Here is a 111,730-nt window from a genome sequence, read left to right as displayed (position 1 = left end):
ACTGTCCCCATGGGAACCAGCAAAACTGACCATGAGGCCAGCAAGAAGCTGTCTCGGGCCTCAGCAGTACGCACACCAGAGCACAGAGGAAGCACTGCCCATCTCTTGAGGGACTGTCCCCCTTGAGTGAATTCAAGGCAGGCTGCATAAGCACAGAGAGCAGTTTCTCAGGTTTAATTTCCTGCATTTGACCTTCAGCCCGTGCTGGGAAGCAGCCATCGGGACGGTGGGAAGCTGTTCTACGGGTCTGTTTCAGTGATTCTCCAAGATCTGTGGCAGTGGACCCTCAGAACCTTCTTCCCTGTTCTATGGCCAGTGCTCTGCTCTGCATTTGCACAGGGCACTGCTTCCCAAGGAACCACCAGCAACAGTCAGAGCCCTGTGTTTGTCCCCGAGAATGCTACCTTTTGGGACCGCATTGATGGAATAGCAGCCTTGCCTAAATCAGCTTGCCAACGAAGTGAGAAGTCATGAGAGTTCATTTGAATGTTGCGTGTTTACATTGCCGGGAAGAAATCTAAACTTAATGTACTTTCATTCGACTTAGTTGCCACTTTGGAAATTGTTTTTCTGAAAATATTACCAAATCTGTCATTTGATTATAAGTGTTCATTTTGCAGCTTGGAGAATAAGCTAATTGCATGTGGCTTCCCTGTAAATCTAGCGGATGAGGCCCCTGGGAGAGAGCCATTTTGGCAGTGGTTTCCAGGTGGCTCTGGGGGTTAACCAGAGTAGCGTGCAGGCTATCAGAACAGGCTCCTCCGGGAGGGCGCGCTTCCGGGACCTTCGAAATGCAGCTGCGCCCGCCTGTCCGCCCTGGGCGTTCCTGCTCTGTGCGCAAGCCCACACGGCCCCAACCTGCGGAGCTCGGGGGCCACTCCCAGGGACACACTTCGCCCCCAGGCAGTGGACCCATGCCGGGACATTTCCTTGTGTGAGCGTGGGCTGGAGCGGAGTGCTGATCAAGGTTTCTTTCCTTGTTTTCTTGCTTTTCTTCCTTTTTTTCTGAGGCTCTCGCAGCACATCAAACAGACGTGTTTATGTGACATACGGCCAACCCCACTTTGTGCAACACAGGCCGCACACCTATAACCACTGTCTTCTTGGGCAGGTGGTGACCTCACCGAGTGCACGGTGAGTCCACTCCCACGTGGGGTCCCTTCACATTCGGGGGCCTGGACATGAGAAAACCAGCAGCAGGTCTCCTCTCCGTGGAAGTGGCACCAGGAATCCTGCTGCGGGGGAGAGAGGGGGCAACCTCAGGGCATGTCCCCGGGACATCTGCCTTCTTTCCCCAACCTGGGACAGGATGGGGAGGAGCCCCCACCCCAGGCTGCCAGACTCAGTCAGGAAGCCCGCAGGGTGGGCACAGATAATGGGGAGCCGAGGTTTGGTAGTGGGAGACAGGGGCAGGTCCCAACAGCCGGTGTCCACACTCAATTCGAACCCACTCCAGGCCTGTGCGTTTCCGACAGTCCCAGTAGGGAGCCGCTCCCTGCCCCGGGGGGGCTGGCGTTTCACAGCCTCCGTGGCCCTGGGTTCCGTGGTGCTGCCCCTGCTGCTGCCTGGGCGCGGACAGGCAGGGTGGGGCAGGCGTCCTCCACCACACTCAGGCATGGTCGACGTCCCCAGGCTTCTGCTCCTTCCCTGGTGGCTCTTTCTTTTGGTTTTTTGTTTGTGTGTGTGTTTGTTTTAGAAAGAATCCTGATCCTTAAAATATGTTAAGGGAAGACAGCCACTATAAGTGAATGTGAGTCACAAACTACTATAAATGAACTTGTCTGAGTGTGAATGGCATCTCAAACTGTGAGCATAGCCAAAGAATAAAAATAAAGGCTTTGCGGAACAATCTCTATTTTTCTCTGAAATGCATAAAGCAATACTTGACAACTAGGCTTAAGGCGGTGTTTAAATTGTCAATAAAAGCATCAAAAAAGCTTTTGAGTCTGTCTCTGAAGATGTCTTTTTCGGAAACGCTGGTGGTATGGGAGGGAAGTCCAAAAGCCCCCTGAGGCCCAGAGAGGGGGCCCTGGTGGGGTGAGCACAACTTTCATCTCGACTCTGAGCTCCAGAAGAACACTGGTGGTTTTTCTTTTTAAAATAATGTAGTTTCTGTCCTGGCTAATGTGGCTCAGTGGATTGAGCATCAACCTGCAGACCAAAAGGTCTCCAGTTCGATTCCCAGTCAGGGCACATGCCTGGGCTGCGAGCCAGGTCCCCAGTAGAGAGCGTGCAAAAGGCAACCACACAGTGATGTTTCCGGCTCTCCCTCCCTTCCCCCCTCTCTAAAAATAAATAAATAAAAATTTAAAAATAAATTAAATAATGTAGTTTCTTAAGTGTTCTCAACATTTGAAAGTGCTCTCGTGAGCAAACCGTGCTTTAAAAATCGAAGTTATTTCCCTGCCTCCTCAGCCGACTTTTCTCGCAAGTGTTTCAACAGAAGGTGGAGTTGGAAGGACCCTAAGGACGTCGCTGGAGTGCCGCTTCAGACGAGGTCAGTGACTCCGAGTTGCTCTCCGAGTGGGAGAGCTGCCTTCCCTTCGGTGGCTGCGCTCTGCTCCTCCCACAGCACCTGTGCAGACGTGACCTGGGACGCACACGCTGGGAGGGCAGACAGCAGGCCCTGGGGCCCCTCGGTGCCACCTCCGCAGGAAATGCTCTCAGGAAATGCAGAGTTTGCAGGACCCGCGGGTCTGCCATTGACAGAGCAGAGAGGCGGCAGGAGTGGGTGCGTAACCTCAGGGACAGTATGCCTCCAGCTCCTGGGGGTGTCCCGAGGACTGAATGAAGTGACTCACAGGCAGCACTGAAGTGCCTCCTACGTAGGAAGTGCTCAGTAAGAGTCACCATTGTTAACACGTGAACAAGTCAGTGAAGACCACCCAACAAACTCACAAAAAAACATAAAACTAAAGCAAATTCACTGCAAACGCCAGGGAGGTGTGTATGAGTGTGCGTTCGGACAGTTGGTGGTCTCTCGGTGGAGGCAGGGGACTGGCCAAGTGGTGGGATCAGGTGGGCTTGATTACCGGCCGCGCGGTCCGGCAGTTTTCCTCTTCCCGCCAGGTGCCATCTGAGTTTGAAAGGCTTAAAGGGACAAGACCCAGCTGTTGCGCAGATGAGCTCCAAGGTGTGAACTGAAGGGCGGATGTTGGGAATGGGAATGAACGGAGACAAATGTGGGGTGTCTATTCACAAAGCTGCAGCAACGTGGGGAAAACCAACCTCATGTGGGTGGGGACATGTCCCACCCCCATGGGTCCCCCTGCATGGCCGCGTCCGATACCAGGGAGGGAATCGAAGTCGGTGTTTAAAAGAAAGCCCCATTTTAAAACAACCTCCGGCCCATCTTCAGGTGTCCATTGTGGATAAACTGCCCAACCGCAGATATGTAAGATCTTCTGCAGTTTAAGTTATTATAAAAAAAACACAATGAAAACTAGCCCGCCACGTGAGCAGGTATTTACAATACAAGTGAAAAGTTTGACAAAACTGAATGTGTAGTGAAATTGCAATTATTTTAAAAATTAATTCTAAGAAAAAATTATTGAAGAACATGCACAAAAGTGCAGTTTGCCATGGTGATAAAATTATATATTAATTCTTGTCTCTACTTTCCATGTTTTTTGGCAGTGTGGAAAATCACTTTATAACAAAAAAATTTTTTCTTAAATTTCCTATGACAATTAAAGATGCTCATATCGCCTGTAGCCAAGGAGTAAAGATTTTCTAATCAATAATTTTGATCTTGAACTTTTACTAAAGTGATAACGAAACAAAGTAAAGCCTGCCTGTTGCTTCTTTCTAAGGAATTTTGCCAAATGAATTTGGAAGGGGGGTAGGGTGAGCTGGACAGATTCTGGGCTGATACGGTTCTGCTTCCACCCCGGCAGAACCCCCGGTCTTCCTGAGTTTCCCCCGCGCACCCATTCAGCAGGGTGGGCGACCCGCCTCCCTGCTCCCCCAGGACCCAGGACCCAGGCGCTTCCTGGCCCTGGAAAGACACCTAAGGAAGTAGATTAACACACCAGTGTGAGTAGCCACTCTGTCTTACCAGTAGGAAAGCTGAGGTTCATATTTCCCTGATTTCTCCTTCAAAAGCCTCTCTCCCAGCGTACACCTGACCCACCTCAGGGAGCTGTGACAATCCTGCCGCAGCCAATGGGGTGCGTGACAAAGAGAGGAACAGAAATCGACCCCATGTGATACAAAGGACACGACTCATTCTGTTCATAATCGATGGGAGATACACTTCTCTCTCTTTCGAAGTAAATTGAGTAAATTAAATAAAGTCACTTTAAATTGACTCTTAAAAAACGGTTTGATAACTGAGACAGCCTTGGGCAAGTAGGGCCGAGCTCTCGCCCTGCCCGAGGATCCACCGAGTGTCCAGGCGGCAGGTGTGGCGAATGCCTGGCAGCTCCCGGGCCGCACCGGGCTCTTCCTGCTGCAGTCAGCCCCCCTTGGTGACACCTTCCCTCATCCTCCTTAAGCCAAACGAAACAAGAGGCCGACGCCTTCGATACTGACGCCTCCAAAGAGGCTTCTCCCACTACGAAGAGCGGAGGACGCCCTGATCCTCCCTGGGGACCCTCACCTGGGGGTTGAGGACTCCTACCTTCTGAGCCAGCTCTCTGCGTCCACCTCGCTGAGGCCAGGTGCAGAGCGCGGGTTCCCCTCAGGTGCATCGGGGGGAAGAATCAGGGTGCAGCAAACGAGCAGCCCCCCGGGGCAGTGTGTGTGTGGCTCATTGGGGAAATTGTTAGCAGGTTGGGGGATGGAGGGGGGAAGACGTGTGCGCCTCCCCTGGATTTTCAGAGCCTGACACCGAAAACCACGCCCCAGAGGGTGTAGTCTTACCCTCTCCACAGAGACTGGCGATTTCTCGACATTAGAGGCAACTGCTAGGGTCTTCTGAGGAAATAATTGTGTCAGTTGAGTAATTCGTTCAGCTTCACTAAATTTTCTGTTGTTAACCTCACAAGAGATTAAAGTTATTGGTGATATTTCACGAGAAAAGAGAGCATGTCTCGTGTGACTCCCTTTCATACCATGAAGCCATGTTCGTTTGTGTTTAACCTGCCATCCGTCCGTCCGTCCGCATGCGGGCCAGCAGACTGATTGACAACACTCCCAAAAGCAAAACTGGCTCTTGCGGGGGACACTTGGGGTGGGTTTTCTTTTCTTCTTTGTGCTTCTCTTTAGTACTTGAATTTTTCATTATAAGAAGGAATCATTTGCATAGAAAAGTCATTACTTGAAAGAGAAGGCAGACAGAAATGTAATGGACAGGAGACAGCCTCACCTGTGAGTGTGGACTGGGGTTTCCCATGGGGTCAGGGAGAGCGTGGCCACACTCCAGTGCCCAGATGGACAGAGCCGGGAGGTAGAGAGATGGCCCAGGTTCGAGGTGCTCTGTTAAAACGAGCAGCTGTCTGTTGGCTTGAGCGTGTTCAGGTGTGTCCAGTGTGTGAGTGCACACCACCAGGGCTCACACACTGGGACAGAGGGTGCTCTGGGAGACCAGGCAGCCACACCCGAGGGCTCGCCGGGTCCCTCCTCAACTGGACAGCTCAATGCGCACTTTCGGGCCACCAAACGCCCTCCAAATGCTGGACCCCCTTTCCTGGCTGTTTTGCCACATGTCTGCATTAATATTCCCTGTTGTATTTCTGAGTGTGCATGAGCTGAGGTGCTTGCCTGTGGTCCAGAAAACTTAGATGTGGGCATTCTAATTTTTTTTAAACTGTAAAAACCATGTCCACAGCATATCAAGAGAACTGCCCACTACAACTGAGCAAGTTTTAATCCCATTGACTTAATGAAACACATACCCACTCCTCCGGCTGAGCCTCAGGCCTCAGGGGAAGGTGACTGACCCCACCCTGGAGACAGAAAAACATAACCCACACGAACTCCTGTACGTGGAAGTCCACAGCACCTTTATGCGTAACAGCCACAAGGCAGAAGCACTCCCAGTGCCCATCTGCTGATGCGCAGATGAACAGGGTGTTGTTACGTCCACAGATGGACGACTATTCGTTCGTCAAAAGGACTGCAGTGTGGTGTGGCCGAGCCTCGAACACATTCTGGGTGGAGGAAGCCAGGCACAAAGGGCCCCACGCTGCCTGTTTCCGTCCATACGGACCGTCCAGAACAGGCCAGTCCACAGCCAGGAGGCTGGTCCGGGCTGGCCCGCGTGGCGATGGGAAGTCACTGCGAATGGAAACATTCCACAGTCAATTCTGGTAACAGAGCAGAGCTGTGAATATGCTGAAAGCCACTGAATGATGCCCTTTTAGGGGTGAATTGCATGACATGTGAGTTATATCTCAATAAAGCTTTGGCTGAGAGGATAGATGGAAGACAGAAATGCGCAGAGCACATATGACCTGTGCCAACATGGGGGCTGGGCGGCTCTCTGCCAGGGGGGCGCTGTCCTGTGCAGGGGCCAAGCAGCATCCCGGCCTCCCCCCACCAGATGCTGGCAGCATCCCTCTCCCAGGCTCCTCCAGTTGTAACAACCAAGAATGTCCCTAGACACTGCCAGGGGCCCCGAGGAGCAAAGTCGCTCCCACTGAGGACCCCTGCCTGCCAGGTCCCCACGCCATTATCTCCTTGACAAGCCTTCCTTTCAATTCCTGTGTTTGCACCAGGAGAGCTTTTTACCTGAATTCATGTGGCAAACTGTATTCTCGCCTGACTGAAGTCACCTGGTCACTCCGCATCATTCCTGTGGGAAAACGTGACTGTTTTTGGAGGAGCTCCCGGGTTATTCTGGGAGTGAATTCCGAGAGGCCAGAGAGCCAGCCTCGGCGCCCAGGCAAGTGTTCAGTGAGGCAGGTCAGGGGGGCCCTGGGCTCCACGCTCGGCCTCTGGGAGCTGGGGAGCTGCCCTGGGGCAGCCACGGCGCCTCCCTGGTACCTTCAGTCATGCTGCCACCCACCGGAAATACAAGCTCCACTTCTCAGCAGCAAAATGACCAGGCCTGGGTTTCTGCGTCCCCAGCCACACGGTAGGTTTCTCACCCCCGCCACAGCTCACCGGGGACACTTCTGGCGGCTGTTCAGGTTCCTTACACGTGAGAAAAGGGCTGCGTGTGTGACTTGTGGGGTTAGAAATCTGCTGTCCGATGCTTCAGTATTTCCACAACAAATAACATCCCGGGAACACAATGGATGCTGCACGCACAGACTTCATCCACACGACCTTTCCCCTGGGCAGTTTTCCCGATACCGGCTGGACCACAGCGCCCATTAGCTGACAGTGCATCACACCAGCCTGACCAGCATAGCTCCAGGTGTTGGACATCGTCCCTCAAAGCGAAAGATCATTGTTCGATTCCAGGTCAGGGTCCAAGTTCGAGTTCTGGATTTTCCCTGACACAACAGCTGTGTATCAGCCAACCCACGGCCCACGCAGAACCCTTGCCCCTTTCCTTCTCTCCTCTGCCTGCCTCCCCATTTCTCTGCTCCCCTTTCCATCTTCTTTATTTCCTTGGGTCCCTTTACGTCGACCCCCTGCCTGCCAAGCACTTGGCAGGCGCCGAGGATGCAGGGAGCACAAGCCCTAGGGCAGAGGACAAGATGCACAGATCCTCAGAGTCCAAGGCCAAAAGTAAGCATTCTAGAATTTTCCAGGTGAAAAAAGAGGATTGCCCAGAAGCGGAGTGAGTGGTGGCCTCACACCGGCACCGTGCGAACCCGTAGCGGATGCCCACAGACACGGGGTGTCCCGGAACGCTGGCCTGGGGTGGAGTTGGCGCAGCCTGTAGACTTCGCTTTCGGGGGGAGGCAGGGTGGTCTGGGGAGAAGGCATGGGGGCGGGTTTCTGGGACATGGCGTTCGGAGAAAGCCCCTGGACTGGAAACAGAGGAAATGCCCTCTGAGGGAGACTCCTCCCCCTGAAAGTGTGTTTACACATGTCCCCTGCGTGTGTTTCCTGGGCAGGACTCGAATGAACGTGTGGTTACGTGAGCACACTGTCCCCCGAACAGCAAAGCAAGTGGCCATGTGTCTTAGGTCTGGTCCCTCCTTCCTGGACCCCATCCTCACCAGCAGTCTAGATGCACAGCCCTCCCACAACCAGAGGTCACAGGACATGGGAGCCTGTCTGCGTCACCTTGAGGAAGCAGCCACCGACACCCTCCTTCGTGTCTTTGAACCTGAAAGGGCATGTGAATTTTCCATGGAACCATCTAAACGTGCCTTCAGGAGGACACCTCTTCTTCAAAAAGGAGATCATGTGGAGGGTTAGCAACAGGGGAGTGGGAGGAGAGGGGGGAGGTGTAGAGAATAAGTAGCCTAGACGGTGGGGAGAAAATGGGGGGAGGGCAAGAGTAGTGTGGGAAATGTGGAAGCTGAAGAACTTGTAAGTGTGACCCATGGACATGAACTAAAGGGGGGAATGTGGGTGGGAGAGGGTGTGCAGGGTGGAGGGCAGTGAAGGGGGGAAAGGGACAATGGTAATAGCATAGTCAATAAAATATATTTTTTAAAAAACAAGACCAGCACCTGCTTAGCAGTCACAAAATGACAGCGCCCATGGGTCACAACTGGTGCCGGGCACAGGGCCGAGAGACGGGCCCACCCAGCCCCCTTTTGCTCCCGTCCTCCAGCCACTGGGAGAGGGGCCTGCACCTGACCCAGGAGGAAGAAGACCCGTGGGGAGACTGCTGGTCCAAGGTCGCCTGGCGAGGACATGGCCTCACCGCCTCCTGGGAGGTGAGGTCTGGGCTGTGAGCCGCTCTCCGCAGAGTGAGGGGTGCAGGGACGGGCTGTCAACGCCGAGACCTGGCCCACGTGTCTGCGTGGCCTCCGGAGGAGCGTGTCCTGCCAGGTGGGGAGGAGTTTATGCCGCAGGACTATTTCCTACCCCAGTTCATCAGGTGCCGGCGATTGGCTTTAACTCCGATTTTTAAAAAATGTGTCAGACCCGAACCTTCAGACTCCCCTCGGGAACCCGAAGCACGCACGGCAGCCTTGGGCAACTTCGGTGACCAGGGAAATGAGACCGAAGACTGTTTCACAAAGACACGGGCTGGTTTTGCCCAGGATTCCACTTCCTGGCTCTCACGTAGGCCCGACACGGTCCCTTCCCGGTGGGGGGATGGCAGCGCGCTCTCATCCCCACCGCTGTGGGCTGTGCCAGTTCCCATTTTGTTTATCCAACATTGGGGAAGTTTTACCTAATGTTTTTGACCCCTTCCCATACGAAATCTATCATTGGCTTTTAAAAGTAAAAGACAACTGCGGCTTATAAAAGAGGCAAAACATGGCCCTAATTCCACCATTTGGGGAACCTGCCACCTGAACAATGGTGACTTCATTTTCACCGTCTTGCACATCCGACGTGAAACTGCTCATTTATGAGATGGAACTTCGGGGGTTCTAGGCCCCGCCCTCCGCCCTTGTGGGTGAGACCTGCTCCGCTGTGCGAGAGCTACCGCTGTGGGTTGAGACCGAGGGAAGTGGCCCAGAAGGGCGTGGGGATGAAGGACGTGCACAGTCGAACCCGGGCCGCCCCTCTGCCCACAGCTGCCAGGCCACCGTCCCCTGGCCCAGGGAGCAGTGGCCGCTTCCCGTCCGGGATGCTCTGCCACGTGTTTTTCAGGGACAGAAAGCAGCTGCTGCCTGGACAGTAGGTGACTATCACAGCGAGGGGCCAGCTTGTCCCCAGAACAGAGCACAGGGAGGTCAGGGAGCCGGGTGCCAAGAGTGCGGCCCAGATGTCAGCCAGCAGGGCAGGTCGTGTGGGCAGTGCCAGACGGCAGGCAAAGGCGAAGGGGACCTGAGGGCCAGGTCAGAGGCCTCCTGGCAGCTGGGAAGGGACTCCCGAACCCACCCTCCGGCCTGAGGAGTTGAATTCCAGTCTTCCCAACAAAGCGGTGAGATTTCTTCACAACTCTGCGTTTCTGCCGCGCTGCACTCTTAGAACTGAACTCACAGTGTCCCATGGAACACTTGGGGACGATGGTCTCGACGCGCCCACAGAGCTCACTTAACAATAACCTGCTGCTGAGATACCGATGCCGAGCTTGCGGGGCACCCAGTCTTGAAGGATGAGTAGGGGACCTTGGAGAGAGAGGAAGAGAAACCGCCGGGTGCAGAAAGACTGAAATCCAGCTTTTTATCTTCAGAGGCAGTCGTGATGATGAGGCATTTTCTTTGGTGGCCTCTCATGTTGGATGCCCTGCTACAGCGTGGGGGGGGGGGGTGACACCACAGCCATCAATGTGTGAAACTCTGGGGACCCGCAGTTGTGGTCCCAGCCCCCTGCCCGGCAGTCTCCCACTTGAAGGTGACTCTCTGCACAGAACTCTTCTGCTGGGCTCTTTGGTACCAAAGAGGAAAGGGGAGCCTTCCTCTCCAGTATGAGGGTGGTTCAGTCTGCCTCACTGAGCCGTGTGCCCCTGTGGCAATGAACGTGCTGTCCGTCTCCACAAAAGCCTCTCTGTGACGGGTCACCAGCCACCGTTGACACAGCAAGTGCCGTCCCAGCAGAAGCTGCATCCCTTCTTTGTTGTTGGTTGTGAAACCCTGCCACGGGGAGGGGAGTGCCACCCTCCTCCCGCCTGCCTTTTCATGGCACTGGTTTGCGTCCTCAGGAGTTGAAGTGGTTTTGTAGCCTGGGAGATACAGGAGGTCTGACGGATGGCAGTTCTGATCCGTCCCACTTTGAATGGGTTTGCCAAGTTCCCGACTGTTCCCCTAACCACCAGTAATTTAGATATCACCCATCTGGTGACAAAAAGCCAGAGCCACAAAATACACATCCTGTCGGGTGTGTACGCTTTCCGCCAAAATCAAAGAGAAGAGCTCAAAGGTCCTCGCAATTCCCCAAGGCGTTCAGGGACGACACACAGTCACTGTCCCTTCACGTCTGAAGACACATCCAAAAGGCGTGTGCGGTCCTTCATCTGTCCCTTCGCCCATTCTGCTAACGTTTGCTTGGGGACTTCTTTCTGAATGTGTCATCGGGGGCTGGAGCCCGAGTTGAGCTGGTCAAGCAGGGAGGGGTACAGGAGTGGGCTCAAGGTGGAGGTTACATCACCTCTGAAAAAGAAGCCAGAGCAACAGTGTGTTCAACCATAATACTGAGGCGAGGTTAGATGGTTAAAGATTATAATTGTATCGTAACTACGCGGGAGGAAGCTGTGTTCTAAAGATTGTGTGTGTGTATATACATATATATATAAAGGGGTAGAGTGCTGTGATATGTACAACTATCAAATACTTGGGCAAATGTGTCTGTATAAATAATAGATACACATGTACATGGCATATATACATTATTATCAATATATTACTGGGCTACATGTGTCCACGTAAGGAGAGAGCAAGCACTGCTAATTAGTAACAGTCAGTCTAGGTGAAGAGACTAGGGGTGTTCATTGTATTTATTTTTTGCCTTTTCTATAGCTTTAAATTGCTTCGTATTACCAAGTTAGAGGAAAACTCACCTCTGACCTCGAGGACGTTACTGTCCAGAGATCGATTTTTTTCTAACATAGAGGAAGGGGGGAGGATCGGGTCGCAGGCACAGGATCAGAAGTCACTCAAAGTTGAGTGTGGAAACTAACGTTAAACCGGGCCGGGGTCTCTGGTGGAAAGGTCAGGGCAGCCCCCGCGGGCCACACGTGCAAATTCCAGCCACAAGGAGGAAGCCCCGCGGCAGGTGCGCCAGGTCGGGCTGAGCCCCGGCTTCCACCCAGGGGGTCCCAGCCAGGTTCCCTGAGACCCCGGGGTGGGTGCCCTCGGGACCAAACAGTGTGGGGTGTCGCAGAGGCCCCCAACCCCAACGCCTGGAGAGGCGCCCTTGTCATAGACGAAGCTCCTCAGAGAAGACAATGGTGATGTGAGGTCACAGCCAGGTCTGAGGCCAGGCCACCGCCTGCACACTGCAGGGGCCTCAGGCCACTGACTAACCAGTACCTAGTGACACCTCCATGGGTGTTCAGCGCTGAGGAGTGTAGAGGGGAATTCCCTCCCAGGGGAATGGAGCTTCTTCAAGAAGGAAGTTGACACAGGGCAGGGCAGGAGTGGGAGCTGGCAGACGGGGGGGCACTGGGCTCGGATTCAGCTCTGGCGACCTCGTGGCCAGGCCGGCCTCGACCCGGCTGGGGCACGAAGAGGCCACCCCCGAGCCATCCAGGAGAGGGCCACCTAGTCTTGCCTGTCGCTACTTTACAAGGACTGTGGGAGGTGACACAGTCAGCGGCAGCCACCAGCAAGTCCTCCCCCACAAATGAGTAACAGTCTCAGGGAAGTCGGGAGATGGAGACGCCCAACGGTGGCCCCGGAGAAAACCTCCACAGGGATGGTGGCTCCCTGTCCACCGCCGGCCCATTCCGGGTCCAGGACTGGGACCTTGGGCTGCTCCGCCCGGGCCTGCGTCTTTCCCAAGCGCCAGGAACGTGCTCCTTCCCCTTAGGAAGCCAAGATTTCCTCTCGGCCCCAGTGTGTTCAGTGGCGTCAACACACACCTTGGCCTTCCTCATGCCCCAGCTTCCTAGTTCTCTGAGCTTCTACAGGTCACCTCAACTTGCAGGCCTAGGCCATCCCCCCAAACCACCCCCTGTGGGGCATCAGGGGTACTGCCGTCAAGGGTCTCCGCCCAGGGGCTCCACTGGGTCAGGTGCTTCATCAGCACCCAACACAGAGTCAGGGCTCAGCCCGTACACCTGCCCCAAGGGGTCACCTCTCAGTCCTGCATTTCTGCCATTGGTGTGGCCATGGTACAGCTTCCCGATTCCTTCAGACTCCTTCTGGTCTCTCTAACGGTTGCTCGTGCTCCCATTTTGGCTTCTGTGGTGCATCTTGCAGCTGCCCCCCTCAGCACCACTGGGGTTCTAACTGGCCTTCCTGACCCTGACCCTTCCTGACCCTTCCTGGCCCTCCAGCCCACCCTGCACAATTCGGTGAGAAAGGCAGTTGCTGCTTAGCGTCCTCGCAGGGATAATTCTTGGCTCGTGGAAGAACGTTCTGTGGCTTTCAAGCCCTGGGGAGCTGCTCAGGTTAGTCCGGCCACTCACAGGTTCCAGTCCAAGCTGGAGCAGGTTGGGGTGGGGCAGCCTCTTCAGTCTGCACCGTGGCCCTGCTGGAGCCGCAGAGACGGGCCCTCTGCTCCCCGGTTCCAGCAAACCGGCGGCTCTGCCCTGTGCAGCCAGACTGGAAGGTCACGGCTCTTGGCAAACAGCTCAGTGGTCCTTAAGGAGGATGGACAGAATGTCGCTGATGTCAGAACAGGGTCCTGGGTTCAAAGAGAGTGGACGAGTCAGAGGCCCACCTGAGGAGAGAGCCTGGCCCTCCTCACCTGTCCGTCCACCTCTCCTTCCAGGGGGGGCCCTCTCCCTGGTGCTGATGCCTCCGGGGTGCACCCATGGGTGCAGAGGCGCAGTCCAGTCCACAGGGGCAGGACACTCGGGTATCTTTAATTGTGTCCACTGGTGGGAAAAGTTATTTTTGCTCCATTTTGTTTACTACAAAGGACCTGGCCTCCTTAAGGCCATTAAATGCCTTTGTATGATTTAGAGATTTTCAGCATTTAAAAGCAACAGTGGTTTTCCCCAAAGAATAGGCTATTAGATTATGTCAAAGAGGATTGTAAGAAGTAAAGGGGCTAAGCAAAAAACAGAACTCACAGACAACAGTATGTTGATTACTGGAGGGAAAGGGGGTGGGGCAGGAGGAAGGGGGGAAGGTAAATTGGGGGGAGGATTGTAAATTATTTTCTTTGACCCTCCCCTCTCAGATGGTGGGTGGCGAGCTGACCACCCACAGTATTGTGCCGGCAACAAAAACAGTGAATGAACAAAATGAAACTAGTGCTCCTTGGCGGAGCAACTAACAGGAGAGCGGGTACTGGGTGCTGTGGGCTTAAGGGGCTGGACACAGCTGGACTGAGGACAGAGGGAAAGGCCAAGGCCTGGGGCCCCAGGCGTGGCAGTCACAGCCGAGGACCAGGAGCTAAAGGCATGGCCTCCGGGCCGGCCCCTTCCTTCCAGCGAGCAGTAGGCTCCTGCCACCTTGCACCTACCTCTGGCCGGCCACGCCTCCATGTGTGCACCCCAAAACCAAAAATGGGCCTAGCTGATCTCTCTGGTGCCTTTTGGTACTAAGATTTTGCGGTTTTGATCCATAGGGTGAGTCAGCAGGGAAAAGTGAAGTGATGTTCTGAGTGCTGTAGGTAAGAGAGCAGGCCAGGCCGTGCTCTGCTGCACAAAGGTTTCCATCCCAGTCGTTGGAATTTGAAAACCACTTTGTTACTTAAGATGTGAAGACCAGAGACTGGGGATGAATGCGAGGGGAGCCCCTGGGGGCCCCGGGTGCTCCGGGACGAGGGCGGCTGTCCCTGGCCCCAACAGCCCTGCACCGGCAGAGGGAGCGCGGGGCTGCCCCAAGCTCCCCTGGCTCCGCAGTCGGGGGGAGCGTGTGTATTGGAGAGTTTGGGAGTCGGCTGGCCGCAGCTAATTCCTTTCAGAAGCTTCCTTTCAGAAGGAGGATTATCCCAGCCAACATCCTTGGCTTCTTCCTTCCTGAGACTGTCAGCCACATCCAAATACCAGTAATCTACAGATAATTTCAGGCATCCATCTTCAAGCTACTGTAACTGCGATTAGTTTTCTGTCGGAACAGAGGGATCGGAAGATGGCTTCCCTGTCCCTTCGCTCTTAGCTGAAGATGCACGGGCTTCATCTTGTTTCAGTGCGCGCCCCTTAAATTCGACGGGAACAGCATCACAGCACCAGGGGACGGCTGCGAGCGCCGCACAGCGGGAGCCTGTCCTGACCGCGGGAGCACCCCCTTAACTCGAGGCCTCTCACTCACACCCAGCTCACCACGACTTTTCTGATCGCTCACTGGTCCTGTCGGTTCTGGCTTCCCGTGTTCCGTCCCTTTTCATTTGAAGACTCGCTCTCCCCGTGCGACTCGTGTGGGATGCTGAAAAGTTACAAAACTGAGTTTTTCAGGGGGGACAAGTTGCAAAAACAGAATGCATTTAAATTCTGGTAGCTGGAGTGTATACTTACGCAGTGTTGTGAGAGTGATTTCTTTTCTTTTCATAAAAAGCCAAGTAGAATACCCCTAACAATTTGCAGCCGTGCTCGGCCGTGCGTTCCAGGTCCTTTCCCGACACAGAACTCTGGCGAAGGTGTTGGCCCTAACAGTGTTTGGAGGGGGAGCAAAGACCAGCCCTGTGGTCTGAAAGGGGAGCCAGAACGCGCTCCTGAGCGGCCGCCCTGCGTGGTGCTCAAGGTGAGGGGAAGCCTTAGTCTGGGGCTCTGGCAGGCCCTGTGACGGTCCCCTCTCCCCCCACAGTGTCGTTTTTTATACCTGAGTGTGGTGAAGGGCAAGCTAGGTGCTGAATGTTTGCTGTGGTTTGTTTGTTTTGTGTTCGAGCCCTGAGAAATAAGGCCAGTTCTTGGGGCAGGACGCAGGGCCCACACCTCGCTGAGTTCAGGTCAGGAGAGAATGTTGCATTTTCTCACATTAAGGGACTTAATGATAACAACTACATTTTAAAAGAATTAAGCGATTCTAGAGGTACATGCCTGATTTTATTTTCCAGGGAAAAAACGAAACACATTTGACATCTGAGCTTCCGGACGCAGCTGAGCCTGCCGTAGCGGGAGGGGTAACCGCCGCCTCCTCCCAATTCTCCGAATCAAGGTGTCGCGGTTCCGAGCACCCCTTCCATTCTCCTGCCCCCTCGTCAGTCAGCCTCCGGGTTTCCCTGGGTACCTGTCACTGTCCACCCACCTCCACTCTGCATTTTCCCGGTGGAGGGAGGTCCCGGGTGAACTTGCTTCGAACCCCGACGGCATTCCTCAGGGGCATCTTCAGGGGCACGAGCTCCCTCAGCGCAGAGGTCAAAGTCATCCAACGCTTCCCTCTGGGAGCCATGGGCTGCCTGTCAGGCCCCAGGTGTGGCAGCAGCGCCAGGCTATCGACACTGGGTCACACTCCACTTTGCACAAGGGGCTCGCGCTGGCAGAGGCCACCTCTCTGTCGGGGTCACCGCGCTCGCTCACCTTGCTCTTACGGGAGCACTTCCCTCCCCACACCACCCCCCTTCCACACCAGCTGTTCTCTTGGGCCCCTGGCACCTCCCTGCCTTCCTCTGGCTGGTCCTCCCCCCATCCCATCTTTCTCTTGCTGCCGCCAGGCCCAGACCTCGGACCCCTTCGCCTGCCCCCTACGCAGCACTCGCTGTCAGATCCAGCAAATTAGCACACAGAACTCCAGCTCAATGCGAGCTTCCGATAAGCAACTCGTAATTTGGTGGTGCAACCACGTCCCGGATACTGCATGGTGCCGAGTACTTACTTGGCTGGCCAGTAAAGACGGCCGGAGCCCTGCCTGTGCCGCACATCACCACTTATCTGAATTCACATTTGATTAGGCCTTCCGGGCCACTGGCCAGCCCCAAGCCGGTCTCCTCCAGTTTCACCGGCTCCCGAGGCTGACTCCTCCCAAAAGTTCTCTCTCCAGCCTAGATCTCCTCCCCTTGAACTTCAGAGTGCTGCTGCCTACGCCCATTGGCCCCACTGAAGGACGGTCAGTGGGTCTCTCGCTCTTAGCGTGTCAAAGCTGGTCTTCACCCCCAGTACCGACTCCGCTCACAGGTGGCCCCCTCTGCTCAGCCAGGGGGGCCAGGTGGCCCAGCCCCAGCGGTTCTCGCAGTCGCAGGGCACACCTTCTGATTGGCCTGACGTTTTCATGCTGACTGGAAGGAGAAGGGCTCTTTGCCCACCACTGATGGGACAAATGTCTTCTCACGCTCCACGGCTCCCCTTTGGTCTGACTCTCTTAATTGCTCTCCTGTGATGAACAGGACTTCTTCATTTGGGGACAGCCTGTTTCTTGGCCTTTCCCCTGCCGGCTCATGCTCAGAGAACCCTGTTGAAGAAAACGCTCTCTGTTCCAAAGTCCAGAAGGTGGTTTTCTGATTTGTCTCCAACAACCAAGGCCTCCCTGTTTTCTGTTTCGCATTTAAATCCTCAGCACACCTGGGACTGACTCCGCACGCGGCGACAGGAAGGAATCTAGTTTTATTTTCTGCGTGTGGCTCTCCAATGGACTCAGCACTATTGCAGGGTTTGGGGGATTTTTTCCTGACTGTTCGTCTCCCACTGCCCTACAGCTCCACCACCACCATAAGTCATGTGCTGGCGAGCACACAGATCTATTCTTGCACCTTGCATTCTGCTTCACTGGTCTGTTTTCTGTTCTCCCACAGCCTTAATCAATGCAGCTCCGCAAGACACCCGCAGCTCCTGGGTCTGGAGGGGTAGGTCCTCCTTCCTCCGTCTGCCTGGCTCTGCTTCATTGTGAGGACCGGCTGGAACATCTGAATTTGCCGAAACTACAGACCGGCTTTGGGGAAATGTGCGTCTTGATGTAAATATTTGAACTTGTGTCTACGGTGTATTCCCCCACTTATTCGTCTCCCATAACATCCTTAATGGAGCTTTGTGGTTTCCAGTGTAAACGTTTCCACTCCTTTTATGCAAATGCTTCTTAGGTAGTTGAGTTGTTATGCAGTTGTAGCTCTTTTACTTGTTGCAGTCATTCTCGGGCCTGTTTGGATCACCCAAACTCCTATCGTGAAGTAACAGCATTTCACGCACGGCGCTCCCAGCATTGGGGAGAAGCAGGCAGGACTGGCTCCGTGGGCGTGCCTCCCCACTGCTCCAGCTGTCCGGGCTTCGAAGGCCACACAGCGGGTGCCTGGAGCAGCTTGGAGAACCATCTGGAGGCTTCTTTGCCCACCTGTTGGGCACAGTCAGCACTGCTCCCAGGCGGCCCTCCCCTGGGACTGGTCCCAGAACCCTTCCTGTGACCACTCAGGGGTGCGGGCATCTCACAGCTTAGCGGCTGGGCTCCGGTAGGGAGACCGCTGACAGGGACCTGGCCAGGACCCCACATTTTTGGTGACCTGGGGGGAGCCTGCTCAGCCTTTTCTGGAAGAGCCTTGGGACCACCTTCTGTGAGTTACAGTCGTGTCATAGGCCACCTGGATTCAAGGGAGGGGGAGGGGACCTCACTTCTGGACAGAGAGTGGTGAGTCACACTGAGAAGAGCATGGGGACAGCAAGGGTTGCTAAGGCACCTTTGGAAACGACAGCCTGTCATGTGCTCTACAGGTACCACTGACATTGGCCTTGAAAACTCACTTTCTAATTCTAACGGATTAGTTGTAGGTTCCTTTCGAATTTTATTTATCCAAAAATGTCTCTGTAAATACTGGGGGGGGGGGCGGTTCTTTCTTCTTTTCCAGTACTTGGTCTCTTCATCGTCTCATGAGTGGTTCCACATGCTGTTCCTCCGCTCCAGGGCGCGGTTGTTTTAAAGACGTTCTGTGAACGCGCCCAGATGGTGCGAAGACAGCACGGAGAGGAGGGGAGGGGTGGGGGCCGGGGTGGGGGGCAGGAAGAATACGCTTTCTTCCTAAGTCAGACCTTCAAAGCCCTTTCCTCCTCTTTTTCCTCCTCGAGGCCTAGCTGCAGGGTGGGACAACGCAGAAGTACAGATGTTTACACAGAAAATAATACAGCGGTAACAACACAAGAATAAACTCTGGGTTTTCCCCACTCACAACTGTAAGCCCGCTTTTGCCCTGTGTATAATTGGCTTGACGATGTTTATTTCACAGTTTAGCCAGACTGTGACACTGTGACACTGTGACCAAAAGCAGGTCCTGCTGCCCGCCGCGACGGTAGCCAGTGCTCTGGAGGACATGCTGATGGGAAGGAAAGGGGTTTGTTTTCAGCCGCCGGCCACCTGGGAGGTGGGGAGCGTCCGTCTCCCCTCCCGTCTCCCCCTCTCAGCGGAGGTTTGTATAAGGAGGCAGGGGGAACAGAACAGAGAGAAATCAAGGAAGGGCTTTGTGAAGCTCTCTACGAGCCGAGGAGCACAGTCCACGCTGGTAAAGCAGGCAAGTCCGCTGCGCCTCGTCCTGGCTTTGTGTCCCCCCAGCTCCATGTCACCCTGGCTCCCTGGATGGAGGTCCCCAGACCTCCGGGAGCTGTGATGCCGGCAGGTCAGAGTCTGTATCCGTCGAAGGCAGTTGCTAGGACTCTTACACACACGTTACTCAGGGTCCGCACTCACAGACACAATGTGGAAGGAGTGGTGGGGGGCGGGTTTCCATTCCCTACCCTCACGGTTATTTCCACGGTTACGATTGGTAGCACATCCGCTAGGGGGTGCTCTGAGAAACAAACAACCCGGCTCCTCCTTCTGCTTGCCGCCAAGATCTGACTGAGAACGCCGTGGGGGGGGGGGGGGAGAGGGGTGGTGGTGGACACTCTGCCCCCCCACCCCCCCCCACCCCGTTGGCCAGCTCCACATAGTGGTGTCCCCACAACAGCCAGCTCCCGCACCCCGGCCACAGCGAAGCCTGGAGGTGGATCCGGAGGAAATGTGACTGGGACTAACCCGCAGGCAGTGCCTTTGGGGGGGGGGCGGGGGGGGCTGCGCAGGTGCAGGAGCGAACCCCAGCCCTCTCACCTGCTCGTCCCCGTCGGGCGCCAGGATTGCCAAGTGTGGGTGTTGCTCAGTCCGTCCCAAGGACTCATGTGCACCTGTCTGCCAGAGCCCACGCAGCCGGCACCCAGGTGCAGACAGTGGGGGACACGAATGAGTGACAGAGCCAAGGCAACACGCTCCCTGTTCCACAGATTGAACCTGGGAACAGGGTTTGGAGCACGCCAAGCAAGGCATGGCTTGGCAGCCAAGCAGCTAGAGAAAAGCTCCCAAAGGGACCCCGTCTGTGGAGAGGCCGGGAAGAACCTATTGGGTGGGGACATGGTCACGGCTACCAAGAAAAGAGACAGGGGTGACCAGCTCAGGGGCCAGGTGTAGCCAGTTTCTGTGCTGCTGCAGAGGATGGCCTGCCGCAGCCCTGGGGGGGCCGTGGGACTCACAGGCACCTCGGGGGCAATGCTGCCAAGCTGGTGCCAGGTGACGCCAGGAAGAGCCCCGCAGACGCACAGGGTCAGCACCACGCCTCCACCTCTGCACTTTGGGGCGTGTTGCTTTCTCTCCATTTGGTGCATCACTGGTCACCGGCTAAGGGACTGTGCCTCTGTCAAAGGTCCCTGCTCAGCCAGCCGCTCCAGGCCTGCCTCTAGTTCCTGGCAACGTCCCCTGCCCTGGGCCACCCAGGTCCTTGGGGGATGTCTGGCTGGCACACCTGTGTTCCACAGCTGTAACTTAGAGGAAGGCTCACATGCCCCCGACAGGGGTGCCCTGTGTGTGGGACTTGGGCGGAGGGGGGAAGAGGATGCTTCGGTCTTCCTCACTCTCTTCTCTGTCCCCCCCACTGCCCCAGGTCTGCGGGTGAGGCAGAGGACGGGGCACGCTCCCTCTGGGGAAGGCCACTGGCTGCCTCGGCCAGGGTCCTGACCCGTATCAGTTTTTCTCCCAAAATTCAAACTCTACGTCAGCACACTCAAAATGTTAAAACAAAAACGAAAACTAGAGCCACTTCAAAATGGAGTCAGAGCTTTCCACCCCAGGGGAACTGCCTTGCGCGACTTACCCTCAGTCCTTTGGAATGTTTAAAGGGCAGAATAACCTTTGGATGGGCCTAAAGCAACATTGTGTCTCCAGGAACTGTTGCAAAGATAACAAGAAAGTCCACATTATGAGGACCAGACTGAAAGTTGGAAACATTGTTCAGAGTTGGTGTCAGTGTGTTATATTATCTGCCGCAGCAGGCACGCCCGCCTCCTTCCATGGAGAGACCTGTTCCCGGCCCTCTCTCGCTCACACCCCGCCTTTGTCTCCAACCCGAATGTTATTTGGGCCTCAGCCTGAATCAGACCCTCTCGCTGGCCTTTTCTTTTTAGGTGAACAAAAACAGTGGAAGACATTTAGCCCTGGCTGGTGTGGCTCAGTGGATTGATCTCCAGCCTGCCAAACAAAGGGTCACCGGTTCGATTCCCAGTCAGGACACATGCCTGGGTCGGGGGGCCAGGTCCCCAGTCGGGGTGTGTGAGAGGACCACACATTGATGTTTCTCTCCCTCTCCCCCCCCAAATGGCATGAGACGATTTTTGAGAAGGAAATTAATAGTGTACAAGAGGCACAGAAGAACCAGGGAAAATGTTGAAGTCATTATTTGCCAAAACAGGAAACCAGAAGAAATTCATGGAAGAGGACGCCAGGGTGCCGGCAGAACTGGAGCCAAAAGGCCGGTTTGGGGTCACATTCCATCTGAGGTGCCGTTTGCCTCTCTCCACAAAGACACTCACCAGGTCGCTGGGTAAATGGGTGTGAGGTCCGGGGGAGGGCTGCCAACCGGAAGTGGAGTCCTGAAAGTCACCCGTACTGTGACCGCTGAGGTCAGGAGAAGGGGAGAGAATGGGCGTTCTTTGAGGTCCCACACTATTTCTGGTGTTTCACACGTCCGGCCTTCCTGAAACGTCTCAGCCACCTCATGAGTTTCGTATCTGAAGGAGCTGAGATCCAGAAACTTACAGAAGAACCAAGACTCTGCCACGCCTTCCAGACCATCATGAAGCTAAGTTTTATATTGAGCCGGACTTGGTTTTGGCTAGAAACTGTGATGAAAGGAAGGATCATGGAGAAAAGACGTCATATGCTGCTTGCCAGCTTTGGTCTCATAGTCGCCAAATTCCAAGATTACCTTTTTTCGGGTGAAACCGACTATGTGTAAACTCAAATGCACAAGTACAGATGAACTTTCAATAACGACACCTAGAATGACGAGCAGGAGTTTGAGTAGAAATTTCCTCTTTAACATCTTAATGCTACTCGGTTTTTCTCTCAGACCAGTTTCCCATTGGCAAGCCCGGGGGGACCCAGTGGGAAGAACTGGGAGGCAGGAATCTTAGAAACGGAGACTTTGCCTCAGCTCTGTCCTGTTTGCCCTGGGAGAGGGGCCGCCAGACGCTGCCTCCCAGGCTCCGAAACCGCCCCCTGGAAAGTGGGAGGCGGGGACTTCCCAGAGTGTCCTGTGCGGAGGGACCTCCCAGGCAGGGTTACGAGCATGCAGGTTCTGAGTCCCCAGGTGCACACGAATGTCCTTCGACTGCCCACTAAGGCACCGCTGGACAACAAATTTTTATTTTAAAAAACACCTCAGTCTTCTATTTACAAAAGTAATTCATGCTTTTCAGGTTTTTTTTTTTAAGTCACACAGTAATATAAAATGCAGGGGTCAAAAATCACCCAGATTAAATGCCCCTCGGAACGGTGGGCTTTTGCTTGCTTATGGGAGCGAGAGTGTTCAGTGCCAGTATTTTTCTGCGTGGCCTGTTCTCTCCTCTTTAAAGAACTTATTTATTTATATATTCATTTGTTTTCAGAGAGGGGAAAGGAAGGATAAAGAGGGAAGGAAACATTGATGTGTGAGATAAATATTGATCCGCTGCCTCTCCCAGTCCCAAGCTGGCAGAGGGCAGGGGGACCTGGCCCGCAACCCAGGCACGTGCCCCGATGGGGATTCAAACCGGCGACCTTTCAGTCCGCAGGTCAGCGCTCAATCCACCGAGCCACACCAGCCAAGTGAAGGTCAGATGGTGAAGCTGGTAGCTTTCTAAGTTGCTGCCCACCAGTCAGGCATTAATTGATTTGAATTTAGTTCTTCCTCTTGCGGTAGACTTGCCCCTGTATTGGATTGCGTCCAGTCGCTCAGTGCCTGCGTGTGGGAGGAGGCTGTGGATGACTTCCCAGGGTCACCCCTGCCGGACTGAAGTGACCTTGATGATCATCCAGAAGAGAAAGGAGGTGAGTGGTTACTGAGAACAGTGCTTCTACGAGGCATAAGACAAAACTGAGACGCACTGAAAGCCGGTCCAGAGATGGTGCGCCTGCACACTCAGGCTCCGGGCAGTCATCGTTGGCCGAGAGGACACCTGGCCCAGGCCCCCACTCTCCCCTGGCCAGGGACGTTAGAGTCACCAGGGTGGACGTAGGAAGACCTCAGCATGAACACCGTGTCCACAGGAGCTTGCGGGTCGTTCAAACACACAAACAGCACATTTTAAAGGCTCCGTGACAGCTGGTTGAAATCCACAACAATTAACTGTAAGATTGTTGCAGACCCCAATATCCAACTTCATGGTTTACACTTTGCCCTTTGTCTCCTTGAAGCAGACGGAGTTCCTGCTGTGTCCGAGTCACTGCCACTGGCCAGCGAGGAGACGACCATCGCAGAGCGCCATCTCTACACGGCATGCTCCGTTTTTTTTAATGTTTGACAAGAGGATAGGCAAAGAAATGGCTTCTCCACCTTTCTCCTTGTGTTTTCATGAGGCTGCATCTTTTTTGTTGTTGGTGAATTGGCTTTTGGTGTATCCTTTTCTCAGTGACCAGCGCACACCTCTAGTCTCCTTTCAAATCCCTCCAGTTAGCCGCAGCCTTTCCTGCGTCTCCGCCCTGAAGGCCCGGCTCACTCTCACCCCCAGTATGGCTGGTTGGCTGTGAGATAAAAAGCCTCGTGGACATACACCCCACTTCCCCTGCCCATTCTGCCGGCCATCTCTGAACTCTGCACAGACTGCAGCGATTACCTCCTTTAGGGCGCACCTCAATCATTTACCTGTCTCCTTCCTAAGACTTTGAGCACCTGGGCCGTGTTCCTGTCAGATTCATGCTTCTCTGTCTTTGGCAACTAGCACAGATTCTCAGATAGTTGTTGAACTGAACTGTCAGATTGTGACGCTGAAATTTCCACAATTCCTTGCTTAAATAGAAACAGCTAACGAAGGATATCTAAACTTCAGTTAGACACTAAATGCTGTTCCAAAGTCCATAGAATGTAATCCATGAATGCTGTACTTCCACTTTAAATGTTCAGAAGGAGTCACTTTTTCTCCCAGACGTCTCAGCAGCACCCTGGGACAGTGGAGACTGTGAGCAACATCGTCTGAGCAGGCCACGTGCCACTGTAGTAATAACAGGCACACTGATCATTACAGTCACAGTGGAATAAAGACCCTAAAGTACTGAGTTCTGAGTAAGACTTGCAGGTGTCAACAATTTTAATTTCATATTGTTTCTACTGGAATCATTGACTATGGTTGTAATAAATATAGCACAAATGTATGCAACTTGTAGATTTTGAAACAAATTTCCATCCAACGTTCAAATACGGAGAACCATCAGTCTGACCCGACTGAGTGGCACTGAAAAACCTTTGCAAGTTTCCACAACGGTAGGAACAAGTGGATCTTACAACATAATTTGAAAACTTCTGTGAGAGGACTCAAAACTGCATTGGGTGTGAGAAACCCCTTCGCTCTGGGACCACCTGTGACGAGCATTTCTGTATTGTCACACTATGCTCGCATGGGTGTTAAAGTGACCCACGGCCCCACTGGGCTTGCTGTGCGGATCCCCTTCTTCTGCCTGAGAAACCCTTGGTCCTCACCCCCAGACCCCGTCTGGGAGCCCTGAACGCCTCTCCTCCCATCATAACCCCCTCTCCGTGCTCTCTGTTCTCAAGGCTCACCGGCTGGTTGGGTGGGTTGCTTGTTTGTTTTTAACACTGTGGACACTTTCGTTAACGGTTCTGCAATGTGTCCTGGTTGTCCTTGAGCATGTCATTTTCTCCCGTCAACTGTGAACACCTGAAGCACAAAGGTGAACAGAAAAGACACAGGCAAACTCTCAAATATTATTTGTGACTCTGGTTCTAATAGTGATCAACTTTGATGGGTGTACGTCTGGACTATAAAAACAGTTAAAGGATGTAAGGTCCAGCGTGAAGAGCATAATCAATACTATTGTAGCACCTGTGTGAGGCGCCAGATGGGTACTTAGCCTTTTGGGGGTGATCATGTCGTAAGTTATATAAATCTCTAAACGCTATATTATACCCTGGAACTAATGTATTTCATGTTAACTGTAATTGAGAACTTAAAAAATGTTTTAAAAATACATCTTGACTCTTTGGAGAGTGAAATGATCTTTTTTCAAGGAATGTTAGAGACCTGGTCCCTTGGGGTTTTGAAGTTGTGAAGACACCGTTTTGTGATACTGCCCGGACCCCTGGCATGTGCTGTGTGTGACTCGTTGCCTGTGCACGCGCACGCGTGTGCGCGGGAACCGACTGGCAGCCGCTTCGCGGGGAGAAAGTGCGTCCACCGCCAGGTCGACGGGCCGCAGTTCTCAGCGCCGCAGACCCCCGAGGTCTCCGGGGCCTGCAGCTGGAGGTGCCCAGCGGCTCTGCACGGTGGAATGCAACCTCCTGCCAGGGCAGAGCCCGAGAGGTGAGCGATGGGGGGCATTTTAAAGTTGAGGGTATTTTACGCGACAAATCGACCGCGTCCCCGCTGCATACACGGGAGGCAGCTCGCGAGCGCAGGCAGGCGGGCTGGCGTCTGCGAGCGCGCGGTTCGGAGGGGCCCTCTGGGCCCGGGGCGCAACAGGATTTGGGAGAAGCTGCCGGAACGGAGAGGCCGCGGGGCGGGCTCGGTCTTGGATTCCGCGGTTCTGCGGCCGAGGCTGCAAACGCTCGAGGGCCGGAGCCCGGCGCGCTGCTCGGCGGAGCCGGGGGTGACTCACGCCGGGCCGCCGGCGCGCCCCTGCCCTCCCCGAGCCGGCGCGGCCGCAGCTTTAAAAGGAAGTGACATGGGGTGGGGAGAGACGTCAGCCGAGGACCACTTTTTCCCCCGCGCAGGGCCCACCCCTGGGTGGAGTCTCGCCTTTTCTTTCCAGCGCCGGCGGACTTGCCGCTCCCACAAACTAGTGGCCGTCCCCGCCGCCCAGCGGCTCGCCCTCAGTCACTGGTCGCTCCCCAGCCCATGTGTCCGGGCTGCCGGGACCGAGGTACGTGCGGCTCGCGGGCTCCCTCCCGGCGACCTCCCCTCGGGGTGTGGCGGGTCGCTGTCCGCGTCCCTCTCCCGGCCCCTCGCTGGGGGCTGGACTTCCCTCTGGAAGGGGTAGGTACGGACCCAGCCGGGGTACCGGCGGCGGCGGCGCAGGACCAGGCGGGCGGCCCGGGAGGCAGCGGGGCTCGCTGCCGCCGGAGGACCCTTCCTTTGTGCTCGGCCGGCCGAGCCCGCCTTCCCCGCTGCGACCGCCGCCCGCGCCTCTGCCGCGCGCGCCCCCGCCCCGACGACCCCCTGGGCCTCCAGCGTTTTCTCCTGCAGCTGGGAGAAGGTGCCCCTTACCTATCGGTCTCTTGTGTCATGCAACATGTTCTTCCCTCTCTGGCGTTTCTATGGCAACCACAAAAATACTACACGAAACGCAGCCCCGGCCTAAATCGGTGGATGTGTGTCGCGCCGGTGGTTCGGGCCGGGGCTGGCGGACGGCCAACGTGGCTCTGGGCTACCCCTCCTCACTTTCGTTTTGGTTTTTCCCTTTCACAGCCGGGCTGGGGGAGGGGGGTTGTCAAGGAAACGGGCATCCGTAATGCCTCTTTATTTGCTTAATTTTCGGCCTATGAATTTCTGCATCATATCTGGGAATTAGAAAAAGAGCGGCTTGATGTTTGTGTGCATCTTCAGATTCCGGTCTTTTTTAAGAAACCGTAAACAGGTCTCCAGACGTGATGTTTATGCTGTGGTCAGACCAAGGCGGTGGGTGGGGAGGAGCGCTCACTTCTGCCCCGGAGGCCAGACCCTGGGAAAAAGTTTCTTGGGGGTTCAAGGATGAGCCCTGAGGCCCATGGTACTGCGCCTGCTCAGGTGCGCCGTGGCGTCTACATGTTGGAAGGCTGGGCTCTGGGCTCCCGTCTGCACTTATTTAGCGCCACATCCGAAGTTCAACAAACAGGAGTGAGAAATGGTACCGGCCAGCAGAAGGCTGAGTTTTCCTGCCTTGCGTGGGTGTCCCCCCCCCCCCCCCCCGCCAAATCCACTCTCTTTACTGGGACGTACACAGACTTTTCAGAACTGGGAGAGGGTTAACCCGTCTGTGATGGTCAGTCCGGCTTCCTCGGTTGGAATAAAAGAGTCGGGAGATGAGGGACCCAGTGAGCGTGTGTAGGTAGTGTGTACGTGGGTATGTGTGCACAGGTGTCCTGTAGGTGTGCGTGTGTGTGTGTGTAAGTGTGTGGGACAACAGGGGCCAATCCAGAGTCCTGAGTCAGAAGGACAGAATCTTGTCACTGCCCGGACGGGGGGCGGGGGTGGGGGGCAGGAATGGGCCGCAGAAAAGACAGGTGACCTGACAGGAAAGCGTGGCCCACCTGGGAAAAGGCAGATCGAGCTGCGATTGGAGTGGAAGGGCAAGCGCGTTGGGGAGACGCAGTGCGCAGGGGCCTGTTCACAGGTGGGAGGGGTCAAGCCCAGGAAGTGTCCCCCGCAAGCACGATGTCCGTTATCAAACATCTCCGAATTACCAAATGAGCCTTTATTAGATCTATCACTGCCAATGTCAGGCTTGATTTTTTAAATTTTTCTAATTCTGGGTTACGATGGATACTCCCTTGGCGCTCACAGCGCCTTCCCGTTGCTGAAGCCAAAGGCATTGCCCGGCCACCTCCGAGTGACCCTCCACGCGAAGCAGGAAGCAGGCGTGGTTTGCAGGAGGTTCCGCTTGCCAAGATCCTTCTCTAACCCCGTTATTATATGTGACTTTCAAAACTCATTCGAGGGCAAGAGATGTGCAAGAGGTCTTAAGTGTATCAGATACGAAAGTAACCTGAGCATGGGGCCTGACCAGCACGGCACAGAACTGACCGGAACTAAATGCGGTTGAAGAGGGACAACTAGTTAACGGGCATAAAGCATAGAAGAGCCATGAAAAAGCAGGACTCATTCTGAAGAGCGCGTGTTAGTTCGTAAACAGTTGGACAGTGGGTTTTCGATGTTTGCAAAGACTCTGCTGCAGCCTCTGGTCCTCGAGGGTGCGGGTCTCCTGCAGGGCCCTTCAGAGCTGGTGCACAGAGTGTGAGTCGGAGCCTGTGGGGGGGGGGGGGGGTTTCTAGANGGGGGGGGGGGGGGGGGGGGGGGGGGCGTGTTTCTAGACCTAGGACTGGTGCAACAGAAAGCCTTAGGGGATGGAGCTCCAGGAAAAGTAGCAAGAACCATCTGGAAGCATAGCCAAAAGTAAAAATAAGACAACTGTCCTATCATCGAGCCCTAAGTACAGGTTACAGCCATAATTAGCAGCCTTGGCCTGGAGAAGGTCAATGGAACTGCAGGTGCAAAGCCAAGTTCAGGGTCCCTGGAAAGGCTGGGTAGTAGTGATGCCAAGGGAATCACTGCTGCAGTTAGTTGGGGCCAGTCACCCTCGTGCTGGGGTCCCACTGTCTGCAAGGCTCTGGAGTGGGTGCCAGGAACTTCATGGAGAAGTTATTCAACAGAAGCTGCTGTCTGAGATCTCAGGGTTCGATCCCCAGACAGGGCTTGACAGCCCGTGTAGATGAGCGCAGAGATGGAGGGAAGGAGGCAAGGCGAAAGGGCGATGAGCAAACAGGATGCAGTGAGTCCGAGAAGAACGTGTTGAGGGTGACGATGCTGAAGGTTGGACGGATGGGAGACAGTTCAAGGGGAAGAAGGCACAGGCGTCCCAGACGACAGCGGTGGTGCTGAGAGATGGGTCCTGGTTGGAGGTTCTTGTCCCGAGCAGGGAGAAATCTGTGTGTAGTATGGAAACGGCAGGTGCCCTGGGCGCTGGTGGGAAGAACTAGTAGCCGTAAATTGGGGACGGAATTGTGTCTTAATGGGAACAAGCAAGACAGGCAGAAGGAAGGCAGTATGAGTAGGAGGCAGCACCCTGCTTGAGTATTCTTGAGGGGAAGCTAAGGAGTAAAGGCTGTGCTTAAACCAGACTTTAAACAAGTCAGAAATTTGAGGGCGGGAACCCCACATGCACCCACAACAGCATTGTAATCAGACCTCCGCTGCCCTCCATTCAATTGTGGGGCGCTCAGGCGAGCATGTGGCAAACTTACTGCCTGTTGCGTGACCTGCTGTATTCTGGAAAGAAGGTCTAATGGGTATGGGAAGATGCTGCATTCACGGCTCCGAGTGGTTCTTGACACCTGAGTGTTTGGAGAAACACATGGGACCAAGCCCAGCTCGTCATCACTGCCTTCACCAGAGCCCGGGCTGTGCTGACTCAGCAGCCTGCACCTGAGTCGGGAGCAGCTCGGGAAGCGGGCTTTGCAACCCTGAAGTTGGGCCCCGGGGGTGGGCCAGGGAAGAGGGAGCCTCAGTCGATGGTTGTGGAGCCGCGTTTATGGGGCATTTGTGATTTGTAAGGGCTGTGGACACACTGCGAGCAGAGGCAGGTGTGGTACAAAGGCGGCTGTACGGTACGCAGCGGCACTGCGACCGGCTGACCTCTGTTGTCTTTTCCCCGGAGGACCCAGTAAGAGGAGCTGCCGTAAAGCGGGAGCAGTTTTTGGTGAGCGTTATCCATGACCGTGGAACAGTCTGTCTTTACCCGCCTTCCTCTGTTTTTCAAGAAGCACGCTCACTCCACAGAGATGTCCTCCGTTTCCACTTCGTTTGGTTTCCCTAGTCTGGTTTGCGCTACTTCCTGGGACCCTCGGCCCTACCTCTCAGTCACCATTCATTCACTCATTCACCGTCATCATCTGTTCACCCACACTTATTTCTTCCCTCAACAAAAGACACTGAGGACCCTGCGTCAGGCGCCACATACTGTGAATATAGACATGAATAGGAAGGAGACTATTTCTTCCCTAGAGAATCCTGGGAACTAGTCGGGGGACAGGTGAAGAAACAGCCCCTTAGACCAGGGGATTCTCTTTCCAGCAGAGGCGGTTTTTGGCCCAGTGGCACAATGCTTCCCTAATTACTGAACAATTTGGTACAGAGACTGTGCTGGGCAGGGAGGGAGGGAGTGGTCAGCAGTGGACCACTGTCCATCTTCCAACTGTCTTCTCTCTTCCAAATTGGTCGAGCTTATGGCCGGTGTCAGAGAACACTTGTTCATGGGAACTAAGGGAAGGAGGGGGATTTCTGGCCCTGGAGACATGGAGGAGTAGAGTCCAGAAGGCTCGCTGTCTGAGTGAGACCACCCCTCCCGGCCTTTGGAGGGAACTGTTCCCTCCGGATAAACGCGGAGTGCCACCGTGGGAGGGGACCTCCCACCCGCATCAGAACGACAGGCCCACTGGCTTCCCAGGAGCACGTTTAGGTCCGTGCCTCAGTCCCACAAAGCCAAGGAGCTTTCAACCCTTGAATGCAATGACTCGACAACACAAAGAACATTAGAACCTTCGCGAAGCTTCTCTGGGTTGTTTGGCCCCACGTCTGCCTTCAGGATGGAAATTACATGGGCAAGGCAACCAAGTTCATCTGGAGCCCCGCCCTCCTCGGCTGGCCTGGCAACCGAGAAACCGTCTGGCAAGTTCTGCTTCCTCTCCGTTACTTCGTTACTTGGATCCCAGTTGAGATCAGCTCCTCCCTGAGGCACGGAGCTGCTCCAGATGACTCGGTGACACAGGTCTGCCCCCTCCACGCCTCGCTCCTACTGAGTAACGGTGTCGTGGGCTTTTCTGCGTAGGATCCTAGAAGAGAAGGCGCTTTTTCAGCTTCATGGTAGTTAGAAGCTGGACGTTAAAATTCCTGCAGGGGGTTATTCCACCGTCGGGTGGATGACAGGTAACCTGCAAAAGCCATCAGAGACTCTGAGGTGACCGGCCAGCCCGGAGGATACATGACAATGAGGACAGCTCACCTTCAGGGAGGCCTCCGCAAGCCAGCCTGTTACACAGGGTCCACGCTTGCCAACTCCCTCACCTGCATGACACCCCGAGCAGGTAAAAACAATGGCCCCTTTCTGTTCACGGACAAAGAAAGGAAAGATTAGAGAAGGTTACTCCCCTAGCATCACACTCCGTCTCAGCTGAGATTCGAACCCAGGCCATCACCCTCCAGAGCCCCCATCTGAACCACTGCAGCCTCCCATCTGGAGGGCCGCACAAAGCAGGCTGGCCGCAGCTCCTCTGGAGTCCCGAACACCTACCTAGCACTGCTCCCCGCCTCGCTGCCCCTCCTCCAGTTCTAACCGCAGCAGCATTACTGGAAGAGAGTGCGGCCGCGTGGACAGTGTGGGAGAGCCGGGGGCAGCGCCCTCTGGGGTCCTGAGGAGCCCTGCTGTTCTGCTGCGGTTGAGCCTGCTGGTGGTGTGACAGCGAAGCGAGGGCCCTGGGATGACATACTGGAGGGCTGGGGCGGCAGCAGCCCCACGAATTCAACGTGAACTGTCCTCACACCGGCAGCGTTTAACCACCGACTGGACTGTGCTGGGAAGTCCTCCTAAGGGCACCTGGGAGTGGATCCTGGTGGTCCCCAGGGCTGCAGGTCGAGAGTCGGAGACCTTCTGTCCTGCTGTCGATTGTCAACACACCCATGACCAAGTTTAACGGCAGAGTACGATCTGAAATGACTCGGCCAGCACTCACCTTAGACCGACTCTGAAATGAGACAGGAGAAAGGATAGACCCAGGCAGGGAATGTGGCCCCTTCGCACCCCGCTCAGCTCCCACCGAGCTGTGGCCTCTCCGTGGGCAGAGGGGAAACAGGAGGACGAGAGGGTGAGGAGCCTGCCCACCCGGCTGCCGCCCTCACCCCCGGGCCACATGCACTCACCTGCACTGGCCAAGCTGCGAGTGCTTCTGGCTCCGTCCTCCTCTTCCCTCTCTCCTGCTCCAGGGGAGGGGGGCTGACAGGACAGGTAGAGAGGGCTTCCTTCCACAGATGCGTATAACCCCCGTAGTCTGGCCCCGATGCGGGGCCCCTGCTGTCCCGACTGTCTCCCTGCACCCCACCCATCCCGCATAAAACAGCCACGCTTTCTAGACGGTCTCCCATCATCTGACGATCCTCTTCGTAGTCAGCCCTGTGCCCCTGGCACTGAGTGGGTGTTGTAGTCTAGAAAAAGGGGGGACACAAGCAGTCACAGTCTGATTTGCCCAAACTGATAGTCCCCCGAGGCTGGCTGTCTCTTAGGGCAAATTCTCAGTCTTAGCACTGTGGACGTTTTGGGTCAAACAGTTCTGGGGGTGGCGCTGCCCTGGCACTGTAGGACGTCTGGCAGTTTCCCGGGCCTCTGCTCTCTAAGATGCCGGGAGAATTCTCCCGCCCCAGGTGTGACTGCCAAAAATGCTGCAGACATTGCCAAACGTCCCTTGGAGGGGCGAACCCCTGGCTGCTGACGGCCACCGCCTTAGGGTGGCCTTAGGGAACCCCACCTGACCCCAGAAATCCACCAGACACCTGGTTAGTTCCCTCCTTGGTCCCAGCAGGCCCATCTCTCAGGACTAACTTGCACTAACCAGATTTACAAGGACAAGCCCAAACCAAAGGTGCAATTCATTTATTTTAATTAATAAAGAGATAGGAATGGAAAAATAATTAAGATAAGCAGAGAGCAGATATGGAACCGGATGAATTCCAAGACGTGGTGCCAAGCCTGCTGGCAGAACCTGCTTGGAGAGTCTCCTCATGGCCCAGGGTGTGGGGAGCGAGCTGGGGTGGTGTGGGCAGTCTGATGGCACCCAGCCCACCCTCCAGGACTCGGTTTACCAAGACCCTTCCCTCCTAGGCCCTCGGGACCAGCCCCTTCCTCCGGTGGAAGGGATTCACAAACCTAAAGAAAGCCTGGGAGCACCCTCCCCCCCCGCCTGCATCCCTGACTTTGCCTTCCTGGGCTGGGCTTGCTCATTCCACCTGGATTTCCCAGGCCTTCTCTGAGAGCCGGGGCTCTGTGCACAGGTCTGACTAATTGTGTATGTATCTGTTAGTGCCCACTCCCCAATTCTGTCTCCAGCGCTGCTTCTCCTTCATCCCAGAGGGCCCTTTCCAGGTGCCCCCTGGGACCAGCCAACAGGCAGCAGCTGGGGTGAGGCCCAGCTCCCAGCCTGAGGCCCTCCAAGGCTTCTGCCCGGCTTCTCCCTCCCAGGATCCGCACGCAGACACGCAGGCGTGAGTGGGGCGGGGTCTGTTATTCCAACTGCAGAAACCCCTTATGGCTTGTCTTCCCGAATCCTGAACCAGCTGCTGTTAGCCGCGCACAGGGGTATGCAGGTGAACCAGACCATTCTGGGGGTGAGACAAACCTGCAGGGGCCCGTGAACAGACTTTGGGGAACGGGAGCATAGAGGGGGGCACTGCCAGCCACCCTGCCCGGCCTGGGGTTTTAGAAAGGCTTTCTGGAGAAGGGCAGCCCTGGGTGAGGTCCTTCGAGCCAGGGGGCTGGGGCCGCNGCAGGCAGGCGTGAGTGGGGCGGGGTCTGTTATTCCAACTGCAGAAACCCCTTATGGCTTGTCTTCCCGAATCCTGAACCAGCTGCTGTTAGCCGCGCACAGGGGTACGCAGGTGAACCAGACCGTTCTGGGGACGAGACAAACCTGCAGGGGCCCGTAAACAGACTTTGGGGAACGGGAGCATAGAGGGGGGCACTGCCAGCTGCCCTGCCCGGCCTGGGGTTTTAGGAAGGCTTTCTGGAGAAGGGCAGCCCTGGGTGAGGTCCTGCGAGCCAGGGGGCTGGGGCCACTGAGCTCGGCTCACTGGAGGGCGGAACAGGGGCCAGGTGCTGAGAGCTGAGAGAGTGCGGCCAGGTGGGGAAGGGGCTGGGCAGCTGGGTGGGTGAGCCCGCTCCTGGGACTACGTGAGCCACTGGTCTGGGAGGCAGGCCTACCCCAGTCTGTGGGTGTGGGGTGTGACCTGGGCCCTGGGCTGGCCTGGGCAGGGGTGGGGTGCGGAGAAGGGGGGTGCAGAAGAGGGAACCATCCAGGGAATTCTGAGCGTTGCTCGAGGTAGAACCACAGAACTGGGCCTCTTTGACCCTCTGGGATACTAAAGACAGAAAAAAAGTTCCTTTTCTGTAATATTCTTCCCCGAGGCTCACTGACAGTGTGCTTTGTAATGTAGTCCTCAACGCATTTTAAGGCCAATTGGTGCTTCTTATTCATCACTTAGTAGGCTGGCCTGGCCTGTCTCATCCAGCCTTGACTCCAGCCCAGGCGGCCATGAATTATCTTCTCTCTGACCTGAGACTCAGGCACAGCCCGGTTACCTACCTTTCCCAAAGTCACGTGAAGCCAGGAGCACCTGGGACCCAGGCTGTGGCTTCACTGTGAGCAGAACGTTGAGAGCATCGCGTGTGCTGGTCTGACACGTTCTTTCCCGCAGTTTCCCTGGATATTCTTCTAGGGCGAAAGGACTTTGCGTAGCTTCCCAATGCGCAGAAACTCTGCATCTCCGCCCCCAATCACCTGGAAATTTTGGAGGTTTCTTACGGCCAGACGGTGTGATGAGAATGTCGTGGCATCACGGGAATCCTCCTCTGGCCTCCATTCCTAGAGGAATGATGGGGTTAAAGTTTAAGTAGGGAAACGGAGAGCGGAGCACGGAGGGATTTTAAGTGGGCCCGCTTGTTTTCATTATTCATACCAGCTTCAACTTTAGCCAAATGGGGACCTCCTCCCTGCTTTCCCACTCCATTCTGTCTTCTCGAACGGCAGCCGGACGGTCACCGGTCTTCGAGACAGACTGCTTGGGACAGTTTGGCCTTAAACAGCTCTGCTCTGGCTCTCCTCACTCCCCAGGGAAGACGCGCCTTTTTGGAAAGGTGCTTTGTGTGCAAGGACGGGATCTGGCTGTGTCCTGTGGGTGCTGGGCCTTCACCTGCTGTCTCCTCAGAGTGCTCACACCCAGGACACAGCCCTGCCTGCCTCTCTGGGCCGGGACAGGATTAGCAGCCTGGCAGCTCTGCCGTGTGTTCTTGTCAAAGGCCTCGAGACCTTTACATTGAGGAGAGTGTGGAGACCCCTGGCCTCCTCCTCCTACACTTGGTGCTGGGCCATGTAGACGGGTTGGGCGAGGGGCAGTGGCATCGCAAAGCCTGGGTTTGGTCCCCAGCCATGTCAACCTGCTTCCTCTCCATGGGACCTCGGGCTCCTTGGGACCAGGGACTGCCTCTTGGTCTGGACTGTGCGTGCACCGGGAAGTGTGTGGGCATGTCCTGGGCCCAGTTTCCCGACCTGGTCAGGGCGTCCAGGGCAGAGGCACGTTCCCACCCGGCCTGTGGGTGCTGGGGCAGCGGGCGTGCAAGCCAAGGGGCGGACAGGGCGAGCCCACGCCAGTGCCATGCATGTGCTGTGATGTAACACAGAACTGATGTTTTAAAAGACAGAACAGAGGCCTTCCCATGTGTGGTGGTCAGGGGCAGCTTTGGGCCACGGCTGCAGGCCCTTCACAGCTGGGGTTCTCTCTGAAGGGAATCTTTTTGTGGAAATTTTCAAGTACAAGACCAAGGTGGATGATCTCTAAGGGACCCTTTGTGGGAGGGGGAGGCTCACCCTCTGGCCCTCCCACTGCCTGGGCCACCATCTCCAAGTGGCCGGCCCGGGCCTGGGGCAGGGCACCCCAAGAATCCGGCACCCCGAGAATCCGTCTGCCTCGGCTGGTTTTTCTCTTCCGTCTGTCTGCCTCTGCTGGTATTGCTGACTGACACTGTTCCTTGGGTCTCTTTCCGGTCGCCCATCTTTTGGGGCTTCCCTCCCCTCCACAGAAGAGGCCGTTCTCCAAATTAGCCCCAGACTGGTCCTGTTCTTTGTGACCTTTCTCTTCCCATCACCTTGACCGTCTCTCTGGTGAGAATGTGCGTGAACTCTTCCTACTTGCTGATACCTCTTATCTTATCACTATTTTGTGATAAGTTACTCTCCAACCCTCAGGAAGGCTTGCTGGGGGTTATCTTTTGCCATCTGAACCAAATAAGCATGTGAGATTTGCCCATACAAACCCCAGCAATCTCTCCTGAAGGAGCCCTTCACTGCCCAGGGGACTGAGGAATAACCGACACAAACTGCCTGTGTGAAAGAAAAGGCTTGGGTGGAGCTTGTCATGGGGCGAGGAGAGGAGAAGTCGAGGTCCAACCACCCCAGCAAACCGCTCTTCTTTCCTTCCAGGAGGAAACCCAAGCTGTGGGCTGTGCCGCTCCGGGCGAGCAAACCTAGTTTTCTGTGATGTTACTGGAGAGTGAGAAGGAAGGAGGGTGGGCGTCTTTCGTGCGTGCGTGTGTGTGTTCCACACTCTTTTTCAAACCACGTTGTGAAGTGTGGTTGTGAAGTGTCCCTGGACCCCGCATTTCACAGTCGTCATTGGGAGGTGGAAATGGGGCTGTGAAACTGTTAGGTGCTACGGAGTCTGTGCACAGATGCGCCACCATGTTCCAGCGAAATAGATGTGAGAATACTCGTGTGATTAGCCTCGCGGGGTGGGGCCGCCTGGAAGTGGAAAAGGTCTTCTGACCTTGGGGTGTTTATTCTCTAATTCAGATTAGACCAAGTTTGCTAAATTATATCCCATGTAAGAGATGGTAAAATGGCTAGTTGGGTATAGACTCAAGCACGGAGAACAGACCCCAAATCTGAAGTATAACATGAGAAAAATGATCATCAGAAACCTACGTACTTTATTGGGCTTAGTCCGATTTTAGGCTCGCGGAGTGCTGTTCCCTTCTCTGTTCCTGACCAGGGCTGAAATGGGATGAGCAGGGAGGTCAATCAGGTAAGGTATCTAATCCCGAGGTCAAAGGGATTAGACTGGAAGGGCTGAGTGACCTGGCACACATACTTGGGTCTTTGGTGCAGAGTCAAGGATGCTACGCGGAGAGTGAAGGGAGGGCGTAGATGCAACGAGCCTGGAGCTGCATCTCACTCACTGTAGCCGGGTCTCGGGGCAGAGGCCCACCCACACTATTGACCTTGGCTGTCCATTGGAATCACCCATCTTGCCCCAGCTGATCAAGTCTCCGGTTCCTCATTTTTGTTTTTTTAGGTTTTCTAGGTAATTAGGATGGTCTAGGAGAACTGGAACGATGTGATAGCAGGTGGGTGGCTACAGGAAAGTAAACGGACAAAAAGGGAACCAGTGCCAGGACACAGTCATTGGAGATGATGATGGTGATGATGGTGTTAGAGATGACGATGATGACGATGGAGATGGTGATGTTGGAGACGATGATGGAGATGGCGATGTTGGAGACGATCATGGAGATGGCGATGATGATGATGGAGATGGCGACGATGTCTACACTTAGGATTATCATGTAATGGGCCAGTTTCTAGAAATAGCTAATCCTCACAAGCCTGTGAAGTGAGAACTATTATTACACCCATTTTACAGATGAGGAAACTGAGGTTAAATAATGTGCCCAGGGTTGCTTAGCCTAATGCGGCCAGCTGGCTCTTCGCCTCTCGAGGCTGTGCTCCGGTGTCTGGGTTGACACTTGAACACTATGAAGTCTCTTCAGATGTTCAGTGTTCAAGGTTCCATGTCGTAGGAACACAGAGAAAACGATGGTCCATGTCATTGCTAAAGACCCAGGGAATAGGAAAGATACAACCAGTTACAGGACATCCCCTTTTCCCCAGTTTTTGTTTTTCTCAACATCTCTTGAATTTTACTTGAATGGTGGGTGCAAAGTTATGGTAGAAAGAATCTGGAAGTTTCGATGACCTCTGACTCACACACCTATTCCTAGGAGAGAGATAGAGGTTAAGTTGCTAAATTTCTCCACATGAAATACCGGTTTGATGACGTGATCAGCTGGATTCATGGAAAGGGAAGTATCCCACCTGCCCGCACGAAGTCTTGCTTTGTTAACAGCGATGCTGGGGCTGGGGTGCCAAGTAGCAGCTGCATTCTGTGGGCACCGTGGGCACGTCACTAACGTGTCCCGAGCTGAGCGTTTCTCTGGACCAGGGTGGTGGATATTACTGACTGTTCCGGTCATTCGTAATCACCTGCCACGGCCAAGTCTGTACTGGACACTGTGGACCCCAGATGAGAAACACTTTAGCTCCTTAAGGAGTTCAGGCTTGTGGAAAGGCAGACACACACACAAAGGGAAATAACATTTATTGATGTTATATGGCCTTGGTACAGTGCTGAATCCTTTATGTCCTTTGTTCATGGGGAAGTAATTCTTCCCACACAGTGGTGACGTTCTGTAACAGTGACCTTAGCCGTGCATGGAGAGGGGACTGTGAGAAGATAGGGGAAGGGGCACCTCGCCATTTGGGGACAGGCAGCAGGCTGGTCCAGGCGGGGACACAGCACTGGGCAAGTTAACACTGGGAGTAAGGGGCAGAGGGAGTGACCAGAGTTGGGCGTGGGGAGCGCCCCTACAAGCATGCCCTTCTCTGAGAAGGCTGTCCGCACTGCCCTGCCCCCGCCCTGGTGACACCAGGTGCCCGCACCTGGCATTTTCTTCTAAAGACACACTGTGCCTCTCCCTCCCAGGAGAACAGCCTCAGCCTTCGACTTCATCACTTATTTACATCTCCCCATCGGCCTTTACCACAGTGGCAGCTCCTCCAGGCTCCCAGGGCACCTGCGCCACCCAGCACGGCACCTCAGTAAGTGCCTGTTGCCTGAATGGAGGTCTTCCCCTGAGGAAAGGGTGAGGGGAAGTGCCACTCAAGGACTGATGGTCACCCGTGATGCTGGAAGTGCAGATGAAGCCTGCAGCTCATCGTGGTGAGGAGCTGCCAGATCAGACGGTGCCCCTGTTAGAGATGAGTCTCCCTCCCCGACGATGTTTCTGTTGGTTGTAGTGGCATGCACTTGGCATGCACTTGACTTCCAGTCCCGACATTCCCAGCGTCAGGTGATGGGGTCTCCCAGCGGGCACCTGGACAGGTCAAGGAACGGACACCAGGAACAAGGTCTAATGCTTGTTAAACCCACGTACTCAGCGCTGAGTACTGCTCACAGGTGCCTGCAATGGGGCCCACTACCGACCTATTTTGTTACAATGGACCCATTTCCCGGTCACCTGTGTGCTTTCTGGAACATACTGCCTGTCTCCCTGAGTGGGGTGGGGGAGTGCCCATCAGGGAGACCAAGGCTCCCCTGAGTGGGGGTGGCATCATGGGCTTGTGAGCTGGACAGTCACACGGGGCCTGCCCCCCGGGGGTGAGGCCCCAGGTGCCCTGTCTTGAAGTCCTTCGTGTTTTCTGACCGACGGCCCCGCAATCTCACTTTGCACCAGGGCCCGTGGCATTGAGTCCAGGCCAGCGTGCTCAGCGTCCACGCATGCCCTCCGTGTGGTGGAACTGTGCCTCACCACCGACTCCCGACAGCTGTTCCAGAGCAGGACCTGAGGGCTGCAGGACAGCGGTCCAGGGCCGCCAGCGGCTCCAGCGGCTGACCTGGCACCTTCACAGGCACGTCGCTGGTGAAGCTGGTCGTGAACTTGTTCCCAGGCCTCACCTCCAGGCGTGTGATTTTTCAACCAAATCGCACTAAAACCTCATACGAAGAATGACTCTGTGGATGGTTTCCCCACGATTTTGGGGGGAGTGTAGAAAAGGGAACCATCTCTCCATATAGAAAGGCAATAAAATCCAAGGCTTCTGAAGTGGCCTCGTGTGAGAAGCAGGCCTTGTCTCCCGCGGCGAAAGAGACCATTGTCCTGCATGTGAGTGTTTTCTCTACGTCAGTGGCCTTTTTGAATCAAAACATGAATACAAATGTTTGTTTCATGCTCTCCACCAAGGGCATCAATGTTATATTCAGAGAAGACAAAGCTCTTCAGAAAACAAAACTCTAAAAATGGTCAAGGGTCACCATCAGTCAGGTATTTGGAAATCTGCTAACCCAGTTTGCAGGAAATCTGTTTTTAATTGGGGAAGGATCTCAAAATGTAAAGATGGAATTGCTGCCATTTGGAATTATTTCCGTTATTCCAGCAAGACTGACCGTTTGTTAAGGAGTAAAAGAGACTTCGAGCTGTCTTCTATGGACCATTGGTCTCGATCTCGGCCATCTCCGGGGGAATTGGCGAAGTATCGAAAGGCTGGAGACAAGTAAAACTTCTCGTTTCTCCAAGTTGGGAGATGCAAGCACTGGAACCTCTGTCCTAGTGTGCAGGTCTGTGCCCCCGTGTGTAAGTGCAGTGACCAGAGAATGCTCACAGGGACCCGCGTGCACACGCCAAAGCCAAGGCATGCTGAGTTGACTTCACCTCACTCCCTCCGTTGGTACCATTTTTGGATGAGCCAACTGGAAAAATGCCAGAGTGAGGGGATTGTCTTGTCTTACTAAAATTTGACAGAATGTGCCATGGCATCATGGTGTATATGACGAGGAAGCTGAGGGCCGGGAGACCAGCTGGACTCCTAGCCGAAGGGACGCAGAACAGGCTTGTTGGCACTTCCACCATCAGCTGGAAGATGGTCCCGGAGCCTCCGTCTATTGCACATCTCTCTCCCGCTCGTTCTTGCCCACTTTCCTTTTCAGCATCTGTGAAGAAAATTAGATTGGCTCTGAATATTCAAAGATTGAACCTATCAACTGTTGGGATTTCAACAGTTCTTTAAAATCTTTTTTCTTCCATTCATTCACCTAATTTTTTTTGACAGCTTTATCAGGATATACTTCACATATGGTAAAATTCACACATTTTAAGCATGCAGTTCAATGACTTTTGGTAAATGTGTCTGGTTGGGCACCGGTCCCCAAAACCCAGTTTTGAGCCCTCCCATCACCCCAGCAAGCACGCTCCGCACCCCACCCCTGCACTGGCTCCTCCCGGCACCTCCGGCCCCGGGCAGTCAGTCCTCCACCTTCTGTCTCGTGGTTTCGCCCTGCACGGGAGCTGCAGCTCAGCGAACTGACCCCGAGTGTCGTGTTCTGTGCCTGGCTTTGATTCAGCGCAGTGTTTTTGAGGCCCATCCGTGTGTTGGTTCCATGGGTTGGTAGGTGGTTTCTCCGCCTCATTTCTCCGGAGCAGCCTTCCATTGTCGGGTTTTAACCACCCTGTCTCATTTAATTCGTTCCCCTGGTGATGGATGTTTGGTTGGTTTTTGGCTTTCATCTCATTTTTACGTTTGCTGGTTTTAGTCCTGATCCAAAGTACATGTTAGAAATAAGTCCCATTTTCTTTGGTGCTTTACCTGTACCCCCAGACTCTTATGTGGGGGACACGGATCTCCACAGTCATGGCTCAGAGGAGGTGCAAAGACAGCAGACCCACGCACCCCTGACCACTGGGGCTCTGAGGCAGTAATGCGACAGGGGTTTCGGATGTGAGGCTGTAGGTTGCTCAGATCAATGGCTCCGAGCAGGGAGAGGACAGCGTACCCTACACCTAGACCCGGAGATCAGGAGGGTGAATTCGTGATGTCTGTCCTGTTGGCTCATTTGTTTTCTACCCACAAAATGCACATTTTGATGTTGCCAAACCAATGGACCCATTTCTTGTCCTTCAATTATTTACCTCCCCACTGATTTCATTAACTAAATGAAGCCTTTGGCAATTCACCAAACTTCATTCACGAGCTCTTTCTGTAAGTGTCTGCTGTGTGTGGGCCGCACCGGCTCCAGGGTTGGGGGAGTGGGCAGGGACACCACCAGGCACCATCCCCGCCTCATGGAGTTACGCTCCACGAAGGCTTCGTTAGCTTCCCCTCTGCTTGGCCATCGAAGGCAGCCGACTCCATAGCTCTGGTGTCGTTTCTCCCGCATGACTGCATCCTGAAACCTCATCCAGATTTAAGCCCGGCCAGTCTGCCGTAGCGAACACGGCCTTTGTGGGCAGCATCGAGGGTGATGGCCGCAAGCAGAGGAATCATACTCATGACCCAAAAGAAAGGAAACCAGAGGTAGATTCGCTTTCTCAGAAACTAGGGAGTCCCGCGAAAAGTGTGACCTGAAAACAAAAGCAGCCTGAATGAAGGCCAAGCCTTTGGCCCGTGGAAGATTTCCCTGCACCATCTCAGGTGATGGCAGGAGAGGCCGCTGGCGTGCACACCTGGGCTTGGTCTCCCTTTGCTCCTTTGGGCCACCTGGAAGCGGTCCGCACAGCCCTTGCCCACAGGCTCTACTTAGGAGCACAGGTGTGGCCTCGTCCCACCTTCAGGGCCCTGCCTCACGGAGATGGTGCCAGTTTGGGAGGCCCCACTGTGCTCTAGTGACACACACGTCACCCCAGCAGACACCACATCTTGCTCTGTTCCCTGGGTGAGGGGACAGTGCCTTCTTCCTGCAGGCAGACACTCCCCTCATTTTCTTTCCCATGATAAGGGCCCGGGGAACGTGCGGTTACAACTCGGACACGTGGGCTGACAGCTGATGGCGTAAGCTTCATCTCCTGTAGGGCCTGGTGTTTGTTTCATGCTGTTGAAAAACACTTTATAAGAGAGGATTTCCATGCCAAAAGTTCACCCATTTATTTTTTAATATTTTTAAAATTTAATCATTGTTCAAGTACAGTTTTCTGTCTTTTACTCCCATCCCAGCCCCCCCAGCGCTCCCCACCTCCCTCCCATTTCCACCCCTGTTAGTCTTTATCCCTGTGTCCTTTACACTGTTCCTGTGAATCCCTCCCCTTTAAAGTGTAAAACTTAGTGACTTGTAACGCATTCCGATTCAGAGTTGTACACGCAGCTCCACATTCCACTTTGAGAATATTTTCATCACCTCAAAAAGAAATCCCACCCCCACCGGCCCCCAACCCCACCTGCGTGGGACCGCCGAGATCGGCCCGTTCTGGACATTTCGTACAGTACATGGTCCTTCGTGGGTGGGCACGTTCACCCAGTGCGATGTTTTGGAGGTTCCTCCACGCTGTGGTCCGTAGCCGCGGTTCCTTCTTTTCTGTGGCTGGACAATGTCCGTGGTGCCGATGTGCCCCCCTGTTCCTTCCCTGTGCGTGGGTTATCGGCAGTGGGGCTGTTCTGTCGTTCAGCTGTCGTGGATACAGCTGTGATGGACGTGTCATGGTCAAGGTTTAGCATAACTCACGTTTTCATTTTTGGGGGGATCATTACTTTCCGGGTCACGCGGCCACTCGGTTACCCGTGTGAGGAGCTGGAGTTGGTGTTTTCCATGTACTCCCCAAAATCTCTGAGGCTGAGGAAGCCCTGCTAGTTCACGTGCAGGCCTTGGACTTTCCGGTCCAGGTCTCTCCGCCAGTCAGGAGGTCTGAGTGGCGACCAGAGAATTAACGCAGGAGGATTTTACAGGTGAGACACCACAGGGAAGGAATGAAGAAATAGTTGGCAGAGGGCTGTTGGTTCCACACATGCAGTGGTGGTTACACGGGGTTTATCACAGGCACCACGGCTGTGTCCTGTCTGACCGCGTGTACCTTTGGATTAGCGTGTGCAGCCGTGGCTGGCTCTGTCCCACCCTCAGAATGGCGAAAAATGGTTTGCTCGGTGCGCTCTGCTCTGTGTACCTTTTTCTGAAGGTCAGAGGGCGCCGGCTTGCATGGAACACTGAAACTCTCTACTCTGCCAGGGTTTGTGTTCTTGGAAGCCAAGAAGTCCTGTAGAAAGTGTTATCTGGAACCAAAAAGCATTTGCTTTCAGCAGTGAATCCATTTATTTTGTTCTCTGATTTGAGTCCGTGTTTACTGATCTTTAAAAATTAAATTACCGTTAGGCTAATGCTTAGATCAAGGATTAACAGACTCGGGCTCCCAGCAGTAAAGCATTTTCTCAACTGTACTTCTTTGCATGGGAAAGACCCATGGCAGCGGTCCCTCGAGGTTTCACGAGAATGTGTTTTTCTCATATTCCTCCATACTTGGTTACTTCTCTGTACAGAAGACTGACAGGTTATTTCTCTGCGCAGAAGACAGAACATAGCCATGAGGAAAGATAACCGATGAATTGCATACATCTTTAAATCACTGTCTTTAATAATTTTTTAGTATTTCAGATCAGTTGCCTTATTTTTCACCCTCATTCGCATTGGGAGGTTGGTTGGTGGGAATGACAGGTGAGGCCCCTGAGGCTCAGAGAAGGTACCGACCAAACAGCTCGGCGACCCAACCGAACGGGTCGTAGAACTTCCCTGAGCTTCCCTTCCCTTGCCTGTAAAGCGGGTTCCCTCACAAATCAGGGCGTCGTCGACATCAAGTCCTGCACGTTGGCGTGCGTAAGCAATCTGAGAAACAGTGTGCAGGTCTTTTCATTTCACTTCGATACCTCACCCACGTGGTGAATACTCTTGGCACAATACAGAAAGTACAGAGAAGCACCAGGAAGAAAATGGTGATTTCCCATTGTCACGCTAACTCAGACTATCTTCTGGGAGCGTCAACTGTCCAACCACAAAAAGCAGTTGATTGACAGCTCGTTGAGCTGGGGGTGTGCGCGCCAGGGAGGTGCCGTCACTGCATTGTCTGCACCAGGAAAAACGGTGCACATTCTCAGTGTCCATCAATATGCTAAGAGATTAATACCAAAAAACCCCTCTCTGTAGCTAAAATGACTCAATTAGATACACAAAATTTAAAACTATAGTGTCTGAGTATAGAAAGGCAATCACAAAAAGAATTTATAATATTGTGTACATCTTAACACAGAAATGATACATTGCTTGTGAATATATATATACACACACACACACACACACACACACATATACAATAGAAGAATCAGTGCACAGCACATGCACTGATTTCAATCTTAGATTGGGGAAGTGGCTTCAATATCTATACTATTTATTTCTTTCAAAAACTGAAGCGACCAATTCACCAAGGTTGCTGCTTCAGTCCCCAGTCAGAGCACATGCAAGAATCAAACAATGAATGTGTAAATAAATGGAACAACAAAATGATATTTCTCTCTCTCTCCCCCCTTACTCTCTCTCTGAAATCAATAAATTTAAAAAATATTTTTTTAAAAAAAACATGGGGCTGAGCTGATGCCTGGGGGCTGAGGGCATGGAGGAAAAAAACGAAGCAAACACGAGTAGATATCAACCTGATAAAACATTTAGTATATTTTGTATATTTAAAACATTTCAGATGTTTTAAACAAGATGAAGGACCCTCAAGGACACTCCCAACACAGAGACACACCTTTTGTCTTGTGAAAGGTGACTCGTCCTGCCCGTGTCCCTGTCGACCCCGTATAATGTCAACATCTGTTTGTTGCTAAACACAGCTCCTCATTGTCGGCCTCCCTGACCCTCCTGAGTGGTTCTCTTCCAACTTTAATATCTGCTTGGAGAAGAATTTTTAGAAAGAGCAGAATTGTCAAGGCTTCCTCTTAATATTTGCAATTACTTTCTGTTCATTTCTGATTCTTCAGCACTGCTTCTCATTCATTTATGATAAAATTGGTCTCCAACTTGGAAGGAACTCAGAGCCTAAAAGCAGAGGCAAAATTAAAGGCTGGTGTAATTGAGACACAGAGGATCCGCTGAGCTGAGAGAGGGGCTCCTCCAGGCTGGGGAATCCACGTGGTGGAACCCGTACTGACTTTCTCCAGAGTCACGCAAACACCGATTAGGAAGGCGCTCTCCCAGCCCCGCTGCCAGAGCGGAGGCGCGGGACGCTGTCCCTCCAGGTCTCCCTGCGTGTTCAGCGAGAGTGGTCCCAGGGCCCCCTGAGTCTTTGCTGTCTGTCCACTCATGTAGGAACTCCGTCCAGGGGCTCCCAGGGTGCACCAGGGCAGAAAGCAGCTTAGAGTCCCTGCCCTGCGTGGGCCTCCTGTCCCCTAGCCTCTAATCAGTCAGGTGTCCCTTTTAGAAACCTGCAATTCTGGTCCTCTCTGCAGAAACCATCCTATAGGTAGATTTGGGGATATTGAAGCTAGTGACACCCTTACCAGTGGCCACTCGTAAAAGAGGGAAGGAAGGCCCACCTGTGGTCTGCATCCCCACCCAGGATGCTGGCTCTGTAACTGGGACTGGGAAAGGCCAATCTGTAACCCACGGCAGCGCCGCATGGCCCGCGGGGAGACAGGGTCCAGGGGGAGGCCAAGAAGGAAGAGCCCGCGGCTCTGCAGTAATTTGCTTTGTCCCTAGTCACCTGGGGGAGTGGGGCTAGTGCCGTACTCTCCACGTGCAAGTTCTTCATCTACAAAATGAGCAGCTCATTCCTTCAGCATTTTTTAGCTTCATATACTCTAATATATGAACTTAGAATATGAATTAATGGGGTGGGGAAGGATTTTTCAATAAGCGTCCTGGATACAGCTGGGTAAGTTTTGGGAAATAAATCGATTTAGACCCTCCCGGAGTATCATAGCCAAAAATAAATGTCAGGTGGGTCAGATAAAAACAAAATTATGGAAAAACTAGATGAAGTAAGTGAATGTTCAGCAGTTTTATGCAGGACAAGAAGTACAGGTAGAAAGAAGACTTTCCTAAGTCCGAACTTTATAAGAGAAATCACAGTTCCTCATAATAATTCAAAACTCCAGTAAGTTAAAAATCAAAGTAAACCGGATACAGAAATTGGCCACTCTGAATGAATGGGAAAGGTGCTCTCCCAGTTAGCATATGATGAGCTCATGGGAACCCAAGGGCAAGAGGAAGTGGGTGATGGATGAAAAGCGATGTTTTTGTAAATAGATAAATAACAAGTAAATACTAAATTCTTATAGGTAGGTAGACAATAAGATTAAAAAGATTAGGAAAAAGCAGTAGTTCAGTAAATGGTTTAAAATATCTAGCTTATCACCCCCCAGAATGCAAATTAAAACAATGAGGTACATGTCTTTAAAATATTTCTTTTTTTTTCTTGAAGATTTTATTTATTTATTTTTAGAGGGAGGGGAAGGGAAGGAGAAAGAGAGGGAGAGAAATATCAATGTGTGGTTGCCTCTTCTGTGCTCTCTACTGGGGATCTTGCCCAAAACCCAGGCACGTGCCCTGACTAGGAATTGAACCAGCAGCCCGTTGGTTCACAGCTCATGCTCAATCCACTGAGCTACATCTTTTAATATATGAAGAGTTAGTCTGGTTTTCGTTTCATTAAATGAGAATTCTTATCGCTGATAAACTGTGATGAAATGGGTATTTTTGTATGTTGCTGGTAAGAACATAAAAAGCTACAGACCTTTTGGAAAGCATTTGGTAATATATACCTGATGTGTTAAAATGTTTGTTCCTTGAACCCAGAAATCCTGTACCTGGGAATTTACTCTAAAGAAATAACCCAAAGTTCAGAAAGAAAAATAAAGCTTTTATGCCTCAAATTGTTACTCATAGCATTATTTTTGAGCAGGCAGGAAGAGGCCAAGATGCATCGTGATGAGGCAGTAATATAATAATTACAGCATGTCCAGGGTAACTAACGAGAATACTGGTATTGTGATATGCACATTGCAAATGATCTCGCTAAAGGTTAACAAGAGGACAAGTAAAATTGATTTAGCATAAGATCCCAACTATATTTAAAAATAAAAACCTCTGCAATGGCTTTTCTGGCAAAGAAAAAAAACCCAAAGCCCATGAATTCACTGGAGACTGAGAAAAAATAACCCCCAAATGTCAATGGCTGTTACAGGCACTAACATTTCCACATTTTAGAACTTTACAAATTTTATATAATGAATGTGAAATGCTGTTATAATGGGGGGGAATTGCCTTAAAATATCTGTGACTTACACAGTGAGTATAATTTCCTTTATTTTATCAGATTTGTATTTTAATAGAAGATTCTTTATTTAAAACAACAACTGAATTCTTCTCCACCAACATCTGAGCCCCCTGCTTGGGTTTCAGTAGATCATTTGCTTTCGTTTTAGCGACTTTCATGCCAGTGGGATGCATTGCCTTTCGCAGTCTCAGTGCTGGGAGAAGGGGGTTCTGTGCCTGGCTCTGCGGAGAGCCAGGCTTAGAGAGCCATGGTGTGTGTTCATCTGCAAGGCTCACGCTGGGAGAAACAAGTGCGAGTGACCTGCCCCCTGCGTAACGTAGTGAGAAAGAAATTGGGATTTTCGTCAGATGGCTTTTGACAATTCAGAGTTATTGGTATGGAAGTGAAATATACCAGGTTGTCTAGAGATTCATATTGCGTCAACATTTATTGAGCATCTATTTATCCTGTGGGAAGTGGAAGGGGTGGAAGTTCGTCTTGGTCCTGGAAATGTCACTCAGTGAGTGCTCTGGGTCAGTGGGCATGGTCCTCACCCACCTCGGACAGACAGCGGCTTGGACAGGGCCCTCTGCTTGCTGTCGGGAGTCTGATTCAGTGGTGCAAGTTCAGCTGTAACAATACATGCGGATCGATGAATTTTTAACTTGATGGATGAATGGGTAGCTTCCTGGACAACGAATGAATAAAGTTGCCAGTGAATTACTGAATGTTCACGTGAATCCCCAAATCCCTGTCCTTGAGTCTCCTTCATAGAAACAGAAGACATCATTGCTTCGACCAAGCACCCTCTTCTCTTCCTGAGCCTTGTCATTTAAGTAGAAAAAAAGGGAGGGAGAGAGAAGGCCCTGCTTCGTGTTTTCTCACTGCTGTTATTAATGAAATTTTTCGAGGAATAGCCAGCCCCTGTGACCCCCAGAGCGTCCTTCCTTGCGGAGTACTTCAGTATTCTGTGGTCATATTTCAGACCTCTCGAGAAACAAGGATCCTGTAAGTCAACTTATTTTAGGACTCTGAGCCAGCAACTCTGTCTTCAATGAATGATTCATGTCAGGAAAGCATTTAAGTGCATTTGTTTTCTAATAAGTCTCTCTTCAGGTGCATTATGCATGAATCAAGTCAGGGAAATTGCCAGGGTCCATTGGCATTCCTCTATGAAAATCAGAGAAATGAAAGATTTAAAATCCAGCCTCATTGATCTCTCGCCTTCCCCACACCCCTCACCAGAAAATGGGGGTTGGCCATAGCAGGGTGTCGGGACTCAAGGGTCCAGGCTGCTTAACCGAGGGGGGCGGGGGGTAGAGAGGGACCCACCAGAGCCCACTTACTGGTATCTGAGTCAACGGAGGAGAAGAGCAGCCACTGCTGTTTCCCCCGCGGTATTTCTCTGCGTGGATCCTTCCCGAACCACCCCGCTCACAGTAGAGCCGTTGGCACTGACCCAGCCGGCAGAGCGCTGCCTCCACGCTCCGGTCCCTGGGGAGCTCCCCAGGGTGTCAGTGCCGGGTGAGTGTCCGTGAATCAGAGTGCTGTGCCTGAGGGCATGCGGATGAGTGACCCCACTCCCCCTTTTCTGAGATGGGAGGTTGCGGGTGGCCACAGACGCCCCAGCACCAGCCCCACAGAGCCCTTGCTCACCCCTTACCTCTGTGAACTCTCTCACCACCTTTGTGGGGTCAGTCTATCGGCCAGATTCTCCCACTGACGGGTGAGGAAGCTGAGAGTTATGGAGGTCAAGGGACCCAGCTGATACGGACGCGCAGACGGTCAAAGTCAGCTGCACAATGCTGACTCAGAACCGAGCCGTCCCCTCCACAGTTGCTTCTTTGACCATGAGTAGAATCATGGGTTCTAGGGTCCCAAGGAGGGGCGCCCCAGCGCACACATGCCAGTAAGAAATAAGTTCCCGATCAACTTAAGCCCCACACCTGTGTTTCCGCCAGGAGGAGCTTGCACGCCCTGGTGGCTTTGTTCCACGCCTTCCAGCTTTGTGTAGCTTCGCTTTGCTTCTGCTTGGCTGTGTGAGAGAGCCGATCGCTGAGGCTCAGGGCTGCGGTTTGGCCTTCTGTCCCAGGCTGGTGACACTGTTCACGGACAGGTGAAACATGTTTCACCTGAGTTTTACCTGAGCAGGAAAGAGTCACACTCCTGATGGAGCTGGGGACCGGGACAGACAGACGCAGTGGGCGAGGCCAGACCGGGTAGCTTGTGAGTTCTTCCCAACCCTCCTGGGTTCCAACCAACTCAGAGTGTGTGCCTGCTGCCTCTGTTTGGTGGCTCTGGGTGGCCAGTCCCTGGTCCTCTGCAGTTGTTTGGCCCCCCGGGAGCCTGCTTCGGGTCGGAGCTCCCCAATACGCAGGGATTAGGGTGGTACCCCAATGGGTGGCAAAGTGAAAATAATAAGTTATAAAATAAGTTGAAGGAAATTGCCAACACAGCCTTGAATTTTGCCATCCATCTTTATTTTAAAGGCTTCTTAATAATCTGTCTTTGGTTTATTTTGAAATATTAGAGATCAGATTTTATGGAAAAAACCGAGGTGCTAAGATTTCCTAGCAACCCGAGCACACGTCCGTCGGCCCCAAAAGCTGGCCTGGCCCTGCCGACTCAGAAGTGTCCCACTCCCAGCTGCTTCCGGTGAGGGCAGAGCACCCTCACCCCCCGGCGCTCCCCCAGAGGTGCCGGGGTTTTTTCCAACCCTAGCGGGAGGCCCCGCTGGGCACACTCACAGGGCCCCGAAGGGACGAAGCTCGGGCTCTTCTCTGTCCTAGTTTCTGTGTCCCTCCCACCAGGTGAGAGCCAGGCCTCCACCGTGTGCTTAGCTCACGTCTCTGGTCCGATCTGTACAGGGAACCGACAGGTGAGGCCCTGGTGGTGAAGACAGCCTCAGAACCGACGGCTGGGGCCAGCTTCCTTCGGAAGCCACTGACTCGAAATGGGGACCCAGTCATTGAACTAAAACTGTGATTGGACGTCAGTGACCTTCCAAGTCACTTCAGCTCAGGGCCACCTTGGCTTGTGTGGATGGCAGAAAAAAAGGAATGTCCCAACAAGAAAAACCTTACCAGAACAAACAAGAGAAACTGACCCTTAGAGCTGCTTGTTGGAAAGCTGAGAAGAAAAGACGGCAGACGCTGCGGGGGGCTGTGGGCTCAGCGGCTAATGGGAGACAGCCTGGGGTTTGGGCAGTTAGAGTTCCTGGGAGGTGGGCATCATCACCTCCACTACACGGGGCAGTGACAGAGGCTCAGAGAGGGTGAGTCGCTTGCCCAGGGTCACACAGGTCATAACTGGGGAGTTAAACCTTGAGTCTGCCTGCAGCATCACCACACTCCTTGGCCACGGCCCATGTGGGAAGGCCTGGACCACCGCGGTCCCGACCACATCGCCTTGGCAACGGTAGGCCTGGAGTAGGAGGTGGTTGGTAGACTGAATAAAGTGCTCCTGTTTTGGTTTTGATGCCAGCTGGTGAGGTCTGTGTCTCCCACCTGCTTCTGGGCCCAGAGCCAGCCTCGGGCCACTTCCTTTGCTTGGCTTGACACAAGGGGACAGCTGCCCCTTCGTCTTCCTCGGCCTCCCTGTATTTGCAGTCCTCACGGACATGTGTGGGAGCTGAGGGCCACCGCCATGTGGCAGCAGCAATGGTGACGAACATCCAGGCGGCACTTTTGATTCAAATTCATCCTGCTTTCCTGTCCTATTTGAAAGGTTTTATCATTAACTGGAATAGACTCATTTGAAGCAGAAATGTGGCTGCTTCCCCTTTTGGAAGATTAATTTTCCAAGTCTCCTCATATCATTTCAGTTTCTAGTTCCACGAGAATTTGATTTTTATCAGGACTTAACAAGAACTTTTAGAAACTTCCATGACTTCAGCAGAACTTGAAAATGTATGTGCACCGAATATCTTGTAAAATAGCTCACACACCCACGGTTGCCGGAAGTACACTGAGCCCAGCTGGCTCCCTGAGGCCATACAGACACGGCATTCAGAGCTGCCTGGGCCCTGTGACCCTGTGACCTGGGACAGCCGCACTGGGCTTTGGGGACGGGCCATCCACTCGGAAGCAGAGCCTCCGTGGGACCCCTGGGCCAAAGGACAGCAGCTCAGGAACTCGTGGTGGCCTCTGCAGTGGACCCATGATGGACACACAGATGGTCAGGCCTGTGAAGGCCCAAGGTCATGTGAACTCAGCTTCCTGGTCGACCAGCAGCATAACAGTAGTCAAGTGAATGAGCTTGAGCTTCAGACCTTTACCTTGTCTCACTAAACCTCAGTTTCCCTGTCTGTGAAATGGGGATAACGATACCTTCCGCGGCAGGTTTTCATGGCGGTCCGTGAGGGGAGGCGTGTGAATCGTTCAGGGTACTGACCCTGTCGCACTGGTTACCAGTCGGAACCCCTGGGCTTCACTCCACATAATTTGCTCTGGTGGATGCGAAGGCCTGCGAAGGCCTCAGAGGATACCGAATCTAATTTCCCTCCATCTTTGCTTTTGCTCAAGGCAGAAGAATTTACCGAGTCTGTTCATCTGTGTTTACCACTGAGTCTTGGTTCCCCTGGATTAGACCTAAAAGCCCTTCAGCATGTGATTTCCTCTTACTGGCCACTCAGAACCAACTATCACACATAAACTTGGACTTCTCAGTTTTCTATAGACTTAAGTTTTCATCATCTTAAGATTAGACTTTAGAGAGAGGCTAAGGGTCATTTATTAGAGGAGGCAATGAAAAAGTTGAGTATAATTGAAGACTTCTTTGGAGTTTGGCTTGTTTTAATGGACACCATGTACTACAGGGACATCAGACAAAGGACTGCTCCATCAAATTTTAAAATAAGCTAATTTTATATAGGCTCCTGCCAAGCTGGTAGACGATGATGATTTTTTAATCGAGGGGTGTTTTAGTTACAGATGGTCCCAGAGACAGTCAAATTAGGTCTTCGGGTGCCTTAGGCTCTTCTAACTTCCAGAAATCGCAGACCAAAATCTGTCCTTGTTTGTCCTTGTAAGTGCTAAGCGGCTGCCTCAAGCCTCCACAAGTTCCTTGCTGCCTTTGTCTAGGAAAGAAACCCCAAACCTCAAGACAGGCTTAAAGACCTTGTTATAAGCCGAGGGTTCGGGGGCTAGTCCCAGAGCTGGATCTCCAGGGACCGAGACAATACTCCGGAGAACAGCGGTATTGCGATGTATGTTACACGTGAGAATCGAAGGAGAAGGCAAGAGGGGGCTCCGTGGAACCCCGTGGTGGCAGGTTAAGGAGGAGAGAGAAAGTCAAGTGGGGAACCTCCAGGGCTGGTGAGGGGTACAGCGGAGAGGCACCTTCTTCCCTCACCGAGGTGCGCACAGCGGTTGACTGTCCACACTCAGTTTCCAGAGGGGTGGGGTGGAGGTGACGGTGGGGGACGGGGCAGTGAGGCATGCTGAGGGGGTCTTGTCTGGATATTTGAAGTTTGTCCTCGTGGAGCAGACGTGCGAAAACCACGAACAGCTTTGTTCCGGCAGAGATTGGTCGTTCCTAGAGGCCGCCGGTCGTGACTTCCCACCGTACCTCGCTCAGTTAGGCTTTATTTCTGTGTTTATCGCCACGATCAAACCCTCCGGTGGGGCTGCCTTGTCACTGAGCTCGTCAGGCTTGCCAAGGTAGCCTCCCTTTTGTTCACAGCCTCTTGGAGGTTTTTGCTAAATTCCCTCCACTTAACGAAGAACCTGAGATCTGAATGTTCCCCGACCAAGACACCCCCTCACACATCCCTGGGGACTGCACCTGGTTGTTCCCTCCATCTGGGGGCCCCCCTGTCCCCGGGCACCCTCTGTCCTGCCGGCCAACAGTACTGACCGGGAGACGAGGCTCACCACCAAGTCCCCCCATGGCCAGGCTGCTCCCTCGGCCAGCCCCGCAGAGATGGTGTTTTCTTCCCCGTGACCGCCGTGAAAGAGGCCCCTCGGAAACTCGAGGGGAAAGCCTGGCGTCTGAGGCATCGTTTTCCTTATCAGAATCAGAGAGCGTCGACTTGGACGAGACCCCGGAGCTCGCCAACCTCAGGGGGACAGTGCTGAGACAGCTGTCGGGCCAAGCCCAGACTTCAGGTCAGCTGGCTTCCCTTGGTGTGTATGCACGAGCGTGTGCACACAAAGATAACTGTTCTTCGTGTCTTGGTGAGGCTTTCTTTTCTCCCACTCTTAACAGGTAGCCATGACTACAGGAGTAGGTGTCGGTGTGAACGGTACAAACGCATTCCTGGTCCCTCCCCTTTGGTAGCATTTCTTGCTCAGTATAGTCGAGTGTCCCCCCAAGGTCTGTCCTGGCTGCTTTGATGCCTTCGTTAGCACAGCCATCCAGCCTTCCCTGTGCTCCCTGACTATCTCCCACCCTTGTGTATGAACAACTTATTTTCACACCCAAATTATGTGCAGGAGGGAGACGCCTTCCCTCGGCTGAGAAGCCTCCGGCTGCATTGACGGCAGTTTCCTATTGTTTCAAACTGCCATGAACCAGCTCATGTAGACCCGTACCCCACGTCATGCCGGCCTGCTGGAGACTTTGTCAAATGATTAGTGAAGTTCCAAATCCACTGAACCATCCGTAGCCTGGAAAAAAAGGTGCTTTGGGGTCCATTACTTTGAACCTAGCGACAATCCCTAGTGACCGTTGTTTCGTCTGGTTAAAAGGCTGGTTCTGTGCTTTTCAAGCACCTATCAAGCGCCTGGGTTAAACTCTACCTTTTGAAGAATTCAAATAATACGTCTAAATTCTGGCATTTTTTCCATACTCTATGATCTGGGGATGTGTGGGCAAGGCCTGCCTGTAACCACCCTGAAGGCCTGTCTGTGACTCCTGAAATACCACCAACACCAGGTTAGCTTGCTGGGGTTCACTCAGCACCGACAAGGGCGTTACTGCAGGGCACGGTGGTCCTCGGCCTTTTGCAAGGAAAAAACTTACCTTTTCTCCATAAAGCCCCACCGCGGACTGAAAGCCGAGGATGGGGGCATTTATTCCCCCACACCTCCAACGTCAGTTCCCCCCACTTCTTAGTGTGACGTCAGCGCAGCCAAGTGTTTCTCAAATGCCTCACAAACACTAGATCTCAGAAACCTGGTGGAGAATTCAGTTTCTTCGGGCCAGATCCTCTGGCAGCTTTTAGGGCTAATCCAGGGACGACGAATAAAGCACAGGAGTATTCAACATGGCACCATCGCTGCGGCCACACTGTAAACCGTATGCATCCGTCCTAGTCATGTGGCTCCTAAAAGCCAAGTGCAGTGGGGGTGAGCTTCACGCCTGTTCCTCGGAGAGAGACTGGGTGTGTTTGTTGGCACTGGGCGTGTTGGAAGGAGCGAGACATCCTACAGACATCTGGGAAAAGCATCGGGGAGAGGTCAGGGACGGGAGGCCTCGGCCCCCCTGGAGCCCTGGCTGCGTGCCCCCGAGAGAGCAGGCTTCTGGGGAGAAGGGATGTTTCTGGCCGCGTTGGGCCAACAGGCCAAAGGTTGCTTTCCACTTCCTCCTGTCAGAAACGTACAGACATCAGGCAGCAAGGCAGCGTGCCTTCCAGATCGACGGAGCACACATCAGTGTTTTAGAAGCATGCACCTGAGACAGTCCTGGAAACCAGCCTGGGGGGGGGGGGGGGGGGGGCGGTGCAAGCAGGCCCTGTTTCCGCACCCTGTATAGATCGTGATCATGAATTTCCCTGAAGGCTGCCCCGGTTTTTGCCCTTGAGGTCACTTCTGGCTGCTCTCTGTGGAAGGGAGGTTCACCTCCAAGAGAACCCCCACCTCACCCCTGGGAGCAAAGCCGCCCAGAAAGCTGCTGGGGAAGGGGCTTGGAGCTGAGGCTGAGTCCTAAGGCCGTTATCCGTGGTTCAGCCTCGGGGACACCACCCAGCCTGTGGGCATCCCAGTTCCGTATTCTGGAAAACAGGATAATAATACTACTCATCTCATAGGATTCGTGAGAGGCTCAACATGTGATAATATCGGCGAAATGACAGATTTTTTGCTAGTATTAATAGGTATTGTCGCAAAGTCTAGGATCTCTCAGCTATTGCTGTTGGAATGTGAGTCCTGAAGTTTGAGATCCCGGGGGCTACTTTGCAGTGGCTTCTACTTCAGGGGAAGTCAGACAGCTGCACACCATTCCCTCCACCTTCTCTCTTTTCCATCAGAGTAGTCGGACCTCCTGCCTTTACACTTTCCCCCAAAGGCTTTATTTGCACACTCGGAAAGTCATTTGGTTGCTCCAGGGCTGGGTTGAGACTGGTTACAGAATGCGAGTGTGGTTGCTGTGTGTGTGCGTTGAGTTTCTTCTGGGGTTTGGGGCTTGTGTGTGTGTTTGTGTATGTGTGTGAGTGCTGGGGAGATCCCAATGATGCTCCAGGTAACCCGTGTGCCCCGGAGAGCTGACAGTCAGGGGCAGGGGGTGAGGTACCCAATGGAGCACACGAAGGGGCCCACTGGCCCAGCGGCCTTGGGAGGTGGAGCCCACCCAGGGTCACCTCACAACCTCACTCAGAGCATTGCGTTCAGGGAGGTCCTTCCAGAAGGCACGTTGGCACGGAGCTCTGGGGGAATGAGGTGAGCGGCGGGCAGGGCGGGGTCGGGGTTTGTTGGTGGAGGTGGCGTCCAGGCAGAGGTGGCAGTTGGACAGAAACGCGGATACTACAGTGAGCACCCCCACTAGAGCGAGGAGCTGGCAAAGTGATGTGCCCAGTCCCCGGCCAACGGGGCCACTTCTCCGTGGCAGGAGCTGTGGGACCCGGTTTGAGTTGCTTGACCTCGCAGGGTCTCAGTTCCGTCCTGTGTGAGGACAGTGCCCACCTCCCAGGGTGTCAGGACAGTGAAGGGGACTCTCCGTTTTCAAGGGCTGAGCCTGTGGCCGACACTAAGTGAACGCCGTTTCTGTGAAATAGGGAATCACCAACCCATGCACAGCGGGTCCAACCTCAGCGTGAGAGTTTTCTCCCCCATGAAAGTACACGTGACTAACGTGTAACGTTGCTCTGTGTTTTAGCCGCGTTGCTGAGTCCCGAACCGTGTTTCCGCCTGGGGAGGTTCTACTGCGGGTCCCTGCAGCCTGGGATAAGAGCAGCCGGCCACCATGGACCTCGTCGGGCTGCTGAAGTCCCAGTTCCTGTGCCACCTCATCTTCTGTTACGTGTTCATCGCCTCCGGGCTGATCATCAACACCGTCCAGCTCTTCTCGCTCGTCCTCTGGCCAATCAACAGGCAGCTCTTCCGGAAGCTCAACTGCCGGCTGTCTTACTGCATCTCCAGCCGTAAGCAACGCGCCTGCCTTTCTCTCTCTGCGCCTTCCCTGTGGGGCTGCGGTCGGCCCTCGGCGGTTCAGACGGGTTCACGGGGCTTGCACTGTGCCCTTAGCTGTATTTGTTGTTGTTGGTTCTGTTTGTTTGGTTTCGGTTTGAAGCGTCTATTTCATCCTCCCTCTTAAAAAACTGGTTTTTGAATGAGTGATGCCAACAGCACAGAATTCAACCGGCACAGAGGGCAGCCTATGAACAATGAGTGCCCATTCGGTGTGTTTTTAGTTCTCCTCCTCGGAAGGAATCAGTGTTAGTGATCTCCTAGTTGTCCCTGCAGAAATACACGGATGTGGGAATGCACATGGGTCTCGCGTGTGCGTGGATACTGGTGAGTCTCTGATACGTACAGATGTGCAACGCACACACACGCTTGAAAGACTGATGGCACCGTAATACGTTGTTCTCTCTCTTGCTTCTTTTAACTTTTCATTTTGAGGTAACTGTAGATTCACATGCTGTTGCACAAAATAACACAGAGAGGTGCCGTATGCCCTTCAGCCAGTTCCCCGCAGTGGCTGCCTCTCATCACCACGGCACGGTCTTCCAACAAGGAGGCCGGCACCGACACAGTTCACCAACCGCATTCACACTTCCCGGGGATTATATACGTGTGTGTGTGTGTGTGTGTGTGTGTGTGTGTGTGTGTGATGATACCAGACTATTTAAGCATGACTAATTCAGCTGGCCTGAATTTCACAAATGAAAACGAAAACAGATGAATCAGGATAATGGGATGTCTAGCGATGTGTCTCATTGCTGCTTGACCTTCAGTCTTGACCTGTTCTGAACCGTAGAAAATGTAGTGCATTTATTAGTAATTACATACGTGGGTATGTGTGTATTTAAAAATACGAGCCCTTTGAAACTGAGCAATTTAAACATCTCAGTAACCTTAGATTATACCAAGAGTCCAAAATTATTGCTATCATTCTGAAAACCTTTAAATGAAGCAATCGAATTTGAATTTGAGTCCAAACAATACAAGTTTCATTGTATTGGATACATAACATATACACAACAGTGTATAGAAGTGTCCAAATGGATTACTCCTGATCCGATTTGTTACTTTTTAAACCTTAAAATACTCATGAGAGAAAAAAAATGATAGAAACATCTTATTCTTGGTTTCTTTCACCAAATCAGAGCTTACAGATATTTCTGGTACTGTTTCTGATACACTTTGATTACTAGGCCTTCTTTGTCCTGCATTAGAATACTACGTTATATAAATATGTCTTAAAAATGTTAATAAGACCATGAAGTCAAATTTTCATTGCAAAGCAGTGTTTAGTCCACGTGTCTGCCACTGCTGGGGGCAGTCACCCTTTTGATGTGAAATGTGTGATGCCGGGGTCCTGTCCCGTGCCACCCTCCAGCCTTGGCCCCTGGGTTGTGGGCATCTGCGTGGCATCGCAAAGGGACAGCTCAGCAGAGCAGGGCCAAGGCAGCGAGACAGACGGTGTGCACCTGGCGTGCGGCTGCAGACAGCAGAGTTGCATCATCGAGGGAAGTGGGGAGCTGTCTGTTGCCTCGTCATTTCGGCCATCTTCCTGTGCCCCCGCTGTAGGGGTCTGTCCTAACAAAACACAAGCCGGACAAAGCAGTACAGATTGTCCTCAGGCTGAAACCTGCATTTCTGTCATGGGCGCACATGACCAAGGCCCCCAGATCTGTCAGTCCGCACCTCCAAACAGCCCCTGTTCAGGTTCCAAACTGGTAGTTAAAGATGGGGAGTCAAGACGTCAGAGACTGGACTCAGGACAGGTGCTGTGCTTTGCTTTGTGTGGGGAGGGGAGGCATACTAAGGTTCTGGCAGGACCGGGTCAGTCTGCTCCTGGGGGCACCCAAGCCTACTTGCTGGTGGTGGGAAATTCAGATGGGCAACAAATTCAGAAAACAAGGTGGCTTCGTAACCACCACAAACTAATTGAACTGCTGGTCAGGCCAAAGGAAGCTGAAGCACTAACCCCCCCGAGAGGACTGGCATGATGTCCCCACACGGACCACAGTGAGGGGCCTGCAGGTTACCGAATGGCCAGAGGCATACCCATGCTGGTTACCCATTCCAGGTACAGCCCACAGCCCTCTGCACCTGCAGCCCTGGAGGAAGCTTCTGTGGACTGTGGGCGGCACCGTTTTCTTGGCCCCCAAAGAGGGAATGGGAGGCTTCTCTCTCTGGAGGCGGGGCCCATCCTGGCCCCTGGCAGAAGGGGAGGGTGATACATCCTGGCTTGGCTTATGGGCACCTCATTATGCTGAGCCCGTCAGGTTAGGGGCGCTCACCCACCCCTTGACCGAATCCACCCTTGCTGGTACCCCAATGGGTGTTAGATGGTGGGACTGCTCTCCTTGCACCCCTTCCCTGTTCTCTGTAGTTGATGGGGTTCCCTACAGCCTGAGTGTTCCACGAAGATGACGAAAGGTAGACGGGGGAAGCTTAGCTGGGTGCTGACCGCCCTAAGATACCATTTGTGAGGTCGGGGCGGCCGGGCCCTTCCATATGCTTCCCTTCCCCTCCTCCCCGCTCTAGGTTAAGATAAAAACTCTTCCTGGGCTTCAGTTGTACGTTGCGGTGTATGAATCACTCACTCCAAAGCCCGGAAAATCAGCAGCATTCATCATTTGCAGCTGATTTTTTTTTTTAAAGAAACAAAGGCAGAATAAACTGTTTCCTGGAGACTGGGCTCCCCTGCACCACCCTTTCTCCGCAAGGAGCTACGGCGTCACCCTTTCCCTCTAAACGTTTGTGTAGCGCCTGGCAGGTATCAGGTGGGCCAAAGCGGCCGCCAGGCCTGGGCTGCAGAAGCTCACGTTCCGAAGGCCACACTGATGGAGAACACAGATAGAGACCAAATGCAGCGAAGGCAGCGTGGTTGCCAGCAGGGCACACAGAACAGGGTGTTTTAGTTTAGAATCAAGAGCCCACATCAGGAATAACCGTTTGGAAGTACGTGTGATGTAGATGGCTGGTTTTTGAAGGGTTGCTTTGTTTTGTCTGGCCTCAGTTTGTGGGCAGGAAAGGCTACGACCAGCTGGCGTGGCACGTGACCCAGCGGGTGGGGACGGAGCGAGCTCCCTTCTGCAAGGTGAGGGGGAGGATGGCTCCACGGGCCCAGTGAACTCGATGACCTTCCCATGGTGCAGCTCCGGGCCTTCTAATCTCTAGGGAGAAGGGGCCCCGGTTGGCCAGCTTAGTGTTCTTCCCCTCTGACACTGTGGGGTTCAAAAGAAAACAGCAGAACAACAGAAAGATGAGCAGAACCCATTAATGGCATTGTCATTAAAAGGGGGGGCGGGGTGGAGAGGGCTGCAGAGGACCTTGCTGTTCTGGANGCTTCAGTTGTACGTTGCGGTGTATGAATCACTCACTCCAAAGCCCGGAAAATCAGCAGCATTCATCATTTGCAGCTGATTTTTTTTTTAAAGAAACAAAGGCAGAATAAACTGTTTCCTGGAGACTGGGCTCCCCTGCACCACCCTTTCTCCGCAAGGAGCTACGGCGTCACCCTTTCCCTCTAAACGTTTGTGTAGCGCCTGGCAGGTATCAGGTGGGCCAAAGCGGCCGCCAGGCCTGGGCTGCAGAAGCTCACGTTCCGAAGGCCACACTGATGGAGAACACAGATAGAGACCAAATGCAGCGAAGGCAGCGTGGTTGCCAGCAGGGCACACAGAACAGGGTGTTTTAGTTTAGAATCAAGAGCCCACACCAGGAATAACCGTTTGGAAGTACGTGTGATGTAGATGGCTGGTTTTTGAAGGGTTGCTTTGTTTTGTCTGGCCTCAGTTTGTGGGCAGGAAAGGCTACGACCGGCTGGCATGGCACGTGACCCAGCGGGTGGGGACGGAGCGAGCTTCCTTCTGCAAGGTGAGGGGGAGGATGGCTCCACGGGCCCAGTGAACTCGATGACCTTCCCATGGTGCAGCTCCGGGCTTTCTAATCTCTAGGGAGAAGGGACCCCGGTTGGCCAGCTTAGTGTTCTTCCCCTCTGACACTGTGGGGTTCAACAGAAAACAGCAGAACAACAGAAAGATGAGCAGAACCCATTAATGGCATTGTCATTAAAAGGGGGGGCGGGGTGGAGAGGGCTGCAGAGGACCTTGCTGTTCTGGAGAAGACCACTAGCAGAGGACAGAGCAGTGAGGCCGACCCTGCCCTCGCCCCCATCCCCCGGGGCCGGGCTGCCTGACTCCAGCCGGTGCTAACCAGACCTGTGAGGTCCAGCCAGGTTTCCACCCGCTGCCTGACGTGCAGCCCACGCTGTTTCTCAAAGGGACGAGGCTTGTCCCTGGCACAGTCGGACTGGCTAGACTTTAATACGAGGCCGTCTCCCAACGGGCTAATTTGGCCCTTTCTGTGTATTCCTTTCCTGCTTTGTCTCTGACTTGGAATTGAAGATCCTTCTCGCATCCCAGCCCGTCCTGAAGCAGAATAAGAATTAAGGGAGAAGGAAAAGTACCTGTTCTGGGCTGCAGGTGCTCAGGCCCAGACTGGTTTCTCTCGCCAGCCTGCCAGAGCCGGTGTGGCGGGTGCCGGCAAGGGACAGGGACCAGGAGCCTGGGAGGGGGAGGCGGAGGGTTGTGGAGATCGGCTGTCTGAGCACAGGCTTCCACCCCTGCCCACCGGGAGACAGTCCCCAGGCTAAGGTCAGCCCCGCTGAGTCAAGGAACAGCACCAGAGAGCCTCAGGGGGAGGTGGAGATGCTGGGCCCCTCCCCTGGGGTGTGAGAAGGGAACTCCAGATGTGCCCTACTACCAGGAGGCTCCGAGCGCCCGTCCCTGGGTGTCCCTGACTTCTGTGCTGCCTGCCACAGGGACGTTGCTTTTGATCCACTTGGTGGGAGCTGTCTCAGTGGCACTCGGCTCCCCGGGCTCCGTCCCTGCCCAAGCGCTATACCCTGTGTCCACCCGCCCCGAGGCGCACAGGCAGTACAGCTGGTCCTCCACGGGGGTCTGGGACGTGGGACCAGCCCACCCAAGGTTTCCATTTCTGAGCAGAATGAGGAGAAGCAGGGGCTGTGCGCATTGCCATGTGCTGTCGGGAGGTGAAGCCACAAGTGGTGTCCCCTGTTACAAGAAAACAGGAGGCAGGTCTGGGGGGATCATTGGTAAGAAAGTGACCCATCAGAAGGGGGCGCTGTAGCGTTCTCCAGCATGACCTCGGAGAGACTGCGAGTCTGCGTCTCTTGCTGGCGTGGTGAACAGCAGGGCTGCTGCCTGTCATTTTTGTGCAGGCTGATTCTTCATACTGTTGAGGCCCAAGCAGAGCTGACTCCTGGTCACGATAGGTGTCACCTCCCAGATGTCAGGCAGGGTGTTCGTTAGATTGTCCCCAAAGCCACTAGTCCTGACCCTTCACACTGCTGTTCTGGGTCCTGCTGAAATGTGGGCCTGGCCGGGACCCCCGCTGCCTCTGTTGGGAGACATGGCCCAGAACCTGGGCCATCATGGTCTGGGACAGTCCCCAGATGCACTCTCGTCAGCCCCAGGTGGCGCCTTCCCAGCGGGGAGACAGAGGCAGTAGATTGACGAAGCAGAACCCCCCAGTGGGCGCTGCCTGTGCATGCAGCCATGTGATCAGATAGATGGTGGCCTTGACCACAGGGTCATGAGCAGAGGGGTCTGAAGGACCCAGGACAAGTTCCTCAGGACGCCCCCGGGCTGGTTTGGCCTGCGGGCTAGATTCTCACCCGAAGGCAAGGCCTGGCCCCTGGACAGACAGTTCCTCTCCTGGGACCACATTTCCTCTTCTTGCTTCTGTTCCCTGCGGGGACCCTGACTTCTCCTGGGGCGGGCTGGTCTCCACGCCCCGCAGCTCCAGCTGCCACACGCAGCTGGCCTCCCTGGAAGTCCACACTCTGCTGGCCGGACCCCGAGATCCCCGCTGCACGCAGCTGGCCTCCCTGGAAGTCCACACTCTGCTGGCCGGACCCCGAGATCCCCGCTGCACCTGCCGTGTGGAGCTGGGGGCTTTTGGGCACCGGCAGACAGCGTCTTCCTTCTCTTATTCTACGTGCTCCCGAGGAGCAGACACCCCCAACCCCCCTGGCGGTGACAACAGAACCCACGCTGGACCCGTGAGCCGAGTAGGGCCACCCTGAGCCAAGCAGCAGGCCTGGCTCTGGGTGGGGTTTTATCTGTTTGCGTTTGGGCGGTTTAGTTGGTGAGTGGCAAGACCTGCTGGGTGCTGGCCTGCGTGTTCGGTGCCGGGGGGGGGGGCAGTGGGGACAACAGCAGCTGCTGTCCTGCCCCTGGGGGCTCGGGGTCTGGTTTTCTAGAGATCTCAGAGCCTCTCTTACCGGAGCTCTTGACCGAGTGTGCCTGCCGAGCACCCTGCCAGGCCCAGCTAATAGCCCGGCCGTCCGTCTGTCCCACGCCTGGGCAGAACGGGCCTTGTTCCACTTCTCCTCTCAGTGAGGCATCTTGGACAGCACAGCACACAAAGAAACAAAACGCCCTCTGGGTTAGCGGCTCAGCATTCCGAAAAGGAATGCAGCCAGGGCCATGGGGAAACTAAGGTCCGCTGTCACTGTGAGCTCCTTACAGAGCCCACGGACTCGAGCGTCTGGGCTCAACGGTATTGGCATGACAGGTGGGAGAAGAGTAAGGGATTAAGTGCAGGCTAAGAGGGATCAGGCTTCTTAACTTTGCCTTCTGATCTATAGACTTCTACCATCCCAGGCATGGTTTTCAGCATTTAGGCACAGAGAGGCTAAGCGACTTGCCCAGGGTCACACAGGAAGCCGGGATGAGTCGGACCAGAAAGTCTGCGTGCAGAGCTTCCCCCGCCGCACCTGCCAGCATGGCTTTGTGGGTTAGGAGCCAGGCTCCCGAGCTGAGGCCCACCGTGCAGCCGGCCACTGCCGTAGGTGACATGCCACAGGGCTATGGAGAAGGGGAAAGAGCAGCACAGTCGTCACAAGCAGCTATTCATCCCTAATTGTGTTTGTCCCGGGGACTCCAGGCTCTGTGAGCATCAGTTTACTTCACGATTTCTTTCTGTCTTGCCTGCAAAGCATTGTTCAAAATGTGCCTTAGCAAATTTTTAATTTTTTTTTTAATCTATTCACAAGTAATCTTTTACAGAAAGCTATTCAGCTGGGTCATTATTTCTTTGAGCCACATAATACCCTGAGCACACTATTAAGTAAAAATAGCATGATGCAAAACTGTGCAATGGAACACCACTCTTATAAATACAGACTGTTGTACATTTATCAGGGTGCTATTTTTAGGAATTAAAATAGGAGATGATACGTTTTAATTGCCTTTTTATTTTCCAAATGTCTTGTGAATATTTCATATGATGAGCATGTAGTTTATAAATTCAAAATAGAAAACAGATGAAACAAAACCTACACATACGGAAAAGGACTGAATGGAGAATGGGTTCTGGGAGGGAGGAGAAAGTGGAAATACTACAGTGATTAAAGTGTGGTGAGGTCACTCAAAGCCCCCTTTTTCTCTCCCTTCCTTCCCTCCTTTCTTTTTGTTTTGATTTTTGTTTTTTTAAACATTTTTAAGGGTTTTATTTATTTTTAGAGAGAGGGGAAGGGAGGGAGAAAGAGAGGGAGAGAAACATCAATGTGTGGCTGCCTCCCACATGGCCCCCACTGGGGACCTGGCCTGCAACCCACGCATGGGCCCTGACCGGGAACCGAACCTGCGACCCCTTGGTTCACAGTCTGTGGTCAATTCACTGAGCTATACCAGCTAGGGCTGTTTTGTTTTGTTAAAGCCTGTGCCAGGCTAGGTGGTGGGAGCCGGGGGACTCCGGAGGACCAGGGGTGCCAGCTGTTTCAGGTCTCTGGGTTATGGGCTGAGTTGTGTCCCTGACCCCAGAAGACGTTGAAGGGCTAACCCCAGTGCCTGTGAGCATGGCTGTGTTTAGAAACAAGGTTTGAGGGTTATCCAGTGAAGATGAGGTCATAGGGGTGAGCCCTGATCCAACGTGATTGCATCTTCACAAAAAGGGGAAATGTGGACACAGAGCCCGACACGCACAGAGGGACGTGCGCAGGGTCGGATGCACAGGGGGAGGCACACAGGGGTAGACCAGAAGCTGGGAGAGAGGCCTGGAGAGACTCTCCCTCTCTGCCTCCTGGGGAGCCAGCCCCGCCCCACCTTGATCTCCGACTCTGGGACTAGGAGATGCCCAGCCCTCAGTGTGTGGTCCCTTGTCCCCTCAGCCCCCAAAACCAACACACTCTGCTTTCCAAGTCTCTTCTTCCTCGTGTCAGGATGGGCAAAGGAAAGCCCAGCTCACGCACACACCACCTGTCCCCTACTGTGTCCAGGCTCCCTCCTCCCCAGCCTCTTGCCGCTCCCCAAGGTCCAACGTTATTTTACTGGGAATACGGGACGAGAGATGTCACGGGTAGAAGGCGTTGCTTTTCTTCACGGCCAGGCCAAGGAATCCATCTTCTTACCTCTAACATCAGGGAACGCACAGAGTGGAGAAGGGCTGGTGCAGCTGGTCGGGCAGAAGGCGACACTGTAGGTGGAAACCTCGCCTGCAGGCAGCAGGCAGCAGGCATTGACCGGCATCCAGGCGCTGGGGAGGCTGGCCCCGGGGTGGGCTGAGGAGTGGAGACAGAGGTTCCTTGTGGGGGGTATTTTCAGCCGGAATTTATTTTGTCCCTTCAAGGGTGTGATCCAAGCCCAGAACCACTGTCTTGCCACCAAAGCAGCCTGCCTAGGAAAACTAGAATGGGTCTGTTCCTCAGCCCTGGAGAAGGGGCTCTGGGCTGACGCGGGAAGGACGCTCGGGAGTACGTCGGGAAGCGCCCGCACGTGGTGCAGCACCCAGGCCTCAGCCACAACCTCTGTGGCTGCTGGGCGGGGTAGTGACCTGGTGGGCGAGTGCTCTCGCGGAGGCCCGTCCGAGCCTGTGCAATGGGGCGCTTGTGCCTCAGCGTTGGGTCGTGTACGCGCTCCGTTCAAACCCAACGCCTTCTCTGGGTCGCATGACCCGTGCCCGCCCAGGTCCTTGGGAAATGATTTCATTTAGAATCTGGCTTTTACTTTGCCAGCCATTCCCAGACAAATCCTGTTACAAAATTAGCCCTTTGGGCCAACACCTTGTTGTCTGTTTAGAGGGGAAAATATTGGGGTTGAGGTCTGGTTATATCCGTGTGATTATTAGCTCAATTTGTCAAGAAAGTCTGTGGCTGTGTGGCCGATGGATCTGGGGCTGGAGGCATCTTAATCATATCCACCTATCTCATCTCATGTGGCTGATTCAGGTGACGACACTGGACCTTTTACAAGTTTTTAAAAAGAGAAACATAGCTGTGATATAGCACGCCTGTTTATTGTGAATAACAATCGTTTGTGTCTTGAATACATGTGTGTATGTGCATATGAAAATGCATGCTGCACTCACAGTGGAAGACACACCTGTGACCCCTCACACCAGAGACGACCTTACCACCAAAAAGGGGGACAGCAGATCTTGCTTGGGCTGGGGCTGTTTTGCCAAATCGCCGGCGCAGGGGCTCACCTTGCACCAAGGCATCTCAGCTGTCGATTTGGTTTATAAATAAATTAATTCCCTGCTGAGGGGCCCGTTTGTTTTTGTAGGCGTTAAGTTTCACCTGTGACTTAAGTTGCGACTTTGAAGTTAGGTTCTCAGTTCGACTTTGGAGACTTGTAACTTGGTGAGAGAGTTGTGTGTGGCCTTCAGAGTGGGGGTGTTTCCAGCAGGTGACCAAGAGGTGGCATTGGGGTGCAGGCAGAAAACCTCTGAGGCTCTCATTTATGTTTCTTTTACCATCTAGATGGGTAAGAGAAGAGAAATTTTGTATATATATTTTTCCATAAAATTAATTTTATGTGTATAAAAATTGCATGTGCTATCCTGGCTGGTGTGGCTCACTGGGTTGAGTGCTGACCTGCGAACTGAAAGATCACCAGTTCAATTCCCAGTCAGGGCACATGCTGGGCTGCAGGCCAGGTCCCCAACTAGGGGAGTATAAGAGGCAACCACACACTGATGTTTCTCTCCCTCTCTTTCTCCCTCCCTTCTCTCTAAAAATAAATAAATAAAATCTTTAAAAAGACAACTAAGCACTATTAGAGCCATTGTACAGAAAAAAGTAAATGAACTTTTTAAAAAATTGCACGTGCTAAGGGTGCATATTTTATTTTTTAACAGATTTTATTTATTTATTTTTAGAGAGAGGAGACAGGAGGGAGAAAGAGAGAGAGAAACATTGATTGGCTGTGTTGCAGACCCCCAACCAGGGACCCGGCCTGCAGCCCAGGCATGTGCCCCGACTGGGAATTGAACTGGCGACCTTTCACTTTGCAGGATGGCACCCAACCCACCGAGCCACACTAGTCAGGGCATGTATTTTATTTTTTTTATTCAGACAATCAAAAGCATTTGAAGACCATTGCCTTAGCCTGGGGCTTGGCTGTTAGGACCCTGGAGACAGAATTCGAACTGCACAGTCTGTAGCAAGAGGAAACTGGTTTCGTAGAACCCGCTCCAAAGCTGAGGGAGTACGGACGGCACAAGGTGTCTCCCTTTTCTCTTGTGCTGCAGTTTCTCTTGGGTCCAGATGGGACGTGAAACATTTCCAAACACTGAGAAGTGCTCCTTCTTGGGTTCCCTCCTAGGTCTCCAGAAAGAGGGAGATAGTCGCGTCAAAGTATCCCCCACCCAGCCCCGATCCCATTGTTTGTTTTGAAGAAAACATCCCAGCGATGCTTTGGTGTTTCATCTCCACCTGTTAAAACAACTACCACCTTACCCTCCCACAGGAGGTTCCGCAGCCCCTCCCTGCGGAGCCCAAGTCGAGTGGCCCTTCTCTAACGTCCTCCGGCCTGACAGCCCCCACGCAGCTGTCGCAGCCCCTCCCTGCGGAGCCCAAGTCGAGTGGCCCTTCTCTAACGTCCTCCGGCCTGACAGCCCCCACGCAGCTGTCTCCGGTACAGTTGACAGGGGAGTCCTGTTTGTAGGGCTGGGCAGGGGGGCCGTGTTCCCGTAACAAACTGCATCTGGAGGCTGAGGTCCTGGCTTTCCCGGGCACTGGCCTGGCCACCTTGGTTGGCGGGGCTTTGTTTTCTCAGTTGTAAAGTGAGGAAAGTAACCTTTGATGTGCTGTGAAAGCAGAAGGTGTTGTTGCTGTGATTCCGCACTTAGCCAAGTGTGGAACAGATGGGGCTGAGCGTGCACTGATCTCAGGGGAAACTGGAGTGGGTGGGGGGCACCTGGTGGAGGAGCCCCGGGGCGACACCCTGAGGGTGGGGAGAGGGGCCCATGCATCGCATTCCAAGGACAGTGCCTGGGTGAGGAGCTAGCTGTCTCTCATAACCTCGGAAGGAAGGGCTGGGATTGGAGGAAGCTACCAAAACAGTGCATACCCCAGAAGGCAACATGGGCCCGGAGCCTCAGGGAAGGCTCCGGGCAGACTCAGTCCTTGCGGACTCAGCGGGGGCAGATGGCCTCTCTGGGATGTCTGCTCCTCAGAGGAGGAGTTCAGGCCACCTCTAAAGTCCCTTCAGCATTAGGAACATGAGTCAGAGGGAGCCCTGGGAGGTGGGAGCCCAGGGTGCCTGGCAGCCTGGATGCTAACAAGAGTGTGTGAGGCTCCCTAACGGGCAGCCCTCGGCGCTCATTCCAGGTAAAGCAATGCCAGTGTGCGGATGTGCTTACGAACCGAGGGCAAGGCTGACGTGGCATCCGCGAGACGGCCGGGGGGGAGGGGCATAAAAAAGGATGTTTACCACAACAGAAGTAAACCCTGGCTTGTGTGGCTCAGTTGGAGTGTCGTCCAGTAGCTGAAAGGTTCCGGGTTCGATCCCCGGTCACAGCACTGGTGTGTTCAATTCCCCAGTCCGGGCGTGTACAGGGCACAACCGATGGGTGTTTCATTTGTGCACGGATGTTTCTCTTTCTCTCCCTTCCTCTCTTACTTCCTTGTCCTCTAAAATCAATGAAAAAAAAAGTCTGCTGGTGAGGATATAAAATAAAGCAACAGAAGTAAAAACTTTGGACAAGATAAATAACATTCTGAACTGGCCAGAAGGTTAGGAATGTGAGCTAGGAACGAGGCTGCTTGGTGACCACGTTGCCTTGATCGCGATCTGAGAGTGGGGGAGGGGCGAAGGCTCATCCCCTTGATAAGATCCCCCTCCCCCCACCTCCTCCTCCTGTGTGGCTCCTGTTTCACTCAGAGGGACTTGCGGGGGACCAGCCTTCCCAAGATGCAGGACTCGCAGCTCTAAAATTGGGACAGCCCCAGGAAAACTGGCAAGTCAGCACCTTGACCTTGCTCAGTTTGAGGCACAGGCCTACCCCGCCCCCGGAGCTGCAGACACAGCCACCGCTCATTTCCTCCTGGGGGGCTGGGGGTGGGGCAGGTGATGCTACGCCAAGGGCCACCATGTTACAGTGATGCGCGCTCCCAGGTACCAATTTTACATTTAATCCGCCTTTATCATCACACTTCCTCGCGTCTCCCTTCAAACGGAGCATCTCGTGACAGACAGTCCAATGTGACATTTCTGTTTGGACATCCTCTGAGCGAACACCACAGCTAAACACCCTGTGTTTTGTGACAGGGCCCCAGTGGCTGGTAGTTCTTTCTCAGTGGAAAGAAAGGAGCTGTATAAATTCACTAATAGTTTTTTTTTTTTTTAATGAGGTTTTGTTCAGTGGGTGGAGGTGCCCAGCTGGCACAGTACTTGGAGATCATGTTCATGCTACACACGTGACCACATAGGCTGTGGCAGCACGGTGAATGTGGCAATCTCAGGTCACAGTATCCAAATAACCTGTGGGGCTTGTGGCCATTTTTTTGGAATTATAGGGTGGACTGTAACAACAGGGCAGGGAGTGGCACCTTCCCCAGGGGCACCTGGCGGGGCCAGAGTAGCAGCTCTGAGGAGGCACTTTGCTAAGCCCCTGATGTCCAGGACAATAGGCCGTCACCGTTCATAAAGCCAGTCCCCTCCAGCCCTGGAAAGCGGCGTCACTCTGTGCCTGGCCCCCTGGCCTCTGGCAGGACCTGACTCACTGCTGTCAGGCATGTGACCTCCCTGGGAGCAGCCAGGGTGATTAGAGTCACCCTCTTGGGGCTGGCAGTCGGCACTGTCCCCGTCCACTGTCCCGGTCCACTGTCCCTCCTCTATGGGACTGAATGAAGGAGCGAAGGGCTCGCACTCTGGGCCAGGCTGGAGCCCTTGCAACACGCGGACCGTGCAGCCGGGCCCTGAGGATGAGTTTTGTAACGTGCAAGGCGGGTGACTGGGAGATGGCCCATGGCGTGTTGCTATTTCTAAGCCGTAATTATTTAATGAGCCCAAACCTGTTTATTGATTAAAAATCTAGCTTCAGACAGGAAACTAAGAACCACACATGGGGGTGGAAACATAAGACAGTAAGTAACTCATTCCTAACTAATATGGTAGAGACCTAAGTATTGTAGGATTACAGACGGGGAAGAAGGTAGTACAGACTAAAGTAGTCAGGATGGCTTCAGAGAGGTGGTGACATCAGCCAGACCCCAGAGAGCAGGGCCTGCCGGGTGAGGGTGAGGGCAGAGACCGGAGGGCCAGCGGGCCTGGACTCCCAGCGGCCTGGGGCAGGGACCACTCACTGAAGTGCAAACCAGGACCTCATTAGTGCACAAACGAAACCATGGGAGGCGTGGCAAGGGCCAGTGGCCACTGTCTCGGGAGCTCAGAGGCTGGCAGACACTGTCATGCTTTTTGGAGCAGATGCCCCTGACACTTTGCTGTTGCAGGTGTGCTTTCCTCACTGAGGGGGGCCGCTCACAGCTCGGAACTGCCCTCATCACACCTGTTCTCTGGGGGCAAAGGGGTATTCCCACCCTGTCCCCACCCCCACGCCCTCACCTGGCCCTACCGGAGTCCTGAGCCTGCCTGTACAGCCAGTTTCTGAAGGGTCAGCAGTGTTCCGTGTCAGTGATTAAACACAGCCTCTGTAAGCTAACAACATGTTATGTTAGCAAGCAGAGGTAGTGAAGACTGAAAACGTGTCCCTCCCTAGAGCACTGCATTTCCCTATGATGTCTGCTCTGCAGGCCCGTTGGCCAGCCGTGCGGGTACAGTCGAGATGCTGTGAGAGTCTGCGCTTGGCGATCGCACGTTAGCCTCGAGCCATCGATCGCAGTGGGGCCAGTTGCACCGCGCAAGTCGGCAGAGCTGTGCATCAGGGCTCCCCCCGCCTCCCGGGGAGCCGGTTGTAGAACACCGTCCAGCACCGCGCTGTCTGCGTGGCCACTCCAGACAGGGAAGAGTCCTGGCATGACCTAGTCCAGGTCCCAGGGACACCCTGAGGGTGGTTCTGTCACCTGAAGAAAGGGGGACCCGCCTGGTCCACCAGGACACCAGTAATCACGGGGCGTGTCCAGCAGTGGACAGTCAGAGCCTGTGTGGGTGTCAGCAGAGCACGGCTCTGGGCCATGAGTAGCCGGGAGGGGAAGGGCAAGGTACTGAAGGACTCGTCCTTGTCCTTGGCCTCAGTCTAGTGGGAGAGAAGCCTGTACCCCTGTGATAGCAGCAGCAAGTCCCGTGGGAGTGCGGGGACACAGGCAGTGACTGTGCCCTGCCCCGGGTGGTTCCAAGTGCGCTCCAAGGCTACAAAGGAGCCTTGTCCATCCCGTCGGGAGGGATGCTCGCTCTCAGCAGCCTCCCCAATGGGGCTTTCATAGAATGTCGTTTTCTGTGTGTTTAGTCCCTGCTGACAGGACAGGGGGCAGTAGAGAGGTGAGCAGGTGTGAGCCGGACAAGTCAAGGGCCCTTCCCCGCCTGCTCCTCCCACCACGCACGCTGTCCACCACTCGGCCGCATGGCAGTGACCGCAGAGGAGTGAGTGGGCATGTCCACCCACAAGGAGGCATGGTGGCACATTGGCACCTGTGTGTTGGGACCATTAGAAGTTGAGCCACCAGGAGGAAATTGGGGGATTTGGGGGTTTTTTGGAAGTGGTTCGAGTGAGGGGACTTCTGAGCAGCCTCTGTAGGCCTCAGCATTTCACAGGAGTGCCTGACTCCAGGGCAGGAGACTAGACTGTTTGCAGACCAGAAAGAGCCCATCACGGGTTCGAACAATGCTCTTTGCCCGCACTGTGGGAGAGGCATTGCAGTGAGACGCGTCCGCGGGGTCCCAGCAGCTGTCTTGATGTGCGCACCGCCGGCTCCCGGCACACGCATTGCAGGCACAAAGGCGTCACGGCCTCAGGAGCTGGCGGTCCAGAACCTGTGTGCCTGCTGGGTTGTGCAAACGCCAACTCCCAGCTGCACGAAAACCCAAGTCTGTGAAGATGTGATTGGGAGGCAGCGCTGCGGAGACGGTAGGCGTGGGTCCCGAACAGGAGAACCTGTGTGTTGGGCCAATTGGAAAGTCTCATTTAATATGACTAACCCTGTACTCGGGGCTACAGAAATGACGAGTGTCTAGATAGTCCTTTTGGGGGGTTTCAGTCAGTATTTAAAACACGTTACGAAGGGCTCAGCTGTGGCCTCACCAAGGGAATAGAGGTGTGTGTTGGATGCAGACCAGTTGCCCGCAGGTTCGGTCAGCGGGCCTGTGGCTTTGATCTCCCTGCTATCCCAGGAATGCAGACAGCTCAGGGTCGCCTGCCGCCAGCCGACAAAGGCAGCGTGTTCAAAGACGCCGGCTAGAAATGGGACACAGTACAGTTTGAAATACTCATGCAGCCACGTTCTCAGGGAGAGTTCCGGGGGCATTCCTGGGGGCAGGGGCAGGCGCAGCGCTGCGAGCACACGGCTCACCAGGCCTTTAGCAGCAACTCTGAGGCACGGTCACTGGAAGCAGGTGGTGGACCTCTGCAGTGGCCTAGACACAGAGCAGAAACAAGAAGTGACCGCCACAGGCCTGGACCCCCTCAGACAGACGCACCGTGACCTGCAGGGCCCCGCCCAGCCCAGCAGAGCCAGTTTCTACCTCCACATCCCCTGCATGCTCGCCCCAGCTCACCTCCAGGCTTCCTGTCTGTCTGCTGGGCTCCCAGCTACAGCCTGGGATTTGACTGCCTTCCTTCATTCGCTCCGTCAACAGCTTGGCCTCTGGCCCTGCAAGAGTCTCCGGTTCTGCCATGGAGTGTGCTGTGACCTGAGCAGCCTGCATGGGCCCTGTCCACGTGTGGCTGGTTGGGGTCTCTCCTGCCTGCACCTCCAGACTCCCCGACCCGCTGGGCCCAGCTCCTCCCTGGGCCTCAGCGGCGTGCAGACTGTCCAGATAAGTAACAGAGGAAACGGAGAGATTCCCTCCTCCCTTCCTTTGTCAGCACCATTCACGTATCTTCTAGTTAAACTTGCAAAAACTTTTTCTTAGTGTCTTGGCAACTCTTCCCGCATCGATGAGGGTGATTAAACCCTTTCCTCCAGCCCCAGTGCAAGGCTGACAGGGACACAGGAAGGAGCCAGGGGAGGCATCCCAGGCCAAGGGGGCGCGGAAGCCGCCCTCACCTCTGCCCTGCCCATCAACCTTTCTGCGCAGCAGCTCCCTGGGGGAGGGGGCGCAGGTCACAGTCAAGTTTCCACCTTGCTGAGGGCTGCGTCTCGTTCTAGCACCTTTCTGACCTCTTACTGCCAGGCTTCGAGCTGGTTCATGGGCCACCCAGCTTTCCCGTTGGGTTCGCATTTCTGTCTCCTGCCAACTCCAACCTGCCGTGCCGGAGGCACGCGCTCCGCCCGGTGATGGACACCCGGGCAGGGCGGCGTTTGCAACGCACATTTGTCTGTGTTCCCAGGCCCAGTTCTGATGACAGTGGTGAATCTGATTAGTAATTCTTCCCCGTGGGGCAGCTACTTTGCATGCCAGCCTCTGTTTGAATTGTCCCAAGTTACAAACTGATGGAATTCAAATTCACTTTTGCTCCTATGGTAAATACTTGGAAAAGAAATCTTTATTTAAATCAGTCGGCACCAAATAGGTTCATTTGGAGCATGTAGAATTATTTTCCATGTTTTCTACATTTTTTCCCTGTAGCTATGAACCTTGAAAATCTAAGTGGACACTCTTTCAGCCAAGTTGCTCGTTGCCTGCATCTTTCTGTGATTGTCTTTCCGAGCGAATTCAGACTTGGTCCATGGAGGCAGGAGTTGTATGCCTTCCTGGGCTTTGTCCCGACGTCCGTGTGTTGGGGGAAATCCCCTCAAACCCGCAGGTGTCGATGCTGTCGGTGCGCATGTCCATCTGGTCCAGCCGGTGTGGCGACCGGATGAGCTGCTGGACGCGGCATTGAGCTGCTGAGGACGAAGGAGACCCAGGGGATGAAAAGGAAGTCTGCCCGAAGCCACAGACAGGATGACCCTGAGAAGGGATGTGGGGGCCGTTCCACGGAGGACCGTCTTGAGAGATTTGTCTGAACATTGAGGGGCTTCCTTCTCAGTACTAGGGTGGGTTCGTTGTTGGGGGTAGCCAATATTCATATAGAAAAGAAAGACTGAAGTGTAAAATGTATATCTAGTTTTCAGAAAATCTGCTTTTAAACTAACTCTGATAGCTTCTTACTGGAACCAGCAGCCAGCCTCCCCTTGCTGTGAGCAAGTGAGGCCAACAGGGCTGTGAGCTGGGGGGAGGAGGCGGGGCAGCAAATGGCAGAGCTGAGGCCAGGATGACCCAAGTCCCCTCGGGCTCTCATTCCTCTCCCCGCCACACATGGCGCACAAGGCAGAGACCCTCAGGTGCCCCTGGATGGTTCTAAGTCTGGTCCCTCCTCATGCTGCAGACTGTATGCCCACCCCTGCCCGCAGGTGCTCCCGTCACCTGTCCCTGCACTCAGCCTGGTGCTCAGCTGTCATTCTGCCGCCTCAACCCCTTCCTGAAGGGCTTCCCTTGCTCTGCCACAGGTCATCATCTTTGCTCTTAGTGACTTTCCACTTACTGTGCCCCATGCTCGACCCCCACTCCGTCCTCACCCCCCTTACACTAGTCTAGCCTTTCTTTTTTTTGACCAGAGGACTGTTACTGACTGGGTTGGCCAAAAAGGTCGTTTAGCTTTTTTCCTGTAAGATGGTTCCAGTAGCACTTAGTTGTCTTGAACCTCATTTAAAACAATTCTGTTAGATTCTATTGTGACAGGTGTCATATCAACATGTATTTTTAAAAAAAGTTAATCAAAATTGGTAAATTTTTGTGTAGCCATTTTAATATTAACGATGAAAGAGGATATGCAACATTTTTGTGTTATATTATTTCAAGAAAGGTAAAAATGCAACTGAAATGCAAAACAAGCTTTGTGCACTGTGTGGAGAAGGTGCTGGGACTGATCAAACTTGTCAAAGGTGGTTTGCAAAGTTTCATGCTGGAGACTTCTCGCTGGGCGGGGCTCCACGGTCAGGTGGACCAGCTGGAGCAGGTAGCAATCATTCAGGACATTAATTGAGAGCAATCAATGTTCTTCTGCACAAGAAACAGCCGACATACTCAAAATATCCAAGTCAGTAGTTATAAATGAACATGAAAAATGTGTCTTTTATTTTACAGAAAATAAACCAAACAAACTTTTTGATCAACCCAGTACTGATTTACTTAATGTTTCAAGTTGGCTGTTTATCGTCATCTCTCTCCACCCCCCACCCCCCACCCCCATCACTGGATCGAGCTTATTCCAGGAATCTCTGTCTCGAGCTCACACGAGTCTCACCCGTGCACACAGGGCTTTGCCTCTGGCCGCACTCACTGACGTTTCCTGAAGGAACGGACTCATCGCATTACAGTGGTTTCATCTTCCTACACTATGTGTTCACCCAGGTTTATAGCATCGAGGTGCCATAGCCTAGTGTCCTGAATGACAGTGGGTACAAAAATTGCCGGGAGACTGGCCACCTGGCTGACCCGCCCATGTGAGAAGCAGATGGAGGCAAACCAACCACTGGGAGCCAGAGCACAAAGGCATTTTAGCAATTTTGCACCCAGAGGATTCCTTGAATTACTGATTGACTGATGGCCCACTCCACTCTGCAGGGGACAGAGCAGCTCTGCCCACGGTGATGTTGTTGGAAATGCGGGACTCTGAAAGTGACACACGCAGCCACCAGCAGAGAGCTCCCCTTGGTTTCTCTGCATTGGGAGTAGTGCCTGGACAACAGCTTTGCATTTTCTGGGAACCCAGGAATTCCAGGACTATTCGGTTGAGCAGCCTGAAGGACTGGCTCCCAGCCTCTGCGCTCGCACTCTCTCTCTCCCTCCCTCACTCCCCCCCCCCTCTCTCTCTCTCTCTCTCTCTCTCTCTCTCTCTCTCTCGCACACGCAGGTTGGCTCATTTCTGCTGTTCTGTCTCCGAGCTGTTCCCTGTGCTGTCCATTCCATCCGCCCATCCACTGGGCTGCTTACTTTGCTTCATGCTTTCCCAGCTCCAAACTCTCCTCTTTGTCTTGTCTCCCATGTACTTGCTGCGACTTTCTCCTTCCCATCCACTGCAAGTATGTCCACAAGTGCCGGTTGGACATTTGGCGGTGGCCCCCTGATGATTTTGTGATGATCCCACACTGTGGCCATCTGCGTGCTGGTGTGTGTCACTGGTCTTTTCTTGTTCGGGCTGACACCTGCCAGGTTTGTGGCACGTACAGAGATACCTCTATTTCATCCTGGACACTGGGGTACTATCAGCCCCTGGGGCCTATTTACACCCACGTTAGCAGGTTTGGGGGGACACCAAGGGGTGGGAGTGCGGAATCCCTGCTGCACTCCACTGGTGACCTGGAAAGAGGGAGGGCGCCTCATTCCTGCTGTGCAAAGGTGGTGTCCAGGCCCCCCACCAGGCTTCCGCCACCCAACTCTGGCTGGGAGGTGGGTGCCTTGTCACATGGGGCAGGGGCTCCTTAGCACTGGAGGCTGGTGGAAGTTCCAGCTCCCCAGCCAGCCTGCCCGGATGCCGTCCAGGGGTGGGGGAACTGCCATAGGCCTCCCCACTGGGGCTCTGCAGGCGGGGCGCGGGGTCGGACCGCAGGTTTCCCTGTGATGTGGGGTTGGGGCAGGGCAGTTAGTGTCTGAGGGTCCTCTGACTTGTACAAAGGCCCTTCGCCTGGTCCTTCAGCCAAAGAGAGCTGGTTTTTCATGGGCCTTGTGTTTTGTGTGCAGCCCGTCAGCGTTTGCCAGCAACCAGAGCACCCACCCAGTCTGGGATGTGTGACGACATGCATGCGAATGCCAGGAACCTGCCCGCCACGCCCTTCCTCCCTCCCCGCAGCCCAAGGGGGCCCCGCCTCCTTCTGCCCGCCCTCCAGTCCTCTCCTGTCCCGGAGGTGACAGAGCAGGAGCAAGGGCACCACTGCCTCTCGCCCCGGAAGTGGAAGGCTGGAAGGGCTGTTCTAACGTCCACCTTGGACAAGGCGGCTGGAACAGGGGAGAAGGTTTTGTGTTAACACGTTTGAAGTTGTAATTTCAACTCTTACAATGGCTCTTTTCCTCTGATCTGTTTTCCAAAATTGACTCACCCTCCACTCATTTTGATTTTTGATTTTTTTGTTATCTGCCTATAGGAAGGTTCATGCCCTTTCCCCCCTGAGAGCGCTGTTGCTTCTGGCTTTAGACGGGGCGTTTTTCTAGCTGGTCGTCCACACTGGCTGGGTCGTTCTGAGTAGTGGTCAGCTGGACGCACTTTAATCGCCTGACGAGACACGCCACCCAGCTTGGCCCTCCCTGGACGCACGATGCTCTTTCCAACTTTCAACCCGAAAGCATCCGGCTCAGTCATTCTCAATGGCTCCTGAGTCACTGTATAAAGTGGACTCGGGAACACTCCACCGTTCACATCGGCAAACAGGAGGTTCAGCCACCCTCACCTCCTCTTTGGGCTGGTTCCGCCCATTTGGCTTCATGGCCTGAGTTTCTCTGGCCAAGCGGAGAGCGGCTCGGCACGGGCCCCGAGGTCAGTGGGCCCTCCGTGCCCATGGCGGGTGGTGGGGCAGCTGGGAGGGAGGTGGTGGTCGAGGGGGGGGCGGGAGGATCGTTGAGTGGTGATGTCTGACCCGGGGCAGGTGGCGGCGCAGTGCCCTCACGCTTTGCTCCCGACCCAGTGGGTCCGCACACGCCTCCGCTCAGCCGCCAGCAGAGAGCCCGCCTTGGGTCCTCTGCATTGCTCTTCCAGCAACAGAGGGGCTGCCGAGCGCTCTCACCAGGTGTGTGGTTAAACCTGAGAATCTCTCCAATTTGGGGGAGGCTCTGTTTTCTTTCTTTTTCTTTTTTTTAACCTTCAGCTGAAATTATTTCTATACACAGTGGTGCCATGGGGCCGGGGAAGAATGAAAAATCGTTTGTTTGACTCTGGAAACACAAAAGCCCTGCCTCCCTCGCTGGCCAGGTCAGAGTTTGCCCAGTAGGCTCTGCTCACTGCAGGGACAGTTTCTGAGCAGGTGCTGACGGCAAACAGCTGTGGGTCAGTTTTGATTGACATTCGGTTTGCGTTTTAAAATCTGATTAGCATTTGTAAAATCTGGGAACGTTAAGCTTAGTCACGAGATAATAAGACGATGAGAACTGAGTGCTGTTTCCAGATCTTCCTCTTTGCCGGCAAACACGGCGGAGAGGGAGGGTAGGGAGTGAGGAAGGTGCGGACTTTCAAGGCTGGAGCCCGTTATACAGTTAGCGGTGAATATTCATATTAGCAAATTAACATTCATATTAAAATATAAATGTTAAATCGGAGGCATTCGCTGGCACTAAATGCAGTAAAATACCAGGTGAGGGTGCCAGACCAGCCTGGAGAGTGCGGTGGCCGAGGCGTCTCCTCAGACCAACCTAGGGGTCGTTTCCCCAGGTCTCGGACCTGTGAGATATACTCTGTATTTATATAGAAAGATAGACAAAGGGTTGATAAACAAACACTTTTGATCCCCTTTGAATGTATACACTTACTGGTATGAAGATGAAAACGCATCTAACCTCTCTAACTGCACCTGAGAAAAATTTAAACTTTTAAAATAAATCTTCCAGCCTGATACACTTAGAATTGAGAAGGGAAAGTGAACTCAAGAGTCTGAACTTGTTTTTCAAACAGGCAACGACCTGAAACCAAAATTAAACACAAGTGTCTTTTAGACTTGAGGTCACAATCACTGGATGATCATTATTACTGTTTATGTATGCTAATGATATGCAAGTCTTGTCACCACAGTGGAAACAGTCCCCGATTAAATGCCTTCCGGGTGAATTTAGGTCAAAAGAAGGGGAGAGAAAATACACTAAACCAAATCTCTCCAAGAGGCAGGGGTCTGAGCCGGACAGCACCGGAACTAACAATAACCCCACTACCGGCCCCAGGCCGTTGGGCCTCACGAGTTCCGGCCGATGGGAACTGTGCCTGCGAAACTCCATGAACTCATCCATGTGCTGTGCCGGGTGCTGGCTTTGTAAGAAGGAGTAAGACACAGCCTGACACCCCAGAGGAGCTCACATCTAACAATCTGATGGGGGAGAGAGCACGAATAGACAGTTAGGATGCGGTATGTGTCCCAGTCACCAAATGCTGTGTAACAAACTGCCCCAAACTCAGTGGCTTCGAATGATCACTCCGTTATGCCTGTGGACTCTGTGGCTGGCGAATCCAAACAGGGCCCACGGGAGAGGCTAGACTCTGCTCCTGGATATCTGGCTCTTGGTGGGAGGATGCGGAGCTGGAGGCTGCAGTCAGCTGCCAGTGGGTTTACTCCTCACTCTGGCGGGTGGTGTTAGCTGGGACGTCCATGGTGTGGCCAGCGGGGGCCCCGTCCACGTAGTCTGGGCTTCCCTGGGGCACGGCAACCTCGGGAGGCTGGATTTCTTAGCTGGTTGTTTCAGGCTCCCAAATGAAGTGTCCCAGCTCAGGGGGACAGAGGTGCTCTGTCTTTGATGCCCTGGCCAGGAAGGTCAAGTGGTGTTTCTGCCACACTCTCTTCGTTATAAGCAAGTGAGCAGCCCTCTCAGAACAAAGGGGGAATTTGATTCGACGTCTTGATGGGGCAGCGCTGTGTTCTGAAAGCCCATGGGGCAGAGGGGTACTGTTACAGCTATTTGGGAAATGTGGTCTGGTGCGGGGCGGTAAATCAAAATATATCTTTGAAAATCCTCCTTATAAACCGTGCACCCGCAGTCCTCTGACTCTCCGATGTGGGCGGGACTTAGTGATCCGTGGGAAACGATGCTCCGTGACTTTTGAGGTGACTCGTGGATGACTAGTGACCAACCTTAACCAGTCCTCTGCCACATGGGACCATTCAGAGAATGACTGGGGCTAATGACCTGGAAGAGCTGAGGCCAGGGCCCGGCCCTAGGTTGGGTGCAGTAATTCACCTGCCCCTCCCCAAAGTCAGCCCCAGCCTCGCCCTGGGTGTATTAAAAATGCAGATCCAGACCCCGCACCACACCCAGGCCTAAGAATCTGCATTGTCACACCACCTCGAGGTGGTGCGTGCGAGGGCCCGCTGGCGTGTCGGTAGCTCTGCTGCCGGGGACAGAGTCACCCACCTGCCCTGGTGCTGGCACCTCCCAGGAGAGTTCGCGCCTGGCAAATTTAGATGGCAGTTCTGAACCACAGTAGCTAAGAAAAGAAACAGAAAACCACCTTTCCTGGTCATTACAAATGACTTTCTTATTTCTGTGTTCTATTTTTAACCCAAAGTACTCTTTGAATAAAAATAAGACTTAAAAAAGAGTAAATTAGTTCCTGTAATTTCCTTTCAGTACTTTGAACATCTCCCCGTCTGCAGCACTCGTTAATCGAGTCCCAAGGAAGATCAGTCATTTTTCACTAATGACTTCTTTACCGGCCCCTCATCTGATTAGATGGGGAATGAAGTCCCCTTTGAAAAGCCTGGGTCCCCCACCTCCCTGCCTGCTCATCTCTCCAGGGGGGACCACGAAGGTCAGGGTGGCAGAGGAAGCTGAGTTGACCAGTGAGTCAAGGTTCCCCTGTGATGCTGGCTGCTCGATTTGTGTGACAACTTCCCCAGCTCAGCTCTCACCTGGGCAAAGGGCTGGAGAGAGATCAGGAGCCCACAGCCTCCTCAGCAGGCAGGAAGCCGCCGCTCTGTTTCTGCTCACGGGGGGAGTTGTCCACCGTTCAGCCTTGCCCTGGCCTGGCCTCCAGGCTGGACTGTGTTGTGTCAGTGACATTAGTAACCTGACCTGTGACAGGGACCTTCATTCTGAAACAAGGTGCTAGAAAATCTCTGTGTTTACGACTTTGGGTAGATCGCAAAGTAGGGCCACAAAGGACACCGTCTCAGAGACAGAAGCCCTATAACAGCAACACACCCTGTGGCCCAGGGACAGACGAGTCCTCCTTTCAATTCACACATGTCCCTTGTTTGTCCCGATTCTTTACAAAGGGGGCAGGAGGGGGTCTGCACACAGTCAGCATAATGACCGTGATTGTTGACAAGGACAAGAGGGCATTTCATTCTGCTCCTGAGCAACCAGAGACGAGTCTGTGCCGCTCTGTGACCCGTGCCCCAGGACTCCCACTTCGCCCCTCCCCTGGTGCAGGGCCCTCGGCTTGGTCCCTGGGCAGAGACGGAAGAGAGGAAGAGAAAGCAGGTCTTCCCCGATATTTGGGATTTCACTACAGCTGTCTGGGGATGAAACGGCCTGCTATGTATAATAAAACTTTCTGAATCAGACAGCCCACTCTGTCATTGACTGGCCTGTGAATTCCTTACTATAGAACTTGGCACACAGAACTTAATTACAAATATTTGGTAACACTTACTGAATGCCTTCTATGTGAGCAGTAAATATACAAATGTCAGGCTAATATTATTACCACTGTTCTGCTGTGGTTTTCTTGTCGAAGTGAGGCACAATTTTACACGTCCCTTCCTGGCTCAGAACTTCTTAAGTTTTTCTCTTTTCTTTCCATTCTTAGTTCTTCCCTCCCCTCCCCTCTGCGCCCAGATTCATCCCAACTCCAAGTTGGGCTAGAAACACTCTTTAGAAGGCATTCCTTTGCCTTTTTCTCAAGGTAACTCGGGACCAAGCTGGTGTTCTCAGGGCCATTGCACCATGTATGTGAGAGTTCACACAGCCCATGTGGGCACAAGCCCGGGCCCTCTCCACCCAGGCTGATGACCGTGATCACTGGTCATCGTCCTCCTGCTCATGGCTAGCCACTGTCATTAGCCGGGGGCCAGCTGTATCAGCCAGCTCCTTTACAGAATACAGATCTCCACGTCCACAGAGAACCTTCATGGCAATGCCTACATTAAATGGCCAGGCGCTCCAGTGTGGCCAGGCTGACACGTGCAGCTAGCCATCACACCAGTCATGCCTGGAACCAGGGCAAGGTGCCCACATGTGGTTCGAGCCCTTACCTTTGGACTCAGGAGCCCTGAGACTTGAACAGGGGAGGAGCAGGGGGAGGGGTGGACGTGGCCAGTTGCGGGAGGAAGCAGTCCACTAAGCAGCGCCTGCCCGAAAGGTCACAGTCACAGTCACAGTCCTACAGAGAGGTTTCTCTGGGTTTCTGCAAGTCTGCTGAGTAGTGCTAAGAAGCCAATTAATGGTTTTTGTAATTTCTCTATAATTACCAAGCTAGAATCTGTTTGAAACCCGCATAGCTAGGCGTGCAGTGTCCAGATGTTCGACGCTGGGACAGTGGAAACTTTGGAAAGTAAAGGATCTGCACTGAAGACTCACTGCCCCACGGATTTCACAGACGAAGCCTGGGACCTCGGAGGAGAGATCACAGTTAGCAATTCTGGTAGACGTTGCACGGAGAGTTTTCTAGAGCTTAAAATCGTGGATGCTATAAACCAGGTTTTGTTTCCTGAACAAGCTATGGACTGTCATATTTGTTTGAAAATATATGCAAGATCCATGCAGGTCAAGGCCCCTGTTAACCTTCACACTCTCTTCCAAAGTAAAGACAAATGTAATAATGCACAGAAAGTTCCAGGCCCACCCGGGAGGGTGCAAGAACCTGTCCCGGTCCCACTCATGGGCTTTACTATCTGACCAGGTGAAGCTTAGGCAGCCCCCAGCAAGATGCCTTCCGGGGGCCCCTGAAAGCGTGGGGTATGATCGAAGTGCAGCTGGATTATTTAACCCGTGCCAGCCTCCTAGGAGACACGTGCCTGGCACAGTCATGAGGTTAGCGTGGCAACAGCTTGGTCAGCAAACATGTTCCCGAGAAGCTGAGTGGCCTTGGTAAAGCCACTAGCTTTCCACTTTGTCACCTGCAGAATGGGGAGTGAATGGCTGCCTCTCCAGCTGGCTGTCAGGGTGACACAAAAGGACATGAGAGCCACAGGCCTGCCCTTGGCACTGAAGCCCTGACGCTCAGCATCCAGCCCTTCCAAAGCCACATGTCTGTTGCCATGGCAACCACCAGGTTGATAATCACTCAGACTGCCACATTTAGCAAATAAAAATTCAGACCCCCAGTTAAATTTGAATTTCACATAAACAGTGAACAAATTTTTAGTATGCGTGTATCCCAGACATCGCAGGACTCATGCTTTAGAATATCTTTCATTTAGTTTTTGCACGAGAGAGGCTTGTGCTAAAAAGTCATTTGTAGTTGACCTAGTGTTCAGATTTCACTGTGTGCCCCATCGCTCCGTCGGCAGCTCAAGAGGGACAGCGTACCGCCCTCTGGACACACTGGCAAGAAGTCGCACTGGAACCGACGGGCGTTGGGAGAGTCTCAGAGTTGCCTGCTGACCTCACTGGTCGCAAGTCTGAGAGATGAGCGAACAATTTATACATTGCCCTCGGCAACTAAAAGCTGCTCTAGCAAAGAAGTCAGTCTTGTTTTAGAAGGAACAAAATTTAATATCCTGTGGACTCCTGGGCTGAGGGAGGGAAGCCGGGTCTCGTGTGAAGAGGAAATGGTTTTAAAAACACAGTCCCGGGCAGTTTCTCCTTCACATTTCTCACCCCCAGAATTATTCTGGGGGTTGTTTATGGCTTAGCTTCTTACTGTTTTATCCTTTTCAAAACCACAATGTATGTCTTTCTCAGTGAGTCATGAACTTGAACTATGAAAACAAGTCATTATATTTTGATGAGGGGAAGGTGAGAAAAGACATAAATAGATGGAAATTTAGAGCCAGTATTTATCTTAAGTAGATTTTAGAAATTTATTAATGTTGCTTTTAAAATTTAAAAAAAATGAGTGGGCATGAAGACTCTGTCGTTGTCAACTGGTTTTTGACTGGTATGGATCTCTGTGAATGTTCTAGAATGCAGCTGAGACTCAGGCCACCTCCCAGGTGGTAGAATGACAAGCATCTGCTGTCATTTGTGCAAGCCGTGCAAGCCCTGGACAGCAGGGCGGGCAGGTACCGCCGGCCGGGCACCAACATTGGAGCCCCACCACCGCCCCTGAGGTGGGATTGTCCCCGTGACAGACTGGGGGGAGATGCCGCTCCCTCGGGCCACCCTGCTGGAAAGGGAGGGGCAAGGTCAGGGCCGCCTGTGTTACTGGTGCGCCTCAGGGCCCAGGGAGACACAGACAGGGTTTTGCAGCAAAGAAAGGAAGGAGTTCAGGAAGTGGCCAGGCCTGGAGACACAGGGGAGTGACGCTCGGAGACCGGGCTGCCCCCACCCCCCAAGGCTTCCAGGGGAAGGGTCATGTGGGGAAAGGTCGCTCACTACCCATGGGACTAAAGGTGTGAGGGTCCTGGTTAGGGCTGTGGTCCCTGCTGACCGGTCTGTGCTAGGGCAGGGGTCTGGTATCAGCCACGGCATTGCTCCCTCTGGTTTGCAGGCTTTTCTGCCCCAACACCCTCCGGGGGCCAAGGTGTTGGCTCTGGTTGGATGGGACTCGGTCTGCGTGGTTAGCAGCCCCGAGCTTTGTGGTCTGGTGCCAACCAGAGCCTCGTGGTCGGGTGGCTCAGTGATGAAAGGAACGGTCCCACGGGGAGAAGGAGGTCAGCGTGTGGGCTGAGGCCTATTGGAATCAAAAGGAAGGAAAGGAGGGAATGTTACGTTGAGGAAATGCAGTTTCTGCGTGGCTCCGTGTGGGCGGCCCGAGCGTGGGAGCTCTCCTGGGGGGCAGTGGGAACAGTGGGGGCTCTGGAGGACGTCTTGCTTCTTCATCACGGAGCAAAGGGAGAGCAGAAGGTGTGCATGACTGTTACACTCTGGGAACTCCAGGCCTTTTCATCACTTCAGGGACTGGCATGGGAACGCCAAGTATTTTCGAATTGAATTTTAATCTTCATCTCTCTCCGAAATTAAAAAAATGGAAATCCGCGCATGGCCCCGGTCTGCACTCCACTGAGATTCCGTCTGCCTGTCTCCTGTCGCTCCCGGAGAAGCGAGCAGCGGTGCAGCAGGACAAGTGTTGGGGGTGCGCCCTGGACTCCAGACCCTTCTCCACCACAGAGGGCGTGTGTCTCCTTCCACATTCTTATTAGAAAACATTTTAGAACTCACCAGCAGGGCACTTCTCTGTCTGCGCTACGCTGTCTGGAAGCCCTTCTCAGACCCAGGCCCCGGACGCTCACCATGAACAGACCCAGTCCCTCCTCTGGTAGGGTCGGGGGAGTGTTTCTGACAGGTCGGATGTAAAGAAAGCATGCCCTGCCTCACGCTGGACTTGCCGTGACCTCTGAAGAGGCCACTCCTGTGCCCTGTGGAAGGTCAGCCTGACCCCTAGTGGCCACCCAGCACCCACCTCCTCTGCCATGCTGGGTTCGCGCACGTGGGTAGTTCACAGCTGTGTCCCTGGCTAGAAGTCCTCAGTTTCCTGCAGTATCCACCCACGCTCCTGCAACAGTGCCAGGCCCCCATGGGCGTCGGTCGGTGTTTGGTGGGTAAGAACATTGATGAACCCAGGACTGGATAATCTGATGGCATTGGTGTCACGGAGCTTCCCTGCTGGAGGGCAGCTGTGAGAAGCTAACCAGTTGGGGCCCCAGGTAGTAGAGGGGGGGGTGCTGGGCCCCAGGCCCTCCTCTCCCTCCCCCACCTGAGTGGACGGAAGGCAGGGTGCACGGTGCCCCTGGCTTTTACACTCAGCACTCAGGACAACTGAGTTTCCGAATGAATGTCTTGCCTCTGAAGCTTGACCCCGTGATTGGAAATGGGGCGGTGATAGGAGGCTCGATAGGAGGTCGCTGTTCCGCTCCTGGCGTCGCTCACCCCAGCCCACATGTAAATGCCTGTCACACTTGCCCCGCCTGCTCTCAGTCCACCTCTGTCTCCAGTCGGTGCCCCAATGTGCTTTCTGTCTGCGAGGACATGAGTGGGAAGGGGCAGCTCCGTCCAGGTGCATGTCATCATGGACCCTTGTGGCCTTGACCTGCCATCTCTGGGGAAAGGTCAGTGTAGCAGCCTCCGTTCTCTGAGGTTTGAGCTCTGAGAACCCACCAGGTCGAGTCCATGGCCCCTCACCTTGCCCATGCAAAGCCGGCCAGGGGACAGACACCCGGAGGGCTGGGAGGGGACCGTGACGGGGGTGGGGCAGCACGGTCCCATGATCCCAGCTCCTAGCGGATCAGTCTGCATAAGGGATGGGCTGGACAGCTTCTCACACTTCCCTTCTCTGCTGCCCCCTCCAGAGCCTTGTGAGACGCTGCTCCCCGATTGTCCCTTGGCACCTCGACAGCAGGGACACACTGTCCATGGGCCCCCTCGCCTCAGTGTTGTCAGGTGACCTGGACATGTGAGCAGGGAAGCTTGGAAGGCTCTGGATGGGGTGACGTGTGGCAGGTACCCGTGTGTGGCTCCAGTGGGGTGTCACAGAAAGAAAGCCCTGGAACCCGGTTACGGTCAGAAGGCACAGGCCATTGAACAACTAGAAACTGTTCGGGATAAAATACAAGCAAGTGCCCATGTGCGTCAGGCACACCCAGTGTCAGGAGGATTGTGTCTGTGTCCTCAGAGCTAAGATTGCATGAAAACCCGGGCACGTTTCACACCTGCAAAGATGGGCACCGTGTGGTCGGGAAGACAGACGTGGGGAAGGGGAAGCGGTGACGAGCGTGGTCCTCGGACGTGGCTGGGCCTGGGCTGGGGGCGAGGGCGAAGCCAACTCCAGCCAACTCGGGGTGCGCACTGGCCCCACAGCGGACCTTCGAGGTGGGCGGGGGCCAGTAGGCAGCTGGTGTCCACCAGGAACCCAGATTCTGCGTCCAGAGCTGGGACAGGAAAGATGCTCGTGGTTCTTGAACTCCATGCCTATCTCCATGGCTCCCTGACCCTGACCCTGACCCTGGCTCCTGTGTGCTGGAGTTGGCTGGGAGCCAGAGCTGCCACTAATTACTCGGTCTCATGTTTTCATTCCAGTTTCTGTGCAGGGCCAGGTGCCAGGTGGGCCCCTGTGGCGGAGCTGTGGGGTGCAGCCCAGGTGCGAGGATGGACGGGGCAGAGGCCCACTCCTCCGCCCGCAATGCCGGAGAGAAAACGACAGCCAAGAGCTAGAAATGTCCTTCCTTTTGCATGTTGGAGGGGCTTTTTTGAGGATGAGTCTTAATTGTTCACGTAAATAATTATCAGGGAAAAGTTACGTTATAAAAAGCCATTACAAGTACATAATTATGTATACTTAATGTGAGAGATCACGTGGAATCACACGTGACCGTAGAATGGTTAAGATTAGGTAACGGTAATTATGAAAGCGCCGTTCTCCTCGGTCGCCTCTCCCTCGGCTGGCCGTCGCTGACGCGTGTGCACCGGCGGGGCTCTGATCAGCGGTCGGGTGCCCAGGCCTTTCCCCAGGAAGTGGCCCCCGCCCCCACTCGCTCTCCTGGGCGCCTCTGCCAGGCGGGCCGAGGAGAGGAGGGAAGCGGCAGTGCCACCAGGCCGGGAGGGACTCGGCCGAAGGTTCGGTGGGGAAGGAGGGCCTGCCGGGCCACGAGAGGCCTCGGCTGTGGTTTGGGCACTCACAGGGGTTCCCCCAGGGGTGTGCGGGCTCCTGGGGTCCAGACCAGCCTGACACGGTCTGTGTCTGTGGGAACGTCCAGTCCCAGGACAGGGCGGGTTCGGGGGTGACAAGCAGCAGCTGCCAGGTGTGGACACCCAGGGCTGTGTCCTCCCATCTCTCCCAGCTGCTCTCCGTCCCTTAGTCATCTCCCTTGTCCTCCCTGCTGTGCCAGCAGCAGTGGTGGCCCCGGTCCTGGAACACATGGGACAGGTTTCGTACTGAATCCTCACAGCGAACCTTCTAGCCTCAATCTGCCTGTCATCTCCTCCTTTCGTCCCCAGAGGTCCCCCTCCACCCACATGGTTTTTATGTCTCTGTAACCTTGGAGAGCTCCTGGGCTTGGGTGTCCCCCTGTCTGGGGTCAAGTCCAGCTGCCCGCTGCCCAGCTGTGGGAGCTCGGCAGCCACCCCGCCTCCGTGTGCCCCCATCCTCACCTGTGGACTGGGGGCAGCGGCAGCCGCCCTCCCGGGATGGTCCCCTAGTAGATGGCTAACCTAGTAGATGCCTGGCATTGCTGGTTGCCTCCTCTGCCACCGCCGCCACCACAAACGCCAGCGGACGCCCCTCTGCCATCTTCCCCTCGTCCCCTGGTGTGTTTCCTGTTGCACAACAGCAGCCACGACCAAGACAAGTCCCGGCACAGACCCTGGTCCTTAGAGCCCCCGGGGGTGGTCCCTCCATCGCCCCAAATCATAGGCAGCAGATTGGGATTTTGCACTGAAGGTCACTCCTCAGGCCACACGCCCTCCCTGGCCTTGACCTGCCCTAACTGGAAGTTGTCCCCAAGGGTCCCCACATGGAGTTTGTACCACAGGCAGCAGCAGCTGGCCAGAGCCAGGTGTTGGGGGACGGAGATGTTACTGCTGCTGCTGGTCTCGGCCTCCCCACCCTCAAGGAGCAGCAGCAAGAAGTAAGATGGCATCTGACAAACTGAGCGTTTAAACTTGGGACAAAAGTTCCAAGATTGCTGTGTTTTATTGCAGAAATCCTGGCCACAGATCCTGTCTGTTATGAGGGACTCACTGGACACCTCCGGGGAAAATCGCATTCCTCAGCCCTAGGGGTTCTGGAATTGGTGTGCAGGCTGGGCTGGGCTGGGGCTGGAGGAGGCGGAGGGACCTGATAAAGTAGGTGTGTGGGCTTCCAGTGGGCCGGTTTCCTCGCTGAACATTGCCAGATAAGAGGCTGGGCGGGACCCAGGGGACACGCCTCCTTTTGAAACACTGAGCTGTGGCTCCCAGGCCCGAAGAGAGGCCACTGCTCCCTGGCTTGGGCCCTGAGCATGTGCTCCAACCCCTGCTTTGCACAAACCCTGCCATGTCTGTCTAGATTTGCTCTGGGGCCAGAATAAAGGGGCAGGGCCAGGGGGCGGGCGCGGGGCCCAAAACGCAGGGCATCGCCTGTCTGCCATCACAGTCACAGGGGAATGTTCGTGAAGACAGGGACGGACGCTGAGAGGTGGCTCAGGCCAGGACCTGGGTGACCTGTGAACCTGCACAGCCTGTGGGTGTCACCTCACTCAGCCAGTGAGATGAGGAAGCAGAGAGGGGCCCTGGGACCGGGGGTCAGGGCTGGGCCACTGCAGCATCCCAGCAGGTCCCAGAGACCCCTGGGCCTGCTGTCACCGTGCGTCTCGCTCCAAGAGACAGAGAAGAGGCTGGAGAGTCCTGATCCAAGGCAGTGTGTGCTCTTGGTTGGGGTGGGGTGGTGAGCAGGGCAGGACGACCCCCAGCCCCCTGCCTGGCTCAGGGAACTAGGTCCTTTCACTGTAGGCCAAACACCGGAATGTGCCCACAGGCAGGCTGGGGAGAGTGGAGCGGTGGCCCTGGGCCTCTGCCCAGTCCCTGGGGCCATCGTCCATCCTGTGGGGACCCAGTGCCCACTCACCCCACAAGAGGCCAATGGCAGGCAGACTGCCCCGTTTCATCCCACCCCAGGCTCCTGGACCCGCAGGGCCCAGAGGGTCACTGCTGGCCCCACAAAGGTCAACAGTCACGGATGATCACAGAGGGAAGGTGTGGAGCTGCCCGAACTCTCCGGGGAGTGAGACAGCGGCCTCCCCGCTCCAGGGAGCTGTTCTTCTCCCCTTTGCCCCTCCCCTTTCCCTTTCATGGACCTAAGGATCCCCAGGACCCCGCCCCCCCAGGGTGACTCAGCCTCAGGGCGGCAATCTTTTTGGCTCCCCATATAATCACAGCGCACAGTAGGGCCTGGAGCATGGGGTCAGCACAGGCTCTGAAACTGGGCTTCTCTGTATCTGGCAGCCTCTGATCTTGAAGTGGTCGTATCCTGCCACTTTCCAAAGTGGCCCTCCTGGGCGGAGACCTGCCAAGGCACAGGTGTGCCCCAGCCTCCCAAACATTGATCTTTGTTCCTTCACTCACCGCGTCTGGGTCTCACCGAGGCCACCACCTGTGGGACAGCTGATGTGGGGCTTAGCATCTTCTCAGCTCCAAGGAGCAGGCAGGCCCTGTTCTTGTCAAGTGCGGGCCGCACTTTGGTTTGTTTGAATCACACCGGTAGCTACCGAATGCCTGTATTTGTTGGGAACTTACTATGTGACCTGCACAGAGCACCTACTATGCATTATGCACTTCAGTTCTCACAGAGCTCATTGAGGCAAACCCGTTCTGAAGACTGGGACACTGGGCACTTCAAGGTTCACTTGTCCAAGGTCCCACAGCGCTCACTGCTTGGAAACAACTATAATGCCTTCTAGAGAGTTCCGGCACTCCAGTCTGGAAGCACCAGTCTCGAGCCTCGAGGGGAAAGTGTGCAAAGGCAGTCACTCAAGCCTTTCAGACACCAGGCTTGACCAGAGTCGGGGCCACGCCTGACTGTGTGTGTGTGTGCATGTGTGTGCATGTATGTGTGTGTAAGGGGTGATGCATGAGTGAGCCCTCTGCTAAGTGTGTACCCCACGACCAATGATGAAAACAGGGGACGGCCTTCCCAGAGCGCTCATACCCACCCACCACCTGTCAAACACCTTCGGCCTGAACGGTGCATCTCAAAGCCGCTCTGTACCTGTAGTTTTAATCACCAACGTTTGTTCAGCTGTTTTTCTGGACACTTTCTACACACAGGCTCTTTCAGAGGCTGCCGGGTTGGGAGTTCATTGTTCACTGGGTAAAGTCCAGTCAGTCATTACAGCCTGGAGAAAAGACTTTTCCATCTTCACCGGCTCCTAGAAAGACAGTTTTCATACTTGCGCGCAGGCCCGGGTGTAGCGGCTCGAATTGGCCCCCACCCTTCAGGCGCTGGGGCTTCTGCCTCCTCACTTTTAGTTATTCCTGGTGCACCTGAGTGTCACGAACAGGGGAGAAAAACTGGGTACCCGGTATCCTTTGACAGAGTTTGTAAGTGTCCCCACCGGTCACCTCCTGGGATACCGGGAGGTGAGGAGTCCGTGTACCATCTCCCTGCCTTTCGGAGTTCTGAGAGCACAAGGCAAGGATTCCTGAGGGTTCCGGCTCCCTGATCGACTCCCCCCAGGCCCTTCATCGGGGAGGGCAAGCTCCTCATCCCCCCCAGTTCCTCTCCTTCCAGAGGAGTCGCTCTTGTTTTGCCCTCCTGCTCCAAGACCCTTTCTGGGACTGGGGTCTGGGGGGCAGTGACCCAACACTTCACCCCTCGGGGGAAGGCGCTCCGTGTGCAGCCCTGCTCCCCACTCGGCCCGCAGGGCACCCCCATCACGGAGGATGCGTGGGGTAAACGTGTTTCTGCTGTGGTCCCCTGCAGAGCTGGTCATGCTGCTGGAGTGGTGGTCGGGCACCGAGTGCGTCATCCACACGGACCCCCAGGCCTACCCCAGGTTCGGGAAGGAAAACGCCATTGTCGTGCTGAACCACAAGTTTGAGATCGACTTCCTCTGCGGCTGGAGCCTGGCCGAGCGCTTCGGGGTTTTGGGGGTGAGTTGGACGTTCCGCTGGTTCACCCCCCCCCCGCCGCCCGCCCCGACACCTTTCCCTGGCTCACACCACAACGTGCCTTTTGCTCTCGGGTACTCAGGATTTGCAGGCGTTTAACGGAGTTTCTACTGGAGCAAATGTTTTTAACCCTCTGCTTTTCCTTCCAGTTTGGAAGGAAGGTGAGTCTCTTCCCACGAACAACAACAGTGTCTACTCACTCAGCGGTGACGGTGCCATTTTACACACAGTCCATCCATTTAACCCTTACAGACACATGTATGAGCAGGCGATACACACACCCTGCATTTTAACTATTTTTTTATGTTTTAATCTTCACCCGAGGATATGTTTATTGATTTTTAGAAAAAGCAAAAAAAAAGATGTGAGAAGGGAACATTGAGCCTTTGCCTCCCATATGAGGATTCGAACTCACAACCTTTCGGTGTAGGGACAACACTCCAAGCCACTGGTCCACTCAGCCAAGGCGCACCTGGCTTTTTAAAAAGCTAGGGTTGAACCGTGGGCTCAGGATCCCGCGGCTGGTTTGGGTTTGAGTCCATCTTACCTGACGCTGCTTCATATTCTCCGCTCCCTCCCCGTGGTCTGGTTCCGCCGCAAACAGGCCTCACTCACCTCTAAATTTTCATCTCCGGGGCTTCAGAAAGTTGGCTTCCTCAGCGAGAGAGTTTGAACAGCAGAACTCGGAATAAACAGGAAATTCTGTTCCCATCCAACTGGTTTGACCCCCTCGCCCGCCTTTGGGTCTGGGTCCTGAGTGGACTGTGGCCACCGTCGGCAGGCTCGCAGCAGAACGTGTGCTGGTAATGAATCGAGTCGCCCTCGGGTCCGGGTATGCCAACAGGAGCCACGTGCGGCTTGGCCTGGGGCTCCGAGAGGCTGTGACAATAGGTCCCAGGGTGGGGGGATGACTCCCCACAGACAGCTGGAGGGCTGCTCTCACCATGCTTGTATTTGGCAGCCCCTGCAGACAAAATCCGAGTGTTCAGGATTGCAGGAAGCTGGAGACCCGGCGAGCAGATGGGTCCGGAGCCCGGGGGGGGCAGGTGCCCTGAGGTCTGGTGGGCCTGGTCCCTGCGGTGCCTAAGAGCCTCTGGGTCGGCAGCATAGGGTGGGGCCTGTTTGGGAACACCCTCAGCTGAGGGGGACCAAATGCCAGTGGGACGTGTATTTTTTTCAATTTGGAGAAAGCAGAGAGAAAGACATTTGCAACGAAACACATCCCATTAACGTCAGTGGGACAAACAATGGTTCATCATTAGGCAGTTAAACCACCCAAACGCCACCCAGGTCCTACAGTTTTCCAGAAGGTACAGCTGCACCCTAAGTCACCGTCACCGCCCCAGGCTCCTAGCAACCTGGACTGCCCCTGGGTGCCGGCGCCAGAAGGACTTGCAGGAAAGGACCCACCTTCCCGCCCGCAGTCTTCCCTGCCGGTGGTTTCTTCACTCCAGCCCTGACTTGGTGTCCATGTGCATGAGTGTGCATGGGTGTGCTCCTGTACACTCCCGGGAACGGAACCCAACCCCGTAGTGTTGACCTGTCTCTGTACCTCAGCCTTCACTCCCCACAGGCACACCACGTTGCCATGACCTGGTCGCTTACTCAGACAAAAACAAACAGCGAAGGCCATGTGTGGAAGGGGCGTGCATGTGGCCACTGTACCTGGATCCTGTCCTTGGGTCGGGGGCTCCATACAGTGCGACACAGGCAGGCCTCAGCCCTTTGTTCAGGACGATGCACCTCCCCTGCCCACTGGAGCTGGGGAGCCCTGAAAACCGCAGAACTACAGTAGAGAGGGTAGAGAGGGACCACACATGACACTGTCCCCGGTCCCCAAGCACTGGACAAATGGCCGGGCACGGGTCATATTCCATTTGTGAGAACAGAGTCCAGGAGCCCCCGGGGTAGGAGCACCAGGAGGCAGGTTCCCAGGGCCAGCGTGGGGCCACCTGCCACCTCACACCGCAGTTAGTGGGAGACCGACACGTTTCCCACTCAGGAAGTACCACCGAGGGGATCCGCTCCAGCTCCATTTGTGCTGCATTTCTTTGTCTCTGGTGGCGAGTAGCATGACTGTCCCTAAGCAGAGGGCACTCTGTGGGGTGCCATCAACACCGGAGGACTGAGGATGATAGCAGTTGTCTCAAGTCCTCGGAACACTTTTCCAACAGGTGTGCCTTGTGGGTGTTCCCTGTGACAGACCTCGAGCTGGGCCCTATGCAGACACAACCGTGGATCAAAAGATACCGTCCCCTCTGTACTAACAGAGAAAGGCATGTGGCCTGCCCGCACAGCGGGGGTCGCCAAGGGCAATGATGAGGGGAGTGTGTCGGCTGCAGGCAGTGGGCCGTGGGAGGGCGGGGGTGACACCGGCAGCCCTCCAGCGGCACTGGGAAGCATGAGTTCGGGCTTCACTGTGAAGTCCCGAGTCAGACTCTCGATGGCCTGCCCTGCCGTTTCACTGCCTGGACTCCCGACACTGCCCTTAAGGAGCGAGGCCCGTCCCCCACTGCATTGTGGTCCAGGTGCTCACTACAGCAGCACTGCCCTGGCTTCCTCGCCCTCTTCCTACACCCTCCCGCACACTGGCAACGCCACCAGTGTCCCCCTTGTCACACCTGCCGCTGTCCCCTCTGCCTGTGCTCCCTGCCATCCCTGTGCGTTAGAAACCCCCAGGAGAGGAGGCGCTGGGCCAGGAACCCCCTCCCATTGTCCTCTGCACTCGGGGAGCCCGACCACCCACCCAGCTTTGGCATGTCTTCTACTGTGTCACCGTCGTCCTGGGCCACCCCGGGAAGGACTCGGGCTGCCGTTCGGAATAGAAGGGGTCACCAGGGTCTGCATCCAGGGACAGGGAGCAGGGCCTGTGCAGGGAGCACCTCTCCCATCTGTTTTGTTCTGGAGCCCTGACCCGGGGGCCTGAGACCTGTTTGTCCCCACACTCCCCCCCACCCCTCATCTGTGCCCAGGAGGGGGCGCTGGTGGGGAGCTGTCAGCCAGAGCCAGAGCGCCCGGGATACCCTGCTGGACTTCCGCCAGGACTCGCGTGTATTTCCGGTCTTCGAGAGACGGATTCTCCGGACGTTCAGTAGCACGTCTGCCTTACGCACTCCCCCGTGGCCGTGACTAATTGTGGAACGTGGTTCATCTTGTTTCCAGCTCTTGAGACTGGCCGGGTGGGGTCCGGTCTCCAGCGCTTTCTCCTGCAGCACCAGCAGAGGGAGCTGTGTTTTCTCACGCAGGAGAAGGAGTGCAGGGCAAGCAGTCAGGCCACGTCTGCGTGACCCTAGTTGGCAGGAGCTGAGTCTGTCGCCTTCTGGTGCGCACACACGCCCCTGGTGAGTTACTCTGAGCTCCGGTCTCGTCTCCTGCAGTTACTGCGGTGAAGGACTGCTGGCTCCAGTCTCGCCGCTCTGTCCCGACCCTCCTCCTGACAGAGAGTGGGTCTGTTCAGCTACTGAGTCACGGAGTTTGGGGCAGAGACGTGCCACAGACATCGCTGGCTTTCTGTTCCTCTCTCCCCACTGCACTTGGAGCCCCTCCAGCCGTGGATGACCCTGCCCATCTCTGTGCCCAGCTCCCGGCACACACCGCACAGGGGAGGTGTTTAGTAAGTACCCATCTGGGGCACAGACAGGACAGTTTCGAGGTTCACGGTTCCCGTATCACACGTCCAAACAGAGGCTGAGCTGTGGGTGACTTGCTGGTCCCCAAGGACTGCTGGCTGGTCTCCGGCTTCAACATCTGCTTCAACATCTTGCCAGCTCAGAGTTGAGAAAAAAATTCAGAGGTGACATGCGGATGTTCCAGCCTGCTTCACATTCAAGTCTCACCTGTCTTTAAAGTTTCATCCCATCCAGATGTTTTATGTGTTTAGTAGAAATAAACCGGGCGAACTCCAGTGACTGACTGGTGGCCACACTGGTGGCCCTGCAGGAGCGGCCACCTGTTTGGAAGGACACAGCAGCTGGACATGGGGCCGTCTGGTGCACTGGTCTCAGCCCCCGACTGTGCTCCCTGCCGTCCCTCTGGGGTAGTCGGAGGAGGTGGGGGCGTCACGGAACTGGGACTGACAGGAGTGCCCCCCCGCGTCCCAACCATGTCACAAACCCGCCATCGATGCTTCGTGGTTCCATCGTGTCAGCTGGCGGCAGCCCTGTTAGAGCCGTCCTTACCTGGAGAGTCCTGATTCTACCCCGTCCTCACGGAGACAAGAGCCACCCTGTCTCGGGTTGGAGCACGCAGGGTCTCTGTGTGTTCTTAAAGCCGTTCTTTCCAGCAGCCTGTGGGCGCTGCATGGGGTTGACCAGTGGGCTGGCGGTGCCACCTCCAGAGCTCGTGACAGATGCAGCCTGTTGTTGGCATTGCCACACGCTGAAGCGCAGCTTCGGGAACGGGTTGCATTCAGAAGCCTTCAGCCGTGTCTTACTCAGGGGATAACAACAGCTACATATTATTTGACACTCATGTGTCAGGGTCTGAAGTCTGTGCTTTGGCGTGTTTCCACATTATTAAATCTTCACAGCCACACATTGAGGTATTATTGTCCTCATAATACAGCCACAAAAACTGAGGCTCAGGAAGGTTAAATGTCCCCAAAGTCACAAAGTTAGCTGGGCCATGGTGGAGCCTGGGTAAAACCAGGACCGTCTGACTCAGAAACTTTTCGCAAGGTCCTGGTGAGGGACCCAGCAGTGTTTTTGTGATTTGGGAGCCTTGGTATTTCAAAAATTTTGTGTATCAAGCACATGTAACCAGCGTTGGGACCTAGGCCTGGCGATAACACCCAGGAGTTTAAGGCTGAAAGAGAGACGAGCCTGGTCCCTTCCGATGGTCACTCTGGCGACGCAGAGCCTCGGTTGGGCTCCAGAAGGAAAACATGCTGACGTCGACAGCTTCTTAAAGGTGACACTGTGAGAGGGACACGGAGACGCAGCAGTTTTCTGATAGAAACCAGGGACGTGTAGTTCCACTTAAGTGGTTCCCGCTCTGACCACCCAGCTATGGTCCCTGTTGTTTTCCTGTTTCGCTCTCTCCCGGTCTCGAGGTAGACGGAGCCGCAACGACAGGTCTTTAAAGAGGCGGCATTAAGTAATGAGCATTTCCACAGCCATTCAGTGCTCACGGGAAACCCACGGGGGCGGCTCCAAGTCCAGGACTGACAGAGGCTGTCGGTGACAGCTCAGAGAGGGCGCGGTTCAGCCTCCGTGAACCACGTCGTCTCGCCTGTCACCACGACTCGGCTCTCCTGTTGCCGTGGGAAAGCAGCTGGAGGCGATGCATGCATGCAAGGAGCCGAGGGAGTGCAATAAAACCACATTTAATAAATAAAACCACATTTATAAATACCGGTGGCAGAGCAGAGGGGGCCCTCGGGCCCAGGCGGGGCTTTGTCCTGCAGCGCCAGGCTGTGCGCCGTACCGGGCTCTACAGGGGCTGTGATTCTCCTGGGGGCATTCTGGTGGCTTTCGGTGGTGAAACAGGGACAGGCGTGGGGCCCTTGAGCTCTCCCCCATGGGACTCCGATCCCACACCGCCGTCACAGCTGCTGTCACAGCTGCCGTTTCCTCTCGGCCGGTCATCGAAGGCCGACCACTGAGACCCCGGTGGCTCGCGGAGATGGAGCCGCAGATAAGAAACACCTGAGAGTCTTGTTCCCTGGCAAGCAGGGCGATGCAGCGTGGGGCCGCCCCCGCCAGGGAGCGGCCCTCACAGCTGTGGCTCGGAGCACACGGTCCCCTCGTGGCAATGGAGCAGGTCATCTTTTATAACTTTAACAGTGCCACGTTATTTTTGGAGTGAGTTCAGGTGTATGTAATTTTTATAAATAGCCTTAACCTATCAAGGAGGCAGGTCTAGTTCATCAGTGGAGATTCTGGGCTTTGTTTTCATCTCGAAGGTCGTAAGTAGGGAAGTGACAGGAATGACGGAAGCAGGGCATACGGGGCCACCCCTGCTGACAGAGCGGGGCTGAGGGGCTGGGTGGGGGGGTGCCCCACCCCCATGGCTGGAAACCCCAGTGCACACACAGTGGGTGGGTTTTTAAGTGGCTGTAGTGGGGCCTCTGTAGTGGGGCGCATCCCAAGGCCGTGTCTGTTCATGCATTTGAGGGACAGGCTTTTCCTTCTCATTGCGGCATGAGAAAGTGGGGTGACTTGTCCCCTGTCCGACCTTAACCCCGTGCCAAGAGGCAAAGGCTGAAGACAGGAGGGCTTTTTCACAGTCACGTGGCCCTTCTGCAGGCGCGAGTCAGCTTGAGACATCACACACCCGGTTCAGGGGCTTCTACCCTGAGAACGTGCCTGACCTCAAAGGACCACAGAGCTGCAGCCGGGTCCCTCCACAGTGGTGGCCCCAATGGCCTCAGCATTTCTAGGCTGTTGTCTCAGGGTTGCCACACGACCAGCAAAGCCGCGATGTTCTCAGCAACGATGTTCATGGCGGAAAACCCAGCCAGGCCTCCTAGTCAACTCCCCTTTTCTCAGGGATCCAAGCCTTCCCAGAAGCCCCAGAACACTCGCGCCCCCCGATCGACCTCTGAGACACCTTGCCCAGGACGGGCTCATCTGTCCACACTAAGTGAAGGGGCCCAGGGGACCCTGCGCTGACGTCACTCGTGGTCACCCTGGAGACTGAGCGTGTTGCCCTCCGAGGAAAATGGAGAGTCCGATCAAAGAGGAAGAAACGATGGCTGGGAGGGGCCATCGTTTGCCGTGGACTTTGGCCTCTGCTGGTTTCTCAGCTTCCCCTGCTGTTAGCTGTGTGATGCTGCGCAAGTTACTTAACATCCCAGAGCCTCTGCTGGGTCACCTGTGCCTGGTGTGAGGGGAGCCCTCACCTCATGCATGATGAGTCCTTGGCCCGCAGGCACCGTAAGGCTTGTTCTCAGGAGAATTCGCCTGTTGGATTTGTGGAGGGGGACAAATAACATGGACACACTAAACCCGAAAGGTTCCTTCCCCTGGGGAACGCACTTTAAAAAATGGCACAGAGTGCAATGGCTGTTTGCACCTTCCACCTGCACAGGGTTGGGGGTGTGGCCTTGTGCCTCTGTGAGCTGGGGCTTTGTGACTGTCGCCAAGGTGACGGGGAATAGGACGCAGGGCCAAGCAGGAGCATCGCTCTTCTGACCTCTGGGCCCTACGGGTTCCATAACCAGCCACCTGTCACCAGGATCCCAGCTCGGGTCACCCTGACTGTCCATGTCACCACCTCAGTCGCCTGTGCCATTGGCCAGTGATGGCTATTTCACAGAGCAACTCGGCCAATTCCAAAATTAGGGGTGAACATTTTGAAACCCAAATCCACTGTTAAAAGGCTGTTTCTGTGTCTCCCCTGCCTGCCCCCTGCCCCCACTGGGTCCTGGTCTTCCCAGTATAGGGGCAGCCGTGCAGCCTGGCGCAGCTGGCCAGGGCCCATGCCAGCAGCCCAGGGCAACAGCCTGCCAGTGGGCCAAGTCCTTGGGCCTTGGGCCAGCCTCAGCCTTCAGGAGATGCTGGCAAAGGGGCAGGTGGTGAGCTTCCTGGTGACCTGGCACCCCCATTCCCTCGTCTCTGAAAGAAGGGTGATGCTGGCCCTGTAGAGCGTGCAGGTTGCCTGGGGGTCGAGGGAGGTGGATGGAAGGAGCTGGTCAAGTGCCCTTGCAACTCATGATGGGCTCAGTGAGCACAGGTGATGGTGACCACCGAGACCCTAATGTTCCTGACCATCCCTGGTGCCCACCCAAATGCCCACCCTCCCCACCCCACACAGGGCTGACTTGACACAACCTTGACCTCCAGCTGACCAGCAGGGAGTGCCTCTTGCTCTCCTGTGCTCTGGACGGTCCCCTCAGGCCTTTAGAATGACTGCTCATCCTCTTTCTGGGGTAGTGGAACAGTACGATGCCCACTGCCCTTTCCCTGACCCCCTGCCCTGGGCCCCTCCTCTGCTCCAGGGCTCCAAGGTCCTGGCCAAGAAGGAGCTGGCCTACGTCCCGATCATCGGCTGGATGTGGTACTTCACAGAGATGGTCTTCTGCACGCGCAAGTGGGAGCAGGACCGCAAGACCGTCTCCAGGAGCCTGCTGCACCTCCGGGATTACCCCGAGAAGTACTTTGTACGTAAGGCCCCCAGCAGCCGCCACCCCTGCACCCAGCGGCCTGTGTGCCCGCCCCAGGATGCTCTCGTCACATCCACACACACTCACAAACACTCACACACACACACACACTGGGGAGCCAGATGTCAGGCATTGATTGGTAGAGGACAGGCACAGCTGTCAGCCATCCCCACTCTGGCCACGCCCCAGAGGCTTCCCTGGGAACATGTGTGGCTCGGGCGTGCGATAGCGGAGGGCGTGTGGAACCCGGGGCGCTGTGTGACCCTGGCTTGTCCCATGCAGTTCCTGATCCACTGTGAGGGCACGCGGTTCACGGAGAAGAAGCACCAGATCAGCATGCAGGTGGCCCGGGCCAAGGGGCTGCCCAGCCTCAAGCACCACCTGCTGCCGCGCACCAAGGGCTTCGCAGTCACTGTGAGGAGTCTGAGAAATGTAGGTAAGGAAGACCCCGGGCCCAGCGCCTCACTGCAGCAAGGAGATGGAGCCCATACCGAACCGGCACTGCTGGGTCCCTGGTGGGGCTTCTTCGCCAGCCGACCCTGGCAGCAGCTGGGAGGGGGGGGAGGGGGCAAGGATGGCACGTACACCTGGTTAGCCAGGGGCCAGGCACCTGGTGTGGGAGGTGTGACCACTGCTTGCCTGCTGGGAGCACACACATGCTCCCACTCACATTGAGGCAACACTGCCATCCACTGCTCAGCACCGGTACTGCATGGCTGTGCAACGTGGGGAAGCCAGGGGTCTCACCTGGGTCCACTGTGGCCCCACACCCGGTTTTGTTTGCGTTTCCTGCTCATGTGCTGGCACCACTACCCCCAGATGATGCCCTCTGTGACCTTGTCATGTGTAGCAGCTGGCCCTCTCGAGATTGGAGTCCTAAGTCACTGTAGGTGAGAAAGTGGCAACCATACTCCTGCTCAACCTGTCCCTTCAGGTCAGAAACGCCATTCTTCGTTCTTTTCCTGCCGGGGGACCAGCTCTCCTCCCAAAGCCCCTCGTCCCTCCTCTCCAAAAGGGCCAGAAGGGAGGAGCTGGGGGTGTGGGGTGGCTCAGCCACCCCCACAGCCTTATGGTGTCTGGCTGTGTGGGGGGGCAGCTGGGCACTACCCCAGGGAGAAGAGACGCAGCGGTCAGATGGGGCTCTGTCCACACAGCCTCGCCCTTGGGCCTGGCCCTCAGGCCTCCTCTGCATCCCCAGGGGCCCCCCATGCTTAGGGGTTGGGGGTCGGATGCTGTGGTGTGGACAGAGAGTGGCCTTCTGGGGCATTGCCCACCCTGAGCAGTCAAGTCCTCCTTGTTCTTTTCTCAGCCACATGTCAAGAGACCGTAGCCCCGTGCCGCAAGAATGCCCAGCACCTTCCCTCCGGGCCTCGCCACCTTGCTTTTCTAGGGGAAAAGCGCCCCTCGAGGGCTGTGCTGCCACGGCTCAGACACGCCCTTAGAGAGTGTGCCTCTAACCGACGGGCTACACTGTTGGCCCCTTTAAACACTGGCGTGTGCCGCTGGACCCCCAGGTGGGACATCGAGGTGCTGCTTCCCACTCCCCTGACCTCAGCATCGCCCTGGTTCCCGGCCCTAAGTCCTGGTGTGCTTTTCTGGCCACACAGCAAGACGCGCTCAACCAGGGCACTCGGTCAAGGGCGGAACGGCACAGAGGAGAGACCCGTCACCCAGGCTCCGTCGTGACCCACTAGCACTTGACGCTTGTTTTCCAATGTGTGTGTCTACAGAACCAGCCTCGGTTCACACGCTCTATACTGCTTTGTATTTGTTTTATTTTTTATAGTTTCAGCTGTATATGACTGTACACTCAATTTCAGAAATAACGAAAACCCCACCCTGCTGGGAGTCCTGAATGGAAAGAAATACCATGCAGATTTATACGTCAGGTAAGTGGGGGCGTTTCCTTTCTGGGAAAGACAGTTCCTGTCCCTGCCTCACCAAGGCTCCGACGGCCGGCTCCCCCCTCCCAGAAAAATCTGTCCAGTGTCTTCCCGGCCGAAGTCTGCAGTCCCGTCGTGCACACAAAAGACACACGCCCTGCTGGGGACACTGGGGTGAGCTTTGCCCCCTCCAGGTCCTCTCTCCCCATGCCTCCAGAGCGTGGCACCCGGGCTGGGCAAACGGAAGTCAGTGTTTTGCAGTCATTTTAAGACCAGGTGTGAAGGGATTGTTTTCTGGAGCCCTGGTCGGATAGAGATGCACACGTGTGATTTCCGTGGGGGCCTGGAGGCCGAGAGCCGCTCTAGCCGTGTCTCGCCCATTTGGTCCAGTCCAAGCTGGTAGGGTTTTGTTGGAAACACCTCACAAGGTGGACAAACCAGTTCTCTTTGCCAGTTTATCGATTCGAGGAATGTCTGACCCTGGAAACCACTGAAAGATGGCACCAGACAGTGAGACAATGGTGACTCATTCACACGTCAACACCCCACATGATGGGTCTCAGACTTTTTTTTTAATGACCCGACACGCCCACTGTTGGAGAGCTGGCCAAGTATTCTGTGATATTCTGATGATTTTTTTTAAGACCTCAGAAGTGCTGAATGACAACACAGCATAAGGAAAATTCAGGAGCTGGTCACCCCCCCAGGCTGCGGGGAAAGCCTGGACCTTGCACTGGCGGACAGCAGCCTGAGTAAATGGCTTTCTACCTCGAAGCAACTCCAGTTCCCCCTTAAAAACAGGAAAGAAGCATCGTAATTATCCTTGTTTTCTCCATCGATGCCACAGTCCACCGTCTGCCCTATCGCTCTGTGTAAGGCCTGGGGACAGGAAATGCACCCACCTTCCCAAATGAGGTGTCTCCCAGAGGGAAGTGAGGCTGCCCCTGGGTTCCAACAACACTCGGCAGGAACTCCGCTCAGGGGGCCACCGGGCTGGGGTGCTCGGGGGAACCCCAAGCAGTCAGTATGCAAGGGGACCTCGCTCCACCAGGCCCTGCTCAGGCCCTGGCCCGCTCGGCACTCAGGTGTGAGCCCGGGAGGGGCACCGCAGCTGTGTCCCATTCACCCTAGGACACACCCACACCTCAGCCCTTGCCAGCACTGCCAAAGGCTGTCTCAAGCCCCTGGGCCTGGGAAGGTCCCCTGGTGTCTCCCACCCTGGGGAGCATTCGTCCCCCAGGACACACGCCACACCCTTGCGCTCTGCGAAAGCCTCGTAGAGGCTGCCCCAGAGGCTCTGGGTCACTGATGGGGGCACCTGGCCGTTAGCATCGGCTCATTACCTGGCAGGGGAAAGTACCAGCAGCTTGTCAGCTGCACTGTGCTTCCCAGACTGCCTCAGGTGGAAACTGAGGCAGCTGCCCTTGATGGGCCTCTCCGTAGCGGGGGAGGGAGGACGGAGGGGGTGGAGCTGGCTTGGTCCTTCAGCCCTGGGCCAGGATTTCATTCCCGCCTGGGTTCCCCCATACAGATGGGGGCTCCCCCTCCCCTAGGAGCCGCATTACCCTCTTCACAGCCTCATGACCCAGCCACCTGCAGAGAGGCCAAACGTCCACGGCCAGGTTGTTTTGAAGTCACGCTCGGGGGTCCTGGCCCCGGGCTCCTACCAGCTCTGCTCTCTGCCTTGCAGGCGCGTCCCCCTGGAAGAAGTCCCCGAAGACGAGGACGAGTGCGCGGCCTGGCTCCACAGGCTCTACCAGGAGAAGGTCAGCGCTGTGCGGCGGCTCTGTGGGCTCCAGGCACTCGTTTGGGGGGGGGCAGAGCGCGTGTGCGGTGGGGGCCTTTCGCTACAGGGGCAAGGTCTCATACCCCGTTAGTAATGGCCCTGGAGCGGACCCTCTCCTCAGCAACAGGGAAGAGGGCAAAGTATGTTTTAAGGGGCGTCACAGAAAGCACGCAAGCGTTTTATGGGTTTGGTGAACAGAGAAGGACAGGACGGCCCCAGCAGCCCTTGGCCATCTTCTGGCCTCTCTCCTAAAGCAGCGCATTCTTGGGGGTGGGGTGTTCCCTTCAGGGGTGCACAGGGGCTTGCTGGCTCCTAGGCCCGCAACCCGGTTTGCCCGTGTGGTCTCACAGCATCCCGGGCATAAGCAGGAAGGCGCCCACGAGGTCCAGCTTGGCCGGTTCAATCTCTGCAGTGCCCACCCCACCCCCGCCTAGGGTGGCCCAGGGCCCCCCACTCTCTTTCCTTCCTCTGAGCACGGCCTTGTCTTTCACCGGGTTCTCTCCTTCAAGACATGCGTGAGGCAGAGGGAGCCTAACTGTGTTTGGCCCAACGGCCTGATCTGATGGAAGGAGGCGGGTTTGGCTTCCACCCGGTGAGAAAGGCGTTTCATCGCCCAGTCTCACCGCCCAGGAAACACTGAGTTCTGGTCCATTGTACACATTAGGCCCAAACCGGCTCATTGTCTAGAACCAAACACATTCAGCCATTCTGCTGTCCCTTCCCCAACTTCCAGACACCCAGGCTGCCTGCATGTGCTGTCTCCTCTGCCCGGCCCTCACACAGGATGTCCTGGGCCTCCTCCACTGGGGAATGAGAACTCCAGACCTAGCTTGAGAACGTTTCAGGACCCTGGTCCAAGTCGCCACGACCAGGCGGAGTAGAGGTGCTCCCGTGGGGGGGGGAGGGGGGTTAGTCAGTGTTTCGCAGGGAGCACCGAGACTCTCAGCTTCTTTCCCAAGGGAGCGATTTTCCCGCGATGCCTTTGGCACGCCGCTCCCAGAACATGCTCCTCGGGTCTCTTTTCTGGATGGTTCTGGGCACAGCTGTCCAGTCTCCCCTGACACTAGTAAGCAGGGATAGTCACCTGTCAGCGGAACCCAAGCTCAGAGACTGTTGCTGGCGGCCGAGGTAGCACAAGGGGGTGTGGGCCTGCAGGGCGGCTGCTCTGTGCTGGGGCTGCAAGCGCCCGCCTTTTTAACGGGGTTCCAGGTCCTCAGGGTCCCGTGCTGCTGCGCACCTGGGCCCGAATGGAAACAGTGCGAGTTCTTCCCTGCTGGTTCACTCACGAGGCGGCATTTTCCTTGTGCTGGTTTCACGAGGGCAGCAATGCTCAGCGGGTGCGCCGCCAGAATCCCTAAAACACGCAACCCCTGCTGTGTAGTTGGGGCACTGAGCTCTCCGCCTCAGATTTCTCAAATAGAAAATGACACCAGCCAACACAACGGCAGCCGCCTGGTGCAAATGAATCAAAATGATATTTTTTTTGTCAAATCAAAAACTAATATATATTTTGGTGTGCCACAGAATTTTAGTAATTAGTGTATGGATGTTGTGAAACGAAAACGGTTGAAAATCGCTGGTTTAGGTGATGTAAAAAGTGTCACTATTAACAAAAAGAAAACTATGCCCAGAAAAGTCTAAGAAATGAATCCCTTTGTAAAGAGCCACAAAGACCAGCAGCAAATGCAGCCGTAGCCCCTGAGGGCAAAGGGTCTTGTCATCAACCTGCACACCTGCGAGGGGGCAGGCGGAACGGTGACTGAGCCCTGGGCCTCAGGGAAGGGGCTCCTTTCTTTCGACACAGTCTCACGATGTTTCTCAACTATTTTGCATTAAAATGACAGCACTCAGTTTGGAAGGGGTTCCCCAAGCAGCCACCTAGTTCAAAGCTCTTAGGTTAGTCTTAAATCAAGGTCTGGAAAAGGACATGATCTGCCCATGTCTCCCAGCTGTCCCCTCAAGGCCGGGGGCTGGCGGCCAGGCCCTCTCTCCACGGGGCCAGGGCGGCCGCCCGTTCCCTGTGAACAGACCCGTGAGGCTGGCTCTTCCCGGTGGGCACAACCACTGACCCAAGCGTGAGTTGGCCGTGCCTCTGGGAGGGAAGTGCTGTCGCTTCGGGCCCATCCTGTTTCCCCAGGGGCCTCGTTGGGTCTGGGACCTCACAGGCCCCAAATCGTGGTTCCTGCCAAGCTTGCTGCAGTGGGGTTCCGTTTAAACCTCACTCCCTTTGGTGCGCGAGTGAGTGTCTGCCAAGTGCAGGCCACGCGGTGGGCGCCAGGAGGGGTGTGCGACATTGTTCTCTTGTTCAAGCGCACCATACCTAAAAAGAAACCCACCCTCCCGACCTGCATTCAAACACCCTCTCCAGCAGGACGGCGTAGTTTCCGAACACAGGGCCGGCCTTTAGGTGGAGCAAACCCGGCGTTACAGGTGCACGTGGGACCCCAGCTGGCCGGAGCCCTGGGATCTGAGGAACCCTTTGCACCCTCCCTGATCCGGAGGGACCAGAGCGGTTCCCAGATCAACTCCATCTCAGGTTGAACCTCTAACCCCAGAGCCACCTGGGGACGAGAACGGAGTTCACCGGAGTGGCCCATAAACCGCTAACGGTGCAGGTTGTGTGGGTGCTCGCACCCCCGAGCTCCAACGTCCAGGGAGAGGTTCGTGTTTGCCCTACACGAGTCCTGCCTGCTGTTTGTATCTAGGCAACTAGGTTAATGCACCTTTGGAAAAACCACCCTGGAGAGCACAGGCAGCAAACACAAGGACCACGGGCAGAATCTGGCCGGGCGCCTGGTTCCTACCCGGCAGCAGCACTGAGCTCCTTGCTCCTGGTTGAGCAGTCACATTGATAGTCCTGAAGTCACATGTGGCCCTTCGAAGGCCACCTCGAGGCTGGCGTGGCCCCGGGTGAAAATGAGTGTGACCCCCCAGCTCTAGTGAGTGTGTGATGCTGTTACCTGGGACAACCCTGTCATCCCCGCCCCGCCCACTTTCTCCCAGCTCCCCAAGATCCTCCTTCCCTCAATTCCAAATGCGTTAAAGCTGCGGCAAACCGCCATTCTCCGAGGCCTGTTCTGTCTCTGGGGATCTTGCTCCCAGGTGCGTCCTGTTTGGCTCATTTTAATGAAACTTCTCTACACGTTTGGACGTTCTCACATCAGCACACCTTTCCCCAGCCGTCCTACTTTAACTCCTCATTTGTAGCTTAAAGCACTTCCTGGCTTGCAGCCTGCAGTTTGCAGGATCAGAAGGGTCACACAGGAGGCACTTGGTGAAAATTTTAAAATGGGCTGCCTTGGGGCGTGCAGGGTCCAAGGAGGCCAGGGCCGGGGCGGCTCTGGGTGGGACGCAGAGCCAGGGCAGGGGCAGCAGGGGCTCACCAGCAGAAATCCATTTCTCACAGCTCTGGAGGCGGGGTTTAGGAGTCCGAGCTCAGTCTGGTTCTGGTCCCAGCCCTTGTCCAAGGTGCTGTGTTCTCACACGGTGGACAGAGGGAGGGGGCTCTCTGGGGTCTCAGGACTAAGGGCACTAACCCCGATCATAGGGCTCCACCGATGTGGACCCTGGCCGGCAGGATCCGTGTGTCCTGGCTGCGAGAGGCAAGTTCACACGGACTGCACAAGTCCCGTGGAGGAAAAGGGACAGCACGGCCGTTCTCTGAGTGCAAGAGGGACCCGCCCCCCGCCTGGACAGGCTTTTATTGCTTTTCTGGGCACGTTACGTGGAGGATGGTCCTCATTTACTGTGCACAGGGTCGCTGTGGGTGGTTACCTTCTACCAATAACAAAGGAAAGAATGTTGCTAAGTAGTTCAAAGAGAAGCTGTTGCAGACCAAGGGGAAAGGTGGTTGAACTGGCTACACTTCATCCTTGGGAGGTTTAGCACAGACTTTAGGAAGTTACTTTAAAGATGGTCCCCTATACTCTACCCTCCTGGCCTAATCACCTCCCAAAGGCCCCACCTCCTGCCACGGTGACCTCAGGAACCCAGTGTCAGTGCATGAGTTTGAGGCCCTGCACCCCTTCACTGGTGACCAGGCTTCTGGTGGCCCCAGAAGGCAGGGAGGAGACTCAGGAGGCCTTGGTGGAGGCAGGCACTTCCCCAACAGTGCCCCCAGGCATCCCCACCGGTCACCGTCACTTCCTCGAAGACTTCCATTTAGGTGCCCAGCTCAGTCTCCCTCAGGGAGGGGGCGGGCACTGGGCACACGAGCACTTTGTCCAACAGTTGCTCAGTACCTCCGTGCTTCCCACAGCTGCCACCCTCCCACCCTCCAGAGGAGCAGGCAGCTGGGGGCTGGGGGCAGGGCTGGGAAGGCGCAGACAGCCCCGGATCTCTGGGGGAGAGGTCAGAGGTTCCTGTAAAATGGCCTGTTTTGTGAACCAATTTAAAAAAAATCACTCTACGTAGCCTAAAAAGCATATTATTTCATACACCCTGATTGGGGGGAAAAAAAGTATGATTGATCTGCTTCAGCCATTTCCATCTCAGCACTCAAAGCAGGTGGGAGCTGGTTTTCGCGGGGGTAAACCGGGGTACACCGGGGTACACCAGTGGTGCGCTGTCAGCCAGCCCAGGGCGCTCTGATGCCTTCGGCAGGAAGAAGTGGGGAACCCCCCAGGGCTGGCTGGCTGATCTGAGAGGGCTGGGGGGGGGGGGGGCTGGCCCTGGCCCCGGCCCCGCCCTGTGGGTCCCACCCTGGAGCCCCCTGCAGAGCCTTGCCAGGTGCCCTGTGCACCTTCCCACCCACCCTGCCCAGCCTCCCTCAGGGCCTGTGCTCTGCGGCATTTAGACACTGATGAGCATTACTTCTAGAATTCAGTGTCAGGTGGGCCACTGGGGACAATTAGCCTGCCAACTGCTGGGTGGTTTCTGTCAGCAGCCACCTGATCCTGAGGGGAGGAGGAGGCCCGACCCAGTCACACCCCTGGGCCTGGCCTCCCTGCGCCTCTCCCCCCGCCCCCTGGAGCCCACGTGTGCCCGTGCGGGGAGGACACCCACAGGGTGGGTGCTGCGGGCTCCTGTCCAAGGCGCAGGCCTCCGCCCTGCTCTGCGGCGTCACCGGGGGCGGGGCCAGGCAGCATCTCCTCTTCTCTCCCACCAATCCGTGTGGACAGCGCTCCTGTCCAAGAGCCGGGGCCTCCACTCTGTGACAGGCTCCAGGGACTCCGCCCCTCCAGCTGTCACCGTGGGAAGGGGATGGTCCTTATGTGCCCACAGGAACCTTCTGTGGGTGCTCTGGCCCCTGGCTCCGAGAAGCCCATTGGCAGTTCCCCCTCAGCAGTGGGGTCTGCAGGAGCCACGGGGTCTCAGGAGAGCAAGCGCTGAGAGCCCTTCTGTCCCCAGGACGCCTTCCAGGAGCAGTACTACAGGACGGGCACCTTCCCCGAGACGCCCATGGTGCCCCCTCGGCGACCCTGGACACTGCTGAACTGGCTGCTCTGGGCCTCACTGCTGCTCTACCCTTTCTTCCGCTTCCTGGTCAACATGGTCAGCAGCGGGTCTTCTCTGACGCTGGCCAGCTTCGTCCTGGTCTTCTTTGTGGGTAAGTGGCAGGGAGGCAACAGTGCAGGCGGGGTAGGGATAGGTCGGCACCGGTGGGGTGGGGGTGGGGCAGACTTCACTCCAGGCCTGGAGTTCCCACCCCTGAATCTACAGGCCCCAGGACTCCCACCAGCTGTCCAGCCTCTTGCCCCTTCCTCGGTGCCCCGGGCCCCTGTGAGACAGACAGGATGCAGGCAGTGACTGGGGCACAGACCTGGAGCAGCAGGCCCCCCTGAAGCCCCTAGGAACCCCTGGGCCCAGTCCTCGGTCTCACACGCGCCCCCACACGCGCCTGGAGAAGCCACTCACTCTGCACCCCTTCCCGGCCGTGGCCACCCATGTTACACACACACACCCCACCCCACCCAGGCCTCCTGGGTTGAGCCTACCCATTCCTGACCGGAGGGCCGCAGCAGGCAAACCAGCCACTGTCCCCAAAGTAGACCCTAATGTTGCCTTTCTTAAAACTGATACATTTTAATGTTAAAAATTAAAATGGCACTGTGTATGAAAATCATAGAAACATGCAGAAACCCCTGAGTGAACTCCCCCGACTCATGCCGCAGCTCCCACTGGGTGGTGGGCAAGTGTGCAGGATGCCGTGGTCACCAGGGCGCCTGGGAGTGGGGGCAGGTGAATGCAGAGCCCAGCGCCCCCCAAAGGCTGCCCTGCTGTGTGGTCAGGGCCCAGGCAGAGGCTTGAACATGCTCCCCAAGGGCCCTAGGGGTTCCTGGGGGCTCTGGGGAAGCCCACTGCTCCACATCCCTACCCCCGAAAGCTGAGCCTTACTGCACTCAGCCCTCAGTCACTGTCCCTCTCACAAGGGCCTGGGGCACCGAGCCCCTGCTGCGGCTCCTCTCCATTCCTCGCACTGTGGACTCACCATCTCCCCGACATGGGAGTGGGTCAGGGCTCCATCTGCCCAGAGCTGGCCCCAGGCTGCGTCTGCCGGTTTGCACAAACCCGTGGGACGAGTGGCCTCACTGGCTGGCGACTCCCTGTCCCAGAGGCTCCCTCTGGAGTCCCCAGACTAGAACTGTGGCTCTGTACCCATGTGCGCCAAGAACTGGAGACGCCAGTCACGACCCACCTGTCCATTCTCACACGTGCAGTGCAGGTCAGTGCTGGGCGCTCCAGGTGAGTGAGGCGTGCTCCCGCACCCGGGGGGCTGAGCCTGGCCCTGCAAGGGGCACCTGCACTCAGCACCTGGGCAGCGGGGCCTGTGTCTCCTGGGGGGTCTCCTGCGGCTCCTCCACGTTCTCCCTGGGGCCCATCCCACTGTCAGAGAAAAGGCTCTCCGTGGGAGCAGGTGCTTTGCCTGTTCACTTCTCCCACACTTACCCCCAAAGCCGTGTGGAGACGTGCTCCATGCTGAACCAGAGTCTGGGCAGCCACAGGGGTCATGGGAGGCGGGAATCCCTTGAGCTGAGGTCCAGAGGGCAGACGTCACCGAGGTCTGTCCCCTAGGCGGTGCTGAGGCAGTCAGGCCTGCCAGCGGAACAGCCTCACTGCTCCTCTCAGTGTCGCCCGTCCAGTGAGACCTGGGACCCGGGGCAGGTAACCACGCACCCAGGCCTGCCGGCTGCCCACCAGAGCCCCGCAGCTCCTCCTAATGCCCTGCCCTTTCCGTTTCCGCAGCTTCCATGGGGGTCCGATGGATGATCGGCGTGACGGAGATCGACAAGGGCTCTGCCTACGGCGATGGGGACAGCAGGCAGAAACACGACTGACTCAGGACACGTTCTGTCCAAGGGGACCTTGGGGCACTGGTGGGCGCAGCCTGTCTTCCTCGGTGGGGCCCAGTGACCACGCTGGGGGAGCCCCCACTGGGGGCAGGGAGTTTGGTCTCAACGCCGCCAACCGGGGCTGGAGACGGGCTTAAATCTCTTCCTTCCTCACTCTTGTGGGTTCTAGTTCTTTCTTTCTGCCCGTGAGTGTGTGTGTGTGTGTGTGTGTGAGAGAGAAAGAACACAGCGAAGTGAGGCTGACGTGCGGCTCCAAGCGAGCCTGGCCTTGAGATCGCCGATGCGGGTGCGGTGCAGGGGGCGGGGGGCAGGGAGGGGATCGAGGGGACTGTCCCCTGCATCCTTCAGCACTGTTTCCTGTAACCCTGATTGCCAGAGAGAGTGAAGGCGCTGTAAGTGAGATGACTACATTATGCCTCAGAAACCCAAAGTTAAGGTGTTTGGCTCCTCCACGGTGTGTGCACACACAGACCGCCCCCTTCCGCTCAGCCCTCGCTGTGGGGTCCTGAGTGTGGGACCCTGGGGTCTGGGGGCTGGCCAGGAGGGCTCTGGCAGAGGGACGCTCCACATGCGGAGGTGCCGACCACTGACAGCAGGAGCCCCGCTGTTTACGGGAGGCGGCAGGTGCGGGGTGGCAGCTGGGCAGTGGTGGCCCCTGTAAGGTGGCTTCGGTCTTCCCAGTCTCCCTGACATGGGGTCTCCCTCCCTAAGCCTCGGGGACGTGCTCAGCGCCCTGAAGCCCGGGCTCTCTGCAGCCGTCAGAGAGCTGGTCCTACATCCCCTTCACCCAGGCAGCAAGCAGACGCAGCGCGCACCAACACAACGCAGGCCCCCCCTGCACTCGCAGGGGCCACCAGGTGCTCCCCAGCAGGGCTTGACTGGAGCCGGCCAGGGGACCGGGGCCCTGGGCTGCTGCTTTCCTCCTGGAAGCCCAGACTTTGCACTGTGGAAGTTCTGCTCTGTGGCGCCTGGTCTCTGGAGAACGGCCCACATGCAGGACTTCTGCAAACTGCTGCAGTCCACAGACACCAAATGCAAACCAAGAAAGCAAAGCGGCCACGTCCCAGAGGAGTGCAGCAGGGACAGAACTTGGTCCTCTGACCGAGAGGCATCGGCACTGGGACTCTCGGGGGCTGGCGGGCAAGAGTGCTGATGGGTGGGGCCTGTCCTGAGCACCTGTGTACAGGACAGGCCCATCCACCTGGGCCGGGGGAGGTGGGAGGAACTCGCACACGGCAGCTGCGGG

The 111,730-nt window shown here is 55.1% G+C and overlaps 1 protein-coding gene across 1 annotated transcript; it reads left to right on the top strand.

Moving 5' to 3' along the window:
- Positions 1 to 25,695: 25,695 nt before the first annotated feature.
- AGPAT4 (1-acylglycerol-3-phosphate O-acyltransferase 4) lies at positions 25,696 to 110,936 on the top strand. The gene is made up of 9 exons (XM_037059401.1): positions 25,696 to 25,808; positions 56,334 to 56,598; positions 91,232 to 91,401; positions 99,359 to 99,520; positions 99,806 to 99,959; positions 101,310 to 101,412; positions 103,097 to 103,172; positions 108,542 to 108,740; positions 110,378 to 110,936. The coding sequence occupies exons 2-9, from the start codon at positions 56,421 to 56,423 to the stop codon at positions 110,467 to 110,469; spliced, it is 1,134 nt and encodes a 377-aa protein (XP_036915296.1). The 5' UTR covers positions 25,696 to 25,808; positions 56,334 to 56,420; the 3' UTR covers positions 110,470 to 110,936.
- The last annotated feature ends 794 nt before the right edge of the window (positions 110,937 to 111,730 follow it).

The sequence above is a fragment of the Sturnira hondurensis genome, unplaced genomic scaffold (assembly GCF_014824575.4).
Source record: "Sturnira hondurensis isolate 20B ecotype Veracruz unplaced genomic scaffold, ASM1482457v3 Scaffold0000167, whole genome shotgun sequence".
Classification (NCBI taxonomy): Eukaryota; Metazoa; Chordata; class Mammalia; order Chiroptera; family Phyllostomidae; genus Sturnira; species Sturnira hondurensis.
The sequence above is the reverse complement of the archived record's forward strand: the minus strand, read 5'-3'. Positions and strand labels throughout refer to the sequence as shown.

Excerpts from the sequence above, each read along its gene's own strand:
- AGPAT4 (XM_037059401.1), top strand. The coding sequence starts at position 56,421 with ATGGACCTCGTCGGGCTGCTGAAGTCCCAGTTCCTGTGCCACCTCATC. Across the intron at positions 99,521-99,805 it reads ATTACCCCGAGAAGTACTTT|TTCCTGATCCACTGTGAGGG; the intron begins GTACGTAAGGCC and ends TGTCCCATGCAG. Across the intron at positions 103,173-108,541 it reads ACAGGCTCTACCAGGAGAAG|GACGCCTTCCAGGAGCAGTA; the intron begins GTCAGCGCTGTG and ends TTCTGTCCCCAG.